Consider the following 109,556-nt stretch of genomic DNA (forward strand, 5'->3'; position numbering starts at 1 on the left):
GCGATTGACACCAAATTTTGTCACGGAATTACAGTTGTAGTCACAAAGTAATATACCGAAATTCTTGATTTACTTCATTGTTTTTACGAATTATTGCGCTTACACGCACAATAAAGTATACAAGTCGAAAGACGGTCAACCATTTGACAAATTTGATTCAAATTTCGATAAGTATATATTTTATATATTTTAGATGCTTTAAACTTTTAATATTTTTTAGATGCAAAACCTGTGAACTCAATTTTTTCTATCTAGCTGTTTGCGCTTTGTAGTTCCCTTGAACAGTAAGACAGAATTTTTAAAAATGGATTTCGTTCAAAATTTGATACAAAATACAAATTTCATCGTATGTTCATATACCAAATTCCATCCATCTAGCTAAAAGAGCTTTTTGAGATAACCTGTTCACAGACAGATATAATGCCAAAAATGTTTTTTTACTCAGCGAGGTCTCAAACGTGGAGATTTGTCAGCATCTCGAGTTCGAATCTTTTCATGATTTCTATACTTCATCTATCCTTCGTATATGAGAAAAAAAATTACAAAATCATAGCTAAACTTTTAGGAAGTCTATTTTACTTTAGATACCATTTTAAGAAATGCATTTAATTTCTCGAAATATACTAATGCTTCAACTGAAATAAAAAAATCTTGCATAGCGAAAATTGTTTCGGAATCCAAATAATTTAGCTATCAAAAAGCTTTCATTTCATTTCAGTTCTGCTGCTTTTAACCGAAAGAGAAACTCATTTTTCGAGATTTGAGTAGATATAGTAACAATACTATAATTTAACCAGGGAACTTCACTTAACACAAAGCAAAACTAACTTCTAACAGAAATATACACTGAAATACTGCCTGAAAAAATCGAGAGCTCGGCTTAATGATTTTTATATGTTTGACATCTGCAAATACTAGATCCATTTCATTTCATTCATTTTCCAATTAGATCCATTTCATTGATCCTCGAATATTGAAACACCTTCAGCCACTTGAGTATGAGCCGTTTGGTATGAGTTGCATATTTAAGAAGTTGCATGCTATATTTTTATATCCTTTTCTTCAAGGAAACAGAAGCATCGATATTTTTCTCCTTGCTTTCACCATTTAACATTCCATTTACACCTATTATCAACGTGAACATTTATTTATTTTAGTCAAAAAAAAATGGGCTTGCTCACAAGAAACATCTCATGTAGTATATTTTATATTATATTATATATATAAAACGAAATACCTATATTACATTTCATGCTTGAAAAAAAATGCGTAAAATTTGTATTATTTATCCTCCTCTTTGTTTACAATGTTGCTTGACCAAAGCAACTCATTTATGAAACTATGGCAACTGAAGGCTTTCTTGAATAATATTGTAGTTATTTTAAGTTTTTTTAAGCCCTTTGGCAAATTGATGAAATGGATATCTCCACTACTTAGGTTAGGACAGTTTTGGATTTTAAAAAATGCAAAGTGATTTTGAAAAATAACTCGCTATTGGTGAATATAAAAATACCATCAGGCCAAAAAGCTGACATCAAATTTCTTATTCGGCTTCTCTACATCCAAAACCCGCAGAATGGAATTTCTAACTATATTGTTTATATATATATATAATATATGTGTGTGTGTGTGTGTGTGTGTGTGTGTGTGTGTGTGTGTGTGTGTGTGTGTGTGTGTGTGTGTGTGTGTGTGTGTTTCCACTTTTCAAGGAATTTGGTGATACGAGTTTTTTTAAAGAGAATCTTAAAGATTAAAACGATGACAGGCTTTTTGCCATGAAAAATAGGGATTTTTATTTTGGGACCCCTATATAAACACTAAAATATCATGCTTAGTATAAAATTATCTTCTTTTATGAACTTTGAAAGAACAATTGCAACCTTTTCATCACTATAGCTAGTACAATGTTAAGTACACATTTTTTTTTTTTTTATCATCATCTCCATTCAAAGTTGGTTCTTCTTTTTGGACATTTTTTACAGGAAATTTTTCCTGAAAAGTTCTCGAAATTTTTATGCCGTTGCAAAACACTTGAAAAAGTGAAAAAATATGTCTTTCTTTACCGCATTGATATTAAATAATGGAAATGTACGTTTTGAGGCTGCACAGGGGTTCATGAATGAAAGATCATTCTTTTCGATCAAAGTTTATATAGTAACTCAATATCAGTACGTAGTACCATATTAACACCGTTGTTTTAAGGTTGTTTTTGTATATTTATTATTTTTCCTTGGAAACAAGTACTTTTAAAAAGAAGCGTAAAAATAGTTAATCTATATTCCAGTGCACGCAGTTTTTCATTTAATCCAAAGAGTGACTTAGAAAAGTCTTATGAAAAAATTACATTCGATAATATTTAGGCTTTGATATAATGCCAAATATTTTGCTTGCGTTTTCTATAAATTGATTAGTTATAATTTGATATCAATTTCCGAGAATTTTGTGAACTGGTGCTAAACAAAAAAAAAAGCAATTCTCCGTTGCTTGCTTCCACAAACTTGAAATGATTTGATATCACTAGCTCTAATAAAAAGTTTCTAATTTTGATTAAACACTCCTTATGAAAACTGAAAAGTTGTTTAACTTGAAAAAGGAGCTTCTTCTTTATCCTGACTCTCCCAGAAATTTCAGAAAAGTTAAACCGCAAGAAAATATTTTGTAAAGAATAAAAAGGCTAGTAAAATATTTAATTCACAGGAAAACTAATAAGTATTTGCTTTGTTTTTATCACAAATTCATAAACTTCAAAATTTGAAATGTAAAAATGTAATTATCTAAAATATTTGAAATATGTTCTGTTTAAGGCTTTGTTTTACTAATGCTACTATTAAAATTCGTTGTATAGTTCATTTTGAAAAAGAAACTTTGCGACACAGTTTAAAACCACTCAATTTTTTTTAAACAGCAAACAATACATAACTCTCTCTAATCTAAAATTCTGCACCAGGAAAATTCACAATAAATAGCATGCATGACATCACATGCAGAAAACAAAGTAAACAACACTCTAGAAAATTTTTTAAATACACCGATCAATTCTGGAATAGAGCCACCAACCCCTATAGAATTCTTCTAGTACTTAAATAAATGCAAAAAAGAACCCCAGGGATAGACGGTGTATCTAATAAAATTATTAAAAATCTCGCACTCGCCACCAAATTCAAACTTTACTTAATAATCGCACTCTTTTTTAAATTTAAACACTTCCCCTCAACTTGGAAAACTGCTGCCGTGATCCCTATTTTAAAGCCTGGAAAAGATCCTACTGATCGCTATAGACCATTGTCACTCCTTCTAAATTTCAGCAAAATAACCAAACACTTTATCCTACAAAAACTTAATAACCACTTGTGCAGTAATAACATTGTAATCCCCATGCAAATCGGCTTTAAACCCAAATTATCTACCAACCACCAACTCCTTAGAGTATTTGAATATGTCACCTCAGGTTTCGTAAATAGAGAAAAAATGGGAGTGGTTTTCCTCAATCTTCAAGAAAAACATTCGATAAAGTGTGGCTGGAAGGACTCATCTTTAAATTAATCTTTTATAATACTTTTCTCTCACGTAAAATTAATTGCTTCCTTCCTTTTTAACAGAAATTTAACAGCATGCATTAACACCATATTCGCCAAACTTCGCTTCATAAAAGCAAGTGTACCACAAGGAGCTAAACTATCCCCCACCTTATAGAAATATAACACCAAAGTCTGCATTTTCGCAGATCACATAGCTATACTGGCCAAAAACAGAAACATAAAATTCATCACTCGCGCATTAAACAAACACATCCAAGAACTAGAATGATGGTTCTCAAAGTGGAAATTCGCAATAAATGCCTCAAAAACAGAAGTTCTTTTCACAAAGAAAACTACCCAAAACCTGAATAAAATTAATAAAGCTGAAATTCCATGGTCTCAGGAAGCTAATACCTCGGTGTAATATTAGACAAAACATTAACTTGCAATTCCCATCTTAACCATGTTAAACAAAAATTCCGAGATAACACCCGTAAATTATATCCCCTAATTGCTCGGAATTCAGAAATAACTATGGAAAATAAGTTGTCTTAGCATGGCTGTATAAATAAGCCTGTCCTAATGTATGCTTGCCCAGTATGGGCATACGCAACAAAATCCAACATAAATATCATAGACAAGTGCCAATATGTAATCCCTAGACAAATAACAAAAGCGAGATGGATAATGAGAAACGACGATATAAGACGAGCCCTTAATATCCCCTCAATAAAAGATTTCATCAAAAGCATTCCAGAAAATATATATAGAAATTTATCAAAAGACCCAGATTAATCCTTCTCTAATGAAAGGAAATTTAACCTAATACTAAAAACTCTCAAATCAATCCTTTCATCCCGAACCATAATTGTTAAATTAAAATTTTTATAAAATCACTCATAAAATTCCCCATATCTATCACAATATCGTAATCAAAGTTCCCCATGAGCCATACAGCGATCTTCCATTGGTCAAAAAAACTTAAAGTCGTTCATTACCCCAACCTTCCCACGCCAAGGCAAGAAGTATCTCCGGAAGAAAAACATCACCACCCTAGAAGCCACGGAAGCTCCTTCAACACCAACAGAACTGCCAAGATCTCACTCTAGACCCAGACTTCATCCACTCCAGCGAATTTGCCCAACCCAGAGCTTACCATCACTGTTCTGGAGTAGCGCTATGGATACGACAGTTCCATTCGTTCTATGGATCACCGATGAGATTGATGCGTACTCAAATAAGGAGAAGGCCGAGATGCATTTCTGCAGACGGCAAGGCAAGGAAAGCTCGAAGATTGTACTGAGAGCTTTTTCCAACAAGACACGTCCCTGATGCAGGTTGTTGAAAAGTTCTCGCATCAAAAACTGCGAAATTATTTTTCTGTTTTTAAGTCAATAAAAAAAATATAGGATTTTTTAAGTATATTCAAAATACTGTTTATTTAAAAATTAAAAAAAAATAGTATATAAATAGAAAAGGCAAGAAAAGAAAGCAGGCTTTTTTTAAATTGCTTGAAAATTTGAAAAAAGTGCCACATATATTCCAATCATATAAACTGATACAAATCGGAATAATAAACATTTATCCATTAAAAGTAATTTATCTTAAATACAAAATATATTATGAAATTGGAAAAGAGCATTCTTTTAGAGATATAAAATTTTAAAAAATTATGCATTTTTAGAAATATAAAAGAGCGTACTACAGAAAAACATGGGGATTAAAAAGAAAACTTACTAATATACAAAAGAATGCTTTGAAATTCAGTCGTAAAATATTGCGAGGACTAATTCTCGATAGTCATGAAAATTGAATCATTATCGAAAATTCGATAAGTATCAGAAGTCCGATCAGCACTGAGAAATCGATCAAGTTCAATGAGTACCAAAATTTACATAGCTATGAAATGAAGGTGAACCGCTTTACCATTAAAAATAATCTTAAATTTAAATACAAAATAAAATATTCTAAAATATAATATTGAACAAAAAGCAGTTTTTAAAGATATAAAATTAGAAAAATTATACATTTTTGAAAATATAAAAGCACATGCTATAAAAAGCATGCGGATTCAAAAGTTTTAAAAATACCAAAATACTTTCTACTGATATACAAAACTGATTCTTGATAGTCATGAAAATTCGTTCATTATCAAAAACTTGAAATAATCGAAAATTCGATAATCATTGGAAATTCGATCAAGACCGATCGAGCATTCAAATTAACATTGAATGGAGCTGGAATTTCGAAGAACCACTAATGGTCAACACTTTAGAAGGTTTTGATTTCTTTCCCATTGTCTATTGTGCCCTTTAAGGCGGTGAGGAAGGGATAATTAAAAGGCATTTACATAAAGTTTCATTTAACATTTGTTATCATTTATACAAAAAAATCTCATGTTAGGACAAGTGCATAATATATGTTACAAATGTAAAAAGGATTTTATGGCTGATGATTACGCTTTCGCATTATAATTCTGTATATCATTAAAAACGCTGATACTAGTCTCCTTAAGTGCATTATTATAGGGCGAATCTCAAAGATTTCAAAGGCTGTAGAAGTTTTTTTTCCAGGTTGTATGAATCATATATAGCTTCATACATATATATTCATTTTTTTTTAAACTCCAATGCGCTACTGAAAATTTCATTTTTTCAATTTCTGCTGAAGTTATGTTATACTAATTTTGAGCAAAGCTTTCTTCAATCGCTCCTCCAGTCTCAGTTATATTTAGTTGTTAATAGCGTATTATCTTGAAGTAAGATGCAATACATGTATTTCTTTCCAAAAGAAGTGGCATTTTAATTTCAAGTTTGTTTAATAAGAATATTTAAATACGGGGTTGCGGCTTTGTGCCCTTGGCTGTCTAAAGCAACATTGCCAGGATGCAAAAAATTGTGACAGAAATATATTAAATTTATTATAGTAATTAAGTTTTTTTTCGGAGATTCAAAAAATCATTAGATCAAAAAGAGTTTTATAAAAGCAGGACTTTCAATTAAACGAATTTTATAACAAATTTAGTTTTGTGCTTTAAAATGTATATAGGTAAGTAATATTTTCAAATTCAGACTTGTAAATACTCGCAAAGAGAGAATCAAAAAAAAAAAAAAAAAGCTTGGAAAATAATGGCAACATTCAAGTTAACCTATCTGCTCTGAATTTCAGATTTAAATTAATGTACGTTTAATGACAATCTTAATATATTACAGTCCAATTTAAATATTAAGTAATTGGATAAATGCTATAAAATGTATTTAAAATTAAATATTTAGCATATGTTTTCGTACAGATATATTTGGTATTCAGGTAGTTTGTGTGATTTTTAAACGTAATTTATAAAGGCATTAAAAATTATTATAAAACTGCTCTTACATTTTTTGAAAGATATTTCGAATGTTTAAAATAAATAAAGCATAAAAAACTTTGCTTGGATTGTAAATATATTTGGAAATAAAAGATACATAATTCTTTTATTATATTTGAATAGAAATTTGTTGGTGGCATTTCAGCTCAGGGAATAGAAAACAATTTTATCCAAAATGACATGCTTGAAGCAAGTATTTTTATGTAATAGAATGTGGCAGTATTTTTCTAATTAAAACAATTTATGCATAAAAGAAAAAAACAAATGAACAACAAAAGTAAGCACTATACGAAAATTGTGAGTATCGATCAATTGCATTACGATTCATCGTGAACCCTGATCCATCGTCATGGTATTGATAAATCGATGTTTTGAAAAACTGATTATCAAGGAGGGGGGATCGATTTTTCAAATTGAAAGTCGCCACATTCCTATCAGCGAACGCCCTGAATCTAGCAAGCGAGCAGTATCCCAAACCGTTCGGATTTCCCGTAATATGGTGTGGTGAGTACAGCGAGACGGAGGAATACATCCCTACCAGGCGCAGAAAGTTCAGGCCCGCCCTGGAACCATCGAATTACCAGGCACGTCTCAATTTTGCTACATGGTATCAGCAACAGCATGCTTCTCTCAAGATAGCAAAAACATCTCTTTGGAAGATGATAAAACTAAGCGGGTCCAACAAATAGAATTTAAAAGAAGTCAGCTTTTGTAATCATATTTTCCACAATAGTTAAAAGTAAATGAAACATTAACACAAAAATAGAAAATTTTAAATTTTATTTAAACTGTGCAAATAAATACAATAAAATTTTAGTATTTGGTTACAAGATAATTTACATTTGGTGTAAGAATTCGTTGTTACAGATTTTGATTAGATATTTCTAAAATACATTTGGTTTTAAAACATTTAATTTTGAATTCTTACTTTTGGAATTTGCAAGCATAATACTTAATTTAAAGCCATAATTTTTAAGGAAGTGTCTAAACTGAATTACAAATAGTATAAAGAATTAGGAACATGTTCAAACAAAACAGCTTTACAAATACAATGTTCATAAATCTTTTGTATATTCACATTTCTATCGCCAAGCTTCGGTGTCAGATATTTAGATGTTATAGGTGTGAGCACATGTACAGCACCTTGCAGTTTGCTTTGATATATAAAACAGCTTCATGGTCCGTTTATACAAATGGAATTTTATGCTCATTGAATATATGTATGTTTATCAGTCATGAGGCACTGATGAATTATAATTACCCCAAACACAGAGGCAATTACATATTCCACACATTTTATTTCTTCGAATTTCGACTCGTTCTCTTTCCTTTCACAACTACAGGGCGATTTTTGATGGCTCCCTTCTTTCGTTTTGAAGTCTAGAAATATTTAAAAAAGAAATATGAAATTGATGCAATAACATGTAACTTAAGCATGTATGCCATAGTAAAAAATAGATTTTCATAAGTTAAATCCAACAAAAATTATACAATAAATAAGCTGAAATTTGAAAGTATTAAGTATGAAACTAAATATGAGAATACTTCAGTATGCTTTCTTAAAGAAATTAAACTACAAAAGTGTTTGTCCTATCCCTTCATACCTCAGTTTTGAATTCGACATTCAGCAAGCAATGAAATTTCCATTAACTTCTTCGATCTGTAGTTAACACACTATTTAGTAGAATTCCTTACATGATCACTGATTATCATTAAGCAGCGTTTCGGGATAATCAAACTTGCAATTAGATTTCCCCAATTCAAATAATTCTTCTGAGCTTTAATAAATTTCATATTAAATATAAGGGGAATGAAAGTGACCTGATTTCAAGTTGTAATATTTTACACGTACAGCTTACATAAAACCTTTTAAAAACTCAGGAATAAGAAAGGGCAATTTCTTTCATGCTAATTATTTATTGTTTAAGATTTGGCCTTTGAGCAGGGAACAAAACAGCCAGCTACTAAAACCTTTATTATTCGACTTTCTTTAAATGGTGTAGATTTGTTTAGCCAATAAATGGAAGAAAAATTCAGATGTCTATCTATTCGTGCAATTTTTCGTTAAAATAACAGCACACATTTATATCATTCCACTATCCATCCTAAAAAATTATTTTTTGATATACAATAAAGTAAAAGGAACTACGAATGGAACAAGAGAAAATCAAAGTATAATTACTAGAATCAAATACATACTTAAATTTACCATCACACATATTGAAGCAAGCAAGCTTCAAGATTACTGCATAATTATGTATAGCAAGAAGTCTCTGGCTTATAATAACGCCCATGAGAACATATAAAATTAAGTTGTCATAAGGTTTCAATTTCACTAAATTTTCCTAATTGTTCTAGATCAAATTATGCCCTTCTTTGAAGTGGGCAATTTATTTCATACTAAAAGCAAAATAAAATTTAGGTACAAACTCTAAATGAAAAGTACTCATGCTTATAATTCTCAACCAAGATTTCCAATATAAAGAAACCTAAAAATACAAAGCGATATATAATTTGCGATGTTAAAAATACAAAGTAGCTGCCGATATCATTGAATATAGAAAAAACATAAAACAGTTTGACATATTTGCCTCATATGCATACACAAAATAGAATTTCGATTTCACATTGTAAAAAACTCGGAATTCGTTAAAACAAATACATAAGAACTTTTCTTATTCAGTAAAAGCATTACTGTGTTCAAATATTTTCTGATAAAAATCATACAAATGAAGATAAAGGGCATAGTTATCGATGTTATGTATAAATATTACCTTCTTGGAAATATATATATTAGAGGATTTGATTTTTCTTTGGTTATATGGAATGCGTGGTCGGTTGTTGTCTTTCTTCACACTATAAATCCTCACGAGCCAATGCTCTGTAGTATATGCCTCTTCCAAATGCTCCAATTCAAAATTCTTATTTCCTATTTCCATGCTCCTCGTTCGATCAAATCCAGCTGGCGTGCGGAAATCCAACTGAAAAACATTTTAGCAATTTCATTATTAAATGCTGCAATCTAAAAAACTTGCAAGGTAATATGAAGTTGTTACATCAGTTCCTGAAGCAACAATAAAATTTTATCTCATTTAAAAATTTACAAGTCACATTCCATTTCATTTGAATAGAAGGTTTGCATATTCTGAATGATGGCTTATTGGAAACACAAAACAGAATTAAAAATCTTATTTTGAAGTTAAGACAGTATTTTCCACCAAGAAATATTTATCCATATTTAATTTTCTCCATAATCAAATACATTCTCAAAATACTTTACAAAAATTACTTATCTAAAAGATATCGCATTCATTTGAAACCAAAAATTAACCCAGAAAAGGTCATGGAGTAAAAATATAAGCTTTTAAAAAGAAATACTGCACTATCTAATGTTTTCTACAATATACCATAAGCATCCCAATTCCAGTACTCATTAGCATTTATAAAAATAAATATATTTCTGGCATATATTCTCAAAACTGAACAAAGAAATCTCCCTACTCTTATAATATATTTAACTGAGACCACCAAACTTATTTTACATGTGATCGACATACAAAAGCCATTTTTAAGCCCAGTCAGTGTCATTTCTGCATAGTGTAATTGTAATTATAGCATGTAAAAATATCAAGCAAAAACAGGACAATATTTCATCAGAGCTATGAAAACATAGAAATATTCTTTAAAAATGCAATGTTTTACTACAGATAATTAATGAGATGGCAACTATTACAAAAGTGCAAGTAAGCAGACTGCTTAAATTATTTATAGGTTACTACATACAATAAAAAAATTCAAGATTCATTTGTAATACCTGTAATTCTCCAAAACGATAATAGCTTAGCTTGTACATTAAACAATTTAACAAAGTAGGTGATCCATGGTCATCAACTCTAAATTCTCCTCTGCTTGTGTAGTAATCAGTTTCCTAGAAAGTAATAGTTTAAACAATAAATAAGCATTTTTTATATATTATTAAGATAAAAACGAATTAAAAAAGTACATACTTTAATGTCCCTAGGATGTTCTCCTTCTGCTATCCTCACCATCCACAAAAATTTATTTATGTCATCACCTGAATATCCTATCACACCACCAAAAATTACTAGAACATAATCAACATCTAAAGATTTCATTATTTCATATGCAGCACTTTCATTAGATGCCATCGCTTTACCAACCTGAAATAAACATTTAAAAGGTGACAAGTATTCAAAATTGAAATACAACAATATTTCAATACTTTTTTTTTCCCCTTCATCTTTTAGACGGCTTCTCAGATTTCTATACATTGCAACCTAATTTTTAGAAACCGAACTTACAGCGCTTCGTTCTTAGTGCATTAAATTTTTTTACATTGATAAACAGTACGTTGTTTTTTTTCCGAAAGAAGTTTTAAAGACTATTTTTTATTGGGACATTTGTAAAGAAAAAAACATCCTTAAAACATCCCAATTTTTAAAACAATTTTTAATCAATCCCAACTTTTCAAAAATACCGACGACGATTTTGTGCATTCAGAAAAATCAATTTTCCATATTAATCAAACTTAGTTTTACAACTGTTGGGTATTCACACCAGTAATAAAATTCTGCGCAGTTTGATGTCCGAACCTTTTGTAAAAATCATCCAAGTCTGTAAGAGGTATCGTTCAGGAATCTTTTCTTGGACGATTCGAAAACTGGAATATTATTTAAAACTTCAACAACTGCTGTCATATCAGCCTCTGTGGAAATTCATTATACAGTGTGGGAAACACCAGACATTTTGGAAGTTACTTTCTGCATCTGTAAAAACAATTCCTTTACCTTAGAATTCGGTTTAGAAGATGCCAACTCTTAAATAATTGAACACATTATAGACAACTACTTTTGACTGTCATCTGAACGTCAGGACTATTCATAACAGCAGAGCTTAAAAAATAGACATTTTAGCACAACATTATGAAAACGAATTAACTCCTTAATGGCCATGTAGGGGAGGGGAGAACCAATGAAAGCTACTGTTTACCTCATCGTTGTCACAGTGATGAAGGAGAAAACGTGGCTTTGAGACGCCTATTGCATATGTATATCTACACAAACTATAATTTTAGCCACTTCTATAGGAATATTTTGAAAGATCGATACACAGGGATCTCATAAGGCATGTTCTATGTTTCTTAATCAAATTCTATTCGTCACATTTACGAAAATGCTTTCCAGTGTATGACCTTTGTTTTTGTACTAAAACTAAATAACTTAAGTTTGAAAGAAAGTAATTTCCCTTTATCTACTCTTTAAATTCAGTTTTTTAAATAAGAACTATATTCGAATACTTTCATGACAAGTTAGTGTAGTTGCTGGATGAAACATTTGAATTAGTTTTCTAATATTTTGTAGAGAATTACAAAAGTAAATAACTCTCCTTTGCAGCACAAAAATACAGTTAAAAAAGAGTATATGTATGGTATTAATATATGGTAAAAAGTACAAAATAATATATATCATTAAAGTTGCATTCATAATTTTTTAACTGAATTCAAATAACATGAATGAGCAGCTATTTTCTGTATAAAAATAATTTTTGTTGAACACTTTGAAAAATAAACTGCATACAAAATAAGTCCTGATCACACAACTGATAAGCGAGTAGACTACTTCTAGTCCATTCAACTTCGTCGCTGATCAACAGCAGTAACTTACAAGTATATAAGCTATACAGATAATCCTTATGCTTTTTTTTTCCTCGGAATTGAATGTCTATGGAATTTTCATAAATTGGTTAACATCCTAAAAATATACCACAAATGAACAGAGTGCAACCTCAAACTGAATTTTCAAAATCCTGCCCTCCCATTGTTATTGATGTGGTTATCTTTATTGTGCAGATCTGCACTTAATCAAGCTCATTCACTACAAAATAAAAACAGCATCAATAATTTCATTTTGCATTCGCAACCCATAATTAAGAGATAAGATTGTTTTGAAAGGCAATTTCTAAGATTCTAAAATTTGTCCAGTGTAAGTTCTATACAAAAAGAACCTTATCAACAAACAAAGAGGAACTAAAAGATTTAGCACAGCACAATAACAACTCATTCAATTTTTTTAAAAACACTTGACCAATTTATATTCAAATGCTATTAATAATCTAGAAAGTATGTCAAACTTTTTTAGTTCAATTTTAACAAAAATCATTTAAAAAAAACACCTTACTCATAAGCATCAAATTTGAAACAAAACTAATCAACTTTATACACTCACTATCTAGTTTCCAAAAAATTTTATAAATATTTCCTGGCATCAAAACCAAAAGTTTCTAAATCAAAGAATTTGAACCAACTTTGTATAAGTTAAAATGGAAAATAAAAACTTAAGAAAGCAACAAGATAATATAAAACTTACTAGAGCAATATGACTGTTATTCCACGTGTTATTATCCACTAACGTTGTGCGATTGGCCATTCCTGCTATCTGGTAACCATAATCCCACCAGGACATTATTCTTGCATCTTGTGCTGTATTTTGTGAAAGCCAGTAATAGGCTTCACGAAAATCATCCAGTATTAAACGAGACCTTTAATTAAAGTTACACACCAAATAAATACTATAAGAAAGCTGTTTTACACACAGTAAACAAACAGATTCAAAGAGATACATAGTTGATCATCATTTAAACTGAAAATTTATCATTTAACTACATAGAATTAGCAGGAAAAACTACTGCTACTTTTGCTTTAAAAATAATTCCTATATTGAGAAGGCTTGTTAGTATATTACATATTATAGAGACTGAAATATTTGAAAATATACAAACCCGTCTGAACTGTAGCTGGCTAAAACAATACTGGGACTAGAATAGGCATTACTTGTAACCCAAGTACAGTGGACGGCAAACATCATAAGAATCATTATGACTACTAATATCACAATACTACGTATATTAGCTCCTAAGCCATGATTATCTCTTGACTGGTCAGTTTTAATTTTTCGTATCTTTCCAGCCTAAAATAAATATAAAAATCTATGAAGATAATTCATGTAAGCATATGAAGAAATAAAAAAAAGGAAATCGAAAATTTAACTAATTGATTTCTGAAAGTATAAAATTTTATAAGCCATTAATTATCTAAAAATATTTACAAGAATTATTATAGGGAAAAAAAACTTACAAGGCATTAAGCAATAAAAACTAGTCACCGTTAATAATAATTTTGAAATATAACCTAAGCACTTTCATAATTTACACACTGCCGAAAATTTTAAAAGCTATACCAAGATAAAAACTGCCACTTTTTAAATATTAAAAAAAAAAACGACAAATGTTCCAGGCTTTAGTATCCTTTGTGTCCATAGAAAATTATTAACAACAAAATTTAAAGAAAATTAGAAATATACAATAGTGCATAATAGACTGATTACTATCCAAGTATTTTTTCACCTGAAGTTTTCTTTAATTTAAACTTCATAAATGTGATGCATTTACCATTCCGATATTGGTTTTAATCGTTTAGAAATCAATGTATACCAATATGCTTAAAAGACTTTTTTTTTTTTTTTTTGCTAGATTTATATATATAATCCAGTAATACGTTTCTGTATCTGCAAGTTTATACTTAATGGTTAATGATATACAGGATAAAAATGTATAATTCATAAGTTATGACAAATCTTTTAAAGATTCTTAATAGTTAAACATTATACAAATCTTAATAAAGCAGAAATTTCAAAATTCACTCCAAATATACAAAAAAAAAAAAAGTGATATGGTACATATAATACAATGTTCAGAATCATGTAAATGAAAGAAATTTATGACATAGAAGTATCTAAAATTTCAAGAATTTTTAGGATTAGGAAAAAAAGTCTGTGTGACATATACATCAACTACATAATAAGTGATTTAATTTGTTCTGATACTATTTGCTAAAACTTTGCTTCAAATTTTTATTTAATACGAATTGTTTTATGTCCAAGCATTTTTTTCTATAATAATTAACGAGTATATGCAAATTTTATCAAAAATCAATCTTCACAGCATATAAAAAATTTTTCAGTATTTTACACATAAGCTTCACTAAAAAGTATATACCAATGTATATACAGAGGCTAAAATTATAAAAATCTTAATTTTGAAGAAAATACCATGAGATGATAGATCACTGTAAAAATGATTCAATTGAAATTGTAATGCAATAAAGTTGGTTATTATCGAAGTTAAAAAAAACCAATGAACAAGACAAGAATAGCATACACAAAATATATTTAAACGAGGTGAGGGAACTATTTTTCTAAAATATCTTTGTGTAAATGAATATCTATGTGATTATGTTCCCCACTTCCTTCATTATAAGCACTTTCCCTTCTTCCAGCTAGCCTTTGAAGATGTAGCTAGGTGCTTATGACACTGAAAAGTAAATGCTGTGTTTCTTTATTCGTCATATCTAATTTCATATAGTTATTTGTACATGTGCAATAAGTGTGCTGTGTAAAAGAACCGTGATCAAAATCTTATTGAAAAACATCGAATAGTAGTTTCACGCGCCATCTGTTATAGATCTCAGATGTCAACACACTATATCTTGTTCACATCGAATGAAACAATCTCATTAATGAAAACCATGCAGGTCAATCTACGAAAAACTATATAATTTCGAACCCATACAGCATTGCAGTTACATTGTATTTTAATCAATCGAATAGACTTCGTCTTCAAGTTCCTGCTACATTTAAAAATGCCCTCTCTCAGAAAAAAGGAAACCAACGATATCGATACACTTTCGGAAATATTTAACGATAGTTTATCAGATATTCCTAGAGAGACCGACGATGGAATGACTGTTTTGACGATAACGAAAACGATTTTAATAATTCTACCTACAGTGAAATTAGACCTGTAAGGAAGCGCAAGGTTACTGTGCTTTCATGAGATTCCAACAATGGCGAAGCTACTGAAGGGTTGCCACTGAAATCTGGAAAAAAAAATCCATGTGTTTCCCCTATACGTATATTCAAGACAAGAGGAAATGCGCGAATAGCACTCGTGTTTGTTATAAAGCAATATGGTTTTAAGGAATGGAAAAAGCAAGGAAAGGAAGCAACAATTTAACATTATCTGAAATAATAGTAAATTAAAAGGTTTATAACAGGGATGGGCAAACTACGGAAGGTTCTATCCGGCCCGCGGATATAATTTTAATCTTGCCGGTCCGAGGCAAATTAAAAGAAATGTATATTTATATATTATATATTGTTCTCCTTTTCTACTTTAATTAAATATTAGTTTTTTTTTTATTCCTTTTCTTCAAAGGACTGCTGGTCTTTTTACTTTCTCTACTTTTGTTCTACAAAACATAAATCGACAGAAATAGCAAGCACAGACATCTTTCAATCGGTAAAGTGTTAAAAGAGGAAGTTCTTTGATGGCAATAGCTGTAGATTGGTGCCAACAAACGTTATCTCTTTCTCGGGGGATCAGACATATGGGAATCCAATATAGGTGAATTAGACCTCAAATGTGCGCATTTTAAGCTCCAGCCAACGGCTTTTTCCTTTGATGCGAGTTCTAATATTATTCATTGCGTATGGAAAGATTGCGGACATACAGCATCATTGTGAATAGTGGTGAAATTATTAAAAGTATAGCGTAGCTAGTGCTTGTTTGGGTTATTCGAAAAATATTTCAACCCCAAAATGGCTACTAAAAATGCAAAGTTGATTCCGAATGCCGTGCTTTTAATGATGAATGGACCTCGAAATATTTTTTACAGTTGTAAAAGATAGATTAATCAAAGTGTCTCATCTGCAATGAAGCTGTAGCAGTCTTCAAAGAATATAACATTTCCCATCAGTTTACATCTAAGCATAAGAATTTAAATTACGAAGCAATGCCCGAATATGAATTAAACAAAATGCAGAAAGTCTTTGTAAAAAATTATCAGGCCGACAAAAAATTTTCAATAAGGGAAGCAGCAATATCCAAGAAGCAGCTACACATGCAGGTTACATTGTAGCAAACAATATTGCTAAAAATAATAAAGCTCTCAGTGATGGGGAGTTTGTTAAACAATGCATGCTCCAAATTTGTGATATTCTATGTCCAGACAAGTAAAATAATTCGGAGACTGTAAGCTCATCTCGAAAAACGGCGACTTCTAGAATCGAAGTCATCGATAAAAATTTGACATCACAATTAGAGTCAAAGATTGGCCAGTTTAAATTGTGCTCCATAGCTATGGATGAAAGCACAGATATAAATGATACTGCTCAATTACTATTATTTATAAGAGGTGTTGATGAGAACTTTGAAATTACCGAGGAACTGACGTGCATGCGTTATTAAAAGGGAAGTCATATTTTTCGTGAATTTCAGGAAGGGCTTTTAACTTTGAAAGTGTCTATAACAAATATATATAACATTACGACCGATGGAGTACCAAATATGACAGGAAAAAAAAAATCTGGATTTCTTGGACTCATTAATCAAAACTTTTCCGGGAACAATGTTTTTCTACATCGTATTATACATCGAGATTCTCTATGTAAATCTGCATTGAATATGAAACCCGTGCTTGATGCAGTCATGAATCTTGTAAATATTATTCAATCTTGTGGGCTTACTCACAGGAAATTTCGAAATTTTCTTCAGTACGTGCAATCTTAATATTCTGATGTACTGTATTACATGAAAGTAAGATGACTTAGTGCAGGATGTGTTTTCGAGCGAGTTTGGAAGCTGAAAGAAGACATTGTGCCTTTCTTCCATGAGAAACAGTGTTCTGCGGAGTGCGAAATGTTAGAAGATACAGAATGGCTTTCGGACTTTGCATTTTTCATAGATCTTTGTCATATGAGCAACTTGAATGTCAAGATGCAAGAGAAAAATCAATTTATCAACGATATCTGGGTCCATCTCAAAGCTATTAAACTAAAAATCTGTTTGCTGGGCAGTTAGTTAAGAACGATTTGTCTCATTTCCCGAGGTTAAATTCAATATCTTCAGTAAATGAACAGAAGCTAAGAATTATGAAGATGGCTTGAAAAAATTGCACTTGGGGGTTCGAACGCAGATTTCAAGATTTCAGTGCCATTCAAACAAAATTGGATCTTTTTGCCATGCCTTTCAACATAAATTGTGAAGAGTGAGTTGAAGCAGTGAATTGCAGCTTGAATTAATTGAGTTGCAATTTAACAATCATTTCAAGCAGTTGTTTCTAAATATACAAAAGTTAGAGTTTTACAAATCATTATCGAAAGTAAGTTTCCCAAATTTAATATCTCAAGCCCAGAAATCAGTGCTATGTTTGCTTCATCTTATATATGCGAACAAATGTTTTCAACTATGAATCTTAGAAAGAATTATTTCAGAAGTAGACTGACAGATGAGCATTTAGCCTCGCTCCTTAGAATAACTGCATCTTACTTCGAACCTCAATATAAGTAACTTTTAAAAATGAAATCGCACTTTCATTCATCTCATTAACATATATTTAAACTATAATACTTTTATATTATTTTTAAAATTTTAAGAAAATTTATCTTGGCCCACCAAACTTTTTTCCCCCCGATTTATGGTCCGTGATCGAAAAAAGTTTGCCCATTCCTGGTTTATAATTACATAATAAATAAAAAGAAATTTTTTTTCTTTATCTAGAATTTAACAATAAAAAATTTATATATTAAAGGGGGGGATACATTACCGCTCATGATCTTTAACTGCAAGTTACACAAAATTAAGGACTCGGGGGAAATAAAATACAAAACAATTTTGTTATCATGATACAAATCATTAATGATTACTCAACCATAACAAAAACATTAAAAAGCAAGATTACTTTATTTTAATTATTTATTTTCGTCACTTTATGCATTTGGGCATCCATTTCTGCAACTTCTAGATTTTTTCAGCCAACAGTTCCATAGAGCTTATCCTTAACAAATAAGGTACGACATTTTTGCACTGCCAAACGTACATTTTTTTTTTTTTTTTTTTTTTTTTTTAGCTATTTCACTTTCAAGTGAGCACATGTGAAAATATTTCCGATATCATTTCATGCATTAAAGGACGCAACAAGTTTTAAAGTGATGCAACAAGTTTTATCCAACATCAATGATGACTCTTTGTAACTGGCTGGCAAGTCCTGTATGTTTTCCTTTTTCGGCATGAGTAGCAAGTGCATGTTTTCCTATATTACTTAGGCTTATTATCTTCTTACAAAGAGAACAGTATGCAACAGATGGATTTTGTGGAATTTCTTGAACCCATGTAGCAAAATCAGGTTGGATTTTTTTTATCCGTCCAATTCATTTTAAATGCGCATTTTGAGCAGCTCATTGTTTAAAAAAATCTCTATTTACTTCGAATTAGCTCACAGATTCTCAAATACAGAAATTAATCAATAACTCAAGTAAAATAGACTAAACACCTCCGCGCAGCCTCCACAGATTTCAATGTTCTCGCCAGAGAAATGTATTCTATTCTTTCACGCAATTACAGAAGTCTAGCGCATGTCAATTAGCTGCAATTCTGGAATCTCATAGAAAAAGAATAACTGTCCCGCAAATCGAAACTGGACTGATCTATACAGAAAAAAAAAGGGGGGGGGGAGAATAAAAAAAAGAGTTTCGGTATTATACAATCGCGAATGGTATTTCAGTTTTTGGAAGCTATGACCACGATGTTTATTCTTGCAATCTTTAGAGATCGGCATTTTTTAGAAGGGAAAAAATAACTAAAAAACTTAAGATTCCCTTTAGTTTCCCGCTTTTCAAGAAAATTTTCAAATTTCCCTGCATTTTTCCGGTTTTTAAGACGATTTTTAAATTTCCTGAGTTTTTCAGGTTCTACAGGTGGTGTGACAACCCAGTGGACCTGACGCTCAATACTACAAGGCATCTCAAAATAAACTGAAAGAGGGAATAAAATTAATCCTCATCCCAAATTATTATTTTCACCCTCAGACAATTATACGTTCTGGAACACTATCAAGAAATTTATCAGCATTTTACAGATAACTATTTCACTTATTGTGTTGAATATCTGTTTATAAATTATATCACCCCTCCCCCCCCCCAAAAAAAAAACAATGAATGATTTAGAAAAAATAAGTCTCAAACATTTAAAAACAATCACGTTTAAACTTGGCTTTCTTTTTTTATTCCAATACCAAATAATCATTAAGAACAAAAATCACTTCCTCTTTAAATTAAATAATCAATTAGAAATTGTTAAAAAACGACTAATTAAAAAAGCTATTCACGATTAAAAACAGAAATCGCCTGAAACTTCGTATCGAATAAAACACAATAAACCACACTTTGTTACCGTAATCACTCTCACTTACTCCAAGCCTCGCTTGTCCAGATAAGATTCCAGTTAACTAGCCAAGAGGCCCGAGTTCGAAACTCAAGGCAAATAGTATGACAAGAGAAATAATTCGAGCAATTGGGACACTTGTTAAGGGATACTGTACGAATATAAGTAGCTTAAATATTTCCTTTTCTCCAATAGAAAAATTTTAAACACTCAATACTGTATAACTTCTTCTAGTACTGTATAAAATTATAGAGCATTGTATAACATTCCAAAATATCATGAAAAATACTGTATAATATAATACTTTCTTTTTGACATTTTATATTGATTCAATATTGAAGAAAACAAAGTAGATGCCGCTTGATGTAATCACTTCAGGATAAAAGAATTCTGGTGTCATTAACCGAATAATAACTGAATTAGGTAAAAGTATTTTTACCATATCAAAGGAGAAGGGGGGAAAACACCTCCAGGCTGTCTATAATTTTTTCCAAAAACTGAATTCAATTGTTGCTAATAGACATTTATTCTTTAACAATTCACTTATATATTGTTTGCATTTGTATTGATTTTTAAAATTTGTTGAACGATGTTACACGTCGGTTTTCAAAATATCAAGTGCTTTACTTGTTCTGGCGAACGATAAAGAGTTTTCTTCAACATATATGTTCCAACGGAATCATCAATGTTTATTATTTGATCGTTCTCCAAACAAGTTCACGATTTTTCAAATTTTTACAAAGAGCCTTTAACAGTTTATTGCTGTAGCCTGCGGCATTGTATTGAATACTTTTAGATAAGTTCTTGTGCCTATTAAAAAATTTCAATTTTGTTTTTAAAATTCAAATCAGTTTCTTTTTAAATCCATTTTTGCGATCGTAATTCAATCGTAGGTGGTAGCAGTTTATGGCTGTTCAACCGATTTCATGTCAGATCTGGCAGCTTAGCAGTCCCTTTAAATCAATCTACACTGATCTATTCCAAACAAAACAAAAAATGTGAATCCATCAAATGGTAAGATGAACTCCCAGATGTTACCTTACAAGTGGAACAAGAAATTCCACGAATGTCAATCCTTTACGTACACTGAAGTAGATAATTGATTCGTCATTTTCAAAACTGATAACATGAAGCGATGTAAACACTAAACGAATATTTGATTATTTGAAAACGTCATTTCAGGGGCAGAGGAATTTGATAATCTAAAGAAAATAGCATTAACTGATCACATTAAGTGGCGTCCACTGTATAACACTATTTTTACAAATTTTAAGATTTGTATATTATGTGTTATTTTAGATAAGTTAATAGATTCAATCGTAGTAAATTAACACTGGCAGGAAAAACATCACAACATGAAATGATGTTTAAAAAAATCGAGAGACTATGCTTCGGTGACAGAAAAATTCATTTGGAAGAAAATGAAATGTTTTAAAAAATTGTGTGGAATGTATATTAGGTGTGAACTGTATGAATCTAATTTGATCTACTGATAAGTCCATGAAAAATGCAATTTTTATCTGTCAAACAAAGATTAAATAGACCAAAAACATATGCTTTAATGAACAGCTAACATAGGGGTAGTTTAATTTGTAGTGACAAGAACAAAATCTCCCTGTTCAAGAGTGACGATATGAAATATAGTAGAAGACAAATCAAAGGCTTTTATTCTTAATTTCATTATAGTATCAGCAGAGCATCCTCAATTATTATATTATGATACATACAACTAAAGGAGGCAGAACTTTTGCTATAAAAGGGATATAAAAGCTTAAAAATGCACGAATGGTTTCTTTCGCAAATTAAGAAAACATTTACATCCTTGAATTCAGATTCAGGTTATGTTTCAAATTAGTAAAAAAATAAGGTTAAGATAATCATATTTTTCTGCTAGAATAAATAATTTTAACTGAATCTTAAAAAATGAAGCATAGTAATATATTTGAAAAGCAGAATAACACAGCATCAAAAATTCATTTGTGTGTGTGTGTGTGTGTGTGTGTGCGCGCGTGTGTGCGTGTGCGTGTGCGCGCGCGTGTGTTGGCGCTCTACAGGCCAGACCGTTTGACCTACAGCTACCAAATTTGGTTCATGTATACCTTGGAGGTCGGGAATGTGCACCTGGGGTCCCTTTTTTGAATTTTTAATTAGAATTTTAGTTATTAATTAAAAACTAACTTTCCCGCCAAAAAACTCTTCGTTTTCAACACCACCAAATGAGTAAGGCTTGTTTTTTTTTTTTCCCCTTTTTTTCCCCAACACTAATGAGGCTAGGGCTAACATTTCTCGGCCGATTATTTCTAACGATTCTGTTTATTTTCTTAATGTTTGATGCATTTAAAATTAAACATTATTCATTAATCGATCTTTCAGATTCATTCTGAAGTACTTTTGAATTAAAATAAAACAGAATAAAGGAAATAAAAAATTTCTAATCTGCATAGCGTTACCCCAACTGGCGTAGAAAAATTCACGCATTTGCGTTACCGTAACTGGCGTTGAAAATTCACGCATGCGCATTGTGTTCTGATTGTTGACAGCGGATTCAGACTTGATTTAAATTATTTTTAGGTGAGTTGCGTGCTTTTGTAATTAAATTGTACTTATGTTAATTATATATATTTGTATATGCTTATAGTTTTAAGTATATCGTTTTTTAAATAGTTTATTTTAACCTGTTTTCAACCGATTATTTTAAACGATTCCGTTTATTTTCTTAGTGTTTGATGCATTTAAAACTAAACATTGTTAATTAATCGATCTGCTCATGATGAATCTGAGAAAATTTTGTTGACAAATTCTTGAGATATTACATAAATTAAGAAAAATATTCTTTAGTGCCCATAAAGTTTAAACGCTCAGGACTCTGTTTTCAGTAATCATATTACAAAAAAAATGCTTTATTTCAGTAAAAAATATTATATTAAATGCCGATTCATCCTTTCCACTTTAATTTAAAGCATAAATTCTACGGGAGCTAACAGAAACTTATAAAGATACATATTACCTTATGACTGAAGGCCTTTATAATATTAGGAGTAAATTATATGACTATCAAAATTTGAAGTTTTAAAATAATTTGATGAAGAAGTTATTAAAGTAGGAATTGCATAAAATATTTAATTATTAAAATTTTAACAAACATTAAGATTGGCGAACCGGCTGGTCGCCAAAGGCGGCTAGTAATTCATAAAAGTTTAATATTTCTGATTAAATAATCTCTATAAAGTTAAATGTTAATATACCAAAAAGAAAACGAAATTATGGGCCATAAACTTTGGAAATAAACCATTTCTGATTAACTCTCACAAATTATTTAAGTATTTCGATAAATCATCACAAATAATACAATATTTAACAAATGTGAATATGAAAAATACAAAGAATCAATTACTTTTATGGGAATATTTACACAACATACCTTCAAAATAATCATGTTATATCAAAATGATACACATTATATTTGCTAAATCATTTTGTTCATGCAAAACACTTGTATATGTTAGCTCCATCTAATCTCAAATTTTTTAATCTGATTATTAAACTTTGTCACAAATTGCCAGATAACTCTAATGGCTCTCTAACATCAAAATTTTGTTTTGGTGCGAGTCTTTTTGACATGACATATTGATATAACAGTCATAATATTTTATTTATGGATGTCATTCAAAATTAATAAAAAACTCTCTCAAAGTGAAGACAGAAGAAAAATAGATGAAATTAAATACTTTTTCTACCATATGCTCATATGAATTAATTTATGTCCTTCCAAAATTTTTAATTATTAACTCAGAGGCCAGAAATTTGCATAGTTCCAAAAGCTTAAGAAAATGATATTGCATGAGTACAGAAAACAGCTTTCAATGTTATAACATTTCCCAAAAATTTTAAATGAATAGCTTATTAATAACTGATAATTTAGTAGAAGATAATATATACAATACCTTATCATACAGATTTTTATTTCCCTTTTTATCAGTGCCATCACTTTCTTCAGAATCACTATCAGATGGGGTTAATGAAGTTTTGGGACATTCATCATCTTGTAGATATAATTCTACAAGCTGAGAAAATGCGATGGCACTTAAAACACATACTACTGGCGTAAGAGTCAACATCAATCGAACCATCACACCAGCAAAATATACAGCAGTGATAGCATAGAGAACAACTAAAAAAAAAAAAAAAAAAAAGGTTATATTATTTAAACATTCCAATAATCACCTTTAAATTTTATTAAAAAAATGATACTATCACAAGTACAAGACTTTGTTTAAGCATCACAATCATATTTCAGATGGATCAAATCTTTCATGGTGTCATACATGTATAAAATGCATCTAGACATTTTGAAACTGATTTCTTTTTAGCGGCATAATAAATTTAGAAAAAAAGCTTATTAATTTTCTTTAGCTTCAAATGTTTTGGTAAATCTTAAAATATAGCATGCAATATACAGTATAAACAATGAAATTTTAATCTGATCCTAATGATAAACCATTTGCGAGTTATTTTGAATTGTTTTCCATTAAGAGTTTTCAGATGACATAACTCAAACAGTCATCTGAACAGCCTAAAATAACTGAAAACAATGCAACAGAATCTGGTCTAAAAGCTTTTGTTCCTAATTTACATTATAATTCAGAAAGCAAAAGAATATTCATCAATATTTCCTCAAATTTTCTATTTATCTTCCTATTAATTGTAACAAGGAATACGCACAAATTTGACAATACCTTCGTGTTAATTAAAATTTAATAATTCAATTCTATTTGCAATCGAGATATGACTGATTTTAGATCTAATATATGAAAATGAATGAATATTTGTTCGTATTTTATGCGCTATCGTACCATTCATCCGATTGCTATAAAACTTCGCCAACTTATCGCTTGCACTTGCGCGAATGCTATAGGCATAGCAAAATTATTAGCATTTATTCTTAACGCAAAATTTACAAAAAAATCAGTAAACGGCTAACAATACATGTCATTTGGAGTTAATCCCACATATATCAAACAAAATAAAATTATTATCATCAATGCCAATCAATGTGAGTGAAATGAAATATTTAGTGCAAGCGCCAACTATTTTCTTTTCGTTAATGAATATGCATCTATACAGGATGTTGTCATTCAGCGGGCACAATATTTTGGCTGCAGCGAACTGCACGTTATTCAACGTTCATCTCACACATACAAAATAGAATTATTATCGATGCCGATCAATTTAAATTATTTATCATGGAAATGCTCCAGTGCAAACAGTAGCTTTTCTATTTATTCAGTGAATCAGGCAAACGATATTTCGGTTATACAAGCTATATCGTGTTAATTGCTTTGTCAAAAAATATGCATCCCAAACGTTCGTCACTTAGAAGATCTACCAGCGCAGCACGCAGAAATAAGCAAATCACGTGCTTCAAAATCTGAAGATCAACATGCGACATGAATCGAAAGACAATGTTTATGTGCTGCTACCCGATCACGCCCTTCAGAATAAGAAGACCAAGATGCGGCAAAAATCGAGACAACTATTCTTAACGGAATGTCGAATAATGATCATGTGCTCATTCCACGCATTCCCATTATTCCCACTGGCATGCCTTTTGATTTCAAACGACAGCAGTTCCTGATTAGACTAGCATTTTCGATGACCAACAATAAGCGCAAGGTCAATCACTTCAAGTGTGCAGATTGAACCTAGAAAATCCATGTTTTTCACATGGATAGTTGTATATTGGATGCTCAGGAAAATTTGTTTTCGCTGAAGACGGAAATACAAAAAATATTGTCCACCCTAAAGAACTTGAATAATAAAGTCAAAAAAATGAATAAATAGTATTTATGTTCCACTTGTATCTATCATTCAATTTCAATGAATGTAATCATTGTTGACAATAAAATAAATATCACTCTTTCTACCATTCCTAACTAAATAAGATGGCTATTTCAAATTTTAAGCGGTATTTCCAAAACTATTTCTTTCGCGCAGCAACGCTAGTTTGAGATAAACTGTCATAAGTTTCAATCATTGACACAATTTTACCTTTAATTTCCAAATATAAAATCTTTATTTTTGAGAACAAAAGGAATACATTCCACATATAAAATATGTCTAAATAAACATCAGAAACCATGAAAATATATAATGAATATTAAAACATTCGAATTTACAGTGAAAAATGATTTTGCATTTTTAAACAATGTAATAACACAAAAATGCCAATAAAGAATTTCAGTCTTTTATGCATACTTTTGCATTATGTTAAGGTATAGACTATTTAAAAAACTGTGACAAAGGAAAAAATTATCATTATCTGGGACATTTGATTATATATGCTTATATTCTTTTGTAGTCTAAATTATTAAGAACTCCTCTTGCAACAGAAAAATAAATAATGGAATTGTTAAGACAAAATTCAAATAGAAAATACAATTTGGAAAAATAAGCTATAATTGTGTCTTTTCTGGTATTCTGGCATTTGTACAAAGCTAAAATAAAGTTATTATAAGACCTTTTAAAAAGACTTATCCTAATTTCAGCATGATCTCAAAAACGATTTCAAACGATTTGCTAATACTAAAAAAATTGCACACTTCTTTGAAAAGTTTGAAGTGATACAGATCTAATTTTAAGTTAATCAAAATAACATCCACAACTCGCAGATTATTAAATAAAAACTGCAGAAGAGTCTACTTTAACAACTTCAATGGCTTTCTTGTTGAGTATACAATTTAAAAAGATTTAAAATAAATGAAATGTTAAATAAAAACAAAAATGCATTTAATTATTGAGCTAAATAATATACAATCACAAAATCTAGTAAACAAATAATATGCCATTGGAAAGAAAAAAATGAAAGAAAAGTAACATTACATATTGGTAGAATTCCAAATTTTGACAAAACATTAGCCTATACTGCATGACAGGTTACTATAGTTTGTGTAATTTCTGTAGGCGTTTCAAGAACACTCGTTTTCCTTACTCTTCACTCTTTCTCCTTTGTTGCCATGGTTTCGACAAAGCTTTTTTTTCTTCTTTTTTTTTCCCCCAATACGTTTCGGGAATACCTTACCTTCAGAATACCTTAACAGCTGCTTAAAACGTGACACTGTTACCTGCCTCAGCGTTACGAGGCAAACAATCAGTAACGAGATAGAAAATGTGACCTTGAATAGCCTAGAGAAAATACACAGACTATAGATATGTAATCTTCATAACTGAATATTTTAGGAATAATTTTAAGCTTTATAGTTTAAGTTATATTTGTTGCAATATCCACTTGTGACTATTATTATGTAGAGAATACGAAACAGCACAGATGAATTTACAAAGCCAAACTTAGAAAGATGATAGAGAATGATAATTAGATTATACTAAATATAAATGGGAATATCCTACGATAATGCAATGCAACACTGTTATTAATGTGCCATACAGGATTCTGAACTGATCTGTGAAGCTCAATAAAGCAAGCAAACTGAATTAAGATATTATATAATAAAAACAAGGAACTGAATGAACTTATTTTATCAATATAAACGGAAAAATATACGTAATGATTGCAATGTCTCTCGATTTTTTTTTAAATTTTAACTTCTGAGTTGCACACAATTTTATATTCTCATGCTTTTCAGAATATATATCTACCTAAGCCAAAAAGTCTGCACAACTAAATTTTAGGTATCCGCTTGGAGCTATATAAGTTCTGAAAGAGCGCTCTCAATCTCTTTTCCTGCTTTGTCTTGCACAGTGGCATATTTCGCTGCAAGGTCACGATTTTAAAAGATAACATTTTAAAAGCATCTAAAAATTTAATCTGTTGCCAGATAAGCATGGAGGAACATCAAATACTTATTTAAAAAAACTCATATCCAACTTCTTTACAAAAGATTCATTTCACAGTTTAAAAACGCTTTTTATTCTTTAGAATTTCATTGATATAGTCCAAATTTTAGCTTTTATCAAATTTCTTTGTTCAAGTCATGGCAAAAGTAGAACAGCAAACCTCGCGTTTTGATTTCGTGAAATATTTTTAAAAGTTCATGTAACTCGGGAGTTAAAATTATGGTGAAGATGGAGTTTGAACAATTAGGAAATTTTTAGAGTGCAGCTGATTACGGAAGGAATTATGGAGAATGATCAAGATTAATTGATTATCTTTAATTACTACTTTCCAAATTCATGCATTATTCTTGAAAAATTAAGAGTTTCCAAAATTCAAGTTGAAAACTGGCAGAGATCACATCAAAGTGAATGATTATTAAATATTATAAAATCAATTTAATAACAAAAGCCAAAAATATAATCTATAAAACAGACACCAATTTAATACAAGAACTGGTTAAAATTTAAAAAAAAAAGAGAGAGAGAGAGAGGTCAACATTTCTGCTATTTGATTTTCCCTGACTTTCCCGCTATTTCCAGGAATAAATGAATTAATTTGTAAATTTTCATCGATTTCAGATACTCTATTCTCAAATACAGAAGCCTTCCACGCCACTGTTAGACATTAGTATCAAGAGACGTTAATTTTACAAAATAGGGATGGGAAGAAAATTTACATTTCATTTATCAATAAAGTAAACCTCGATTATCAACATAACTAGGAAACATAGTAATAGGGAATAAACCACAAATTAATCAAAAATACACGAAATACACATTTTGAATTAAAATAGTACAGATCAAAATGATAAGAGGAAAAAATAAGTGCAAAAATGTTGTCTAATGGGGAAAAAAAGGACAAGATCTAACAAAAAAAAAGTATGTTAATGCCCTTAAACTATTCATTGTGTAGCACTTCTGCATGGTAAAATCGTCAAAAGTAATAGTATCAGGTTTCTGAAACTATCAAATTGTATGAGAAAAATATTACATTTTTTTTTTTTTTTTTTTTTTTTGATATATACAAGTGAAAAGTGAAATGTGCAAGTTTATAAGGTATCAAATGGCATTTAAATTTATGTGTTTAGTATTATTTTACTTTCAGAAACATTTTCTTTAAAGAAATATTTTTAAAATATGCAGAGTAAAAAAAAAAGGAAAGAAAAGAAATTGGCAGATAACACTGGCAATAATATTCGTATAATGCTTTGAAGATCCCACAATTCAGCAAAAGGTCCGTATTTCCCCCAAAGAAACTACAAGCAATAGAATCTGATTTTTCCCAATTCAACAAAAAATATGAGAGATCTGTAAAAAAAGTCTTATGCCAAATTTATTAATTTACAATAAATTAGTCCTAGATTATAATGTTGAGCAATATTTTGCTTCTAATTTAAAATAACTTTGAATATAAGTAACACAATTCCTTAAAAAAAGGATCTTTCCCCTCCCCTCTCCATGAGCGTTTTCATTTGCAGTTTCAGAGTTCAGCACATTTTAAGGAAGAAAACCAAGTATACATTCTGCATGCCTTTTTTCGATTGAATGAAACCGAAATTTGATATATAAGTACAATTTTAGTAACAAGATCATAAACTAAATTTATCCAAATAGCTGTGTCTGAGTTATCCCATTTACAGGCCTGAGAATGTATAGACCGGTATTAATCTTTTCAATGCTAAATCAGTAACCAGATTATATCCATTTAGTTCTTTACGTTTTGTAGTCAATGTGTTCACTGTTCTCAGACATACTTTATAAAAATAGATTTGTTCAAAATTTGATAGAAATCGACAAATTGGAGCAAAGACCACATAGCAAATTTCATCTGCTAAGTTAAAGCCTTTGAGCTAATGTGTGCAAGGACAGACAAACATTAATTCGTTTTTCGAACACACGGAGGTCTAGAACGTGAAGATTCGTCAAAATCTCGAATTTGAATTTTTCGATGCTTAGAAACTTTCTTTGTCATACTTCGTAGAAGTGAAAAATAAAACGCACATTTTTTCCCCCTTCTTTCAAATAAAAAAGGCCCATTAAATCTGAAAGTCATACTAATGCGAGTTGGGCCTTAGTTAAATTCCATTTTCAATAGCTGCTTTTGATAATATGATCAACTTAACATGCTGAAAGAAAAAAAAAATTACGGGGAAAATATTACACAGGGTTGCCACTAAATCATTGAATGCATTCAAGGACAAATGTGATGCAACAACTTTTAATGCCCATAAAAATTCAGCTTTTAAATATTGTTCTTTGACTAAAATGTTAGAAATCGGTTTGTTTTAGAAATTAAATTTGACACTTTCGGATTTGACATGTCATTTTTTCCTGTATTCCTTTTAGATACTCAGTTCAAAATCAATTATGACTCTTCTGAACTAACAGACAGTCTGGTTATGGATTTTGTAGAACTCCTCAAACCCATTCAGCAAAATCAGGTTTAATTTTTTTTTTCTTCCATCCGTCCAATTCGTTTTAAATACGTATTGTGAACAGCTCATTATTTTTTAAAAATTCTCTAATCTACATTGAATAAGCTCTTGGTTTCTCAAATAGTAAATAAACCATTCAATAAACTGAAATATGGTAGACTGAACACTACCACGCTTCTTCCATAAATTAAATGTTCCCGCCAGAAAAATGTATTTTATTCTTTCACGCAGTTACAGAAGTCTCGCGCATGCTGATTAGCTGCAATTCGGAAATCCCATGGAAAAAGAACAGTCTCGCAAATCGAAACTGGAAAGAAAAATAAAAAGGAGAGGGTAGAGAAGGGGTGAGTTTCCCCATTACACAATCGTGAATGGTATTATCTCGTTTTCGGAAGATATGACTACGATCTTTTATTCTAGTAATCTTTAGAGATCGGCATTTTTTAGATTGGGGAAAAATAACTCGGAAATTAAAATTCTTTGCATTATTCCTGTTTTTAAGAACATTTTCAACTTTACAGCATTTTCCCGTTTTTTTTTTTTTTCCGTCGATTTTTAAATTCTCTGCGCTTTTCCGGTCTTCTAGATTCTCACGGAGGCATGGCAACCCTGTTTGCCTACCAGCACGAATTTTCCTTTATTGAAACATTACCGAATTAACACGCATCACATTATATATATATTACTTTATTCAAAAAATCATGACTTATCCAAAGATTCTAAAGTCTTAAGAAGTTACTTACTGAAAACACGTTCATCGTTCACATTTTGAATGCAATACCATAAACCTACGGGGAACGTAGCCACCAAGATATGTAAATCAAAAAAGAAAGAAAACCAGGTGGTGGGTTGATGCTCTGAAACTGATGCAATAATCGGAATGTGAATTTTTGCATAACCAGTATCCCACAGGGAATAAAACCTTCCACTCCAAGGAGCAATATAACCTAAAAAAAATGGTTGCAAGTAAAATTATGCACTTCATTAAAAATAAACCACAAGATATTGTGAATAAATTTCATAATATAAAATGAAAGCAATGCATTATTAACAAAATAAACATAATAAATGATTTATAATCAATCAAAAACAGCTAACAATTGTTAATTTTGTAATTATGAATGAACGTAAAAGATGGTGCAAAATCGTTCAGAAGCTAAGAATGGAAACACTAGAAAAGAATATGCAAAAGTACACATTTGAATTATATATACTAAATTCAATGTGACATACATATTTCATATAACTTCATGTGAAACGATTCTAGATAATATACTAGATTATGATGGAAAAATACAAAATTAAAACATCCAAATAACTCTGAAAGCAATTTAAGTATTCAGTTGTACATATTATATCCTTAATTTGTAAATGTTAATATTAAACAAATTTAACGAAAACAAATTTTCTTACAAATAACCAACAATTAATAAACAGATAGAAAATTAAACAAGAAACATTCATATTAGAGCAGTTTTAACTATTAAGGCAAGTAGTATCTATAAAGGAATTTTTATAATTATAATTTTATATACAACAATCGAAGTGTAAAAGAAATTACCAGCGTAAGTGAGCAGAACAACTCCCAGGAACACTAAAATTGCTATAAGAGCCACAGCAAAAATGAATATGGTTTTTATTTCCGACTTCGACATAAAAGACTGTAAATACTTCAAAAAGGCATATGCATTCAATAGAATGAAAACACCTAGAAAGAGAAAAGTATATTTTTCATGAACAGTTTTTTAAAAGTGTTTAATTACTTTTTATTTTATTTGTTTATCCAATTTGAACGATTGTCATCTGCAATCAAATTCATTTTTCAGAATTTATAAATAGTTAGAAATTGTTCAGTGGATTTTTATATTTAATCATCAATAATGGAATTAAATTTTCATTACTAAAAAAATTCTAATACTTTATTCACTTTCTTCTCATTAAAACTTTGACGAAAATTCTGACAAACACTAAATATACCAATCTGAAACACTGCAATTTTTTACTTTTTATAAACTATACATTTTGTAATAAATTGTGCATTTTTGAAATAAAAAGTTTAAGATATTTTTTTTTTCCAATGAAAAATTATAACCGATAGTTCCAAAGGAATAATAAAATTAAAATAAGAGAAATTGCAATCATTTACTTTTTTCCAAGACTTAAAATTGGCATAGCTATCTACTTATGTTTCTGCTTTCAGATATTTAAAAGCTAATGTAATAGGTTTCAACTACATTTTATGCATCCAAATATTTATATTTCTACATCTTACTTTACATTAAAACTTTATGCTGATTACATTAAAAGCATTTCCTTCCCTCACCTAAAGAATCTTAATTTGAATAAAGAAAGTATCAAAGATGAAGAGAAATAGTATAAAAATAGTACCAAATACACAACAGGAATTTTAAGATTATTGAAGTAATTAGCTCATTTCAGAATAGCTCTTCAGCCTATCAGCTCAATGAATCCCACCTCTCTATTGCCGAAAAAGCACAAATTCAACTATCAGTTAAAATGCACTTGTTCTCTTTTCTTTTCATTAGAGATTATATAAACTAATTTCAAATCGTTTCATAAAAAGCAATTAGTGGATTGCAGTGAAACTGGTTTATGTTTAATACATATAAAGATAATTTCATTTTTCACATACCAGCTGATGCCATATGTTCACTTGTTCTCACAGGCTGAAAACCAACAAATGGTATTTGCATAGACAGAATTAGTCCAAGGATAAAAAATGATGTATATGCTAAATAAAAAGGAAAACAATAGTCACTCTAAATGGAATAAAAGAAATTAACAATTGAATTTTGACATTTAAATGAAAGTAATACAGAGAAAATATATTTCATATAATTCATTCTTAGCAAGTTCTATCAAATTAGTTGCAAATTATGCAAAACTCGATTGATAAAAAAAATGACTAAATTATAAATGAGCATATACACTTTAACAAGAAACCTTCTGACAGCAACATAAGCAAATAAAGAAATCCACTTAACTAAAAACTCTTTAAAAAGAAATTTTTAAATGTGAATGGTTATATTTTGGAAATATTTACAATATCAAGAAACAGAGCTTGCTATATCATTTTAGTCAAAATTAAACAGAAAAGAATTAGAATCAACTCTGAGTTTATAAAATTGTAAAATAAAATATTAAAAAGACAATTTGCAAGCAAATCCTGTTTATTTTGTCAATAATTTAAATGAGAAACTTTATAAAAAGCTAATACAGTCTTTCAAAATACGAAAATTGCAAAATTTATGGAATAATAAACAAAATCTAAATATTTTAAATAGAATTAAATTTAGAATTTAATAGAATTAATTAAATATAATTAAAATGCACCTTCTCTTCGACTTACGATTACAAGAAATAAATTTCGAAAATAAAATGTAATTTCAGGTTGTATTTATGTTTACAATGTGCACAATAGATTTACGTATTTTTGAAATTATGTTGAATATCATATGAATGTATATTGACTTTGATGATTTAAGTGCAATTTTCATAACCTGTTGGAATGAAAATGCTAACAGAAAATATAAATCTGACTTTTAACCAGTTCGACTTACAACATGAAGAACAAAATTCGCTTGAAAGTAGCATAGGCCCTGTACAAAATATGTAAAACAAAGACTTTAAATTATGGAGAGTTCACAAAATTATATATTTCATTTCGATTTCTAAAGTATTTACAACCAGAAATTTTTCTATTCTAATTACATTAGTTTTTAAAAAAACTAGTGAAATAACAAAATATCCAGCTATGCCTGATGCAGTGGAAAATAAAAAAAAAATGAATCGAGAAAATGAAGGAGAAATTAAACTGCATCATTGCATCCGAATTGCTAAATTAATACATTACATGAGAATGATTTTAATGCTAACAAACTCTCAAGGGATTGAAAATAAATGTATGAAAACTGAATCATATTTCATTAAAATGCTGAAAAACAGCATCTAAAAAATAATTTTTAACACACATGTATAAACATTCAAGTAAATAAAAGCCATCCTTAAAGTAAACAAGTTAGCAACTTGGCAGATAAATTGAAGTATTAGTTGTCTAAATCAAATAGTTAATTAACCCATAATATTAGGGAACAAAGCTTTATCTGCAACTGCAGATGAGGTAAGTACATTTTCTTTATATCATAAAATAAATGCTTCATGAGAAATATCCTTTTTTTTACGGAATTAAATTCTAATCTCAAAAATTACATGTTACGATTGATTTATAAAATACCTAATTTTAAAAAACATCAATTCATGAGACAAAAATACAAAATGATTGCAAATATACATGTACAAGTGGTCAAGATATAAACTGCTCGACACAAAGCAAATAATATACGACTTCTTTAATGTAGAAGATTCGTATATTGCAGTTCGTATAATATATATCGCAGTTCTTTTCTCCCCATGGCCTATATAAAGCATAAACCAAATTACAATGAAGTGCATCAACCAGAACAGACTCTACATAGATCCAAGTAATTTTACTTTAATTATTAGCCATCCTGTATAAGCAACAATCATGATACAAAAATTTTAAAACGGAAGAAGTATGTTTATTTAAAATCAATTCTAGCTTCTTTCTCACCACTCATATAATGAGAAAAAAAACATTCCTGCCAATAATAAATCTGCCTTTCCTTTCCGGCTTTTATCCTAAGATTTAAAGAACATTTCACCCTCTATTCCACCAATTTCTACTCGATTTTTATAAAGATCGGAGCTATGATAACGAAAAAGGTTAAAAGAAAATGCAATAATGAGCATTTTTCAATAAGGTAGCACATGCATAAATTAAAAAATTAGGAATTGAAACTTTTCAGCCTTCAAGCTATCAACTTCTAAGCTATCATAGCTAACGATAACAAAACTTTCAGATCAAAACATGTACCGGTTTCTCCCACCGTTCTAAATCTTCAATCAAAAGGGAGTAGCAGAAAGCACACACTGTTTTTATCCCCTTTGGACAGGTTAGCATTTGCAGAGTCACCTGACATTTTTCCCTCCTTACGATACACCCCTTACCAATTTAAATCCAGTATGCTCAAAAGCTAACATAGGCAAAACATCGCGTGCGTGCGTGCGCGTGAATCTAAATCCAAATTAATTTTTTTTTTTCCCTAAATTAGCCCAAACTACTTTAAAATTTTCTGGTATTTTCCTTATCCAAGTAACACTTTTTTTTTATTTAATTTTAACATGTGCTTTTAAAAAACTGATGATTGCACAACTCTCATGACGCAAGATCGGAAATAAAAATCCCAAACGACCACGATTCTCTTTCCTGAATCGACACATGTCAAAGAAATCCCTATAAAAATCTCTCAATAAATACGCTGAGAGAAGAACTTTATTTTTTCCTCATCCGGTGTAAACGAACGCATTTACACAGGTCATTCAACAGAATAAATCATGGCCTCCTGTGGAAAAATAAATTTTATGTGAATTCAAACACTGACTTATGGTCGGCCTTGCATGAAAATTTTTTTGTATATATAATTATATACAGGGTATCCCAAAAAGATTCAAACGAGGTTTAATTCCTTACCCATTAGAGATAAGTGAGTGATGTAAACTGCAAAATAGTTCCAAATAAGGCGCAGAATAAGACTATGTTAATAAAAAAAAAAATTGACGTTAATTTTCAAAAAGGTGCACTTTTTAAAATTTTTATGTGACCACGCTAGACAAATTTGGTCAGTTAGTAAGTTTTTCTTTTCCATCCAACAAGATCATTAGAAAACCCACATAATTGCATCTTTCAAACAAAATGAATTACGATAAAGAAAAAAAAATTGACTTATGCCATTTCACGTAAAACGCTGTTTCTTCGCTTAAAATACTGGCAACTTACAAACCGACAGCGGAAATTTTTAGATCAAAAATGCGATAGAGTGTACCAAAAATACCAAAAGCGCCTTTAAATAAAACTTTAACAGACAGAGATAAACATGATCTGCCTATGCGAGCAGCGGGATTTTCATTTCATGCGGTCTCACAGTTGGTGCATAAAACAAACAAAAAATCATGCATACAAATAGATACATTTTATAAAATTTAATTTGGAAACTTCTTGGTATAAAATAAAATCGTCTACATTTCACTATGCAGTTTAAAAAAAAAAAATATTTTAACATAAACATTTGAAGACTAAATTACAGTTAAAAGAAAGAAAAATCGTCTGTGAATTAATTTGTTAGAAAGTCGTTCTGAAAAACTGAAATTAATTTTAAAAAAAATTACTTGCATGCAATTATTTTGTATTTTACTTTTTACAAATAAAAAAAATAGCAGTATGAACATTAAAAAAAATTAGGAATGCGTGACGGTGCTCCGAATATACACTATACAAGCAAAATAGCCATTAAATTGAAATAGCCATTAAAGCATATAACATTTAGTCAAGACAGCTAGCAAACACAATGAAGAGTCCAGATTTTCGGACATGCATTCCAATTTTCAAAATCTTTGAATATGCAAATGGGACTGCTACATTATGATGTTTAATATAAAATACTTATGGTAATATATAAAATATTAGACTACAGAAATAGCTTGAAAGAGACAAAATTTTCCAACAGTCTGGTAATGAAGAAATATTTTTCTTGGAAGTCACCAAGATTTAATGTGAGCATAAAATAAAAACACAGAGACCATACACTATATTAAGAATCAACAGTATACACTTCTACCCTGCATGAATTACCATGACAACCACTGACATATATAAATAGAAGTCATGGAGCAAAAAAAAATCGATCAACACTGGATCAGGATTAATGAGGAACTTTAATTTATCACAATGAGGTTTTAGATTAGTCTTTTTGATTTACTGAAACAAGATCACATTTACAGAGAAATGATAAAATAGAGAGATTTGATTGGAAGAGGCTGTTTTACATTAGAATATATGTTTGCTTTCATTTGTAGCAAAGATGGTTTGATTATCTGTTAAATTGTTGAAGGGATTGATGATGTTAAAAGAAATTTCTTGACAACACCAGTATGTATGAGTCGATTTTCTAAGATTATGAATAATCTAACAAAATTAAGCATATACTAATATCTTATTATCTACAAAAAAAAAGTTTTGAACAGTAGTATAATTGCATTATCCAAGTATTGTTCAAACAAAATTTTTGGATAAGTAATTGATCAAAAAAAATTCAACTTACCTATATTTTTTTTAACATTAATCTTGTAATAATTGTAATAATCTTGTAATAATACATCAATAAAAAACTAATTTAATAGGCACTATGTATAAAATCAATTTTTTGTCCTAATCATTAAGGAAAAAATATTAAAGAGAATTTCAAATGATAATTTTAAATTAAGCTTCATGTGGATGCAGAAAAAAAAAATATCAAATGTTTAATTGGAAATCAAAAATATTCTGTGTTTAAAATTTTTAATACCATAAATTGATCAATAAAAAATTTCCAAGTTTTATGTATTGCTTTTCTTTATAAAACAGCATAAGATAATCATTAAACCATATAAAGTAATCATTTATAAAATATGAAATTTTTACATTCTTTTATAAGCTAGGCATTGCTATGCATTTCTGAATAATCTACTTTGTAAGAAAATTCTCAAAAAAATAAAATTTACATTAAAAATACCAAATAATACTAACCAACAAAAATTTTATTAGAATACCTTCCCATTAACAGTAACACAAATACATGAAGTGGAATTAAATTGATGATGAAGACATATCCACCCCAAGCAGAAACCTAAATACAACAAAGCATAAGTAAATCCAAAAAGTTATACAAACTATAGAATGTATATGTATTTAAAAAAATACTGAAAGCATACCATGTAAAAATACGACAATGCTGTCAGCACAGACCAAAATATAGCCCCAGTTTTAACAGATTTCACCTAGAATAAGATTGTTAATTATAAGAAGTGTCATAGCATGAACATACTTATTTAAAAAAAAAAAAAGCAAATTATAATAATCAGCTTTTGGAAATTGGAACATAAAAGATCAAAAACTTTTATAAAAGTTACTCATGCAAATCAAATAATAATGATTGGTAAATAACAGAAGTTGCATATTTATTAAACTGAAAATTTTTAAGCATCATAATTGTTCAAATATATATAGAAAGAAAATCTTAAGACTACAGATTTTGCTACATTTCTTAAAACGGGCTTTAGAAAATTTATCTCCAGTGAATCATACAGTCCAACAAACATCCAGGCACTGCTCTGTAACCAGAAATTAATTACCACATTATTAAACTGACAAGGTCTGTTGCTGTAGTAATATGCTCTCTATAAATGTATGAAGTATTTCTTTATATAAATGGTCATCTCAGAATCTGCTTTACTCAAACTCAATTTTTTTAAATAGCAATACCCAGTTTCAAATACATATCTGATTTCTCCAGATTAAAATAGCAGAAAATATATATAACATCTGGTAATTTTGAACAAACGGTTGATAAGCAATAAGCAATTGAAAATTCGAATTCGTATTCTTAAATGAGATTTTCCGTTTTTTCAAGATATCAGAAATCTTTGACAATTCTTAATATACATTAAAATACTCAGCAAGTAAAACTAAAATTTTTAAAAACTATAAAAGTATATTTTATATTTTAATTAACATTTAAACTCACAAGTTCAAGATTTTTGCATAAAAAATCAAAAATTATGATGCCAATCGAAGGAGGAAGACCTAAAATATCACTATTACAAATTTTATCCATCTCTGCCAAATAGTTTTTAAGATACGTAGTTATAAACAAAAGTTTTCGGAACAGATTGGGAGAGAAGAGTCATTTCCGCAATAAGATTCACTGACAAGAATTGAAAAAAAAAATAATTAAAATGGAATAGAAAGCACGTCTTTCAATATTCCATCAGAATAAGATTTTTTTAATGAATGCTAATATGACAGGGAGGGAATAGATAGGTGTAACAGATTCTACTCTGGTTACAAAATTTCGTCTGAGACAAATGAGAGTCGATTGCAACAGAAGATATAATCTGCGAGATGTTTAATGAAAACGGCATAAAAACAAATACCGCACTAAGCATAAAAAGATATATACCATAAAATATGACTAAATAAAACATTGGATTGAATACAAAAGCAACTCCTTTCACATAGATAATGCAGTTCTTAAAAGTGTCATTAAACTTTCACATAATAATTTTTTTTAATATACTGAAAATAAGTTTTTAGATTATTTGATAATTACTTGTTATTTAATACACGCTCTGGTAAAAAGATATTCATCACAAAAGAGATTCTTAAATACGATTTAAAGTTGGGAAAACTTGAGCATGCAAATCAACAGCATTATGTTTTTCCATTATAATTATAAATAAATGTTTCAGAAAATAAGAGTCTGATTTTTATTTTTCAACTGCTCCCAAAACTTAAGTTAGTTTCATTTATATTAAACTAGCTATTACCCGCGACTTCGTTCGCCTGGAAATTTTGATGTATATGTATGAGGACTGACCTAAGCATCTTGCGCCTCACTCAATACCTAAGCTCCGTTAATGATTAGGACATTGTGAGTGCCAACCAGCCTATGCACGATATCTTCTGATAAAGCGTCCTTGTATTTTTCTCACAGCTGGAGGGGGTTTGATAGTCCGCAAGTGCTCACTAAAATTGCAAACGGGTCATTGTGAGCAAAACGACAACGCCGTCCATCACCGCCTGGTTGCCGCGGATTGTCCTGCAGGCTGCGGTTTAACGTCTCTAATGCATGTTTGTGCGACATTGTGCACTCGTCCCATAATATTAACTTGCACTACTGCAAAATGACTCCTCGGCCGCTGTTTTTGGTGAAATTGCATGTTGGAGTATCTTTGCTTGCAAGATTAAGCGGCAATTTGAAAACGGAATGTGCCGTCCGGCCACCGTTAAGCAAAGTTGCAGCAATACCTGAAGAAGCTACAGCCAGAGCTATATTTGCGGTCCTTGCGGAGTTGGGCTAGCAGAAGATTCAAATCAAGTCCGTATTTTTTAAAAATCAAGTCTATTTTATTTATCGATCGATATTGAGATAGCCACAACAGTATAATACACGTAATTTTAAACTTTTAATTAAAATGAAAATACAGTTGTCAATAATAAGAACTGCGCATGCGTGAATTTTTAACGTCAATTGGAATAACGCAAATACGTGAATTTTCTACGCCAGTTGGAGTAACACAATGCAGATTAGAAATTTTTAGTTTCCTTTATTCTGTTATTTTAATTTAAAATAACTTCAGAATTAATCCGAAAGATCGATTATTTAACAATGTTTAATTTTAAATGCATGAAACACTAAGAAAATAAACAGAATCGTTTGAAATAATCGATCGAAAACATGTTAAGCCTACCCTCGTTACCGTGGGGGGGGGGAGACTGAAGCCTTACTAATTTGGCGGTGGGGAAATGAAGATTTTTGGCGGTAAAGTTAGTTTTTAATTAATAAAAAAACAATCACTCAATTAACCGGAATAAATAGTAGCCTATATTCTATTCGAGACTATAATCTATCTCTGTGCTAAATTTCATCCAAATCCGCTCAGCCGTTCTGGCGAGATTGACTAACAGGTAAACAAAGTAATGTATCGCCTATGCATACCACAGCTCTTGCTATTTGCGCATGCGCAATTTGAAGTTTTCGCACATGCACGAATAAGTGTTTCACGAATGCGCGAAACGTAGAGGGAAAATAATTAAAATCGCAATTATAAAACTCCATTTAATTTTGATATGATTTCAATATATTAAAACATTCTCCAATAAATGCTGTACAAAATGGTACAAAGATCTCCAATATCAGTTAAATATTTCTCGAGGTTTTCGAGTTCAAACATACAGAAGCTTTCAGCAGACTTCATTTTATACTATGTACAGATGCTAAACTTATTCAAATTATATATGATTTAAAATAATATGCTTCGAAATTACTAATTATTGTTTACCTGCAATTAAGTATATACATATAAGCATAGGTTTTGAATTCTTATTCAGTCCTGTTTCATTGCTAATAACATTATGCACAAAAAACATTTTTCTTAGAGCAAAATCAACATATTAATGACTGAAATAAAAACCTGAATAAAGGAAAATATTATTAGAGTAGCCTATTTGCTATATTTGCATACATTGAAACAGTCCCTACTTTTATTACTATTATCTTTAATTATTTTTAAATGATTTGTTTAAAATTCTAGATCAGAGCATTTCTCACTAAGCCGAATCAGCTAAAAGATGAAAAATAAGGGCTTACAACTGGAAAATTTGAAGATTATGCAAAAATAAATATGCAAATGGCTTCTTACGCGAATGCAATTAATATATTTTTAAAAGAATATTTATCCACACCAAATGACTTTTCAACTATTATAAATAAAAGCAATAACGAATACCCAGAAACTCGTTTTGACAGATTTTAGAATTGTGGAGGAAGGGAAATACTCTTAGAATTATTCTAACATCATGTATCCTACAGGTAAACAAAAGCGAACCGTTTGAAAGGAAATAAAGGTCTCTAAAAATATATAATTAAAAGTTTTTAAGGGCTTTTCTACATATATAAATAAGCATTAAGTCCAACCCAGTAAGTTTCCCAGCAGCAAAATCCAGTTTTATGTCAAATGTAACAATTAAGATCAATTGACATAATCAGATCAAGGAAATCCGACATTTTGCACTTTCACAAATATATAAGCTCCATCATCCCAGCCTAAAAGTAATCAGCAGTAGACTCATGGTTAAAATGAAAACCTGAAAGTCGTACCTGGCTGTAGATTTATTTAAAAATGTTAATTGGATATGATAATTTTATCAATAGAACGTATATCTACAAATGTTATTGATGCAGTTATAATTTTACTATTTTAGAGTTGAAAAAGAATTTGAAATCTTTCAAGTATTTCATGCCATCTTCTGAAAGTTAAATATCGCATTTTGACCAGTTTAAAAAAATCAATTTATGATTAAGCCTCACAAAATTTTTAAAAAAATGAAAAATAAGTAAATAAATATCAGCGATAATAACATAAATAGTTAATTAAATCTAAACTCGATTGCTTCAATATTATTTTCTCAAAAACAGCATTGTTTCCAAAAGTTTAGGAATGATGTTTGTTCCTTTTGGCAATTCATAAATTTTATATTTAATACCAAAACAACGTTTTAGTTGGAATTTTTCACAGAAATAGGAAAAAATGCTGCATTGATTCATAACTTTTAAAATAATAAATCATAAGCCATTATAGTTTTCTTATTCATTATACTTTTCTTTCAGTTGAGGTTATTATTATTTTAAACTTTAGTTTTAAATTTATAACAAGTTATTATAAATGATATAGGATCTTGAAATTTTTCTCAAATTCACTTTTAGAACTATACAATAAGTAATTTCATTCAACGCCATTTTATGAAATTACTGGCAATTCTGAAAAAATTTAAAGTGTCCTGTCATAAAGAATTCCATATATATTAAGTGTACAAAACTGCATCAGAACAAACAAGTGTGCAAAATTTCAGAACTTATATCAGGAAGCAAGAAAATTGTTTTCAGAATTCAATATTAAAATACAGAAAAATGAAAAAATAGAATAACTTAAAGCTGGAGTGATCACAAAGCTAGCTTCACCATTCCACTGTAATTATTGCAATATTCTTTTATATCAAACACAAATAGGTTAGGATTTTTCATAGAATAAAATTTGATTCATTGGAATAATTTTTTAAAAAACATATCAATTGAACTTTGACTTGCATTTATGCTTATCTTTATTTATATGGTACTTGATTTACTACATTATTATAAAAATATTTAAATAATTTAAGACTGAAAAGTCCTAATAAATATCCTTTCGATTAACTGATTAAACACAGAATGTGTGTAGCAAAAGATCATAAAACATATTTAATAAATATTACCCTAACAAACTTAAGCATTCGTGTAAATGCCAAGGAAAAATTTGTTTTGAATTTTTAAATAATAATGGGGAAAATTAAGAGTGAAACAAATTAAATTTAAAATTTTTAACATGAGCCTTGAAATCTGCCAAACCCCATTATTTTTATTAATTTAATAAAAGTATACAGCAAATAATTTTTCAATTAAAATCTTAAGATAGATATATTTAGAAGAAATAGAAAGTTAGCAAAAAAAAATCATTATAAAAGAGTATACATACCCATAGATAATATGTAAGCATAAGGGCAAAAATAGCAATTCCTTCATTATCATAGCTTCCAGCAACTGATCGACTTATATAACCAGGCACTACAATTAAATGAAATTAAGTTTCAAAATGAAAGTATATAAAAATTTGTTAAATTTAAACAGAGTGCATTTTTAAACAATTCATAAGCACACATTTAAAAATTACATAAAAATGAGAAAAAAAAATTCATGTAAAAATAAGAACAAATTCAAGATTCTAAATAAAAATATATACAATGAAAATGCATTTGATATAGATTGAATTACATACATTACTGCAAAATATTATTTCAGACATATTAAGCTTAATAACTTGGGCTATCTGGGCTCACATTAATATTACTAAGTTAAATTTTTATATAAGCAATACTGGATGTACATAAGATCCAAACTCAGAATATAAAATTTCTAAATACATTAAAAGAGTAGGTTTACATCTTGAATATCACAATTAAGACAACTCTCCATTTACATGTACATAATTAAATTATTGATGTTTTAATTATTACATATTAACAGATTTGGCTCTACCTTTCAATGTATGATTCATATTGCAGATTAAGTGGACGTAATGATACACAGCTTCAACTTGATTTGCATTTAATTATATGCAGTTTTATCTGCATACTTCAAGTGGAAAAATAAAACAGTAACTTTTTGCTACTCTTTCAAACAGACATTCTTCTCATGTGTGAAAATCCTGAACTAGCAGAAGATAAACTAAGAATATAATTCACCAACATGACAAAATTTTCTGCCAGAGTTCTGACAGTTCAAAATCAATAACTCAAAAATCTTTTCTGGAAGTATTTTATTCATAAACAAAGCTTTGAAATCAAAATATAAATAATAATTGCCAATTGAATTAAAACTACACTGATTCCAATTTAATACAAATACTATACATATGTCTTATAAAAAATAATTCATAAACTTTAAAAAATGAGAATTTCAACTATGCATTTAAAGAAAGTATTAAACAATTCATTACATTTTTTTGAAAAAAATCAATTTTTCTTATTATATATAATTAAATTCTTGACACTTTAATTTAGAAATAAACTGCATAACAAATTAACGGTATACATTAAAAATGTCACTCTTTCATATATAAATCCTTCATCCCACCAATTGTTTTAAGGAGATTTTAAAGGTCATGTATTATCATAAAATATTGAAACTAGATGTAATTACTTTCAAAGCAATGAAATTTTACCTATAGCTATAAAACAGGCAGCAAACAAGCCAGCTGGTACACTCCATAACTCTTTTGTTAAGAAGTAAGTTGATAATGCAGTCAAACCACTAATTTCAAAGGGAAAATACATTTATCAAACATATTTAACATTCAAAAAATTTTAAACATTCACTTACATATGTAATTTTATTAAAAACATGCATATTATAAAAAAAAAATCATTAAACAATTTCAAAGATCCCTCTATTATCCACCACCTTACATTAGAAAACTGAACAATCTGAAGCTGAATAGAAAGAGAAAAAAAAAAAATTGAGCCAAAGTAAATTTTATTTAATCATCTCAGTACACTTGGGAATAACTGCTACATGTTCTTTTAGCAAATGTCTTCAATACAAGATAGTCTGCAACAAGTTCAGTAGAGATCATTTGGAAAATATTGGTAACAATAATTGCAACAGATATGGAAAATAAGAAATATGTTGATTATTATGCTGAAATCTAACTACAAAGAATTTTATATTGTTGGTAGTCGTTATTCAATTTTTTTTTTTTTTTTTTTTTTTAAATTTTGCAAAAGGACTTTATAAAATACACTGACCACGATGAATTTGAGAAGGGAAATGAGGATTGAAAAATCAGGGGAAAGTTTCTAAAAATTTATGGCTAACATATTGCAGATCACTCAACTCGTAAATTCATACTTTCACACCTGAGCATTATCGAAAGCTGACGAATTCATTCGTGCTTTCCTAACTTTCATATTCAAACCCCTAGAACAGTCAAGACGTGGGTTTTTACATGTGTGTTTTCTACAGGACAGACCACAACACCTGGATTTACCTAGCCTGATAAATACATGCATTGCAGGGTACACTTCTGGGTTTTTTTTTTAATTTTAATAATAGTTTTAATCAAAAATTGTGCAAAATTCTGGTGTTCCGCCGCGATTACTTCCAAAATCTATTAAACTACAAAAATGATTTTTACAAAATCTTAAATGCAAAAAATTATATTTTCAATAATGCAAAGAAATTTTACCTTATAATTTACCTTTGTATTTTTAATTAATTTTTGAAAAATATTTTAAGAGTATTTTACAGCAAGACATTTCATTCTTAAAATGAAACAAACCATTCACATTATTGCTACTATTATTTCATTATCCTTCCCCCCCCCCATTGGTGTGATCAAGATGTGAAGATTCAGCTCATTTCTCCCATACTGAATAGGTTCCAATAAAAAGCACACTTTTAAAAAATGTATTGATATTTTGTTGAACTTAAAATTAAGGTTCAAGTTCAAAACCAAGTAATGGAAAAATTTTAAAGTGCCACCAATTTAAAATACTGCTGCTTTTGTTCTGCAGTATAAATTGCATATATAAAGATGTACATACAAAATTAGAGAAATGCACATCACAATGAACAGAATTATGCAAGGCTTTTGAAATAATGTAAGCTATATGTCTACCAAAATTTCGAATTCAAAAATATTTTACTGAGGAAATAATTGAAATTTTCAACAGCTATTAATTTCAGCAAACCAACTGATTACTAAAGGCAGATAGTAAAAAACTTCCTCCGCATTAAATGGAAAATCTTTAGATTTTCACATCAAACTTCAAACAGCAGTTTTGGATTGAAAATAATCATTGACTCATCCTTGTATAAACAATAACATCTATTCAAATTACTCTTAAATTTATATTAAATATTATCAAAAATATGTCATCCAAAAATTAAAGTTAAATATTAAAATAAATTATAAATAAATGTAATACAACAATATCGCATACATACCTAATCACAGGAGCTAGGAAAACACAGATGTCTCTAATATGAACTGTTATATTTAATAAACTAAGAATATAATGAATAGTCCCTGAAGTGATCATTAAACCAGGATAAACCTGAAATAAAAACATTTGTTAGGATTAGCAAAATTTTAAAAATTATTAGACCAATAATCGAAATACACTTTCAAGAAAGAATATTTAACAATTAGGATTTGTGTTTTCACACAGTTTCAGTACTTATATTTCAGTTCACAACTGCTTTGAGTGCACAATTTAAGAAATTATTCATAAAATGAACTATTAGCTATATATTGATAAAATATATTTAAACCAGCAAATATAACAGAATTAACTTTTAACCTTTGTTATTAACTTTTTATTATCATAATTAAACAGAACTTACGGTTCCTCCAACAATACGGCCTAAAGGATACCAAGCTCTTTCATCAAACCAATTAAGAAAATTATAAAATCCATGCTTCACCATATAATGTGTAGCTCTGTAATTAAACCTGCAAAACAAATGCAGTAATTAAGTACAAACATATTTAATTTAAAAACAATTTATGAAACATCTACAAAATGTTGAAAAGTATTCACTAAGAGATTATGTTTGGTGAATATTTCAATATTTGAAGAGCATAATGTTACAGGTATACAAATGCAATGGCCAAGTATTAACTCTTTAAAACATATTCAAATTCTGTATCACTGAATATACAATGTAAATCAAGAAATTTGATAAGAATTTTTAAATCAGTCAATAATATTTATAAAATGCAACTCTACACACAGTCTCATAAAAGACTTCAGGGGTTTATGAAACCCTTTGTTATTTTTTTTTAATTAAGATTCTTTCAATCTTTATATTTTATAGTAACAAGAGAAAAAAATAATCAAAGCCATAGATACCTAAATTATTTTCTCTATATAAATCACAGAAATATTAAAAACATGAACTAATTCCTAACTAGTTTGTAATAGATATTATATAATACGAAGCTGAAGTATCAAAATTAAAAATAATTCATTTAACAAGCAACAGAGAAACTACTTAGACATGCTATATATTTAGTCACTTAATCTATCCAACAGTTACTTTTTCTCAAAACTGTTTAACCCTTTAAAGGGAAATTTTTTCCTAGTCATATTATGTTAAAATATTTTTAGGCTTGAAATTAGAATAAGAAAAAAGGTTCATTTAGCTTATTGGATAAATTTAACTTGATTAATTAATTTGGTTAATTAATAATTAAGTAACAAATCAAGACACATTTTGTCTGAGATAAAGAACTGAAGCATCTAAGTTTCTGACTTACTAAAAAAATTTGTCAGAAATGCCAACCTACATAATTTCATACAAAGATTGATAAATTTGGTAGGAAGCATACTTCCCACGGCCCTAGAAAGGATTAAAACATATAACATGTAAAATCGATGCATAAATAAAGCTTGGTTCTTTTTTTAATATTAACTCTTTATTACATATACCTAAGAATAAAACATATTTATCAATAAAACTTATATGCATTTGTGCAAGATATATAAAAAAAAAAAGATACACCATATTCATCTTTGTTCAAAACAAGGCACAACTTTTTTTAAAAAAACACAAAGAAAAGATTATATTTCAGAAAGACATGTTCCATATGTGAAAATCATTTACTTTAGGACAACTTGACTTAACTTTTATTAAAACAATAGAAAAATTTCAACAAAAAAATTATGTCAATAAGAAATCCTATATTAATCCAAGGTTACCCTAAATATATTAGAATTTTTCTTAACTGTCATATTACTTTACCATAAAAAAGGGTATATGCAATTAGTCTTACAACAAGCAAAAGTATATTAATATTATTAAAAATGCTTCAGTTTCAAAAATGCAGAATGATTTCAGAATGGAACTAAAAATAGTCTACAGAGCATAAAATTTCAAAAATTTATTAGAATAAAACATTTTCAATATTTCAAACAGAAAAATGCATGATGAACAAAAAATTTTAGGATGTTAAAAATAAATTTACATAAACAGCAAAATCATTAAAACATATCTCAACTGGACAAAAATAAACATGATTTTCTCAATTATTAAATAGCTTTCTATAATAAAAAAAAAAAGGTCCGTTTTTTCCAAATAACATGTCAGTTAAAATGCTAAAATAAATAAAAACATCTCCTATGTGCTTATCTCATAGTTTATGAAGAAATCTATTAGTCCACTGCAATTAGACCAAAAAATAGCAAACAGGAGAAAAAAAAATTATATATATTTTTTAAAGCAAGGTCAAATGTTCCTTTGGCATTTCATGAACTGAGAATGAAAAGTTCCCACTTATAAGGAAGCAGCTTTCTCCCCCTTGATAATTCATAAAACGCTAAACCATAAAATGGTTATAACTCTTATAAAGAACTAAGAACCATAATATGGGAAATTATTCGCCACATTATTACATTAAAACTTAAGTCTGACATAGTTTTTCTGTAATATATACTACATAAAAATACCAATAAAATATGAAAATTTTTTTGGATTATTTTTTTTAAGTGCATCAAATAAAGAGTTAATAGAATTGTCAATTTTGAAAAGTAAATAAAAAGAATATTTAGTTACATATTTAAAATACTGTATTGTTTTATGGGGATTTTTTTTTTACCACCGATGCTCTTAAATGTGTAAATAAATTAACCTTTCCCACAATTTTTTCCTCTAAAATCATTTTGAACAGAAAACATGTAAGAGTTCAAGCTTTTATAAATGCCAAGTAACCCTCTGTAAAGTTCAGAACAACTTATAACAATATAATTAACAACAATAATTTTGAAAATAATGCTGTGATGAATCATAAAATATTCAATATTTCCAGAAACAAAATGAATGTTTAGTAAAAATAACACAATAAAACATTTAAAATTAAAACTTTCACAAACACCTAAATCATAAAGTCTTTACTAGACACAAATATAAGTAATTTTCTCAATTTTTGTATGACTTTCATTTTAAAAAAGGGGGGGGGGAGCCTTCTTATGTCCCTCCCCTCCTTGAAACAAATACATACAATAATGGATATTTAAAAAAAAACTTTTTAGATATTGGTATTGAAAAAAAAGAAAGAAAGAAAGAGGGGAGAAAAAAAGAAATTTAAAATTCCCTGTATTTTCCCAATTTTTAAGGAAAATTTCAAAATTCCTTGCATTTTGCTTGTTTTAGGAATGATTTTTAAATTCCTTGTATTTTCTTGATTTTCTCAGTGCCCTGGTAACCCTGTCTAATTAGATACAGATACAATATTTTTTTTTCAACTGCAAAGTCTGAAAAATGTTCGTGCATTTTGTCAGAAACAAAAATATAAAATCCTGTACAAGTAAGCCAATTCATTTTTAAAAACCTAGAATTTATATAAATTACTTCTAATTAGACAAATTTTTTTTCAACTGCACGGCTTTAAAACATTTTTGTATTCTGTCAAAAATGAAAGTATAGTAAAATGCTGAATAAATACATATAAATTCATTTTAGAAAAATCTAGAAATTTTATAAGTTGCTTCTAAGTGCAAGAATGATGCTTTTTTTTCAACTGCATCAAAAAGAGCCAGTTCTGTAATACGAAGCAAAATGAAAAAAAAATGCTAGTTGATGCAATTTTTAAAAGTACTTTTTTGAAGCCAGCACAAGACAATATATCACATAGCTTCAAAATTTAACCAAACTCATGAAGAATTTTATCAAATGAATTGCTTTAAAATTTGTTAAATTTAAATAAAAGCAAAGAAAGCTTTTTTTTTTCTTTCTTTTTTCACTTTTATCGTGAGTCTAACAGCAGTAAAATAATGTGATGTGGCCATTCATCAGAGCAAGGATATTCTTTTGAATTTCATCACAATAAAAATCATTGTTATAAACTGTGTCCAAAACTAAAATGAAAAAAAAATGCATTCATTCAAAAAAAGATTAATCATTAAAAAGCTATTTTTTAAACCTTTAAACCGGTATTAAGATTATTGTGAAATATGCTTTGATGTTATAGTGCAAACATGCTAAAATTCTGTATTTATTTTTTAATCAAATTTTGAATCCTTAGTATATGAAGAGAGATTCCATTAGGAAGAAAGTTTCCATAAGAGTTATAAAAAAGGGAAAAAAGCAATAATTATTATAGAATGATAGAATTCAGACCTTGAAAAATAAAAGTTTTGAACAGAAAATCTAATAAAATTATTCAATGAACTACTTGAAAATTTTAATTAAATTTAAACTAAAGCAAAGAAAGCTTTTTTTTTTTTCATGATTTTAATAGCATTAAAATAGCATGATTCCATGTATCAAAGAAACAATTTTTTTGAATTTCATTATAATCATTGTTATAAATTATATTTAAACTAATTACTCAAAAATACTAAAACTGAAAAGGGGGAATATAGTCATAAAAATAAAACTGGTACAATAGAAAAGCTATTTTTTAAAATGTAAAAATTATTTTTGTGTGGTGAAGCTTTGATGTTATGGCGACAAAGCATTAAAATTCTGTTTTTATTTTTTTAATTAAACTTCTAAAATTTTGAAATATTTGTTCTTAGTGGACCTCTAATATCCAAGAAGTAACTTTCCAAATTCCATGCTCATAATTTCAAAGAATTACGTTTTTACATTGATGGCACTGCTCACTCAATTAGCTCAAACTTTGATATGTAATGAGAGATTGCATTGGGATAAAATTCTATAAGAGTAATAAAATGAAGAAGAAAATCATTGTAAAATTATAGTATCTAAACCTTTAAACCGGTATTAAGATTATTGTGAAATATGCTTTGATGTTATAGTGCAAACATGCTAAAATTCTGTATTTATTTTTTAATCAAATTTTGAATCCTTAGTATATGAAGAGAGATTCCATTAGGAAGAAAGTTTCCATAAGAGTTATAAAAAAGGGAAAAAAGCAATAATTATTATAGAATGATAGAATTCAGACCTTGAAAAATAAAAGTTTTGAACAGAAAATCTAATAAAATTATTCAATGAACTACTTGAAAATTTTAATTAAATTTAAACTAAAGCAAAGAAAGCTTTTTTTTTTTTTTTCATGATTTTAATAGCATTAAAATAGCATGATTCCATGTATCAAAGAAACAATTTTTTTGAATTTCATTATAATCATTGTTATAAATTATATTTAAACTAATTACTCAAAAATACTAAAACTGAAAAGGGGGAATATAGTCATAAAAATAAAACTGGTACAATAGAAAAGCTATTTTTTAAAATGTAAAAATTATTTTTGTGTGGTGAAGCTTTGATGTTATGGCGACAAAGCATTAAAATTCTGTTTTTATTTTTTTAATTAAACTTCTAAAATTTTGAAATATTTGTTCTTAGTGGACCTCTAATATCCAAGAAGTAACTTTCCAAATTCCATGCTCATAATTTCAAAGAATTACGTTTTTACATTGATGGCACTGCTCACTCAATTAGCTCAAACTTTGATATGTAATGAGAGATTGCATTGGGATAAAATTCTATAAGAGTAATAAAATGAAGAAGAAAATCATTGTAAAATTATAGTATCTAAACACTGATGAAGAAAAGTTTTGAAAAACTTTTACTTTGTTAAAAATGTTAAATACAAGAACTATCAATTTTTTTCCCCTTTGGTAAAAACTAAAATTTGGCGAGATTAATCTAACAAATGCTAATTTTCAAATAGATAAGGTCACTAAAAAAGCACACTGTGAAAAATCATGATCATTAATGGCTTTAAGTTAAAATCTTATACTAGATTTTATGTGATTGACTAACATAATTACATATTGCAATTAATTATATTTCAGTTCAGTAAATTAAAATCAATCTAATAAATCATTCAAGGGATTGCTCCAAAACAACATATTAAAGAAAATGACGAGTGAATGCATAACGTACTAAAGAGGCTTCACTTTAAGTGATTTTACAGCAGTTTCTACCATGTTCGATATATCTCTATCGCGTACAAAATTGATTCTGCTGTATTCTTCTTTACATAAAATATTAAACATACAGTGGCTCCCAAAATTGAGTACACACTATACTCTTTCTTTTTTAATTTTATTCTTTTTGATCTTAACATTCCAATTTATGGCTAATATTTATAAGAACGACAAAAAATACATTAACAAAAGTATTAGGCTAAAAAACAAAACGGTGGAATCAATAATATTTTTATTACAGTAATTTTTATGTCAAAGTTGCAAATTCCAAAGTCGCAAAATTGAGTATACACCTTATAAAATATGTGACTTGACTACCATTATTTATTTCCAAATGAATAAGTAAAATAGTTTTGTTTCTCTAATTGGCAATCATTGATTTTCAAGCGAAAACAAATGTTTTTATTATCACGAGCTCCAGAAATGAAACAAATGTTGAAATTCGGAAACGAAGATTGTCTGAAGATGGTAAATCTCTATGAGAAATTGCAAGGGAAATTCAACGCAGTCACAGATGCGCTCAAAAAAATTATCCAGAAGTATAAAATGTATGGACAAATTGCTAACAAATCTGGAAGAGGAAGAAAAGAAATCCTCAGTGTCACGACCAAAAGAGTTATTCGAGAGTTAGCCTACAATCCTAAGGCGAGTGCTACAAAAATTGCTACATCTACTTCAAGAACAATTGGAAAGTGTGTTTCTGCAGAAACAATTCGAAGAGTAATTAGAAAAGCAAATTATAATGGTCGCGTAGCCAGAACAAAACCCATTCATTTCCAAAGTAAATCGAGAGAAAAGAATTTCATTTGCTAAAAGTCATATTTCAAAGCCTCCTGACTTGTATAATCAAGTAATATTTAGTGACGAAAGTAAGTTCAATGTTTTTGGTAGTTATGGTTGATGTTATGTTTGGAGAAAGCCCAATTCTGAACTTCTTCCTAAAAACACCAATCCTTTTGTCAAGCATGGAGGTGGTTCACTTCTTATATGGGGTTGCATGTCTGCAAAAGGAGTGGGAAATTTAGTTTTCATTGATGGAATCATGGACAAAATTAAATATTTGGATATGTTGAAGAACAATTTAAAACAAAGTGCCCAGAAATTGGGTTTAGGGTCAAATTTTCTGTTTCAACAAAATAATGACTCGAAACATGCAGCTAAAATAGTTAAGTTATGGTTGTTGTATAATTGTAAAATGTAATTACACACCCCTCCTCAATCTCCAGATCTCAATGTGATTGAAAATTTGTGGCACAATTAAGAAAATCAGTTCAAAAACGCGATATTAGGGGCAAGGAACACTTAAAAAGAGTATACAAGAAGAATGGTCGAAAATATAAGGCGAAACAACTCAAACTCTTGTCAACTCAATATCACACCGTTTACAAGCTGTTCTAAATGCAAAAGGATATGCAACAAAATATTAATTTACCTTTTTCTCTTTTTGTTGGCAGATTTTGCTAGATGTATACTCAATTTTGTGACTTTGGAATTTGCAACTTTGACATGAAAATTAATGTAATAAAAATATTGATTTCTCCGTTTTGTGTTTTAGCCTAATACTTTTGTTAATGTATATTTTGTCGTTCTTATAAATATGAGCCCTAAATAGAAATGTTAAGATCAAATAGAATAAAATTAAAGAAGAAAGAGTATAATGTATACTCAATTTTGGGAGCCACTGTATACTCATCAATTACAATTTAAATAAATTCTTCCACATTTGAAATATTAAAAATTGTAGTCTGAATGTTTTTTGAACTACAACAAGAATGGCACAGTACACATTTTATACTGCAGCTTCTTGATAACCATTACAGTATTTCAATAAACGGTAATAAACAAAAAAGGAATGGGGGCAAGAAAGGCTTATTGTTATCTTGATATGTCTTGGAACCCTTGGCTTTATTTCGCACTGGAATTCCTTCTTCAAATCCTTTACTTTATTTGGTTTACTTTCATGGTACATCAGGTAAACAAATGTTTGTGACCATGCTTTCAAATTATCATATTCAATGTATGAGGAAACAAAACGAATAAAATGCTGTCTTTGCACTTCTAGAGAAAATTAAGCACTTTTTTGACGATTCTTTTCAAAATCTTTGAATATAGGAAAGTAAAAAATGAATTTTATTGGTATTAATTTAGTTCTGATACAATTTGGTAACAGTAACAAATGACCCACAAATAACTATGAAGCATGAAACATTTTACATTATTTTTATTTTTGAAAACCTTAAATCATTCAATGCATTCACTTTTAAAAGCTCATGGTGAATTAAATACACATTTTCCAGCAAATGTTTAAAAGAAATCTAAACTTCTGTACAAAAATTATTTGAATTAAAAATACTTAAATAATTCACTGATGATGATTCACTAAATGATGTTGACATACAACTAAATGAAGTTACTTCTAAAAATTAATTTGCAAGGTTTTACATTGATTCATAAAATTATCCTTAAAAAGAAAGTATTTTCCTTCTATTTAAGCAAGTAAAAAGATGTGAAAGAAGTGTCAAATAAATGGAAAGGATATAATCCCCCCCAATATTATCTGCATTTCCATTCAGCATTGACGGATAAAACATCGCAAAGAAAATAGAATCATAATCAGGTAGATCTAGCGTAGTTCTATAGAGAAAGAAAATAAACACCTAGATAAAAATAAGCACTTTTAAGGCCCTCAAATAAAAGCCAGCAAATAGAAACTGGTTTTAAGAACTTTAATGATGCTGCACCCAGAGCATGGTTAAAAAAATATTCATGCATTTTGTCCGAAAGGTTAATTATAGTAAAATTCTGAATAAATATATATATAAAAATTCTTGGGTTTTTTTTTTCCTATGAATTTAAGAATTATTTCTCATCAGATACAGAAACAATTCTTCTCAAATGCATGGCTTAAAAAATGTTAATACATTTTGCCAGCAATGAAAGTATAGTAATGAATACATCACATAATTTTTAAAAATACCTCTAATTACATACAAAATTTTTTTTTTTTTTTTTTTTTTTACAACTGCATGGTTTAAAAAAAAATGTTTGCATATTCTGTCAAAAACGAAAGTATTGTAAATTTCCAAATAAATATACAACTAATCTTTTTTAAAAACCTATAAATGTTTGGAATTGCCTCTAATTGCTTACAAAAACGAATTTTTTCTCGAGTACATGGTTTCAAAAAAATGCTTGTGCATTTTGTCAAAAACGAAAGTTATTAAATTCATTTTAGAAAAATCTAGAATTTTAAGAGTTACCTGTAATTAAGTACAAAAATCATATTTTTCACCATTGCATGCAATACAAAACGTTCGTACATTTTGTCAAAAACGAAATTGTAATAAAATTATTAACTACCAGTAAATTCATTTTTTAAAATAGAGAATTTTGATCAATAAATCGCACAGAGTAATTTAAAAATCATAATACATTGAGAAAATTCATTAAACTCATTAAAACAAAGAAATTTTCCAATGTTTCGTCTAGACAGAATGACTGTTAAACAGAACAAAACAATGATTTCAAGCATTTTATTACATCAAACTAAAACACCGGCAGACTTTTCTGCCTTCAAATTGATCAGAACATTAATTAAAATACTATTAAAATCCTTTTATCCAGATATTAAGAAAATGTTATTTTTAAAAAAAAATTTAAGAACATAGTATGAGAGGATAAAAATTTCAAATGCAATTCATAGCTCTGGTAAAAAAAAGAAAAAAAAAACATAGAAACCAAAGAGATTAACAAATAAAACTTAAGGATTTTTTCCCAATACTTGATTACAAAAATTATAATAAACTTAGAATAAAAGAATATTTTGCAAGTTACTTTCTATTTAAACACCTGCCAAAATCATATGAAGACTTACCAAGGATCAAATTCGTGGATTATACTTTCAAAGCGAATCACAGCAAAGAGTCTGGTACTAAAGCCTAACAACCATGCTAAAGTTAAAATCGTAAATTTAAGTAAACTGAGTCCTCCAACATTTTGCCACATTGAATTTTGCGGCGGAACTCTCATGTTTCCCTTCACACCGGCAGTCGCCATGTTAACCGAACCGTTCGCTATTCTGCCGTGCGCCGGCCACGTCTTGTTAGTCGTAGTCGTTAGCGAAATCAGAAAAATTTTCATTACAAAATGAGTGTTGCCAGAAATCTTTTTTTCATGAAATATTCTTTAATACTAAAAATTAAATTGAAATTGAAATCAAAGGTGTATCGATAAATTTTATTCTCACAAAAGCTTATTCAAATTTATTTTCAACCAACAAAATAAGTACTATGATATTAAGAAAAAATTGACTGACACCCTATTGGCAAAAAAGCTAGTGAAACCTTTTTAAGTAAAGTGATCTGTGCTCCTGTATAGAGCTGGATTATCAGATAGGCGAACATATTCACCAATACAATTCGGCCTTGACTAGCAAAGTACTTGCAAAATCATTATTCTCCATGCCAAAAGAGCGAATTAAATACCGGGAGTAAAGTCCGAATTTCTACTAGCCGAATTTGGCAAGTAGAAATAATTCGACTTGCAAGTTTCCGATGACTGCAAGATTAACGAAACGAAATCTACATTCCTGATGGCAATCGAACTGAAAAAATTACAATATATCTAATTTTCTAGTCAATTTTAAATATCATAATTTGTTCCTGACTGATAAATGAAGAAAGTGATGATTTTTGTTTTGCATTAGTCCAAATCATTAGTCTTAATGTACTAATGTATTAGTCTTAATATATTGTATAGATTGATATATGCAGATATTGATTTAGTATTATAATTAAATATTGGTATTGGGAGTCTTAAATTTCGTAAGTTGAAATAAATCTAAATTTTCTTTCTACATTATGCTATCTAAGTGCAGATCATGCACTTCTTCCTTTGTGTAGTTTTTGATATTTAAAATTCATTGGTCAAGCATTTATTTAAGGTACGTTCAAGTTTTTCCAATGCTTAGTCAGATTTGTCAAAATTAATGTGTATGCATCCTCAAGAAGAGACTAGAACTAGTGTTCCAAAGATATGTAACTATAAACTTGAGGGTTAAACCAGTAAGTGGGCATTTCTACAACTGACAGTATCTTTTTTGGATCATACATCAGAGAGTCAAGTACTAAAAGATCCTAAAAATTGAAAAATCTATTAAAGATGCTCACCCACCTAAAACTAAGAAATATATCAGATCTTTCATCGAATTAAATGGGTTTTACAAGAAATTCATTCCAAATTATTCCAAGATTACCTTACCTTAAAAAAAACTGAACTGAGGATAACGTACAGTATAAGTGGAGTGGAGAAGGGCCGAATGCATTTGAATAGTTAAAACATTATTTGATAACTGATCCTTGTCTATAATCGGCATATTTTTCAAAACCATTTTTACCGCATATTGATGTTTGTGAACACGCATTGAGGGCTGTTTTGTACAGGAAGATGAGTCAAACTTTCACCACTGGGAAGTGACTTACCAAAAGACAAAAGAGGAAATTCAAGAAGCGACACCAAAAAACGTGTTATGGAAAAAAAATGCAAAAAGTCTGAATTAAATAATCAAAGTACAGGAAAATATTATCAAAACTACAGCTGAATTGGCTCTTATATTTTTTTCAAAATATTTATAAATGTAAGAAATCAATAGCATATGATTTTTTCAAAGAATTTTAAGAAGTATATTGTCCAGAACAAATTTAAACATATATAGGACAACAAATATGATGGGGAAGCCAAGAAATTATGTTGTTGTTGTTTCTAATGGCACTTGTCATAGACAAGCCCACTGACTTTAGAAGTCAATGATTTTAAGCCAAAGTGTATCACCTGTTTTTAAGTAGCGCCATCTAGGGCCAAGACTATAACTACATACACATCACAATCCTTTTTACGGGGCGGACTTCATTCATGTATTTCATTCACTCATCCACAGATCGTAATTTAGACCTGAATCAGAGAACGATCAACCCTGATCCAGCACCCCCAGTGGTATTATTCTTGACATGGAGAACTTTGTGACTGCGACAAATTTATACGTGTGCCAGCCACCACACACGCGGAGAGTCTTCAGCCGGCGGGGTTCGAACTCGCAACCCAAGTAATGCGAATCCAACGCCCTACCAACCAGGTTATCCCGGCATTTTGTTTTTTGCGCGGAAGTATATGTCTATTTCTTTCGCTAATGTCAGCGGTTTTAACCAGTCTGAGCCTTGTTTGATCAAAATGTGCTCGGATGTGTCCTTGTCAAGAGTGCTGGTCAATTTATAGGTTACAATTAGTTCACAAAGGGTCGCAAAATCTTTCACTTTTCTTAGTTCTAAATAATATTCTAAATTCGCTTTTAATCTTGAGACGAATTGCACGTGATTTTTTCCTCTAAATCTTTTGGCGGCTTGAAAGTTATCCCAACATTCTTTAGCAGATGGTTGGAATTCTCTTAACACTATTCTTTTGATTTCGTCATAATCTTTTATTTCGCTTTCGTTCGCGTATAACAAAACATATCGGCATTTCTCGCCTAACAAATTTAGAAGGACTTCGGCTTTGTATTAAGTTTTAACCTGTTTTGTTTCGAAAGCACGTTCCAAAATATTGAAAAACAAATTGAAATTTTTTGATTTAGTTGGTATTGGCATTGTCAATGTGCGGATGATTTTAATTATTTTCTCGATGGACTCCGCATGACTTTCTGGAGGAGGTCCGTTAGGACTACTTATTCCGGTCGCTTGAACGTTTCTCATACTTTCTTCATGAGCTAAAGTTAGTTTTAATTTTTCTAATTCAAACTGTCTTTCCTTTACACGCGCTTGTTCTGCCTCTTCACGCACTCATTCAGTCTCTATTTTTCTATTTTCTCTAATTTAGCTCTATTTTTATTTATTTATAAGCGTTCCTCTGCTTCTATTTTTTCGCGTTCCTCTACAGTTGAGATGATAATGTTGTGGTGAATGGGGTCAATTCACGGTCACGTGTCATGTACCAAACAAACCACTTCTGCTCACTTTCCAACCGTTCTGCGCATGTCATGATGTCTGCCGATAACGTTGATGAAACCATCGTTTAGTAAATATTACGCTAGCCGATCAATTATTAAAAACTTCTGATTTTTTTAAAAAAAGATATTATTTTGAATTATTTAATCCATATTTTCGTTGTTATGTAATTTTATTTCTTATATTAAAATTTTAATTAGTATTTTCAATGGAAATATTGTTTTGCATAATTAATTAACATCACTTTTTAATTCGTTTGGTGCCGCTATATTCTTTCCTTTTTTATCCAAAGGATACATTTTGACAAATGACTATGGCAGTGTTTTTTGAAAAATTACATATGTTCTTTTTTACATATTTAAATATTATTGAATGTTGAATCTTATGAATATAGTTCCCCCAGTTAGTTCTTTTTAAAAATAATTATTAGTCTTAGATAAGTTAATATTTTAAAGCTTACTAATAAAATTATTATATTTTTTTTCTTATGTAATTACTTTTATAAATATTGAGATTTTGATATTTTCAGTTTGCTCAGAGGAAAGAACATAAAACTCAAATTAGTATATATTGAATAAATTATGTTTACAATTTCAAATTATGAAATATAAAAGGCATATATACCTTTTTTTTAAATCTATGCAACTTATGAATCAGTTATTTCATTTTAATTTCTAGAAATCATTAAAGGAAAACAAACAAAATCACATTTTCATAATTTTAATTTACACATTACAAAACTATATATATATATATGATAATTATTTGGAAAAATAGGATCAAATGGATATTTTAATGCACTCACTAATTCATAAAAACTATTTACTATTTATCAACATTTATTTTTCCAGACATTTAGAAATTATATAAACACAGTATTACAAGAATGTCAATGTAAATGATGAAATCAGTTTTATTCAACAGAAACATCCTAGATACTGAACAACATTTTTTTTATCACCAATAAAAACATAATGTTGAACAATATACTTTTAAAGCGGAATATTTATGAATTTTTTTTAATGCTAAAGTTACATTGAATGAATATCATAAAATAAAACAAAAACATATAATACAGTAAATTTAATAAACAAGAATAAGGTCATGATAAATATATATATATATATATATATATATATAGAGAGAGAGAGAGAGAGAGAGAGAGAGAGAATTAAAATAGGATGTAAACAGTAGTTGAAAGAAATACTTTTATGCTTTTACAGAATTTTATAATTCAAGATTGATATGTTAAAAAAATAGTAAAAAAAAAAAAAAAAAAGAGTCCAATATTTTCTGGAATGAATCTCTTTCTTTCTTACAGAATCCTGAAGTTCTTGTAGCTCATTTTGCAAATTACTGATCCTGTCGATTATTGCAGAAAAAGTAATAGTCTGGGAAGAAGCAGAGTACATTCCACTGAGATCAGAATTCATATAATTTTGCTTAGTAATCAATTCTCTTGCATTTATATACTTAACTAAATGACATGTGTTTTCAAAACTTAAATATATATATATATATATATTTCTTATATATAGCATTCAATTTATCAAATTAAGAACACTTTTAATAAAATACATCAATTATATATATATATATTATAACAGTCAATAAGAAAATTGGATTTTCAGTAATTGGTAAAGGATTCACTTACTAAATAAATCTTTAAGAAATTTATTCACTTCCACCTAAGTTTAGCATTATAGCAGTTGTTATTTTTGCAACAGGAATTTGTTTACTAACGTTAATTAAATTTAGATAAAATTTTGTAGAAAAATGCAATGTAATATTCATGTAAACATTTGAAAACCTTCTAAGCATATTCAAAATTATCAGAAATTTCAACAAATGTGAATAAAGTAAATTAGAAATGCACTCACGATTTTGTTTGATTGTTTTTGATGGCAAATCGCTTACCGATTTCTTTTTCTTCGAAGAGTTTTTCTAACAAATTTCTGGAACAGCTCTATTTAATAAATGGACACACACTAAATGAATTCTTCAAAATGATCGGAGCATATCACCGACTTCGAAGGCTTGAAACAATCTATATCAAAGCTATCAACCTAAGTCAGGATTGTTGAAAGGAAAATAAGAAAACATTTTATCATGACAGTCACTCTTGTGTTTCGCATTAAAGCATGCATCCATCAGCACACCAATATTTCCTCAGTTAACACATAATAAGAGGAAAGAAAATGATTCAAAAATTAGAACTTCAAATGTAAACAAAAAATCCGCTTCATACTCGGCGGAGAACGTTAATGGCAGACTGCTCGACGAAAGCGGTGCGGATGAAACTTAAATGCCATGCGCAAGAGGTACATGACATGTGACTTTTACGTCACATGAATTGACCCCATTGCGTATAAACCAGTAACAGCGCTTCTACCCGAACAGCTGTTTTATTAAAATCGGATCGGTACTGGACTGCTAACCAAAAGGTCTCAGGTTCTATCCTCCCGCGTCTCATACCTCTTCAATGTCTTTAACAAATTACAAATCATCTTTAGCCGCTTGGCTATTTTCTATAATTTGTTTAAGCTGCACAATATTTGTTTTTTCCGGAACTACCTCACCTATTGCTTCAGCGACAATAATTAGATCTTTCTTTTTTGTATTTTTAAACATTTTGAATATGCCTTTATTTTTCCTAATAACAAATGCTAATATAATAACGATAATAATAATAATGCTAATATTTTTTCAAAACCGAAATTTCTAAAATAAACACATTCAAACAGTTTCTTTTTCTTGAAAAAGTCATTCACAAATATACAAATCTTAAAATAAATGCTTGCAAGATTCTTTATTCAAAATGATATAGAAAATTCTCTTACTTGTTCTTCTTCAATTATATCCGTTGAGATAATATTCTGCAGTAATTTCACAATTTGCCGGCCACTGCCAAACCGAAGATTTTCTTGAAAAATTTTGTCGGCCACTGCCGATCCGAAGATAATTTGACGAAAACTAATGGTGAAATTTCCGGATCGAAGATTAGTTTTTTATTTCCGAGGTCATTGCATCCATGACCGAGCCCCCACATGTAGAGACATGTTAACTCTGGCTCGAAAAACAGGCCTCTACTAATCGGATTATATATAAAATCAAATATCTCTCACGGGCCCTAGGGGAAAGCCCGGTTGAGATTAATTCTTAGAGATGGCTCATATTACTAGAATCACACACTAATTTAATATAGACGAATTTAATGAACTGGACGAACGGCTGGGCCGCTTTACATCGATGAACGCTATTACAGTACTGCATACAGTTTTATGGCGGGAATTCATATAGCTTCTTATTGGCTGTTGAGTGATGACGAGAGCGCCGCCAGGATGACGCTCCGTACACCATATATATATATATATATATATATATATATATATATATATATATATATATATATATATATATATATATATATATATATATTTGCTAAAAACTTCTATTTTATAGTTTCTTGCTGCTGAAATTCTATTTCACAGAGATTTCTATCCATTTTATTTTTAAGATAGTCCTTTTTATACAACTGAACTTCATATTTCTTAAAAAGAGGGAAAGGATGGAGAATCCAAAAATGCAGAAAACCGTGGATCTCCTGAAGAATCGCATCCCTGTCAACTTTCTATCAAGAATCAAATGCATTCGTATCGAGAAAACTAGGTCCCACTGAGATTAAATATTCAGATATAGAGAAAGAAGTCTTTGGTATTGTGTTGTAAATATACCATTTCAAGAGTAATTTATATGGAGTTCATTTAATTGTTCATAGTAACCTGTAATTGAAAGATCCTATCTGTAGAATTGTTCATAGGCTTTTAACGTTTCAGCAATATTCTCGCACTATTATTCATAAGCCAGGTTGATTAAATCTTATAGCAGACAACTTATGCAGTTTCTTTTAATTCAGATAATCAAACAAAATATAAAGACAAACAGGAAGTTTATAATGTATAAAAGCAATGCAATTTTTTTCAATTTTGCAACTTTGACTATGTAACCCTTAAATGCGTAATGATGTAGATTTGCTTCGCGTTTAAAATCTCGTATCTCTTTATGCAGCAACCTTTGCAGTTTTTTTTTTAATTTTAATTTTAATTTTGCCAAAAATATTTTAATGTTTCTGAACGCAACTAGAATTTTTGACACTTTATTTTTTTATCAGAGACAATTTTCATTGTTGAAGCCTTATCTGAGTACCTACAGTTTCATTTCGGCAGGTGTTACGAATTACGATTATTTATATAAAAGTAATAAGAAGGTAAGAGGTAAGAGTAATGAATAATATTTATATTTTTGCATATGCTGATAAATTTATGCAAGAAAAACAAAATGGTTTTATTGTAAAAATACATCAATATGCAAAATTGGTTCTACATAAGTTCACTAAACCTAAATTTATTTTGCGAAATATTTATTACTATTTTCATTTTTTTTTCTGTTTAGGTAGAGGTATTATTTATGTTTGAAATATTATATTATTATAAGCAGTAGATTTAAGCAGTAGATTATTATTATAAGCAGTAGATAGTGTAGAAATATATCAATATATTTTTTTAATTAAAAAAAAATATGATATTTTTTTTTGTATTTTTTTTTCATTACTTACACCCATTTCCCGGTTGATTTCAAACTCTATTTATTAAAAATAAAAATTCATGCATCTAAGGGTTAAGAATTGACTGATAAGTGAAATGTAGCTCCATGTTCTTTGAACATTAAATTATAGTTGGCTTCAATTTTTGTTTTTTCTCCATATTTTTTTATTGGAAATGATTTGCTGATATGTCAAAATAACTGAGTGAAAGTTATATATAACACTTTCTGTACATCAATCTTTTGTGCCTAAGATATTACAATTATGCTATGACAATGATGCAGCAGCGCATGCCGGTTTATTTTGAACATTTAAGAGAATTTAACAAACTCATTTTTGATCTGACCAATAGAAACACGCAAAAAATTACGATGATATTGATGATCCTTATGTTATTTATCATCAGAATAAATGGTTAATTTTAATTTCTGATTATTTCACCGGGTATGAAAAAATTTATGTTGTGAGAAAAATAAATTTGACTGTAGCTAGGGTTTTAATAAATTTTACTTTAAGACATAGACTCATGCAAATTCCTTATTCTAATTCGCTTTTGTTAGAGGTTATGACTGAGGTGCTTAAAAATTGTATATATTTAAACTTGGACCTCCAAACCGTAAGAAAATTGTGTAAAAGAACATCTAAATAAAACTTTAATGTATTCATTAAGTGACTTAGTTTCAGAAGCACAAGAAGACAGGCGTGAGCATATTACTATGGCTTTTAGAAACACTTATCACATCGTTATCCACAAAACTCCTTCCCCTTTGTTATATGATCTTATATATTCCGATAATGCTATATGATCGTATATATTCCGATATTCACAGAATATGTAGTGATGACTTTTCTTACTTGAACAGCATATAAATAAAACTAGCTAGCTTCATTTTGGATATGAAAAATTTAGAAAAGGTTTCAGATAATACTGAACATAATACTGATAATACTGAAAAACAAAATGATACTTGACTAAAATCAAAATAATTAAATCTAGGAGATTTATTTTTTTGTACACTGCCAGGATAAAAATCCACACTTCAAAAAACCTGGTTCAACAAAAGCACGACACATTTAAGATAAGTTAATTATCAAATTCAACATGCCCCTCAGAGGCCCACCTTCTTTAGATGGGTACGAGTCTCTCAATCCCAAGGTCTCCAGAGATCTTTACTCCCTTTATGTTTACTCCACGCCTTCTTTTTTCCTGCTTGATCTTTCCATCCCTCGTAGGCAAGAGAGGGAGCTCGCCATAAGAAGCTTTTGCCGCTCTGTTTGCTACTTGCTTCTCATGGATATCCAAAACTCCACGTGTTGGTTGTACGTAGCGACCATTAGATGGGTGGTACCTTGTGGTACCCGCTGTATAAATCGGGCAGTAGTTAGCCATTTGAGTGGTTAGCTTGCTAGAGATCAAGCGAAGGAGGTCACTTTCTTGGGCTTGTCTTTAAGGGTGGTCACTGTCCCCAGAGGTGACTACGAGCGTATAGGTACCGCTTAGCACTATGATAAGTGTCGAGGCTGGTGAAATCTAGAGCCGGTGGCTGCCAACCCTTGTTGGACTCTGTGCTGGGCGGTGCAGCTGGACCCAGAATTATTTCAAATGTCATATGGGCAAAACAGAATATAAACCTTTTGATAAATTTTTCGTTGTAAAACGTATTTCTGCGACTAATGAAACAATTAACAGTGTCTCACCATTTTTAGTAATAAAAGCAATGACGAGTAGGGATGACGAATATTTTCAGAGCGGTTATTACGTAACCAATATCAAAAAGTCACAAATACAAGTGATCAATACTTTTCAAAGAGGGGTGTGATTCAAATCCTTGATACGATCTTACTGATGATATTTCGATTACAGGTTTTGGATCACGATAGAAACTAACAATCGATACGATATCACTGAAATTTGCCGGAGCGGTGGCTTCACTGGAAAGTAACAATCGATACGATCTGTCCAATGGAAGCTCTCGAAAGAAATCTGTGATTGGATTGAAAAGTGAACGGACCGGTTATTGGAATTATCGTATCGTATCATTGAATTGCATATCACTGAAATTTATCGAAGCGGTGATTTCACCGGAAAGTGCGAGGCTTCACTGGAAAGTGCGAAGTCACCGCTCCACTTTACGGGAGTGACCGATATTCGTATTTGATGATGCACTATTCCATACAGATCATTTTTAATTGCTCGTGACATGATTGACTTTGATTACATGTACTCTGTTTACTGCTGGCGCCATCTATTGATAGAATATAGGACTAAAGTAAACATTTTAAAGAAATGACATATATTTTTAACTCATCTTTTCCAGAAAATGGTTCACTCTAATAAATAAATTAAATAAATAATTTTGAGAAAAAAAATAAAATTTAAGAAGTAAGCTGAAACAGATAAATTAATTCAATCACACGTTAATTAAATTAGTAAATTAAGTATTAATCGCAATTAATAAATTTTATATTTAATATTAAGTAATAATTTTTAATTAATAATATGATTGAAATAACAGATATTTGGAACGTATATTTAAAAATAACAATAGCAATATTATTTGTTATTCAAAAAATCGTGGATTATGCATCTCTAATGACGAGCACTTGGAGAAGTTGCATCAACTCAGAAACTTCGATCTGGAGAATTACTTGTAGAAATCGGTAGTCGCAAACAAGCTTATCAAATAATTAAATTGGCAGCATTAGCATATCTCTAAGTGTAAGCGCTCATATAATGCTCAGTTCTCCGAAGGACGTTATAACTTGTGGCGAAGTATTCAACGACACCTTGGAAAAAATGACAGAAGAATTGAAACCGTAGAAGCACCGCATGTACGTCGTATAACAATTCGGCGGGATGGACAACTCTTTTCTACAAGGCACTTTATTCTGACATTTAATAGACCTAAATTGCCAGAATACATTAAAGTCGGTTATATGCAATTAGCCATGAGGCCTTACATACCAAATCCTCTCCGGTACTTTCAATGCCAACGACTTGGACACTCGAAATACAACTGCCACTGGACTCTCATTTGCGCCCGTTGTGCAGAGAAAAGCCCCTATAGTCAGCAATGTTCCGCTGAAAAAAATGTGTGTACTGTAATGGCAACCAACTTCCATTTCTAAATCTTGTCTACGTTGGTTAATGGAGAAACAGATTCTAACAGTTAAATTTAAAGAAAATATCCCGCACCCTGAAGTTACGTGTAAAGTCAATGCTCAGACATCTACACTTAATATGACTTATGCTTCCGTTTTTCGAAAACGATTTTGTGCAGATTGCTCTTGCACTAATTGTGTTAAAAATATCAACCAAAGTAAGCCTCGTGTGAAATCAGATTCTGATATTGAAAAGTGCGCAACTAGTGCCTTTAAAATTGGAAAACCTGAGGCATCTCAACGCAAACGGAAATTGAATAAATCACTGAAGCTTAAGCTTTCAAAACGTGGTGTTTTTGAAAAAGATTTTTCTCAAAAGATGAATTTAACACGTTTGCATAGCTCTGTTGCTCTGGGACTTGCAAATCAGGGTATAGTCCAAAAGGATCTATCATCCATTTTCGGTGGCGTGCCAAAATGTTTCGATCTCATCCGAAAAGGAAGATGAATTCCAAATTAGTTGCTAATTATCGACAACTCTAACCAATATCCCTAACACTTCTCAAGCAACAATTTTTGGTGGGTCCTTTCCTCTCTTGGAACCGTCGTGGCACTCGGTCTAAACTAAATAAAATCTGGTCCATTCTTAATGAATTTCATCCAGCTTGCTTCTGTCTTCAAGAAACTTTCTGGAAGTCAAATATGTCTCTTAAATTGCGGGGTTATAATGCTGTTCGGAAAGTAAAGCACATAATTCTGGAGGCGTTTGCATTCTAACATTCAATTCTTTTTCGAGCACACCTCTCCCACTCCATACAGATTTGCAGGCTGTGGCGGTTCAAGTGCACATACGAGCATTAATTACAGTCTGCTGTGATTATTTACCACCAAATGCTTCTATTAGTCAACAAGATCTTGACATTTTAGTAGACCAACTTCCAGCACTATTTATCTTACTTGGTGATTTCAATGGCCATAGTACTTTGTAGGGTTCGCATAGCACAAATTCTCGTGATCGGAACTCGTTCTGAATAGTTCATTATTAATAATGTTCTCTGTCTGCTGAATAATGACGAGAAAACTTACTTCCACGACGTACCTTTCATAGTTTAGATCTTACCATATGTTCTCCAGTGCTTTTGCCTTTGCTAAATTTTACAGTTGGAAATTATCTACATGAGAGTGATCATTTTTCTATAATAGTGTCTCATGCTGATGGTGGTGGTACTACTCAAGGTTAACCTCGTTTCCTATTCCAGAGTGCGAATCGGGCTGATTTCACGCAACTCGCCAAAATCACTAAAAGTATAACTAACACAGCAATATCTCGAAAGAAGTACAGCTTGTTCTCGATTGCATTATGAAAGCTGCAAATAAAAGTATCCCCAAGAGTTCACCCCGTCCACGGAAATTCCACAGACCATGCAGGAACAAGGCTTGTCGCGACAGTCACAAGAAACAAAAACAGTTTTGGAACAAATTTCGTAGGTACCCAACAACGGAAAATCTTGTTGCTTTTAAGCGAGCCAAAGTTTATGCTCGCCGCATTACGCTTGCATATCCAGAAGGAATCCTGGTTTAAATACGTTTTATCCAACACGTACTATCCTCTAGCAAACTACTATGGAGGAAAGTGAAGGCTGCTAATGAAATCTATCCTGAATTTTCACTTCCTTTGTTGAAACCGGGAAATGTTATTTATTCCTTACCTCTAGAAGTTGCTAATGTTCTCGGGCGAGCATTTGAAAAAGTCTCAGCTATTGATTCATACAGTCCCAAATTTCTAGCGACTAAGAATCAAACAGAAGAATTAATTGAAATTTTACTGCACGCAGATTTCTTGCATATATTACAGCTTTTAAGCTGTTTGAACTGAAGAAAGTATTGTCTGATGCGCATGAAACTAGCCCTGGTCCTGATTGAATCACTTATTATTACGGAATTCTTCAAACACTTTTATATTTGGATTCCCTCACAGTTTTTATTCAACAATTTTTCACTTTTCGAATTTTTCTTGAAAGTGACAGCAATTTTTATTCTGATTCTTTTTTCCAAGCTGAGGATGTTCCACAAGGAAGTGTCTTCAGTGTTACATTTTTATCATTCAATTTAGCGAAATTCTATACCAACTCCTTCCATCTGTTCAAGGGACACTATATGTTGACGATTTGCAGGTTTCTACTTAAAGCTGCAACAACTTGATTGAACTGCAATTGCAGAATGCAATGAATAAATTAAGTCTCCTGGTGTGAAAGAAATGGACACACTCTTTCCCCAGAAAAGAATAGTTGAGTACATTTTTGCCGGAAGCGAAACCTGCATTCTGACGCTATAACTAACATTCAAAGAATCGCCGTTCTCGTTGACGATGACGTGCGATTCTGGGGAGTAATATTTGATGAAGGGATATTCCAAATTTTTCATTTTTGAACCGATTTTCGGGATTTGATAAATCCATAACCGCACCTATTATTTTTCAGCAGCTCATTAAAGATCATCGCAGCTAGTATTATTCGCAGACAGTATTCACTGATGGGTCAAAATCTAATGGATATGTTGATAGCGGAGTTGTTTTACCTATTGAGAATGAGACGCATAACTACAATTTGCTCACATCATTCTCAGTGTTGACTGCTGAACTGGTCCCAATAATATGCTCCCTTAGAGTTATTTCGACTTCCTGTGCGAGTAATTTCTGGATTTACAATGATAGCAAAATATAGATTTAAAAAAATAGAGAGCTCCCTTAGAAATAGAGATATTAAAATTTTATTTTGCTGGATTCCGAAGCATGTTGGAATAACCGGAAATGAAATGGTGGATTTTGCAGCAGAAGCCGCAAGTTCTTTTCATCAGTGAGAGCTTCCACATGTCGAAGCAAAAACATATTTTGCTCGTCATGTCCATTTGTTGTGGCAACGGTCTTGGGATAGACAGACTTAAAATAAGCTGCAGTCGCTCGAACCAATGATCCGTTTTTGGCCTACCATCCCAGTGCGTGGGTTCGATGTTCGACTCGCTTCAGCCACAAACACCTTTTATTTGGTGAATCCTGTCCAACATGTCATATAATTTTAAGCGTGCATCATGTTTTTGTCGATTGCCCTGTTTTTAATAAACATTGTTTACACTTTTTAATGCTATCTTCATGGACTTGCGTGAATTAGTAGGTGACAATACTCAACCTAATATTTTTAAATTTTTAAAGACCATTGGTTTGTTGCATTTTAAAATGTTTTTCCCCCGATTTTAAAACTGTCTTCATGTGTCACTCATTACTCTTTCATTTTTTTAATGTGTCATTTTTTAATTCATCTATTTGCTTCTGAAAGCTTACTTTTAAATCAATTTTATGAATTCAATCTTATTGGAATTCCTTTTTTACCATTTGATTGACGCAGCATGGCCAGAATTGGAATAAACAGAACCAAGCAATAAAATTCAACATGTCAATTATCAAATTCAACGTGTTTGTCAGCTTGCAAAATAAGAAACAGTACATATTAAGAGATTCACTAAGATTGAGAAAAGAGAGATCCCCCCCCCTCCAAATCGGAATCTTAAATGTCAAGAATTGATCAAAAAGATTAAAAAATTAAAAGATTAAAACACACCTACTGAACAAGACAAATGTTTTTAATAGGACATATTGTAGCTCTATTCTTATTCTTTATCCTATAAGGATTTGGGTAATGATCAGCATACTTTTAATTCAATAAGGCATCACAATGTATCAGCAACTTAGACTGATAGTGTAGATGGGACCACCATTACTGCCTCAAATCAGCATGTGTAATAAAAATTCTGTAGCACAAGTGCCAAGAATAAGTCGATATAACTTGAGATATAAAAATGTGTGTGGATTTGTCGATATAAATAACTTAAGAGATAAATTGCATTCTATTTTCTTCATTTTTAAAAAAAAGTGCATTTGATTTGTAGATTAAGTGTTTGTATTTTGGAATTTTACTTTCTATTTTGGGGATTTAATTGAGTTTATTTTCTGCATATGGTTAAGCATAACCTGTTTTGTTATGATATTAAGATTTAATTTTGCATTTGTTTTAGGCACAATGAAAATGTGTTCAAAATTTTGATTTGGGCATTATGTTTCTTCACATAACATGTTTAGTGGTAGTTGGTAATGTGTATTACAAATGTAAATAATGCATTTCATATCCATTTTTGTTTTATTTTGATGATACTTTGCATTATGTGAGAGTTGCATATTTTAATCTTTGTTTAATAAATTTAATTAGCATTCTGCTTTTAGTTTTTGTCATATCTTCTGTGCTATTTTGCACAATTAAGCATATAGCCTTGCTCTATGATGATGGAAAAGAATGTCACATTTGTAAGTTTCATTTGATTTTTTGAAGGAACTTTATTAGTATTTTGTTCACAACATATATTTCTTCGAGGTTCTTTTGGCTTTTAGTTTAGAAATGTAGCACAGTTTACAGCATATGTAATTACCTTGATTTTAAGAGAAGGTTATATACTTTCTGGCTGAAGAGTGCTCTACTTTGTCAGTTAATTTCTAGAATTTCGAGTACTCTATTTTTATGGTTACTCTACAAATTTGTTGCCGAACAAAAGCTTCTTGAATTGTGTCAAGTGTACACTACAATTCACTTGAATTTTCTAAGTATTACACTGATGTGGTTAGGTATATGTAAGCAGCTGGTCTGATTGCAAGTAAACTGGGTGTAAAAAGATAATGTTACTGTTCAGGGTGGCCATCATCTCTGCTGTTTAAATTTCCCTGATATTTCCAGGTTTTTAAAGAAATTCCCCTAACATTTTTCGGATGTTCTAATATCCTCAAAATAACGTTGCTTTCTTTTCTTTGTTCATTGCACAATATATTTTTAACTGTATGTATAAAACTGTTCCATTCTTTTAACTAAAATCAATGTAAAAAATATTCAATACTCAGAAAAACGAAACGAGAAAACATTTTCTGCTTTTGAATTTCAGATACGCTTTAGTTATGTAAAGTATCCCCCCCCCCTTTTTTTTATAACTATATTAACCGACACTAGAAGATGCATGCTCATTTAAACTGACTTTTAGTCAAACAGCCACATCTCAGAACTATTTGTCAAATTTACTCACGAAAGATTCAGTACAAAAACATGCACATTGGCAGAATGCTTCAGAATGAAATTATTTGTTTCCTTCCAATGGGTTCTTCCCTATCCATACTGTTTACCAGCATATGCAACAGAACTGAGCACCAATTCTACAAATAGAGAGCGAGAGAGAAAAGAAACCAAATTACAAATGAATGAAATTTACAAAATTCATTATGTATTATTTACAAATACAAAATGAAACCACTGTATTAAAATAAGAAAAATATATTCAATGATATCAAAATTGGATTAAGTTTTAGCTACCAGTTATAAAATCCCCAGCATATTGGCTGAATGCTTAATCCATAACATATAGAAATAAGTGGAGAATTGGACCTTATCATCAACCCCCCCCCCTTTTTTGTATAAAAAAATGTTTTAGTGCTACACATTAAAAAAAAAAAAAAAAAAAAAAGGATAGCGTGAATAAATTTTGTAAATTTTTGAGGCAATCGGTTTCATATACATCAAAATGTATCAGAAAAATGCTGCCCTTTCCCTTTAAAAGTTTTTTGAGAAAATTAAAATAGATCATTTACCAATAATGAATCAAACAATTTTAAGTGTTTAATTTATTTTTAAATTATACAGTATTTTCCAGAATGTATGGGGAAATTTAAACTAACACAAAATAAAAAATGCTGGAAAAAATATTAGAAAAAACGTCCATTTCATGACGTCCACCCAAAGGAAGAATTTAGTAAAAGAACCGTATTCATAATGCTTAAAAATAAGCAAAAAAAAGTTTTAAGAAAGTATTAACAGTCACATCCAGTACTTCCTTAATTTAATAAAAAGATTTCTGAGAAGAGGAAAAAATTAATATTTGTAAATGACCTATTTAATTACAGTAAATTGTTTCGGATTTATAATGGGTCAATATTTTACATCCAGTTTAAAACAGCAATGAATATTAATACTCAAAATTCACGCTTTCGTTACACATATATATTTACCAGTTATTGTTGATAACTTGATGTTCTGGACAAAAAGCAAACAAAATCTTTCGGGGAAAACATTATATATTTTCAATAAATTAGATATGATGATTAATCTTACAATGGAAAAGAAACTCCAAATGTTAATTTAACGCATTTTACTGTACCTAAACTGCTTTGGTAAATGATAAACCTAGCCTCAAATGTGACCCGGTATAAAAACGATAAATTAACAAATTATACAATAAATTATCATTGCATTATCATAAATGATGGAAGAAAATGTGGTAAAGAGGTAAATTTCTCTAGATAAGTGTATAGAATTTAAAAGTAAGGCAAATAAAAATATGGTTAATAGATATATAACAGCCAGCACAATTTGAATCAGAGTCTATTATAATTTAGATGCAAGAAAGTTGTTCTTAATTGTAGGAATTTCTCAACAAGCACCGTGATGATACATAAATCTTTTCCAACCTGGTGTATGGGCAGAAACGTGGGTGGCCTCTGTTTTTGACTATCAGTAAATGATTTGTTTTCAGTAGTTGCCAACGATGTTTCATTCAACTTATGAAAATATAAAGGGAATTGTTATTTACGATAAGAATTATCGATTTATAAAAAAGTCCAGTTTTAGAATAAATTTCCCTGAGTTTTCTGACGATTCGCGGTAGGCTGGTCAACGCGTTGTTGACTCTTTTTTAATTTCAATTTGCAAGTCCTTAAACTGTTTTACACTGCGTCATACTGATAAGGTTTCTCTCACAATTGGTAATACATATTTAAGAATTCAGAATTTGCGATTCTGCTACTCCTGAAACCTCAGTTTCTGCTCTCTCTCGCCCTTCATTCTTCTCTTTGTTGATTACATATGGAGTTGTATTGGTAGAAGTAATCAATGTTATATATAATTGTAAATGATGTTGGTCATTTTTTTCTATTAAGAATCACTAACAGTTTGTAGTTTTCTTTGTGTGGACTATACAGTGATTGTCATATTCAAATTACTGATTTTTTCAGCAGGATAGTAATAAGATTTGTTAATTTCATATTGTTGCTCAGATACTGAATGTAAGCGAGATATGCCAGAAAATGTGGACTTAGGGAAAGGAGAAATATTCACCCATTAACAGTAATTGTTTTGGAGAAACAATGTTTCCCCTCCCCCCTTTCACATCCACTCTCTTCACATCAGAATCCTTTTCGATAATAATCTAGTTTTAAAAAAAGTAATTATGAATGCATAGGTATAAAAGGTACGATTTCTGTAACTTTCACTGTCCAACATTAAACTGCAGAATCATTAAAACAAATGTCCATTCGGGTAGATTTTGATAAAATCTCCTGTTCGAACATGTATGAGTTCTGAATGCACTACCCAAGTCTCTCTCTCTTTTTTTTTTCTTTCCGCCTTTTGCCTACCTCAATGCGGATCGGACATCATTCAAGTCATTGACTCAAATAAAGCACTTTTAAAAACCACTACAAAATATTCTGTTTAATAATGAAGAACAGGAAAAGCTGCAATATGTCTATATCAGTGCTCTATCAGATAGACCACTAGATCTAGAGCTATCAAATTTGGCACAGGCATATTTTTGAAGGTAGAAATGTGCATCTCAAAATTACTTTTACAAAATGTTGAAGTTTATTTTTTTTTTGGGGGGGGGGCATATGAAAATATTACACTACAAATTTGATTTTTACAACATCTTAAATTTTTAAAATTATCTTTTTATGATACCAACATAAAATTTCCCTGAATTTCCCCAATTAAAAAAATATTTTTGTGCAGAATTTCCAACGATATATTTCATCCTTGCAATAAAATTCGAACTGTTTATATTGCTTTATTAGACATTCAATCACACAATTTTCTTCTATTGTTGAAAGCTAAGGGGAAAAAGATTCTGGTTAAAACATTTGCAGTTTACATGAGGAATCAGAAACTGCACATTATGTTAAATTTAGTCCTATCAATTTTATGGTAGGAAAAAGATATTTACAGAGACTCTTTAAGGGGCGCCAGAAAAATTACCCCCATCCTTGGAAACAAAAATGAACATGAAAATTCAAAAATTATCTTAGGAAACGAGATTAGATAATTCTTCAGGAGAATTACTATCGGAAGACTACAACAAAAAGCTGAACCGCTTAAATTAATCAAGAAATCATTCTCTTGATTTTTTTTTTTATCACAGAGCGAGGTGCTAAACTGAGTGCTAGTATTATTTGCTTATTAATTTCCTATCTACTTGTGCTAATTTCTATAAATGATATTCTTTGGGTAATCTTGGTTACCGAACTTCGTATTTTCCCGAATAATCTTGAAATAAAGTGTCGTTTTCCCTTATCCAGGCCCAGTTAGTATGTGATTACCAGTGATGTCCCGAACCGCTCAAACCGGTTATACCTGCCTAGAAGTAGTGTGACGGATTGATCTTGACTATAATTTACTCGTCTGACAGGTTTTGGTGTAACAGTAGTTTAGTTGTGAGCCTTTCAGCAGGGCAGCTGGTGGTTATAATTTTGCGTTCCATGTAACACATGTTACTTTTGCTTGTTCAAAGATGGATATTAGTTCGCGGAAGCGTTCTAAAATAATCGCTCTTAATGAACACACTTCTTTGACTGTGAAAGATATAGCTACGGCAGTTTATTGGCAAAATCAAGTGTTTCAAAAATTTTAAGAACAATTCAAGATTCAGGACATCATCTCCAAAGGGAAAAGTAAAATATTGGCACAAACGGAAAACTAGTCCAAGGACTAATACAATTCCAATAAGAAATAGCAAAATAAATTTTAAAAAAAGACAAGCATAGACCTTCGAAGGAATTTATTGGATTATTATGTTGGAGTACCTCAACTGCTACAAAAAAAAAAAAAAAGGCTTCTAAAAGTTGGCCGTAAGGCAACAAGATCGAGGAAAAAACATTTTCTAACTCAGAAAGTGATGAAAAAAACCTTTAGCATGGGCCAAAAAATACCAATCATAGACTGTTAACGACTGGAAGAAGGTGATTTTCAGTAATATAACAAGTTTATATGCGCTGGGATGTACATCAAAATGTAGTTAGACAAAGTGAAGGTGAAACTCTGCGATCAGATCATATCCAACAGACTGTAAAACACCCTTTTAATCAGATGTCTTGGTATTTCTTTTTTTTTTTTACAACAAATGGCACTGGAAGTGTAGTTCTTCTTAAAGGAGTGATGAATTCTGTCAAATACAAGGAAATATTACACAGCAGGATTGTTCCATTCAAGGAAACATTTCAACGTGACTTGGCTCCTTGTCACACTTCAAAATTGGTCCAGATTTTTATGGAGAAAGATAAAATAAAAGCGCTTGATTGACCTGGTAATTCACCAGACCTTAATACCAATGAGAACTTATGGCATATTCTCAAGAATTGTTAAGCTAAGATGAATTGCACAGCAGAACAGATGTTAAAAAGTGCTATACAAGAGTGTTCCATGATGATGAAATCAAGAACGTGAGCTCTACCGTGACCTCCGAGACAAGGCCTGCCGGCTCTACTACTCGCTTCTGCATAAGTCATCACTGCTAGGCGATCGAGAAGCCGGTTAACAATCCTCACTCTGCACGTTTTCTGCTCGAAGTGAACGAGGGCTGGTGTTTATAAGTCTTCATTTTTTTTTCTATTTATTTCTTGATCCAAGATGGTGTTATATTGAAATGGATGAGATGCAAAAGCACGTTTACTTGACAAATTATTGAAGGTAAGTGTATTTATTTTACAATCCTATCTACAGTGGCTCTCAAAAGTGTTCGTACACCAACAAGAATCAATTAAAAATCTCATTATTTACCATTATATATTCTTATTTTCACATGAAAATTTTTTCATAGCATATTTTTACAGTTCTTAATAAAGCAGTGAAGAATAAATTTTAATTACGATGCAAATTATTTTTTTAAAAATGACAGTAAATAAAATTGCACAAAAATAGGACACAAAAGTGATCATATACTTTAAAAAAACATCACTAAATATGAAATTTTCTAAATGTTTAGTATTTAGTAGGATATCCTTTATTCTTTATAACAGCTTTTAAACGTTTAGGCATAGATTTAACTAAACGGTTGGTACTTCTGCACCGATCTTGTTCCATTCTTCGATCATTACTGCCTTCAGTTGAATTTTCAATTTAATGTCGTGACTTCTTATTCGCGCCTCTAATTCTTTCCAAATATGTTCTATAAGGTTTAAATCCGGTGATTGAGCTGGTGTTTTAAGGGTTTGAGGGCAATGATAAAGGCAAAAAAGACGAACATTCATGGCCGTGTGCTTAGGATCGTTGTCTTGGTAATACACAAAATTGTTTAAAATGCCCAATTTTTGTGCTGACACTTTTAAATTATTATTGAGAATATTTATATAAACTCTATGATCCATTATACCATCAATGAATACTAAATTGCCTACTCCAGCCGCTGACATACACCCCCAAATCATGACACCTCCACCGCCATGTTTTACTGTTCCAACTAAATTCTTGGGATTAAGTTCGTTTTTTTTTTCTCCATACAATGATTCTCCCATCCGAATCAAAGATGTTAAACTTACTTTCATCTGCAAATAAGACACGATTCCAATAGCTCTCTGGCTGGTTTATCATAGAGTTGGCAAATTTAAGCCTAGCAATTCTGTTCTTCTGACTTACAAAGAATTTTCTTCGTGCAGAGCGGCCATGTATACCAGCATTCCGAAGAATTCTACGAATAGTTTCACAGGAAATAGAAGTTCCATTTGATTCATTATATTGTAAAGTAAACTTTATTGCACTCAGACGTGGATTTTTTTGAAATTTACTCACAATATTTCTTTGACTTCTAGCTGACAGAATTTGAGGGCGACCATTACGAGGCCTGTTTGCAATCCTTTTTCCCTCTCTGTAACGTTTTATTATGCTTTGCACCGTTGAATGAGGTAGATTAGTTATAGTTGCAATGCCTCTAATTGATTTTCCAGCTTTAAAATGAAATATAATTAATTTTCGTACGTCTAAACTCGTTTCTTTACGAATGCGCGTCATATCTAAGAATAAAGTAAATAGAATAAATAATTGTGATATTAAATACTGAAATCAAACGATTTTAGTGTATTTTTCAATTAGAAGAAAAATAATCCGCAAAAGATATTTTTATGATGAATTTAAATAAATAATGTTTGGATGTACGAAGACTTTTGTGTTCTAATTTTGTGACATTTTTTATTTATTTATTTTTTAGAACAATACTACTTGATTTTTTATACAAATATTTGTTCAGTTTTATTAAGAACTATTTAAAGATACTAATTAAAAAAACCAACTAATAAAATGCTTTATTAAGTATAGAACACAATTTCTGCAAATTTCTTTAGTGTACGAAAACTTTTGGGAGCCACTGTATATAAACTTAAAGTGTTATTGAATCTGTTACTGTTAAGCCTATTTGTACATCACTTCCGTTTTAACAACAAATTATAATTGCGATTTAGTTTTTCAATATTATTTGTTCTCTCAATGATGTAGCGTTGATTAAGAATGAACTTAATGAAAAAAGAATAAATAGCTGTAATCTATTTATACAAATTCTCTATTTCTTTATGTCAAAAATCGAATTTATTTTTACACTATCATTTGTTTATCTACGATAGTTCTGTCAGAGTTCTTACTTATTTGGTTCTTATTCATAATTTTTGTATAAAAATTCTATTTAAATAAGCTCTTTATTAAATTTTTTCACCAATTAATCTCAAGCTTATCTTTTATTTACTATTTAGTTACATACAATTTATAAAGTTGCATCCATTATCTCTTAAGTATTTTTAATCATGACAGTGAGTTTTATTTTTAAAGTTATAATGTTGATTGATATCACTATGACTATCTATAAACAAAGAAATTTATATTACTTTATTTGAACTTTTATTTTAATTAAATCATTTATTTTTTGGTAAATAAACTTTACCTTTTCTTTCTTTTAAAAAAAAGATGCCATATAAATAAATGCTCAGTTCCAGCTTGCTGTGGAAATTATGATGAAGAAAAATTGATCAATTGGAAAGGGAAAAAGTACCTGTTATAATATACAGTGGTGGCCAAAAGTGTGGACATTTTTTGAAAGTTTCATGTTTTTCAACTTTGCGTGCTTGTAGAATATATTAATTTTCACTTAAATACAAATGTTTATATATCAAATTGAAGGTAATTTAATGTAGGATTTAATAACAAAAACAGTATTACAATATCTGTATTACAAACAAAGTTGCGCTAATTTTAGTAAGATGTATCTTAGATTTGCATTTTTTTAAAGTGATACTTACACAATCAATACTTAGTAGGATAACCCTTATTTTTTAAGACAGCTTCACAGCGTATTTTCATCGAGTAAACGAGTGTTTGGAGTTCATCTTTCGGAATAACATGGTGCCAAGAATCAATTATAGATTCAATAAGTTGTCTTTTATTGGATGGACGTTTTTGTCGTACAAGAATTTTCAAACGTCGCCACAAATTTTCAATTGGATTGAGATCAGGATTGTTTCCTGGCCATGGTCATACATATATGCCTTTATTTTGAAACCATGCTTTACATACTTTTGCTGTGTGGCATGGAGCTGAATCCTGCTGAAAAATAAATGGTGCTTTGTTGGGGAAGAAATCCCCGATGGAAGGTATCAATTTTGGTTCCAGGACATTTTCGATGTATTTTTTGGCATTCAGAATGCCATCAATCACTTGAATTCGGCCCACACCATTTGCAGACTTACATGCCCAAATCATGGCATTTGTTGTTTTCATAGTTGCTTCAATGCAATGAGGATGAAGCGCTTCACCTACTCTACGTCTCACGTATTTTCTACCATCGCTACTAAAGAGCGATATTTTAGTCTCATCGCTCCAGATTACTTGCTTCCATTGATTTTCTAACTATTTAATGTGTTCTTTTGCCCATTTAACTCGTTTTTCGCGTTGCTTTTGATTTAAATATGGTTTTTTCCTTAGAATTCTAGCTTGTAGTCCAAATCCTGATAACCTTCTTCTTATTGTTCTTGAACTTACTGCAATACCCGCTGCACTAATTTCACATCTAATGGCATCTGATGAAATTTTTCTATCTTGAAGGTATAGCCGTTTAATTTTTCTATCGGCAGTAGCACTTGTGCATTTTTTTCGGCCTGATTTGGCCTTATTTCCCACTGATTTCGTTTTTTCGTAACGTAAACAGAACTTTCGTACACCAGTACGTCACTGAACCACCAACTTGTCTTGCAATTTCAGCATAAGAGAGGCCATTTTCTCTCAATATGACAATTCGGCTTCTTTTTGTAGATGTCCAATCAGTTCTTCTTGTTGGTGACATTGTTTAAAATTAGTTTAATTAAAAAAAAGGATTTAAAATATTAAAAAACAGCAGTACTCTATTTAATTGTACTAGTATGCATCATTCCGCAAAATATTTCCACAACAATAACTCTTTTACCATCCAAATAATCTAAACTATAGTTACAGACATTTGATTGGTCCTCAGAACAGTTTTGTGATTGGTTAGTACGCTTTTATTACAAAACATGTCATTATTCAAAACGATTTGTGTTTGTTTGTTCTACTAAAATAAGCGTAACTTTTTTTGTAATACAGATATTGTAATACTGTTTTTGTTATTAAATTTTACATTAAATTACCTTCAATTTGATATATAAACATTTGTATTTAAGTGAAAATTAATATATTCTACAAGCACGCAAAGTTGAAAAACATGAAACTTTCAAAAAATGTCTACACTTTTGGCCACCACTAAGTATAGAAGGGGAAAAAATTTGTTTTGAAGGAATAAAGTGAAAATTATTTTTAAAAATTCAATTGAATGTAACTGTGAAATTAAATGTATTTATATTGTTTAAGATTAGTAAAATTATAACTTGTGCAGCTTAAGACTATTACAATTTAAATTGTCATTTTTATTTTCTTAGAAATCATATTTGAAGTGATATTTCTATTTTGTATATGTGTTCTAAATAATTGTATTTTTTATATAGCACAAAAAAATAATTGTTTCTTAATCACATTTTAATAGTATTTTTATTTTGTATACGTACCAGTTCTGAATAATTGTATTTTTTTCTTGCTATTATGCTGAAATAAATAAATAAATTTTTACTAAAATGTGTCTTAATCTGGTTCATATTTTATAATTTCCTAATTCGTTCATATTTATTAACTTTAATATGTTATTTCTTTATACAAGTACAGCTCATAGATTTGCTATATATTTTTAAACAAACATTTTTAGTAAAAAATTTTAAATCCAATATTAAAAAAGCATAAAAAAGTGAATGAATAATCTCATTATGTTAATAATCAAATTTTTTGTTTTCAGCAATTTTTATTTTCTACATATAAATCTTTTGCTATTAATTAGCATCCGTTTTTAAAAAATAAAATTCCTGAGAACTAAAAAGTTTCCATTTCAAAGAAAATGTAATGTACACATCTATTTTACACAAACAGATAATAAACAATTCGTAAATTAGCAATTATTATCAATCTATTTCATAATTCGGTGAATGTGTTTTAAATAACGAAAGTTGTCAAGAAATTGTGATATTCAATATCAGAAATTCTCAAACCGCGATTGTAATTATTTAAATGTCAATTTTTTAAATACAAAGTAATATTTTTTAATTAGTATCTATGCAATCATTTGATAATTTAGAGAATTGACGAGGAAGCATAATGCTATACATCGCAAGTTACGTGTTATGTTAATCTCCGTTCTTCTCAGAGCGTCCGCCTAGCCGTGATGACTCATTACAACAGCCAGCAGGCCTTATCTCTCGGAGGTCACGGTTCTACACTAGTGGAATCAATGCCGTATTAGAGGCCATTTCTGCTAAAGGACGACACACTTTGTACTAAAATAGATATTTATCAGTCTAATTAGGGCATGTAGTGATCAAATCTAAGGTTTTGAAACCGTTTTTTTTTTTTTTTTTTTTTTTTTTTTTTTTTTTTCCCATTTATCTCAATTATTTCAAACAGTATTGTATTTGCTTTTACAAAGAAAATGATGATATTTTCAAAGCATTAACATAACTAATCTGGAAATAATCTTTCCTTAAGCAGAAATCTGGGATTCTGTTTAAGGAATACTCTGCTCTATAAACTCTTAAATAGCTTACCATTTAACTACTCGTAGAGCAGATGGAGAAAAACTGCACGCACACACTGCTGTCATCTATCTATACTTATATATAAAGCTCAATGTGTGTGTGTGTTGGCGCTCTACAGAAAAGACCATTTGACCTACAGCTGCCAAATTTGGTACGTGTATACCTTGGAGGTCGGGAATGCGCACCTGGGGTCCCTTTTTTTGAAATTTTAATTAGAATTTTAATTATTAAGTAAAAACTAACTTTCCCGCCAAAAAAAATCCTTTCATTTTCCCCACCGCCAAATGAGTAAGGCTTCAGTTTCCCCCCCCCCAACAGCAATGAGGATAGGGCTAACATTTTTCGGCCGATTATTTCAAACGGTTCTGTTTATTTTCTTAATGTTTTATGCCTTTAAAACTAAACATTGTTAATTAATCGATCTTCTAGATTCATTCTGAAGTACTTTTGAATTAAAATAAAACAGATTAAAGGAAATTAAAAATTTCTAATCTACATAACGTTACCTCAACTGGCGTAGAAAAATTCACGCATTTGCGTTACCGTAACTGGCGTTGAAAATTCACGCATGCGCATTGTATTCTGATTGTTTACATTTCAACGGAAGCGGACTCGATTTAAATTATTTTTAGGTTAGTTGTATGCTTTTGTAATTAAACTGTATTTATGCTAGTTTAAGTTCGTTTTTTAAGTAATTTTTTTAACCTGTTTTCGACCGATTATTTTAAACGATTCTGTTTATTTCCTTAGTGTTTGATGCATTTAAAATTAAACATTGTTAATTAATATACCTGCTTAAGATGAATCTGAAAAAATTTTGTTGACAAATTCTTGAGATATTACATAAATTAAGAAAGATATTCTTTAGTGCCCATAAGGTTTAAATGCTCAGTGACTCTGTTTTCAGTAATCCTATTACAAAAAAAAAAAAAAAAAAAAAAGCTTTGTTTCAGTAAAAAATATTATTATATTAATTGCAGATTAATCATTTCCACTTTAATTTAAAGCATAAATTCTACGGGAGCTAACAGGAAATTGGAGAGATACAGATTACGTTATGACTGAAGGCCTCTATAATATTCTGAGTGAATTGAAATTTGAAGTTTTAAAATACTTTAATGAAGAAGCTATTAAAGTAGGAATTACATAAAATAGTTAATTATTAAAATTTTAACGAGCATTAAGATTGACGAACCGGCTGGTCGCCAAAGGCGGCTAGTACTTATATAAAGCTCAATGTGTGTGTGTTGGCGCTCTTCAGGTCAGACCATTTGACCTACAGCTACCAAATTTAGTACATGTATACCTTGGAGGTCGGGAATGTGCACCTGGGGTCTTTTTTTTAAATTAGAATTTTAATTAAAAACTAACTCTCCCGCCAAAAAAATCTTTTTATTTTCCCCGCTGGCAAATGAGTAAGGCTTCATTTTTTTCCCCCAACACTAATGAGGCTAGGGTTAAAATTTTTCGGCCGATTATTTCAAACGATTCTGTTTATTTTCTTGATGTTTGATGCATTTAAAATTAAACATTATCAATTAATCGATCTTTTAGATTCATTCTGAAGTACTTTTGAATTAAAATAATACAAAATAAAGGAAATTAAAAATTTCTAATCTGCATAGCGTTACCCCAACTGGCGGTGAAAATTCACGCATGCGCATTGTGTTCTGATTGTTGACAACGGATTTTCAACGGATTCGGACTGGGTTTAAATTATTTTTAGGTTAGTTGTGTGCTTTTGTAATTAAATTATATTTATGTTAGTTATATATTTTTTGTATATGCTTATAGTTTTAAGTATATCGTTTTTTAAGTAGCTTATTTTAACCTGTTTTCGACCGATTATTTTAAACGATTCTGTTTATTTCCTTAGTGTTTGATGCATTTAAAATTAAACATTGTTAATTAATCGATCTACTCATGATGAATCTGAGAAAATTTTGTTGACAAATTCTTGAGATATTACATAAATTAAGATATATATTCCTTAGTGCCCATAAAGTTTAAACGCTCAGTGACTGTTTTCAGTAATCATATTATAAAAAAAAATGCTTGGTTTCAGTAAAAATTATTATTATATTAATTGCAGTTTAATTATTTCCACTTTAATTTAAAGCATAAATTCTACGGGAGCTAACAGAAACTTAGAGAGATACATATTACCTTATGACTGAAGGCCTTTATAATATTAGGAGTAAATTATATGACTATCAAAATTTGAAGTTTTAAAATATTTTGATGAAGAAGTTATTAAAGTAGGAATTGCATAAAATATTTAAGTATTAAAATTTTAACGAACATTAAGATTGACGAACCGGCTGGTCGCCAAAGTCGGCTAGTATGTAATAAAAGAGGGGAGAAAACTTAGTATTTCAGTTTTCAAGTTCAATCCTGGAAATTATATCTGGAATTTAATGAAATTGCTTGAAAATTTAATTCTTACTGAATGAAATAGCAACATTTATTAATGAAGCAAATATAGCAAGAAGAAAACTCACATTCAAGTACAGAAATTGAAATGGACAGAAAAGAAATATTAAATGAATATATTACATTTACAGAAATAATTTATCGGATATACCGATAACCAATATATTTAGGCTTTGAGAGTACATTTATGACCTTCTATTCATTATAATCATATTTACTGAAAGGAAGAATTTACATGAAATTTAATTTCTTACCTATACAGATATGTCTAACCATTCCTCTTATTTCTGAGCAGGCTTGATGATCATGAGAATAAATATTATTTACAAATTCTAATAATAGTCTCTCCAGTATTGGAAAAATAATAATATTCACTCTCTTTGATTATCAAACTCAGAAAGTAATAGATGACTAAAGACAACAATGGTATTTTTTACAGTGAGGTGTAAATACATGAAGAATGATATACAGGGTGTCTCAAAAATCTTGACTGCAGCTTTTATTCCTTAAATATTGATCATAGATATATACTGTAAATTACAAAGTTGTGTAAAAAAAGATTCAAAATGTTATGAAATCGATTAAAATTTTCAGGGGGTTAAACTTTAATACGGATCCCCCCCCCCCAAAAATCCCAATGAGTAAAATGTGTCCCACCCTCTGATAAGGTCATGTACAAAATTTCAGAATTTTACTATGAAAACTCTCAAATATATGTTAAAAAAATTTGATGAAGGGTCAATCACAAATTAAAATGTAAATGTTTACAGCTTCAGTGCAGATGACGCGACACAGGAATGCATCCGAAGTAAATAAAATATGCTTCATATCTTTAGTTTTAAATACAAATTTTAAAATCTATGTTTCCTGAAAAATACTTTAAAATTTTATATCATGAATTACAGAATATAACTTAAAAATAGCACAGTCATTGAACTTGTAAAAAAACTCATGTAATCTTTCCTTTTAAGTAATCTTTCCTTTAAGTTATTATTTCTACACATTTTTAATACTTTCGAATCAATAAATAGCAAAGTTATTATTTATTCATTCAATCAGTACTTTCTTTATTAATTTGTGTACGACCTCTAAAACAGGAACATCAGACATTACTTTTCGTTTTCGCAAACTCGTATTTAGGCATCGAAAAGTGGTATAAGTTAGCATTTATGTAGTCTGATATCTTTGGAGATTTGTTTTTGATAAATTGTTGAAATTTTGTACATGACCTTATTGGAGGATGGGGGCGCATTTTACTCATTGGGAATTTTTTTTTTGTATAGGGTCCGTATAAAAATTTAAATTTTGTACTTTTTGAAGTTTAATCCGATGAAAATTTTAATCGATTTCATAACATTTTACACTTTTTTTTACACAACTTTGTAATTTACAGTATATATCTATGATCTATATTTAAGGAATAAAAACCACGGTCAAGGTTTTTGAGACACCTTGTATATGGACATATTTCAGTTCTAGATAAAGCATGGAACTAACTGTAAAACTTCTAATACATGCCTCAATGAAGGATAGACAAAAAACAAAAACACTTGCAATGGCAAATTTTTTAAGTATCACATAACACAAAAACAATGAAAAAAGAAAAACATTGTTTGCATTCGGTATGAAAAATATGAAATGAAGATGGAATTAAAGTATTTATCATACAAAGCACCATGAACATGAAAGAGCAAAAGAAAACTAGATTGCATTATTTGTATCAAGTACTTCAAAATAAAATAAATTAAAAAATAAAGCTATAACTAATAACTGTAAAACATAATGATATAAATGGCAAATTTAATTACCAAATGACACTAGGAAAAAAACAACAACAAAATATAATAGGATACAAATCCTTGTTAAAGATGCATTTCATGATATTCTTAATTGCACAATGCAAGAATTTGCCTTCCATAAATTTGTACACCCACTGTGACTGCACAAAGTATTTTAAATATGACAAAGAAAAAAAAAAAATAGAATTAAACTAAAGCAATCTGTATCTGGAAAATACAAGTAACAACAATACAAGATAAGCTACTACTATAATCACATATACACTACTACTAAATCTAATATACACTACTACTATATTACTCATATATACACTACTACTAAAATTGTACATACAAAAAATATGGCCATTACTAATAACTGTACAACATAATGATATAATTTAATTGCAAATGATACTGGAAAGAAAGACAAATTAAAATATAATAAGATACAAATTCTTGTTAAAGATACATTTCATGATATCCTTAATTGAATAATGCAAAAATTCACCTTCCATAAATTTGTACACCCACTGCGATTTTACAAAGTATTTCAAATATCATCAAGGAAAAAATGGTAAATGCAGAGATTAAAGCAATCTGTATCTGGAAAAAACAAGTAACAATAATACAAGAATTATCACACACACACGCTACTACTACTAAACCTAACCACTAAATTGTTCTCACGATGTATAAGGTACATAATAATTTAAAACACTTTCATTTTATAGGTTTAAAGGATATGTCACAAGAAGATTCTTTCATTAAAACCAGATAAAAATAATGGTTTTAAAATGTAATTAACAAACTAAATTAATAGGCTGATTGTCAGAAAATTTTCAACCATTGAAGCAAGTAAATCAATCATGTGCTGAATAACAACTATGTAAAGCTTGTAAAGAAGGGGAAAATCTCAATGGTAATTAAGAATGTAAAGTTATGGAATATCTTATGAAGCCATACCCCTTTGACTACTAATGGGACAAATACATCCTACTAACCATTTAAAATTATTTTAAATGATTCTTGGCAAAAGCAGTTTGATGGGATTATATGACAGTTATATCTCATCTTCTGAGTTAAAACTCGTATAGAAAAAAATTCGCACTTATATCGAACTTTTTTTTTCATCTGCATATAAAATAATGAAGAAAGGATTTTAAGAATTCTGTAGTCAAAGGGTTAAATAGATTCACAAATAATAACAAAAGAAACACAGTTATATACTAAAGAATGAAAATTAAATGAAAGTGAATTCTTTGCTTTCAATTTTGATTTTGGAAACAAATTTAAATATAATTTTCTACAAACTACAGAGGTGACAAACACTCACTCCTACTATTTGCTTATAACTGAACAAATAAAATATTTTAGTTCATTATGGAAAAGCAGCAATAGTTTATAATATGTTAACATTATACAATAGGTCTTCTTTTCTTATTTTTTTAATAATGAACACAATACTGCATTAATGGAATATGATACATATATATCAAGAATTTAACTTTTCAGGAAAATCAATGCAGATATTCTATTTTGTTTAGCCATTCAATTTGAATGATGTTGTTTCAACAGATTTTGAAAAAATGGACTTTAGCATTTTGATAAATTTACCATAATAGATATATGAAAAATAGAGAGCAGGTCTTTCCAGATCAATTCACTTCATTATGACACCCATGATCTCAGACTGCAATGACGCCCGGTGTCTTGGTTCCGCTTAGAAATTTAAGTAGATGCACAATATTTTTGCTCAGTTGAAAAGTGTTTAAATTCTATAGCTTGTTAAAAGTTCTTCAGAATTTCTCAGTTTTTACTGCTCAGACCTGCTGCTAGGTGTAATTTGTTTTTTTAAAGAAAAACTATCTTCCTTATTTATGAAATAATGTTGATGAAATTTTTTTGAATAAACTTTAAAATATAAGGAATCACCCATGAAAAAACATCTATACCTGTAAGCATCTGTATACAGTGTGTGTAGTGACAAACTGCTGCAAAAATTTACTTTTAAAGCAGCTTAGCCCCCAAAATTAAGTACCTTTGTATAAGTATGCATGTGTAAAATGCATATTTTCTAAGCATAATATGTTTTTATGTTTTATAATAATGCATAAACTTTATTGAAAAAAAAAACTTAAAATTATGCTTTTTGGGATTTGACAAAAGCATAGAAATGATCATAAAAGTTTTTTAAAAAAACCCACTATTAATATTAAAAAAAATTAAATCAACTTTTTAAACATAAAAATAAAGCTTTTTCAACATTTCTTAAAATAAAAGATAGATACATTTCTGAAAATGCCGACAGTGATGTAGATAGAAGCTCAGCATGACCATGAATTTTATATTTGATTTTCATATAAGCAACAATTAAGATCCAACATGGCTGAGATGAAAAGAGTATTAAGTAATCATTCTGAGAAGTACTCATTCTATTAATTAATTTTATTTGCAATCTTCTAAGGCTAAATCTAAAGCATTCGTATGGCTATCATCAACGACTGGCAAAACTGCAATGAAATTGATGATAGAACAATGCCACGTTCTAAAGAACTTTTTAAAACAATTTTTAATAAAAATTAATAGCAGCATTCACAAATAATAAGACTAAAAAAAAATTGTCTTATAACCTCTTATTTCTAAAATGTAGTAAGTCTTTTTAATGTTTAACGTTCCAAAAATTTAATGAAAACCTGCTTTTTAACCTATAAGCAAAGGGCCGGAGACAAAAAAATAAAATAAAAAGAGAGAGAGAGAGAGAGCACAAAAAGGGACGAGGGTAAAGGAATCATTAAGCGAAACTTAATATATACTGGAACCCCTGGAATACTTCTTCGAATTCTTCCCTTTTGTTTGTTTTCCTTTTTTGATACATCCGGTAAACCAGTCTTTACGACCATGATTTCCAACTATCGTATTCAAATTGTGGGGAAACAAAACAAAACGAAAAGCTTTATTTGCCTTCACTTTTTAAGAACCTTTTCTAAAAAGTAAGCACCTTTAGGTTGCTTAAAAATGATTTCAAAATTTAAGTGCTTTTCACGACACTACACACCCTGGTATATGGTCAGAGGGGAAATAAAAATCCTGAAAAGCTGTTTTGAAAATAAAATATGAAGCTCCATGTTAAGTAAAATATCATCAAAAGTGAAAAGATTAATAATTTTTAAAAAAAATTCTTTGCCCTAAAATATCTCTTACCACATGAAAAAATAAAATGAATGTTTTTTTCAGTCCAGCTTCATTTTTACTGACTTGAAAATCAGAACCATTTTCTACATATAAAAAAGAACTTAAAAAAACACACATAAAATTAGATAAAAGTTTGGCAGTACATGATTAAAATAATAGAGCAAATTTATTAATTCTGTGAGGCCTGTAAAGAAAAATACATAAATGCTATAAAATATGATATCCAAAATTATATCTAAATTGAGATTCAGAAATGAGAATTGATTTCCTTGTTTTCTCAATCAGGCCTAATTAATGGAAAATTAAATTCAATTTTGTTTCAAAAACTAATGAAATGCTATTTCAAGAAGTATTATTGAAATCAATCAGGCCCTTCAAGTTGTACCTAAACCAATTGGTTCTCTGTCTTCTGAGCAGGCATAAACAAATAACAAAGAGTTAACTCTTATTTGTATGAGTAAATAAGGATGCATTCTCAGAAGGCAGAAATTGTATTCATTAATTAGCCAATCACAGATTATCATCAGTATAATATACATGAATAGCAGATGCATTCTTGGTGCAATTCCTACATGATTTAGATTTTAACTAAGCTGCCTAGATTTTGTTGCATAGTAACTATCTGATTAACAACTGTATACCATTTTTGTATAATATAATGTATACCATTTTGTATAATAAATGTATACCATTTTTGCTTTATTCATAAAATTAATGTTATTTGCAAAGAATCGTTTGTTCATTATTTTTTGAATATTGGAAAAATGCAGCATTACTTGAAAAATAGTCATGGCCATATTCATTTGTTAAAACATGTCAAAAGAGGGGGGGGGGGACCACATTATTGAAACACTTTATGAGTTCAAATTCGTTATTGTTCATTATCAAAATCTATTTTCCAAAAATATGAATTTTTATAAATTAAACATTGAGATTCTTTTTTTTCTTTCTCTTTTTTTTAGAAAAACAAAACTTCAAATATAGAAATACTTTAAGTTGCAACTATAGGACAGTGCAGGAAAATTTTGTGAAAGGTTTTCAAAGTGAAACTAGGACAAAAACTTTGTGGAATTTATTGGAACAAGCTACTAAAAATCAAACAAATTATTGAGAGTAATGTTAAAATAGCTTACATGCCCAAGCTGGTGAACCTCATGACTTGAAAGATATAATCTTGAAGAATTGTTAGAAAAGAAATGAAATTTATATACTAAATTGCTTATTCCATGAAGTTAGATGTTTCCAAATGAAATTGCATGGATTTAACTCTATGAGCAAGGCTAGTGCGAAAATTCGACTGCCTCAAAGTCTTGACTCGTTTCTTGTGGACGAAAACAGAGTGGAATCGTCTTTCCCTTCAGAGAAGGGGAACAGGAAGGAGATATCTATTGAGCTATAAGTGAAATGTGTGGTCAGTTTTACCTCCTGTGGTTGTCGTTTGTGGTTTGAGGGATGGATTTGTGTAACATGTTGTTGCTGAATTTACACTCACGCATGTTTCGACGATTTTGGATACATTTTATTTGCTCGCATTTTAAAACTGCCATATAATTAAGAGTAAATATTAAAATTAAAATAAGGATAAATTAATAAAACATAAAACATTATTATGTTTAAATCTTCTTTTTCAAGTAGTATACTTCCGTACTTAAGAAGTATAAAAAGATTTGATGATAAAAAAAAGTTTGTATTTTAAGTTCGTTCTTTAGAATTATTTTTTAAAAAATTTCTTAAAACTTTATATACAGCATATGAAAATTATCAAGAAATCTTCAATGAACAGGAAACTGGCGACAAGAATCTTGAAAATGTAAGATTGTTTTTAATTATGAAATGCATGCATGCTTTCATAATTAAAAACATGCATGCTTTTATTTGCTTTTTGAAACTCATCAATAATATTTTTACAAACTTTATAGATATAGTGCAATATTAAACAAGGAGTTTGTGGCTCGAAAAACTTTAAGGAGCCCAATGAAAAGTTTTAAAAAATGCACTGTTAAAATATATTATTTTTCCAAAATAATGCAAAATTATTTTGCCAATATAAAATTTAAAACATATTTCTAACTTCCAAATATCAGTAATAATATAAAATGCAATTTGTAAAAATCTCTTCCATTCAGCTTTGTATATTTAATTCTCTACAAAATTAATTCAGTAAAGATGAGCCTGAAGGGTATCTTAACACAATTTTATGCAAAAAAGAAAGAAAAAAATGGATCTTCATATTAGCAGTTAAAGTACATAATTTGGGGGGGGGGCATACACTGGTGATATCTAACAGAAAAAATTTTTTATTGTTATCGATTGCTCAAATGATTATTTTATTAATTCTCATAAAAAATTCTATCTCAGTCTTGTAGAATTCTTTCAGCAATTCAAATTAGTCTCCGATTTAAAACTAAATTTCATACCTAATTTAATAATTAAGACATAATAAATATACATTTATACAAATACAGCAAAATTTTTGTATTTCTATAAAATTGGGAAATTTTTGATAAATAAATAATAAATATATGTAGTTTTAGCAGATTTCATTTCTCGATCGGTTCATAATTTTTCAATTCTTTTCACAGAAGTTTCATCAAAATTGAAACTGAATGCATCAAATTTTACTTTCATTATTATTTCTAAATTTTATACAGTGGTAGATTTTAATTAATAGTCAAAATATTTTTTTTTAAAATGCATTAATTATGAAAGTTGAGGAAAGAAAGAGCAATGGTCAAAATTTTTAATTTAATATCTAATTGGGAAAGCAAATTAAAGTAATAAATTTAGAAAAATCGATTCGTAATTAAATAAAGTGTCAGAAAAGAAAACACGAGCTAAATATTTGAATAATAAGTGCAATTAAAAATAAGTAAATAAAGAGGAATGAAAGAAATTTCTTTTATGGATAAACATACTAAAAATGTTAATATCTTATGCATAAAATAAACTGAAAAACATATGGCAATCAAAATAAAATGTTTATAAATTTCACCCCTTAAAACTCATTTAAGCGCTTGAGTCAGGCCCCTGTCGAACAGACGATATTGGTCGGTTGGGGTTCATAGGGTTAAATACATGAGTTCATCTTACAGTAAAGAAAAATACAACATGTATATGAAAATGTAAAAACAAAAATGTAAAATGAAACTGATTTACTGAGTGACACACACTCACACTCACTCACTCAGACAAGAAAGTATGATAAATGAATTTGAAGATCAGGAAAAGTTCATTGGTATAGTTAAAAAATAATTAAGATTAAACATTAAAAATGATTCAAATGCTAACAATTTCTACTTAGGAAAAATAAGTCTTTCAATACATCTTATTAGTTTATTTATAAGACTAAAATGTTCCAAGACAAGGTTAAAAAAAAAATAAGAAGAAGAAGAAGCAGAATGCAGCAGAGGTAAATGCAGAAGAATGTCTGTATAAGGTTTTTAGATTTGCACAGACCATCACCATCATTTTTCTACCCAAAGTGAAAATGCATATGGAATCTATCTTGCATGTTAATACAATTATGTAACTACTAAAAACAATGACAGAAAAAACTTAACAATGCTCTCAAGAATGAATAATGTGTCCAGACAAGTTTCAAAGACACATGAGAAATCTAAAGAACAATGGAACTTGAATTTAAAATATTTTTAATGGCGAGTTTTATAACAATGCATTTTCCATTCCAAGAAACATGACAAAAGCCTAGCTTTGCAGTTAAAATTTTATCGAAATGATTTGTTTTAAAATATTGCTACCTGAGGTCTAGTTTGCAATATAAATAAGTGATTACTTTTTTATAATTTTTCAAGTAAAATGTCTGTATTTAAACAAAAAGAACTTTGAATTTAATACACTGCAAACAAACAAATCTTAAAATTATTTTTTTTATGAAGTTAAATATAAATGAAGGTTTTTTTTTAATTATTTTTTTTTTAACATTGATTCTATTTTTTCATAAGGTGGAGCAAATTGTTTAGAAACAAGAATACTTTTTATTATTATTTTTGCTTGTGGAAGATACTTCATTAGAATAGAACTCCATATTATATCAAAAACTATACAGATAAACTAAAGGATTTTTTTCTGACCATATATATATACTCGGCAGCTTTTTTCTTTTTCTTTTTTTTTCTGAAATAAATATATATTGATGCATGTTTATAAAAAGCATCATCAAGTTGATCGATAAGCAAATAAGACATGCTTTATTTTCAATCCAAACACAAATTTAGTTTTCTAGGTCGGATCAGTAGAAACCACAAAATTCCTAAAATTTAACAGGCAGTAAAATTTAAATAATTTAAGCCACAAGAAAAAAAAAATCCTAATTATTCTTGTCTAGGAAATTAATAAACATGGAGAATTTCATCAAAATTCGAGATGTGTCAAACTTTTTTTTTTTTAAATTTTTATAGCTAATTTGATATGGAATGACTCAGGCATGTGATTTCAAATGGGTGTGCCTAATTTAAAAGGATACAACAAACACAGATAAAATGTTAATATTTGTACATAAATTTTTACAATTCCAAAAATGGTTTGTATGCAGTATGATCTAAAAAAAGGTTATACTTCTCCAAGTCACTGATTTGGTTTCTGTTCAAAACAAAGCACCTCAGTCCTTAGCTACAGGATTCAACAAGAATAACTCTGAGAATTACTTTGCATCTCTGCAAATAAACAAACATAATTATATAAAAATTATAAAAGATACAGAATGAAAATATTAATTTTAAAAACTAACATTAAATATTTTACTGTAAATATAAAATAAAAAGTGAAAAGAACTTTCAAAATTTTCATATTCTCTTTTACTCTCTAGTTTCTTTTAAACAATAATAATAAATAACTATAAAACTTTTATAACAATATAACTGCAAAATATATATCCATGCTTAAATTGATATGCATACACAGTTTATAAATATGAATTTGATACTAAAGTAGTCGGGAAGAGGTAAAGTTCAGAGTAATATTCAATGAAAAAATCAATAATAATTATGAATAATACAGTAATAATCATGATTTTCAAAATAAGAGAAACAATTAATGAGAATTAATCTAATTCCAAATGATTGTAAATGAAACTTTTAAAAAAATAATAAAAAAATTGCATGGATTATAAAAAAAAGACAAATACTAATTTAACCAAGATAATTTACACATACTGTCCAGTTTGTAAACATTCTAAAAATTAATTATTTTCTGACCAATTAAATTCAAAGTTGAAAAAGTACTTTAACTTCTTAAGCCTCTCAAGATTCAAATTTCTGCAACTTTCGCTATCCAACATAAATCTGCAGAATCATTAAAACAAATTCCTACCTAGGTAGATTTTGATAAAATCTCTTGCTTGAACATATATGAGTTCTGAATGCACTCCCACAGTCTCTCTTTCTCACCCGCTCACTCTCTCTCTCTCTTTTTGTGTGTGTGTGTGGGGGGGGGGTCTTTTGCCTTAATGCGGATAGAACATCATTCAAGCAACTGGCTTAAACCAAGAACTTTTAAAAATCCCTAAAAAAATATTCTGCTTCATAATGAAGAACAGGAATACCTGTAATGTGTCTATGTCAGTGCCCTACAAAATAGACCACTATATCTAGAGCTATCAAATTTGGCACAGGCATTATATTAGAAGGTGAACATGTGTGTTTTTTAGGGACTTTTTTAAAATTTTGGTTTTTTTTTTGGGGGGGGGGAGCATATGAAAATATTATACAACAAATTTGTTTTTACAATATCTTAAAATAAAAACAATTATCTTTTATAATACAACATAAATCTTTCTTGAATTTCCACAATTTTTAAAAAATACTTTTGTGACCATTTCCAACAAAAAAATTCCATAATTGCAATAAAATTAGAACTGTTTATGCTGCTTTATTAAACACCAATCACATAATTTCATTTCCACTGCCAATAGCTAAGTGAGGGGAAGAAAGAAAAAAAAATTTTGCTTACTACATTTGCAGTTTACAGGAGTAATCGGAAAAAGCAATTACATTACCATAAAAGACAATGTGGAATTTGAAATAGATTACTCAGTCACTTGCAATATCTTTTCATTAGTATTTTATGTTCATCAGAATACTTTAAAACACTCTCTTCAATTTTTGTCCTTTTTGATTTCAAATCATTTAGTTTATTTGCTATGTATTTTTTATTCTTAATCTTTTCGAAATTGTAATCTTTACTTGTACATTTTTTCAATATATTTAGAATGGGAATTTTTCTGCATATATAGGTTCTCTCGTAATTTGAAAATTATTTACACCACCACATCTTTTTTCAATTCAGCTGAAACCAAATGTTTTACAACATATATTTCTTCTTTAAGTTTTTCAATCTCAATATTTTTATTTAAGAAAAATTCCCTTTCAACTATATAATCGGACGATGGGATTGTATTACCAGAATTCTAATTACTTATAATTTCTGATAAAGATTTTTTATCAGTCAATTCAATTTTTCAAGAAATTTTGTCAATTCAATTTTTGAATACTTCCAATTTCTGTAATGATGTAGCGTGTAATTTTACTGAATTACAAAATATATTATTCAAAACAATTATTCAATTTCTTTTAAATAGACTAGCATCTTTCATTAATCTTTTTCATGTTGGCATTTGCAATTCACAAGAACAGAAAGAATAGCTTTCATCTTGTTATAATAATACTTGTTTGGCTATTCTCTTTGGATCTGAACACTCATACCTCTGATAAGAATATAGATGAAAAGGAAATTATACAAAACTTAATGAATGAAGATATATACTAAATCCCGACACTCATCTGTTGGCTGTTTTTCAAAAAATTTTCTTTTTCTAAATAACAAGATACAAATCGATATACAAATTTTTATTTAAAAAAACAAAGAAATTGCATCTGAATTTTTTAGGTCTTCAAAAACATCAATTTTCATTGCACTAAAAATTTTAAAACAACTAATGACTATCTTTTTCATATTCTAAGCTAAAAAAAGTAGGTATCTATATAGAAAAATGCAAAAAAAAAGAAAAAAAGGATAATTTTGATCAATGGCAAGTAACGCCTCTGACATATAGAATCATTGTTGTGTTTACATTTGGTGTTACAAATTGCTCTTTTTGAATACAATATCATATTGTTCAACATTTTAACTGCTCATTCAACAGTAGCTGCATTCCCTAGACACCCACTTCTCCAAAAATTCTCTGGAAATTTCTCATTCTCTATCACTTCACTTCTTGCTAGCAAACGTTTGAACAAATAATACCTACATATTAGATAAAAAGAGGTCAAAAATCCCATGCCCCCCCCCCTGCATTTATTAACAAAGTTAATTCATTTTTTTTATTTGCATTTCATCATTTAATATGACAAAATTCTCTAATTTACTGATGGACTTATTCATCGAGGTAGATAAAATTCTCCTCAAATCTAATTTTTCAACAGAAAACAAAAGCCTCATAAAATATCTTTGGTGAGTGGAATGGCCTATTAAAATTGAAGCCACAGTTAGTTTCAACCCCTTTTTTTTTCCATCCCCAAACAGTCCTTATTTTCCTTACTTCAAGAATTGGTTAAATATTTCATCAAGAACTAGAATATTTAATTAAGATCAACCAAACTCAAGAATATAACAAACAATGTATGAAATAACGCAAATATAAATATATCCTCACAAGAACTATATGAAGAATAACTCTTCCCACACTCTCCCTTCATATCACCAATAAATTTTTAAAAAAAGTTTACATTTGGATTTTTTTTTTAAAAAATTTGAATGATATTCTTATAATTCCATTTAAAGATGTGTTGAACAGAAGGCAATGTTTAGCAAAAATTTTAGGTTGATATTTACATTGCGTTTCGAAAAATGACTATTAAGTACTTATCTTTTATTAAAATTCACAAACAACAACAAAAAAAAAGGAAAAAAAAAGGGGGGGAAGGTCTACGATTTCAGATGTTATTATAACTGCAACCAAAAAAATGGTACGGAAGTGTAAAAATCCTTGGAAAATGTGTTCAGACTTAACAATTGAGATAAAATGCTTTCAAGTTTAATTTTCACTCCACCCACCCACCCCTGTCTGCTAGCTGAAAAAATTGGTAATAATTTTCGTTTATCTTTTGAGAGCAAAACAGAGCGCTGAATATGGCAAAATAAAACGTAAAGAGTTTTAAGGTTGGTGAGAACCCTGTAGATACAGCTTGGATAATTCTTATAATCAAGTTACACTCTCATTATAAAAATATGCAAATTTATCTGGAATGGAATATAAAGATATATATATATATATATATATATATATATATATAGGCTTTATAGGTTATGAATGTATATAGACCTGGAAACATCCTTTAAGGGTATCCAATACCCTACAACAGAGGAATTTTTCTAATTTTGAATCCAAAGTTATCCATAAATCTTTCAAGAAATTTTTTTGAATATTTCAAAAATATAGAAAAAATATTTAACTATATATGAAGCGATATTAACTTCATCTTGGGTCTAATTCTTTTCTCTGTTTACTTTATGCTTAAATGCCAAAGCCATTCAATTTTTGCATATGAAATTAAGAAAAACACAATAAGGAAAATCGCATAGTGTGACAATGGGGGTTCTTACTTTACTGTGGACAGTCACCAAGAGGTTATCTCCAAGTGATAAACAAAGCAGGAAATAGCTCGCTGACATCGGTTACCCATTCCTTTCCTGCCTGGGAGTGTTATGATCTATTGACCAGTTAAGAGTGAAGTGGTTCTAGGGCATCCACTTTAGCAAATAGTTCTTAATTTTTTTGCGCTCTCTGTAATGAAGTTTTGTGCTTCCACTTTGAGTTCCATAAAGTTCCATTTTGTAATGATATTGTTAAAAAATAATATTAATAAAAATTCAGTTATATGCTAATTAGTAAATTAATTACTTATATAACTAAACAAACTTTTCAAAAAATAAATTATTCCCTATAGTAATAATTATTTTGTCCAAATATATGTTCTTATTTTTTAATGATATCAATAATTTTTTTTACTATATTTTTTATATTTGGTATCTTTAATTTAATAGACTTCTATTCCTTAAAGTTGTACTGAATAATTATTTCCTGCACTATTTTCAAACTTATTTTTTTTAAAACAATTAATATTTTCTCTTCCTTCTCCATTCCAAGTTCTGGTATAAAACTGATGTCAATGTTAACAAAAGAAACGAAGTTTAAAAAATTATATGAATAAAGTACTGTAAAAATTACTTAAAAAAATGTAAAACTATAGGAATGTTCTTATATTATCTCTTTTCCAGTTATATCCATGTAATCTTTAGGATTCCTTTGTTCATTATAATGATATTTTTGTATGTTTCTTTTCAGAAGTTAACCTGAAAAGGAACATACTAAATAAGGGGTGTTGCCTAAAGCTTGTATAGAACCAGCAGAAACAAGTCACATTATTTTTTTTAATCCTTTGATTATGCATTTTTATGGAAATAAAAATCCCATATAAAATTTTTTTATTAAAATTATTAATCAGTATCATTAACATTTTCTGCATATTGCTAAAATTTTTATACCAATAAAAAGAAGTATTAAATCTGACATTTTTACAGGATCATCTACAAAATAATAGTTTAATTAAAATCTGTTGATACAATTTTTTTTTTTTTTTTTTTGGTCCAGAAATTGTAACCAAGAACATTTAATTTTTGTTTACTCAACATATAAAAAATTACATTTTCTTTTTTGAAATTAATAATTGGAAAATTTGTGAAATATTTGTATTGTTATTCAATTATTATTAACAAGCACAAGCTTTTTTTTTTTTTTAAATCGAAGACGAAAGGAAAACAACTGGCGACATCTTGACCATCCACAGTAAGGTAAGAATTCCCTTAACAATTATGATTTTGTATCATTTTTGATAAAAAAAAAAGAAAGAAAAAGAAAACTGTCAAAGCATCAGCACAATCTATCATCATACTAATTTTGATACAATTGTAAATATTGGAGTTAACAAAAAATGCATTCTTTTATTATGAATGGCATTTTTTTTTTTTTTTTTAAGAAAGTATAATTTCTATGTACCAAATGAAATTATTACAGATTTATAATTTTAATATTTCTTAATGACACCAAGGTAAAACAGAACATAAACCAAAACCAATGCTATTATGGAAGAAAATTAGTACATATTTGCATTACTTATGCAGCATTCAAAATTGATTTTAATAATCTGTGTAAAACATTTTTACATTGATATTTTCACAATGTATGGAATTATGAAAGATTTTTTTTTTCAATTGCAAAAAATTAAAGTAACTGGCTGTGTTAGATCTTTGCTTTTCTATATTTTACATTAAAGCTATTATGAGAAGCAGCAATATTATAATAATGAATATTTATAAATATAAAAAGTGTTTGCAGTGGGTTTTATTTTCAAAATTATTTGAGACACTGCACTAAAAAAGTCATACGAAATACTAAGATAACCCCATTCCAAGTATTCCAATTGGTATAGAGCTTTACATATTAGTAATTATACTTGACAGAAACAGATGCAGTTTATAACGTTCATGTACCAACTGTTACTAAATGAATTAGTTTCACAATTTTTAGTGATTCTGTTTAAAACAAAATATGAATTTTAAAACTGTTAAATTTTATTTTAAATATTTTAATTAAATATTTAAAGAAGGAGATTTTATTTATTAATGATTTAGAATTTCCATTAACTATTATTAATTTCTTATTCCACCTAGAACAAGAACAATTGTTATAATTGGTTATCACAGAAAATATACAAACAAAGAAGGAACCTCCATTCAAATTTAAATTATAAAATAAACATTTGATTTACACATATAACAAATGTTTATAATATATGATGGTTTCCTTGAAATATTATATGTCTTGATCTGACAATATGAAACAGGTATCCCACTTGAATAAAGACATGAATATCAACCCTATACGGATTTATATGTACTTATAGACAACACCATTTACCAAAACAAACATTTTTTTTATTTTTTATTTTAGTGTACAATAATTTGCCTCCATTTAAGAGGAGGAATTCAGACACCTTTTTGACTACCTGTGCTGGTCAGTTATAATGTAAACAAATGAAAAATAATAATCCATGAAGATTTTTACAAAGCAAAACACTTATTTTAAAACAGATTGTTAAATTTAGTGAAAATGTCAACTTGCATTAGTTTTTATGTTCTCAATTCTGATCAATACAGAATTGAGATAGTCTATTCAGTTTGTAATGTCATAACTTTCTTGAATAAAAATTATAAAGGATTCTTAGATATTACACCATATTTTTTTAATTCATCATATCATTCAACTTATCTAGGTATTTGATTAATGATTTCATATATATAACAATATGTTTTGTATTAAATAATAATTTTTTGCCATCCTTTTCATTGTTTAAGGAAAATGTCTAACAACTTAAAATATATCCCTATCATTCCAAAATATTGTTCCTTCATTATGTAATATACAGATATTTTAAGCACTAGAGAATAATCTAAATGTAAGAAAATTCAAAGGAATCCGTTTCATACCTGTAGCAAACTTATGTAGCAGAAAAATACTAACACAACAGAAATTCAAAGTTGCAGAAAGAAGGGCAATTAAATAATAAGGGAGTTTTCATTATAATTCTAGACTAAAGGAAATCTTGTGACATCCATAAAAAGAGTAGCTTTATATTAAAAACACAGAAGGGAATTAATCAAGATCTTACACTGATAGATTTATTTCTCTGAATAATTGAAACTCAGTGATCATTCAAAGTGGCAGATATATATTTCTGGCATCCTGACATGCATCACCAGAAGGTAAAAATCTATCATTTATGAGGAGTTAAACAAAAGGAAATGGAATAGCATTGCATGAATTGATCAACAAAAACACCTGCAATTATACTGATTCGAGACTAAATTTGAGATGTTGTTTTTTTACTAAAATAAGTTGAAATGCTGGTATTAAAAATAATACTTTTCAGCATTACACAATTAAAAACTTCTGTTGATAAAGTGATTATACGATAAAAAATATCAAATTTAAAAAAGATATTACAATAAAATGATAGTATTCAAAAATACACATAATAACTAAACATTACTAGTAAAGAATTAATAGAAAGAAGAGAGTATAAATATTTTTTTTTTACCAGCCATCAACTTGAAAGTAAATTACATTTTGGAAACTGATGCTTTATTTCTTGAAGCTTTTACGGCTGGAGTGCTTGCAACCAAACTTTCTTCCCGAGATTCAGCCATTTTCCGAGCAGTAGTGCTTCTTAAAGACCTGCGAACTTCAGGCTGTACTTCTTGTCTTTTTGTATCAGTAGATTTCTTCTTTTTGGAAGTACATGCTTCCATGTCTGGTGTATTAGAATCATCATTCAGCAATGAAGAAACAGAAGCAAGTTTTCTTTTTGGTCTAGTAAAGGAATGAGTTACACTTGAAGTAGAAGCCGATTCGGATAATCCCAGTTGAACTGAAGTAGATTCTGGTGATTCTACTGGAAATGATACATTGCTGCTAACTGATTTAACCAGTAAATCAGATGCTTTTGCTTCTGAAAGGGAATTAGACACCTCAGTATCTGCATCATCGGGCAATTGCAATGATTCCTCATTAAACAATGATGCAGCTTTCTTAACAGCCTCTGGCAACCATACCATTATTATATATTCATTCCTAAAAGGTCGTGATCCAATCTCTCTTTCAAAAAGTTTATAAAGGTAAAATGTAACAGGTAGCAATTTCTCATTGCTTATGGGTACATGTGATGGAGCGCCGAACCACAATGTTCTTGTTGTATCCTTCTCCAATGCTCTCATATATCTTTCATGTTTTTCATTTTTAATCGTGCAGTTAAAAACATCCAAAAGATACTTATTAAGATGACCTGCTTGAATATATGATACAATTTTTTCAACCATTTCATCGCTATAAGGACTAGGCGGTTTGGAAACGTTTGGAGAATCAGCACTGGTATTATTCTGTACATTATTTTTGACTGAACTTTCACCATCTGAATCATTTTTGACTGAACTTTCACCATCTGAATCATTTTTGACTGAACTTTCACCATCTGAATCATTTTTGACTGAACTTTCAGTATCTGAATTCTTTTCCAAATTAACATTTACATCTTCAATTTTTTCAGCTGATGTATTGTCACTACTGAATTTGATTTCTGAACTTTCTGGAGTTGATGCATTTTCAGTATTAAATTCTGAACTTTCAGGAGCTGATGTATTTTTATTATTACATTCCGAACTTTCAGGGATCTCGTCAAACAGAAAAACAGGCCTTGAAAGATTAAAAAATTCAATTACATTGTCTTTAATACCACGCTTTCTTCTGTCAAAAAAGTGCTCGGTTCTGGTATGAACACGTCTATGCTTTTCATCAAGTGGATTATTTTCAAGATTCTTAAAATTATGCATATAAACATTGCCATCGTTATAGCCGCGAATCTTCCTGAAGGGCAGTTTAAAAGATTTTCCAACAGAATCCAAGTACCAAACATTAACTTTTTTGTTTTTTTTATCTACATTTCTTACAATAGCAGGCCAGAATAAATCTTTATATTCAGCCCAAACTACATCATCCTTTTTTAGCTTTGCTGCTTCAAATTTTGAAGTATCCGAAAAAAAATCATTAATATCTGGAAGACCGGACGAGGAGTCTGAATCACGATCTGCAACAGGTCTTTCTTCTTCCATTACTACATCATCCTTTTTTAGCTTTGTTGCTTCAAATGTTGAAGTATCCGAAAAAAAATCATTAACATCTGGAAGACCCGACGAGGAGTCTGAATCAAGATCTACAACAGGTATTCCTTCTTCCATTTAGAAGAGTATCTGTAGCTTTAAAACAAAATAATAAAGTTTTATTGTCCACTGTCAAACTGAAACCGGAAAATCTGTTTTCTAATGACAGTTTAAATAAAAACAATGGAATCGTCTAAATTTATAATCACTGACGCTATGCCAAAAATTCAGAAATTGAATACAACATATCCCTTCTAGACAGATGCGATGTCAAATTGAAAGCTGCCATTCTACGGAGAAGAAAAACTGCAAAATATATATAAAAAAAATGAAATAGACTAGAGATGAAAGTTAGGGATGACAAATATTTTACGAACTATTATTGTGTAATCAATCACAAAAAGTCACAAATACCAGAGATCAATATTTTTCAATGAGATTTAAATCTTTCATATGATTTTACTGGTGATATATCGATTACGTGTTCTTGATCACGATAGGAATTAACAATCGATACGATCTGTCTTATAAAAGCTAAAGAAAAAGAATTCAATCATGCATAGGAAAAGTCTTTCCTTTATAGAAGGGATATCAAATCTCCATAATTTATCTAATGAAATCTTTTAATAATAATACGAGTTGTTCTTTTTAAGAGGGGAGAGTTTAAAAAAATATTTCTACAGCTCCTAAAACTATTTACCCATATTATTAATCTAATATTAAGGAAATAATTTATTAACAGATTAATTTTTAACAGCTAGTTGAAAGTAAATTATTTCTGCTACTTCGTACCGTTCACAAACAAGCCAAAATGAATCCGAATCAGAGAAAATTGCGAAATACTTTTATACAACACCACACTGAAAAAAAAAAAACAACATTCGGATTTTGTTTACTAGTAATTGAAGTTTTGTGAGATTAAAAACATAACAATGGACAATGGCACTGATATTCTTTTATGCTAACTTAGATATATAGGATATTTGGAAATTATTTTGTACAAATGCAAGGATTTCAAATGAAAGTTTTAAAATGCTATATTGTGAATGTTAATAAAAGATCATTAGAGTTGTTAATAGTTTATTAGTGTAAATTGACATTACGTGGCCGAAAGTTAAGAGGTTTGACCCACTACCACAGATAGACAAGACTAGAATACTTACGTCACAGAAAGTCATGACGTTGCACCGAGTGGTGACATGAGTGGATGTGAATTTGGGTACTGAGGGAAGAGTTTCTTCCTCATCAAGATTACTGGTAAGAAATGAACTCTTCCCATACCATTTTTTAGCCAGTGGTCAGTCTCGTATTTGAGAAGATAGGGAAGCGTGTTTTGTAGTTTGCAAGAAAATTCATTTGGAGATTTCTAAAAATAAGGAATACAAATGCCTTTAATCTGCGGTATTCCGAATTGTAATGGGAATAATAGGAATGCCCCAAAAGTCATTTTTTTTTTTTTTTACTTTTCTAAAGATAGAGAGTTTAAAATGAAATGGTTAAATGCCATACATCGGGATGGATTTTATCCGACGCATCATAGCTCATTTAATTGTTTTAAATTTATGCCAAATGCTTCAAAATAAAAAATCATTTACTCTCACTTTAGCATTTTAATTGCTCTATACTATCCAATATTCGTGATATTAATCATATGCATTATAAAACGGATTATTTCATAAAATGCTGTAACGTAGGCAGTATTATTGTCAATAAAAATTACAATATTTACAATAATTATGCTTAAAGTTTTGTCCATTATTATATATCTATTCTGTAATTACGTTTATATAGTTGTTTTATTGTATAACATAATAATAAATACCTTAGAATAAATAAAACAATAAAGCACTGCACTCATGATTATATATTGTTTCAAGTAATACATACATTACTGTATTTAAATTAAACATGAAAGGAAGTCAATATTTACGAATAATTTCCTTTACTGTAGGTTTGTGAATTACATTTTAAACCAAAATATATTGAAAGAGAAACTAGCCTGTTTGATTCAAAGTCAGGAAAATTATTAAGTTCCCCTCTTAAATATGCCAAACTAGTCACTGGAACAATTCCAACTCAGATGCCAAATTGGGCTTCTTATATATCGTCTTCAATATTTCACCGGGAAAATCCATAAATAAAAAAGATGAAATTACAGCAACAATATATAGAAAAAGCTCTCCAAGATAGCATAACAGAAAAAAGAAATACGATGAGAGAAGAAAATTTAAAAATCTTGAAGAGCTCAGGCAGCTCATTTCATTAGTAACTGTGAAAAATTTCTAGAATATCTTTCATAAAGAAAGCAACATTTTGTTTGTGAATTTTAAATTAAGTTCTGGTCCTGAAATTGCATTATCTGTCGTAATAAATTATTTATTAAAGGTGTCAGCTTTTGTTGGAAAAACAAGCCTGCTAAATATTCCAGATATTTCTTCATTACCAATAAAAGTTAATAACATCAACAGTTTAAATAAAATATTAGAGCATCTGCCAGACTTAAAGACAAATAATTCTTTGCTGCATTCAGATACTATTACCCATATTCATGGTTTCATGGATAATTTAAATATAACTCAAGAAAAGTTAATCAATGTTAGCGCATTTATTAAAGAGCAATCTGCATTGATAATTCAAAATAAGCACAATAAAAGGCAATCCACTGAAATGATGATTTCTGCTCATTATTTTATTCAATGGCTCACTCAGCATTCGTCAGAAAATATGCATAAATTTTGATACCTCATCCTATGACTTTGAGAAATATATGCAACCCTATCAACACTTACCCTCTTTTAGATAAGAGCGAATTGCTTTTCTTAAAGTACATTATCAGAAATTGCGATTCATTGTATCTGAAGATAAAAATGCAATCCTTCAAATAGATGAAATGCACATCAAATAGTACTTTCAATAAAAAAAGAGGAAATATATGTGCTACAATTCAGAAAATGCCGTCACAAATGCTGATGAATTTCATGATAAATAGCATTTCATCTTAATACATTCATTTTCTTCCTGTAAATAAAATAACAGCAGACGCTTTTCATAAATTCATTAAGAAAATTATTATTGGATTGAAAAACATTGTTTTTAAAGTAATTTGTGTAGCAACAGACAACAATCCAATCGATCAAATAGCAATGTCTCAGTTCGTTTCTCCTTCATGGTCATATTCAGTTATTTATCCTGATTTGGTAAATAATGAACGATCTCTTTTTTTTTCATGATTGATACCAACCACTTATTGAAAAGTATTCACAATAACTGGATCAATCAGAAGAAGGCTGATAAATGCATGCTTTACCCCACTTTTAAAGAAACCATCTACGAAAAAAATTCACAATATTATATTAAAAATGCTGAAGTAACTAACAATAATGTCATTCACTTTGTTGATGAAATAATTTAGGGTTCTAGTAATAAATCTAACAATAAAATTGATTTTAATACAGCATCCTTCAAAACGTTAAAATTATTGTATGAAACTGAAAAGAATAACATAGTTAATTATGGATATAATTTATCATTGAAAGCTTTGCAGCCCAATAATTTAGAAAAACATAATTTTAAAATTTCCAATAAATTTATACCTGAAAGTCTAATGAAATTAGGAGAAAAATATCAATTTCCAAACTACACCCCTTCCCCTGGAGAATATATAAGAATTATAAATAAATGGGGGATATTTTTAAGGTATAAACTCCATTCACAGGAATCCGTAAAAATAATGCGTATAAAAAACAGTTGACTTCATCTGAAACCGACAAAAGATACAAGTTTTTGGATGGATTTTTGAGCTGGTTAGAAGACTGGAAAAATATGGAATGTGGTACTAGCATGCTAACAAAGGAAACATATTCTGTTCTCTTCATAACAGCATTTGCTTTAAAAGAAATAGCTAAATATTGCGAAGAGGCATTTGGAATGAAGGTAGGATTTGGCTCATATAAACAAATGGCAGGAACACAATACTATGTCTGGAACTTTTTCAAGAATCAGTTAGAGATAATTGGGAAGGACCTGGAAATTCCACTTCAGAAAAATTACTTGTATTTCCTATTTTGGCTTCTGAAGTAGATTTAAGGAAGGATTACAGAAGAAGAAGGTAATTTGGTCAGCGGTAAATGCATTACTGAATAATTATTATAAAAAATTAAATGACAATTTGAAAAGCTCTTCAAAAGTTGGAAAGAAAAGGACAAATTTGGTAAAGTTATTTCTTACAAAAAATAGTGATAAAATATATAGTTAAATGGCTATTAATGTAAGCATTTCTAATGTTTTAAATATTTATTTCATGTTTTTTAAAGTGTCAATAGAAATGAATATTTTTTCATTGAATATTGCTCATTCAATTCATTGAATATTATTTTTACAGCTTACTTGGAGTTGATACCACTGCAAATGTTCATAAAATCCTTTTTGTATGCAGTTGTTTTTAAATTCATCAACAATTTTCTTTCATTCATTTTTTCCCTAAATAAATTGTTTCAAATGGAAACTTTCCCTGCAAATAATGCATACCAAGCGCCGTACTTCCTGAGTGATGTGGAAAGCGACTGTATTTTAATTATTAATGAATTCTAAAATATATGTGTATTGAATTGCATTATATAAATACATATGAAATGATATTAACAAGTGAAAAGCAATTTCACCTGACTCTCATGTTCTTACAAACTTAACGTTAAGGCTGCCGTATACATGCCACCTACAATTTTCAAACGTAATGTTATCCTATGGAGAAAAATATTTCGAGACTTTTGGTTTTTTTTTTTTTATGAAATCAACTGCAATCGGTAGAAGAAATAAAAACACAGGTTTCTACAAAGGAATTTTTTCTCGGACTTCTTTTATAAGTTTTTAAAGCATTTTTAAATATTTATTAAAAGTCGCAAAACTTCAACTTCACACATTTAAACAATTCTGTACAAAATTTTATCGCAAATAAAATAAAAATAGCAAGATAGAAACATCAGTTTTGATATCTACTTTCCGATGCATATTTAAATTTTTAAAAGAATATATAAAACCTAAATTTTAGACATTTAAAAAATATTCTGCACTTTCCCCCACAATCCTTTACCCCTCCTTTTTCGAGGAGGAATACACAGTAAACCCTCCCCACAGCAAGTAAAATCTTCTCCACAGCAAGTAAATTCTTTTTTATTTATTTTTTGTTTGCTATCTCCCTTGGGATCATCAGGAACCTACCAATGCACATGTATTTCTACGAGTGCTAGCGCATCATGACTAACTAGACTTTCTACTCTAATTTTATTTACTTACCTTTATGCATAATTGTATTTAATTTTTTTTTTTTTTTGCTCACTTTTTTAAAAAAAATATTGAGAGAATTGTTTGAGAATGAAATTATTTTAATATAATGAAAATTTTAAACAATATAGTCCGTATCATAGATACAAAAATAAGTATACCATCTTGTTATTGATTCTAGTTTTACAAAATTAGTAATTCGTATGGGGAAAGAGGTAAAAATTAACAATATTTGTTTGCGCATACTTGTGTAGTTGTAACTTGACTCCAGCGCATCACAATGAAAAAAAAAAAAAAAAAAAATCCCCAAAGAAATTCTGCACTTGAGGGGAGGGGTAAAAGTGCTTTTTATTGCAATGGTTTAATTTTATATGGATCGTAGAAGTTTGAAAAAAAAAAAAAAAAAAGATTATATCATCCGA

General features: G+C 29.3%; 2 protein-coding genes across 2 annotated transcripts; both read right to left on the bottom strand.

Annotated features, from left to right (window-relative positions):
- Positions 1–7,648: 7,648 nt before the first annotated feature.
- Positions 7,649–56,816, bottom strand: LOC129960388 (dolichyl-diphosphooligosaccharide--protein glycosyltransferase subunit STT3B-like). Its single transcript, XM_056073808.1, has 17 exons — positions 56,573–56,816; positions 47,141–47,249; positions 46,742–46,851; positions 44,958–45,046; positions 43,713–43,801; positions 38,355–38,420; positions 38,170–38,269; positions 33,160–33,258; positions 32,068–32,214; positions 31,250–31,453; positions 24,126–24,352; positions 13,684–13,871; positions 13,272–13,443; positions 10,893–11,066; positions 10,700–10,813; positions 9,660–9,866; positions 7,649–8,265 (listed from the first exon to the last, which is right to left on the bottom strand). The coding sequence occupies exons 1-17, from the start codon at positions 56,752–56,754 to the stop codon at positions 8,182–8,184; spliced, it is 2,361 nt and encodes a 786-aa protein (XP_055929783.1). The 5' UTR covers positions 56,755–56,816; the 3' UTR covers positions 7,649–8,181.
- A 28,150-nt stretch (positions 56,817–84,966) lies between these two features.
- On the bottom strand, positions 84,967–104,124 carry LOC129960068 (uncharacterized). The gene is made up of 2 exons (XM_056073146.1): positions 102,240–104,124; positions 84,967–94,739 (listed from the first exon to the last, which is right to left on the bottom strand). The coding sequence occupies exon 1, from the start codon at positions 103,930–103,932 to the stop codon at positions 102,262–102,264; it is 1,671 nt and encodes a 556-aa protein (XP_055929121.1). The 5' UTR covers positions 103,933–104,124; the 3' UTR covers positions 84,967–94,739; positions 102,240–102,261.
- Positions 104,125–109,556: the final 5,432 nt, after the last annotated feature.

Source organism: Argiope bruennichi, chromosome X2 (assembly GCF_947563725.1).
Source record: "Argiope bruennichi chromosome X2, qqArgBrue1.1, whole genome shotgun sequence".
In the NCBI taxonomy this organism is placed as follows: domain Eukaryota; kingdom Metazoa; phylum Arthropoda; class Arachnida; order Araneae; family Araneidae; genus Argiope; species Argiope bruennichi.

What these genes read in the sequence shown, in the direction of transcription:
- LOC129960388 (XM_056073808.1), bottom strand. Translation starts at nt 56,754, where the DNA reads ATGGCGACTGCCGGTGTGAAGGGAAACATGAGAGTTCCGCCGCAAAAT. An exon ending in GCCAGCTACAGTTCAGACGG is followed by an intron (nt 13,444 to 13,683) that starts GTTTGTATATTT and finishes CTTTAATTAAAG; the next exon opens with GTCTCGTTTAATACTGGATG. An exon ending in ATAACAGTCATATTGCTCTA is followed by an intron (nt 11,067 to 13,271) that starts GTAAGTTTTATA and finishes TGTTTATTTCAG; the next exon opens with GTTGGTAAAGCGATGGCATC.
- LOC129960068 (XM_056073146.1), bottom strand. Translation starts at nt 103,932, where the DNA reads ATGGAAGAAGGAATACCTGTTGTAGATCTTGATTCAGACTCCTCGTCG.